This window comes from Tamandua tetradactyla, chromosome 1 (genome assembly GCF_023851605.1).
Source record: "Tamandua tetradactyla isolate mTamTet1 chromosome 1, mTamTet1.pri, whole genome shotgun sequence".
Classification (NCBI taxonomy): domain Eukaryota; kingdom Metazoa; phylum Chordata; class Mammalia; order Pilosa; family Myrmecophagidae; genus Tamandua; species Tamandua tetradactyla.
This window is the reverse complement of record NC_135327.1, coordinates 137,915,621-138,059,799: the sequence shown is the minus strand read 5'-3', so window position 1 is coordinate 138,059,799 and position 144,179 is coordinate 137,915,621. Positions and strand designations below refer to the sequence as shown.

Below are 144,179 nucleotides of genomic sequence, written 5' to 3'. Positions count from 1 at the left end.
CAAAATATTCTATTTCTGCAACTTTGTACATTCTAATTCCTGTGTGTAACACACCTTACTTAGCTTGCCATTTACACAAATAATTATCAATTTTTTCCACTTTTCAACAAACAAATCCCTTCTGGTGTCAATTATATAATAGATTCTAGATTTTTTTTATTTTTTTATTTTTGGCTGAGTACAGTCTACATTCCTTAATGTACATGACAAGATAAGGCTCACTAAGGCCCTCCTCTTCTTCAGGGGATCTGGGGTGGAAATTTTCAAGAATAAGAGATTGAATTGAGGTTAGGACTCCCCAGCAACTTATCTCCCTCTTCCTCTTGTGCTATTGCTGGAGCTAGTGGTCCGGTGCCTCTTTGGAGGCTATATGAAACATGAATTCTACCTCCCTGTTCATTATCATTCCAGGAAATGGGATGCCAGTCCCAGCATCAAAAGTGGAAGAGTGGGTGTCACTATTAATTTCATAGGAGACAACCTAGTCCTCAGTGTAGTCCAGGATGCCCTATTGGGGTCCTTCTGATGCCTGATTCAACCCTTTTTTGAGGTCACTAACATCCTATTTGGCTGCTTATCCTCATGCAGGTCAGATCTATGATAGACACATTTGGGGTTGGAATGCAGAAGGCCATGCCAGTAATCTTCCCATTCAATTCCGGGTGACCTTCCCCACTGCCTAGACAGTACCAGTAGATGCACAGATGATGTTCTGGGCTGCTCCACAGTCATCACACCACCGTTTTCCAAAAGGGACATCCACAGACTTCTAGGTGGTAGTGATGGCATGGATTGTGATCAAGAGTCTCTCCATGGTGTCAAAGTTGTGATGGATGCTATGAATGGATTGACCACAAGGGTCAGGCAGTTGTGGTGCAAGAAGCTTTTTTAACAATCTTGAGGAAGTCATCAGACTTCTCACAGTTCATGTCTATCACAAACATGGGAGCATCAGAAGATAGTTATTCTTCTGGGTTCCACCATTCTCCAAGGTAGGGAAGTTGCCAGTGGATTTAACAACATATTCAGCACCATCATCACCCCACTTGATGTTAACGAAATATTGCCCCTGAAAGATAGAGATGGGTTGCCTATTGGTTATTGACTTCTTATTCTTAGCCTCAACACTGCCTTTGAACTTGCCATGGGTTGAATCACACTGGAACAAACAGATTATGAAGTTGAAGGGGTCGTTGATTATGAAAGTCTCCATTTTGATGGAGTTAAACTGACCCTGTTGACCTGGCGCCCTGTACAGTCAAATCTGTTTACTTTACTACCAATCTGTGTCAGGAATGCAACTGGCACTGCATGAGTAGATGTGGCTGTCTGTCAAACAGGAAAGATCAAAATCCTCAATTAAATTTCAATGTATGAAATAAGTAAATGTATTTTATATAAAATATCTTACTTCCTAGTGTTCACTAGAAGTCAATACTAAGAGAATTATTTCTAAAAGAGACTTGAGAATCCTCTGCCTCAATATGAATTCATCAGAGAGCTCTGATAAATTATTTGTCAAAAGAAATATATATATATATTTAAGAAATATATTTTTAAAGAAAGATATTTTAATACAATTTTCCGATGAAGATTTTTTATGATGATGAATAGAAATTAGAAATTATTTATTTTCTTGAGAAAACACCAGGGTGGATATAGATTGAAGCAAATGAATGAGTGTATACGTCTATATAAGCCTTGACCACTTGAAAAAAACCTGTAAGCACAACTGTGTCTCATATTTTGAGAACAAAACTGTTAATGATACCATAAAATAATAAGATTAGGAGAAACTTAGTTAATGGAAGAAAAGAAAGACGGAAAGTGAAGAGGAGTGAATCCAGTTTCTTTCAATTTCTGATTTGTTAAAGTCACTTGAGAGAGGAGATAAAACACAACCAGTGACTTCAGCAACTCCAGCCACTAACAAGCATTCTTGTTAATTGTTTCTTCTGTGTTGAATTGGACTAAATATTCTTTATATCCAGCTATGTTCTGGAGAGTTTAATGACTTCATTGGAAGGATGTGAGCAAGATAAATACTGTATAATTACAGTAGGAAATTACCAATTCTTGAGGAAAATTGATGGGGATAATCTGAAGAGGATAAAAATTGTGATAATTACTCTTTATATAGCCTTTGGAAGCCATTTTTGAGATACTTTGATGTTTCTACCTTTTAAAATAAGACACGAATATTAAAACTGATAGAGAAATCTGCCTGAATTTGTAGTTTTTGTGATGAAGGAATAATTTTAAAGTTTCCATTTTTTGGAGGTTGGACAAAAAAGGGCAAACAAAAGAAAGTATTATAAGTACTATTACAACAGCTAGTAAATGCCTTATAGAAAATAATTCAGGAAACTAAAGTCATTGCTTAAATTTATTAAAGAATAAAGATAAATGTAAACATTAACTCAATGACAGTTCCAGCAGAGGAACACAGCAGCAAGAAAACACAGGTAGCTTTAAATAAAATAAATCTCTGCTTTAAATCTTGTCGAGAGTGCTGAAAGGAAATTACCTGCTATGGTCATGTTTGTAAGTACTGTTAGTAGGAAAATTAAATTAATGTATAAATTATATATATATAATATGATTATGCCCTTTCCTGATTACATGACAACATTATTTACATGAAAATTATTTTAATAGTTATAGAAATATCAGAAAAATATGAAGAAGTACCTTCCTAAACTTTTGTCTCAGGTTGAATCTATTGTAAAGGAAAGCTACCACACAAGACTATAATGCCATTATGATGTGGAATGTGTTACCTCATCATCTCTCTAATATTCATATCATCCCTAATCTACTTTATAAGCATTAATATCCATATGAATGGTAAATGTAATTAAATGGAAACAACTTGAACTTCAGCAATTATGTGATGATTGAAAATATTCTAAATTCACAATGTTGTTGCCACCAATTTTCTGGCTATTCTTTAAACAGACCATTCATTAAGAAGGGAAGATACAAAGGGAGAACTACATGATTTCTCCAAGATGTTTTTGTAATCTTTGTTTACATCAGAACTGGTAGGTAATTAAATTGGGAACCCTTGGTATATTAGTCTGAGTTCTCCAGAGAAACAGAACTGACAGTATATATATGTGTATATATATATATCTCCACTTGAACAAAGTATATACATATATATAGAGAGAGAGGGGTGGGGGATGAAAAGGCATATGTGGCCATTGGGATTAACAAGTCCAAATTCTGTAAGGCCACAAGTTGGGAACTCTGATAAAGTTTTTGATGACTGTCCTAGGAGAAGCTGACTGACTGAAGTAAAGATAGAAAGTTTTTCTCACTGCTGACATCATGACTTCTCCCTTTAAGACCTTCAGCTAATCAGATGAGATGTCTCTCATTGCTGAAGGCAATCTCCTTTGTGGATTAGAGCATAATCAGTCACAAATGCAATCGATGGAGTAGCCTCACAGTAACAATTAGGCCAGTGCTTGCTTAACCAAATAACTGGATACCATAACCTAGCCAAGATGATACATGAACTTAATCATCTCACTAGGTTGTTATTCAATGGAACCACATTAAATATTCCCTGATAAGGAGTGTGCTGATTTGGAGCTTTTATGTACCCCACAAAAGGCTGTGTTCTTTGAATCCATCCCTGTGGGGGCAGACTAACTGTGGGGGGGGACATTTTGGTTCAATTGACCTGTGATACAGTCCATTCAAAGTGTGTCTTAATCCCTTTACTGGGGCCCTTTATGGGGATAAGAGAGAGAAAACCCCAGAGATATTTGGAGAGAGCCATTGAAAGAACCAAGCAGAGAAGAACCATCAGATGTCACCATGTGTCTTCCCATGTGACAGAGGAAACCTGGATGCCAGTAGCCTTTCCTCAGAGAAAGGCTTCCTCTTCCTCTTGATGCCTTAATTGGACATTTTCATGGCCTTAGAACTGTAAATTTGTAACCTAATAGCTACCCAATGAAAAGGCCAACCTACTTCTGGTATATTGCATTCTGGCAGCTTTAGCAACCAAAATAGGGAGAATGATTGCAATTACTTTTATACATTCTTTCAAATTCACTTTAGTATCACATAAGTATACTTTTCCATATTAACTTTCCTATGAAAAACACAATTTTCACTTGAAGGAAAATAAGTGGTTCAATGAACACATTCAGAAACTCTTCATTTCTGGGTTGTATTATGGGGAAAATAAACTTAGAAGTGCTGTCTGTTGATTAAATAAGAGTTACACAAGATTACAACAGGATTCATAGAAGCTAAAAAAACTATAGTTCAATAATAATTTAGAAAACACTATTGCTAAAGAGATGGTGAACCATATCTGTGATTAAAGGTAGAAGGAATTTGAAATTCACATTTAATTTCTCCAGTTGACACCTGAACCTAACTACCACATGTCAACCCCTTGTCAACTTGGCAACTATCATTAGCCCACATACAATGCAGCAAATACTTCCATATAAAATATATTCATTTCAACATAAAATCACAAAAGCCTTAAACCATCTCACAAAAGCAACAATACAAATACAATACAAAGTTAAAACCAATACAATATATCAACAAAGTCAGCTACAGGCATGGTCTGTTCTAAGACAAAAGTTCTCTTCTGGCTCTGGACCTGTGAAACTCAGAACAAGTTATCTGCTGTCAATATACAAAAGAAGGACAGCTATAGGATACACACTGTCATTACCATGGGAAGAAATTGAAAGGAAGACAGGCGTCACTGGACCCCAAAATTTCTGAAAACCTGCAGGGCAAACTCCATTGTATTTCATAGCTTGAGAGTCATTTATTCTCAGGGCCTTAGAAAGTACCAGTCTCATACTTTCCAAAGGCCTATTCAGTGGCTTTGCTCTCTCCAATCTCCAATCAATGAGGTCTTGGGGGACATTGGGAGACCACCTTTTTCTTGGTGCCATGCTCTCCGAGCTTCAGGGAAGCGCCTGGGATCTCTACCATCTCTGGAGCACACGTTCAACACCTCCAGAACAATGGGGTGGCAGCCAGGCTCCTCCCAACCCCTGGTTTATGTGCTCTATTCTCTCCAATGCCTGGGATGGCACAGCTCTTCCTGAGCAACAAAGCAGAAGGCCTGCCCTTTGCTCCTGGGGCAAACTCACCCTCTCCACATATATGAGTGGGTCCGCCCCCCTGGCCCAAGTTTCCTTGGCTTCAGACCATAGCTTCCATGGTTTTCACTCTGTAAACTCTAATCTGTCCCTTTCCTGTGCCCCTTTGTCCAGACTGGCAATGGTTCTGTTTATATCAACAGTCTCTTCAAAGCATGGTAGGCCATCAAGCTCCTCGCAGTTCTTCCAAAGTCTTCCCCTTATCCATCCCACAAAAACCATTCCAACATGTTTGGTATTTGCAAACTGCAACAGTACCCTAGTCCTGGCACAAAATCTGTTTAGTATGTCAAACATACTGGAGATGGATCAGCTTTTAAAGAAGGGATTTATTTAGTTAAAAATTTATAGTTCTTCAGAGGAAAGCCAGCTAACTTTCACCTGCAGTTCTCTGTACATGGGAAGGCAGGCAGTGACATCTGCTGGCCTTTTCTTCTGGCCTCTGGGTTCTAACGGCTGTCCCTGGGGCAATTCCTTTCTGTATCTCCAAACTTGTCTGGGCTGAACTGTGAGCGCTGAAATGAGGTATGCTAAGCTGCTGAACTCTCTACTGACCTCTCTCTTTTAAGCCTTCAGTTAATTAAACTAAATCTCACTCACTGTGGAAGGCATGCCCCCTAGCAGACCACAGGTGCAATCAGCCATAGATGAATTTCCCATGCTGGTGATTTAAGTCAACAGAAACAGAATAATGGGGCATCATCCCCTGGCCAAGTTGACACCTGAACCTATCTACCACAGGGGAGCATGCACATTCTTGCAAACGCTTTCTCCAGGAACTCCAACAGAAACTTTAGAAAAGATAGGAAATATTCCTATAGACATTTTCTTAGTGCAGACTGGGGAGCAGGGAATAGCAATGGTGTAGAAGGGCCACGAGACTTCATCAGGACATTTCTCCCTTAACTACCCTACGGAACAATATTTATTGGGGAAAGATAAAACACTGCCGCCCTTAAAGAAGTGATATAAACTCATTGCCACCGGAGGAAGGAAATAGAGAAAAGAAGAAACAAGCTTCTCCTTGGGGAGGGACAGGGATATGTACTGCGCCCACAGCTAGAACCCAAGAAGGGGCATGAGAACTAGGAAGGCTAGACTCTGAGACCCAGGCACACACTGTGTCTGCCTATGAGTGAGGCCAACCCACCACAATAGACAGGGCTCACCACCACTGAGCTAACAAGCTTCATTGACAATTAAAAACAGAATATTGCTGGGTAAAGGACAGGAGAGGAATAAGAGTAGTAGAGAGACCTTCTTCACATAGGGAACTTTTAGTGGAAATCTAAAAGAAATAATGGAAAGTTCTTAGTACAAAGGGAAATTTCAAAACTCAGGATTGAACTGACACTCCTCTGAAAATCAATTCGTACCCTAAAGACAGGGTGTTGCTATAGGAATTTGAGCCGGTGGCACAAGAAAAGTAGCAACAAATTTAAACCCAGCCCAACTTCTGATAAATTTCCCTCAAATCCTTGTACTAAAAGCCTAGCAAAGAAAAGGTGTGTCCTCAGTCTTTACTGCCATTCAAAAGATGTCTGGCTTTCAACAAAAAGCTATGAGGTATAAAAAAAAAGGCAAGTAAAAGCACACTCCCAAGAGATAAAGGAAGCATCAGATTATACTCAGACATGATAAAAATGCTAGAACTATCTGAGAAGGAATTTTAAATATTTACTATTTAAATATTTGCTATGTTAAAGCACAAAATGGAAAAATGGATGATATATAAGATCAAATGGGTAATTACAACAGAGTTAGAAATGTTAAAAAATAATAAAATTACAATGCAAGAAATAAAGTAACAGAGATGAAGAATGACGTGGCAGGCTTATTAGTAGAGTTTACATGCCAAGGAAAGGACTGATAAGCTTAAAGATAGTTTGGTAGAAGTAACATGAACTGAAACAGCAAAAGGAAAAAGTGAAAATATTAGGAACAGAGCATCCAATAGTTGTGGAGACAATATCAAATGATTTAATATAAACATGATTGGCTTCCCAAAGAGAATGTAGGTGACATATCTGAAAACCTACCAGCCATGAATTTTTCATAATTAATGGAAAACTTCAATCCATTCAGAGAATGCCAAGAGTATAAATAAGAAACACACACATGCCCAGGTGTATCATATTCAAACCACTGAAAACAAAAAAAACAAAGAAAAACTTGAGGGTTGCCCAGGATGAAATAAACATTACGTAGGAAGGAGCAAATGAAAGAATTGCAGCACACAATCCTTTTTTTTTTTCCTGAGTCACCTGGGAGTAATTTAGAGTCATTATATCTCTATAACTCTAAATGCTTCAGTATTTCTCCTAATTTTTTTTATTTTTAGGGATGTGTATTACTCAGGGGTCTCCAGAGAAACAGAACCAATAGGATATATGCATATGTAAACATCAAGAGATTTATTATAGGAATTGGCTCACATGGCTATAGGATAGGTCACTAGTAGGAAACTCAGTGAAGTGAGGTTGAACTCCCCTGAAGAAGTGAGCTGGCTGAAGAAGAGGTAGAAAAATCTTCGTTTTGACTGCTGAAATCCTCAGTTCTTGCTTTAAGTCTTCTGATTGGCTGAGGAGACTCTTCTCATTGCTTGAAGACAATCTCCTTTGTCAATTATAGATGTAATCAGTCACATATGCAATCAACTGAGTAATGATATAAATTCATCTGCAAAATACCTTCAGAGTAAGAATCAGGCCAGTGCTTGCTTGGCCAACAACTGGACACCATAAGCTAGCCAAGTTGACACATGAAATTAACCAACACAGAATGTACTGTTCTCTTACATAACAATGCGAAGATTACTAAATTAAGAAAATTTAATGAATATTATGCTATTATCCACTCCACTGTCCCAAGTCAAAACTTTCAAATTGTCCTAGAAGAACTATTTTTAGTTTTTGAGATTCAAAATTTAGTCCACGATTATACATTGCATTCTGTATTCATGGCTTTTGTTCTTTTAATATGGGAAAGTCCACCAGGTTTTCTTAACAGTTTTAAGACATTATCATATAAAATATCCCTCACTTTGAGTTCTCTTAGATTTCCTTAGGATTACATTCTGCTTATACATTTTTGGCAGAAATGCTACAAGTGGTGTCTTATTATTTGCATTGTTTAATAGGAGGAGCACGGTGTCAATTATCTCTGTAACAGGGGCCTCCCTGAGCACTCTCACATTCAGAGATTCCCTAGAAGGACACAGAGTTGTATTCACAGCTAAAATTTACTGCAGAGATAGGAAGAACACATCACCAAATCATAAGGGAAAAAATGCAGAGGTAAAATGCAGAGAAATCCATGTGTAGGCTTCCTTATCCTCTCACACACATAATACTTTTCAAGCAGCCAAAGGGGGAAAAAAAAAAAGAGGAGCACTATATAGCCAATGTTTGTGCCCACAGAAACCCACTAGAAACTTAATGCCTAAGTCTTTTTTATTGGAAGCTGGTCACAAAAATTCCAGACCAAAATGTACCAAAACTCCAGACTCCCAGAAGGAAAGCAGGGGTTCAGTAGAAACCATGTTGTTTGCACAGTTTATACACAGTGAACCACTCTTATCAGGTGAGTGGAGTCTAGGAACATTGAAAACCAAGGTCCCAGGTGCCAAGGGACAGCTTTGCTAACAGGCCTTTCTTTGGTCTGCTTTGTTAAGTCTTTCTGCCCAGTCCCAATATTAGTTATTTTAACTTTGATCATTCAATACGGTATGTCCTCCAAGTTTCTGCACTGTAGAATTATTATCTTTCATTTGAAATAATAAGCAATCTTTGGAGAATCCTTTAAACAATGAAAATACCCTGTTTCTCAGAAATTTTTACCTTTTGGCTATAGCATCTCTTGGTGATTTTATTATTCGCTCTTTGCTTCTGTATTTATTAACTGACAATCTATTGTAAGGAAGAGCTTTTCTTTCATCCCTGTTCATAAATTTAATGCATTGATTTATTTATAGCAGTAAGGCCAGTGGATTTTCATATATTACTAGATTTGATTTATTGATGTTGTGTTAGTGATTTTTACAACTGACTTTATGAGAAATATTGTCTTTAGTTTCTTTCTTGGTAATGTCACCTTCTGCTTTTGACCTCATAAAATTAGTTGGGAATTTTTCCTTCCTCTTTTATTATCTGGATGAGTTTCTATAACATTGTTATTATTTCTTACTTAAATGTTTGGTAGAATAAACCAGCGAGGCCATTTATGAAAGTTTGTAATTACAAATACATGCTCTTTAATAGATGTAGCACAAGTCAGGTCATCTATTTCTTCTTGAGTGAGTGTTACTAGTTTGCATCTTCCAAGGAATTTGTCCATATGATCTAAGTCATCAAGTTTATTGAAATAATTTCATAATATTTCATTGCCGTATCTTTCATTTCTTTAATGTAGAATTAATTAATGTAGAATTTTGTAGAATTCTATGCATTTTGTTTCTTTGTTTTCTTGCCTTACTGCATTGTTTAGGAACTCAGTTATAGATTTGAATGCAAGTGGTAAGAACAGACCAGATTGCCTTATTCCAGACTTTTGAAGGGTCTAAACACAGAAATTAGGACTTCGTTTTGATGGTTTCCTCCTTTCTAGGATTTCCTTATTCATTTTTCCAATTGCTCCTACAGTTTATAACGCAATGCTCTGATGCCTGAAACCAGTAAAATTATGGATTATTGCTTGAATTTCAACCATCTTTCCCTCATGGATTAGTGATGATCCTCAGGGAAAACATCCACCACAAATGGACTTTATCTATTTCAAGGACTGTCCCCTAAATCTCTGATTGTTTTGGGTTACTTAGCAGTGCTTCAAATAGCTGTTTTTATATATTTTTTCTAGAATTTATCATTGTTATCTGTGGAAGAGTATGCAGTCATTACTGCATATGGGTCAATATGTATTACTTTTTGTTGTTTTTTTTGCATGGCCAGGTACCAGGAATCGAGCTTGGGCCTCCAGCATGGCAGGCAAGAACTCTGCCACTGAGCCACCATCGCACCACCCTGTATTATTTTGTAAATTGGGGCAATATCAAATGTAGTAAGAAAAATATAAAATAAGCTGCATTTTCTTATATATTTATGGTACTTGATGTTTGTAGCATCTTTAAGTTTAGTTATTAAGTAAATACTCAGAAATTTTGCAGTTTATCTGTGAGATGATTAGCAGATATACTTTTTATTATTGTAAAAAAGAAGATGATTTTTCAAGTGTGTTTATGTCTTTCTTAATTAAATAACTATGGTTGACTCTGAAAGGAAGACAAAGCCATAAAATAAACCCATATAAAATGTAACTTAAAAATCACTATGCCCAGGCATGAATATTGACTATTTCGTATCATAATACAGAATGTTATTCTTCATGAAGAAAATAAATGCTAATCTTAATAAAAAGTTGTACTCTCCTTTGTTAGCTGAAACTTTAATTTGAAAATATATATCTCCTTCGAGTTTTTCTGTATTTTATCACAACCTAAATTAAAGTTAGAGACAGAAGTTTTCTAAGCAGCTATAATTTCTAAGTGCTGAATTTTTGTATTCAATTATTTCAGAGCTTAATGAGTGACTTCTTTGAGCATTTTCAGTTCCATGACGCAGATAGTAAACCAATGGCACACTGATAACAATTTTCTCCACTGGGTAAATAAAAGAGGAATCACAATACCAAATAAAATACAAATTCCATGGTATTCTTATTAGAGTCCATTTGCAAATTGCATATAACCACTCTGAGTTCTTTTTCAGCAGCCTATAATTTAGATTCTTTGCATTTTGTAGATGAATATAATCTTAGTGAAACTGAGGGTCTAATAGTAAGAGCAGAACTTTTGAGATACTGTGAGAGTCTGTAGAGATTTAAAGAATGGCTTTTTCTTCCCAGAACTTCCTATAAAATAACTTGCTTACCTTAACATCTATGGAGATCTGAATTGCTCATAAAGCCTAATCAGAACAAATATTTCAGCTGCAACATTTCAATAAAATCAATTGTTTTTATGGCTTTATATATCTATATTTAGAATTCATTATAAGTTTGTACCCAAAGTGAAACTAAGCCATTATTTTAAAGTAGAACACTGTAATATGTAATGTAAGTTTATTTATTCTATGTATAATATCCTTAAAAGCCTATTTCACAAATGATTACTCAGAACAGAGAACATTTCATGTAACCCAACTCAACTATAAAGCAGTTAATAATACTTTCTTAAAACCAACATCAAAATGACTTTTTTACAATTTTTCACATAGATGAGTAAGAAAAAAGAATTCAGGTCCATGTCAGAAGAGTAGTAATAAGTTATTTCTATCTCTGTGTGGAGGGCCAGGAGCAATCAATCAGGACCAAGCAGGGAGAGTCCCAACACTAGTGGGATGGAATGTCCCCGAGAGTTAAACAATAGCCAATGCTAAGAAACTGTGGGAATGGGACAGGTTTTGGCAACGGCTAATGACATTCTTCTGCTTCTATGAACCGCTTGCTTGCTAGCAACTGCAAAAAGACCACAGCAGATTTTAGCCTTTATAAGCACACCTTGAAAATCTCTAGGGGCTGCTCTCTGAATCCTCTTTCTTGGAGGTTTCTGAGGCAGTCGCTGGCTGACTAATAAAGACTCCAAATTGGCTTGCAGTTTTAAATTGTGTGGTCTCTCTTTCGGTGTGCCCCACAACATTTGGAGGCCCCAGTGAGATCATCCCTAACGGGACATCTGGTGACCACAGGTCCTGGGGATCACCCCCGGAACGGAGGTCTGGCCTAGGGGAAGGCCTCGGAGAGACATTCCTCTGCCCCAGGCAAGGACTAGGAACTGAACCGGTTCTACAGGACCCTCCGAAATTATACAAAATCTGGTGGAGTCATCTGTTTCTGGGAACCTCACCGGTGAGTACAGGTCTGTTACCGGATCCAGTGGGGACCTCTGGAAGGCTGGACACAGCGTTACTTCCAAGGTCCTGTCCCAGAGCAAGATGTTGCCTGGGATTCTGGTTAGGAATCTATTAGGGATAAGGCATTTGTTTGTCTTAATTCGTTTTGTCCCTCCTCTTAATTATTGGTCTCGTCACATTTTGTGTTGTTTTTGTTGTAATTGTCATGGGTCAGTCAAGTTCATCTGTCTGTACTCCGTTTCAATGTTTTTTGAAACATTTCCAGTAATTTCGGCAGAAGGCTGGAGACTACGGAGCCCCCATCAGCACCTCCGACTTGAAAAAATTCTGCTCACGGGTGTGGCCGACTTTTGGTTCTGGGTGGCCTCCTGAGGGAACCACAGACCTATCTATAGCTCATAAAGTCCAAAGGGTGATTTTTGGTGATCCAGGCCACCCTGACCAAATCCCCTATATACTAATTTGGATTGAAATTTTAACAGAAAAACCCAAGTGGTTACGGTCTTGCCTGGAGTTCCGAAAAGAAAGGCCCCCCAGAGCTAAAACGGCCCTCTTAATAAAAACCTCTCAAAAAGAAAAAAACTAATGGGATCCCAGTATTAACAGGACCACCGGAGGATCCGCTCTTAATAGACCCTCCCCCATACCTAACAGCCCCTCCACCTCCGGAGGGGAGAAATGGCCAAGAGGCAGCAACCAGCTCCTCTAATGCCCGGGAGGTGCCCTTCAGCCCCTCCCATACCAGAAGTGGCTCTGCTCATCACCCTTGTTCTCGTTCACAATCACCAGATTCTTCGGGAGTCCCAATTTTACCCTTAAGGCAGGTTGGTCCTGCCCTGGGGGATGACCGCCCACCCTTCATGGTCTATGTCCCCTTTTCCTCTAGTGATCTGTATAATTGGAAAAGCCAGAATCCCTCTTTCTCTGAAAAGCCCCAAGGGCTCATCTCCCTCTTGGAGACTGTCTTTTTTACCCACCAGCCCACCTGGGATGACTCCCAACAGCTCCTCCAGGCCCTCTTCACCTCCAAGGAATGAGATCAAGTCAGGAGAGAGGCGAGGAAGTTAATTCTTGGACCTGACGGACAGCCTACTACTGAATCTACCCGATTAGAGGCTGTGTTCCCCTCCACCCGCCCCGAATGGGACCCCAACACTGATAGAGGTAAGGAGGCTCTCGATGGGTATCACCAGACTCTGCTCCGTGGGATATGAGAGGCGGCCAAGAAGCCGACCAACTTATCTTGGGTGAGTGAAACCACACAAAAGCCGGATGAATCTCCGGCCGCTTTCCTTGAGCGCCTCCTTGAGGCATACTGCTTGCACACCCCTATAGATCCGGAGGCACCCGAAAATAGCTGAGCTGTAAATATAGCATTTGTCACCCAGTCAGCCCCAGACATAAGAAAAAAATTACAGAAGTTAGAAGGATTTGAGGGTAAAGTGCTGTCTGAACTAATAGAGATTGCCCAAAAGACTTTTTTTTTAATTTCTCTTTTTTTGTTTTAATTTATTTATTAATTAAAAAAAATGAAGAAACAAAGTAAAACAACATACACAATCAGTAATTCACAATATCATCACTTAGTTGCATATTCGTCATTTCTTAGAACATTTGCATTAATTCAGAAAAAGAAATAAAAGACAATAGAAAAAGAAATAAAATGAACACAGGAAAGAAAAAAAAAAGATTATGCCTACCATCCCCCTTACCCCTTACTTTCATTGATCATTAGCATTTAAACTAAATTTATTTTAGCATTTGTTCCCCCTACTATTTATTTTTATTCCATATGTTCTACTCCTTTGTTGACAAGGTAGATAAAAGGAGCATCAGACACAAGGTTTTCACAATCACACAGTCACGTTGTGACAGGTGTGTCATTATTCAATCATCCACAAGAAACATGGTTACTGGAACCCAGCTCTACATTTTCAGGCATTTCCCTCCAGCCTCTCCATTACATCTTGAATAACAAGACAATATCTACTTGATACATAAGAATAACCTCCAGGGTAACCTCTCGACTCTGGAATCTCTCAGCCATTGACACTTTGTCTCATTTCCCTCTTCCCCCTTTTGGTCGAGAAGGTTTTCTCAATCCCTTGATGCTAGGTCTCAGCTCATTCTAGGGTTTTTCTCAATCTCTTGATGCTGAGTCTCCATTCATTCCAAGATCTCTGTCCCACATTGCCAGGAAGGTCCACACCCCTGGGAGTCATGTCCCACATAGAGATGGGGAGAGTGGTGAGACTGCTCGTTGTGTTGGCTGGAGAGAGGGGCCACACCTGAGCAACAAAAGAGGCTCTCTTCGGGGTGACTCTTAGGCCTAAATTTTAAGTAGACTTGACCTATCCTTTGTGGGGTTACATTTCATATGAACAAACCCCAAGACTGGGGGCTCTGCCTATAGCTTTGGTTGTCCACACTGCTTGTGAGAATATTAAGAATTGAACTTGGGGAAGTTGAATTTCTCACCATTCTCACTGCTCCCTGAAGGGGGCTTTGCAGATACTTTTCCACTCACTGATCGAGTCACTCTGGGATTCATTGGGGCATCACTCTGGACAAACCAGCAAAATTTCATGTCCTACCTGAGATTCCAAGTACTTATGGTGTTCAAACTATCTACATAAGTTATATTAGGAAATGCACTAGTCAAAATATAAATTCTGTAACAAATAAACATTTTTTGCTTTAGTCTCACACAGAAGGTGACATTTTAAAATATTAATTACCATCTATTTTCAGTACCCTGCAATAATGACATTCCTTTGTTCTTCCTCATGCAAAAACATTTTTTAAAATTGTACCTTGTACATTTCACTATTATTATACACTCTAGGCATTCCTAGATTATACCATCTCAATCTTTAACATCTATCTTTCTTTCTGATTTCACTTATGTCCCCAGCCCTCCTCCCTCTATCATTCTCACATACAGCTTCATTCAGTGTCTTAATATAATTATATTACAGTTAGGTAGTATTGTGCTGTCCATTTCTGAGTTTTTGTATCCAGTCCTGTTGCACAGTCTGTATCCCTTCAGCTCGAATTACCCAATATCTTACCCTATTTCTATTTCCTGATGGTCTCTGTTATGAACAAAATATTCCAAGTTTATTCACTAATGTCAGTTCATATCAGTGAGACCATACAGTATTTGTCCTTTAGTTTTTGGCTAGTCTCACTCAGCATAATGTTCTCTAGATCCATCCATGTTGTTACATACTTATGACTTTATTCTGTCTTAAAGCTGCATAATATTCTATCGTATGTATATACCACAGTTTGTTTAGCCACTCCTCTGTTGATGGACATTTTGGCTGTTTCCATATCCTTGCAATTGTAAATAATGCTGCTATAAACGTTGGTGTTCAAATGTCCGTTTGTGTCTTTGCCCTTATGTCCTCTGAGTAGATACCTAGCAATGGTATTGCTGGGTCATATGGCAATTCTATATTCAGCTTTTTGAGGAACCGCCAAACTGCCTTCCACAGTGGTTGCTCCATTTGACATTCCCACCAACAGTGAATAAGTGTGCTTCTTTCTCCACATCCTCTCCAGCACTTGTCATTTTCTGTTTTGTTGATAATGGCCATTCTGGTGGGTGTGAGATGATATCTCATTGTGGTTTTGATTTGCATTTCTCTAATGGCCAGGGACATTGAGCATCTCTTCATGTGCATTTTGGCCATTTGTATTTCCTCTTCTGATAGGTGTCTGTTCAAGTCTTTTTCCCATTTTGTAATTGGGTTGGCTGTCTTTTTGTTGTTGAGATGAACAATCTCTTTATAAATTCTGGATACTAGACCTTTATCTGATATATCATTTCCAAATATTGTCTCCCATTGTGAAGGCTGTCTTTCTACTTTCTTGATGAAGTTCTTTGATGGACAAAAGTGTTTAATTTTGAGGAGTTCCCATTTATTTATTTCTTTCTTCAGTGCTCTTGCTTTAGATGTAAGGTCTATAAAACCGCCTCCAATTATAAGATTTATAAGATATTTCCCTACATTTTCCTCTAACTGTTTTGTGGTCTTTGACCTGATGTTTAGATCTTTGATCCATTTTGAGTTAACTTTTGTATAGGGTATGAGATACGGGTCCTCTTTCATTCTTTTGCATATGGATATCCAGTTCTCTAGACACCATTTATTGAAGAGACTGTTCTGTCCCAGGTGACTTGGCTTGACTGCCTTATCAAAGATCAAATGTCCATAGATGATGGGGTCTATATCTGAACACTCTATTCAATTCCATTGGTCAATATATCTATCTTTATGCCAGTATCATACTGTTTTGACCACTGTGGCTTCATAATATGCCTTAAAGTCAGGCAGTGTGAGACCTCCAGCTTCACTTTTTTTTCCTCAAGACACTTTTAGCAATTCGGGGCACCCTACCTTCCAGATAAATTTGCTTATTGGTTTTGTTATTTCTAAAAAGTAAGTTGTTGGGACTTTGATTGGTATTGCATTGAATCTGTAAATCAATTTAGGTAGAATTGACATCTTAACTATATTTAGTCCTCCAATCCAGTAACACGGTATGCCCTTCCATCTATTTAGGTCTTCTGTGATTTCTTTTAACAGTTTTTTGTAGTTTTCTTTGTAGAGGTCCTTTGTCTCTTTAGTTAAATTTATTCCTAAGTATTTTATTCTTTTAGTTGCAATTGTAAATGGAATTTGTTTCTTGATTCCCCCTCAGATTGTTCATTAATAGCATATAGAAATGCTACAGATTTTTGAATGTTGATCTTGTAACCTGCCACTTTTCTGTACTCGTTTATTAGCTCTAGTAGTTTTGCTGTGGATTTTTCAGGGTTTTCAACATATAGTATCATATCATCTGCAAACAGTGATAGTTTTACTTCTTCCTTTCCAATTTTGATGCCTTGTATTTCTTTTCCTTGTCTAATTGCTCTGGCTAGAACTTCCAACATGATGTTGAATAACAGTGGTGATAGTGGACATCCTTGTCTTGTTCCTGATCTTAGGGGGAAAGTTTTCAGTTTTTCCCCATTGAGGACGATATTAGCTGTGGGTTTTTCATATATTCCCTTTATAATTTTTAGGAAATTCCCATGTATTCCTTTCCTTTGAAGTGTTTTCAACAGGAAAGGAAGTTGAATTTTGTCAAATGCCTTCTCTGCATCAATTGAGATGATCATGTGATTTTTCTGCTTGGTTTGTTGATATGGTGCATTACATTAAATGATTTTCTTATGTTGAACCATCCTTGCATACCTGGGATGAATCCTACTTGGTCATGATGTATAATTCTTTTAATGTGTTGCTGGATTCGATTTGCTAAAAATTTGTTGAGGAGTTTTGCATCTATATTCATTAGAGAGATTGGTCTGTTTTTTTCTTTTTTTGTAATATCTTTGCCTGGTTTTGGTATGAGGGTGATGTTGGCTTCATAGAATGAATTAGGTAGCTTTCCCTACACTTCAATTTTTTTTGAAGAGTTTAAGCAGGATTGGTACTAATTATTTCTGGAATGTTTGGTAGAACTCACATGTGAAGCCATCTGGTCCTGGACTTTTCTTTTTGGGAAGCTTTTTAATGACTGATTCAATTTCTTTACTTGTGATTGGTTTGTTGAGGTCATCTATTTCATCTTGAGTCAAAGTTGGTTGTTCATGCCTTTCTAGGAAGTTGTCCATTTCATCTACGTTTTGTATTTATTGGCATAAAGTTGTTCATAGTATCCTGTTATTACTTCTTTTATTTCTGTGGGGTCAGTGGTTGTGTCTCCTCTTGCATTTCTGATCTTATTTATTTGCATCTTCTCTCTTCTTCCTTTTGTCAATCTTGCTAAGGGCCCATCAATCTTATTGATTTTCTCATAGAACCAACTTCTGGTTTTATTGATTTTCTCAATTGTTTTCATTTATTTCTGCTCTAATCTTTGTAATTTCTTTCCTTTTGCTTGCTTTGGGGTTAGTTTGCTGTTCTTTCTCCAGTTCTTCCAAGTGGACAGTTAATTCCTGCATTTTTGCCCTTTCTTCTTTTTTGATATAGGCATTTAGGGAAATAAATTTCCCTCTTAGCACTGTCTTTGCTGCATCCCATAAGTTTTGATATGTTGTGTTTTCATTTTCATTTGCCTCGAGATATTTACTGATTTCTCTTGTAATTTCTTCCTTGACCCACTGGTTGTTTAAGAGTGTGTTGTTGAGCCTCCACATATTTGTGAATTTTCTGGCACTTTGCCTGTTATTGATTTCCAACTTCATTCCCTTATGATCTGAGAAGGTGTTTTGTATGATTTCAATCTTTTTAAATATGTTGAGACTTGCTTTGTGACCCAGCATATGGTCTATCTTTGAGAATGATCCATGAGCACTTGAGAAAAAGGTGTATCCTGCTGTTGTGGGGTGTAATGTCCTATAAATGTCTGTTAAGTCTAGCTCATTTATTGTAATATTCAAATTCTCTGTTTCTTTATTGATCCTCTCTCTAGCTGTTCTGTCCATTGATGAGAGTGGCGAATTGAAGTCTCCAACTATTATGGTATATGTGTCTATTTCCCTTTTCAGTGTTTGCAGTGTTTGCCTCATGTATTTTGGGGCATTCTGGCTTGGTGCATAAATATTTATGATTGTTGTATCTTCATGTTGAATTGTTCTTTTTATTAGTACATAGTACCCTTCTTTGTCTCTTTTAACTGTTTTACATTTGAAGTCTCATTTGTTTGATATTAGTATAGCTACTCCTGCTCTTTTCTGGTTGTTATTTGCATGAAATATCTTTCCCCAACCTTTCACTTTCAACCTATGTTTATCTTTGGGTCTAAGATGTGTTTCCTGTAGACAGCGTATAGAAGGATCCTGTTTTTTAACCCATTCTGCCAGTCTATGTCTTTTGACTGGGGAGTTCAATCCATTAACATTTGTTGTTATTATTGAATGGTTAGTACTTTCCTCTACCATTTTGCCTTTTGTATTTTATATGTCATTTTCAATTTTCTTTCTTTCTACACTCTTTTCCACACCTCTTTCTTCTGTCTTTTCGTATCTGTCTCTAGTGCTCCCTTTAGTATTTCTTGCAGAGCTGGTCTCTTGGTCACAAATTCCCTCAGTGACTTTTTGTCTGAAAATGTTTTAATTTCTCCCTCATTTTTGAAGGACAATTTTGCTGAGTATAGAATTCTTGATTGACAGTTTTTCTCTTTTAGTAATTTAAATATATCATCCCACTGTCTTCTTGCCTCCATGGTTTCTGCTGAGAAATCTGCACATAATCTTATTGGGTTTCCCTTGTATGTGATGGATTGGTTTTCTCTTGCTGCTTTCAATATCCTCTCTTTCTCTTTGACCTCTGACATTCTGACTAGTAAGTGTCTTGGAGAACGTCTATTTGGATCTATTCTCTTTGGGGTATGCTGCACTTCTTGGATCTGTAATTTTAAGTCTTTCATAAGAGTTGGGAAAGTTTCAGTGATAATTTCTTCCATTAGTTTTTCTCCTCCTTTTCCCTTCTCTTCTCTTTCCAGGACACCCACAACATGTATATTTCACATTATCATTCAGTTCCCTGAGTCCCTGCTCATATTTTTCCATTTTTTTCCCTATAGTTTCTGTATCTTGTCAGATTTCAGATGTTCTGTCCTCCAGTTCACTAATCCTAACCTCTGTCTCTTGAAATCTACCATTGTAGGTTTCCATTGTTTTTTCATCTCTTCTACTGTACCTTTCATCCCCATAAGTTCTGTGATTTGTTTTTCCAGACTTTTCGTTTCTTCTTTTTGTTCATTCCTTGCCTTCTTCATATCCTCCCTCAATTCATTGATTTGATTTTTGATGAGGTTTTCCATGTCTGTTCGTACATTCTGAATTAGTTGTTTCAGTTCTTGTATCTCATTTGAACTATTGGTTTGTTCCTTTGACTGGGCCATATCTTCAATTTTCCTGGTGTGATTTGTTATTTTTTTTGCTGGCATCTAGACATTTAATTACCTTAATTAGTTTATTCTGGAGATTGCTTTCACTTCTCTTACCTAGGGTTTTCTTGCTAGATGAATTTGTTGTCTATCTGTTCTTTGACCTTCAGTTCAGCTTTTTCTGAAACTCTAGCTTAGGTTTTGTTTAATAGAGGATAATTTTTCAGTTCTTGTTTTCTTGTTTCTTGCCATGCTTTTATGGTGCCTTTTCCCTCCCCACCCTTAGGAGGGTCTACGTAGGTATTATAGACTCCAGCTGGGTTTTCCCAGACTAAACTGACCTCCTATCAGGGGGAAGGAGTCACTTGTGTCAGTTGTCCCTGAGGGTGAGACCCAGCAGGTTAAAAGACTTTCCTGTGAAGTCTCTGGACTCTGTTTTTCTTATCCTGCCCAGTATGTGGCACGTCTGCCTACGGGTCACACTAGCAAAAGATGTTACAGCACTTTTAACATGGAAGACTCTCCCTGCTGGGGGCATGGTGGAGACAGAGGAGAGGTTGTAGGCTGGTTTTAATGACTTCAAATTGCCAAGCCTTGGGGTCTGAATTCCTTGAGAGAGAGAGATTCCACCTGAGTTGGGCTCCACCCCTCCCCTGGGGAAGTCACAGGTGGGAGACAGCCCTGAAAGCAGCCCATTTCTGCCTCTGCCTGGGGCAGTTGCAGCCTGAGAAATCCTGCCCCTGAATCCAGAGGCTGCCAAGTCTGCATAGAAACACAGCCACTAAAACCTCTGTTTCCTTCCCTTTCCTCTTTTTCCATGAGCCCAGTGAGTGACCTCTGCTTGACCAGGTTTTGAGTCTCTTTCCTTTCCCTCAGGGAAGCCACCTGTGGGGGAGGGTTGCTGGCCACTGGCCGCCACTGCTTGGGGAACTCACGGTTTTGGGGTTGCAGCCGGTCCAGCTGGTCCAAACTGGGGTATGCTGTGTGTCCGGTCACTGATGTGGCTCTGGAAGCTGTTCTGTACTGTTTCTGATTATTTAGTAGTTATTCTGGAGGATGAACTAAAATGCGCACATTGCTAAGCTGCCATCTTGGTCCCTCCTCTGCCCAAAAAACTTTTAATAACAGAGATGATCCGTGACCATGCAGTCCAAAAACATAGCCAAAATTTTAGTAACCTCAATGGCTGAATAGGAAAAACAAAAAGAAAGATGGGAAACTATTGAAAAAAAAAAGGGAAACCAAGGAAAAAGGTTGGGCCTAGGTGCAAACCAATGTGCCTACTGCAAAGAGAATGGACATTGGAAAAATGAATGCTCTAAAAAAGGACTTAAAAAGATGAAACTGGCCCCTGTTCTGGTTGAAGAGGGGAATTGGAAAAACTCCCCATACAGGGAGCAACAGGAAAGACAAAGTCTTACCCTTACTAGGATCACTAACCTTGGGGAAGGAACTATCACCCACTCGTTTCTTGTGGTGCCTGCGTGGCCATATCCCCTTTTGGGGAGAGATCTTCTCCAGAAATTATAAGCCACCATCTCTTTCAAAAATGATTCAGCTGAGCTCTTCTTCGATACAACCCCTTCGGCAATCCTCCTCACTTGCCCCTTATCGGAAGAGTATTTACTCACTGCAGAGGTGGCATTGCCAGCCCCAAGTCCATATTTGCAGGAATTAAAAAAAAAAATACCAGGCATATGGGCAGAAACTAACCTACCAGGATTAGCTGCCCACCGGCCCCCCATCATTGTCCAGCTGACTAGCACCACCACCCCAATCAGAGTCCGACAATACCCAATAAGCTTAAAAGCTAAAAGAGGTATTGCAGTCCATATCAAAAGACTCCTGGAGGCAGGTATTCTGGTCCCCTGCCATTCGGCCTGGAACACCCCCCTTTTCCCAGTCCAAAAACCCGGGACTGTTGATTACCAGCCAGTGCAAGATCTCCGAGAGGTAAACAAAAGAATTGAAACTATTCACCCCACTGTGCCTAATCCATATATGCTTTTGAGTCTGTTACCTCCCAGCCAGCAGGTCTACACTGTTCTGGACTTAAAGGATGCCTTCTTTTCGCTTCCCCTGGCTGCGGTAAGTCAACCCATCTTTGATTTTGAATGGACTGACCCCGAGGGGGTGTTCTCTGGACAACTAACCTGGACTTGGTTGCCACAAGGTTTTAAAAATTCTCCCACCCTGTTCGATGAGGCCTTAAGCCAGGATCTGGCTCATTTTAGACAAGAGCATCCAGAAATATCCCTCCTACAATATGTGGATGACCTCTTACTGGCAGCTAATGATCTGTCAAACTGCAAAAAGGCAACCAAAAACTTGTTACAGGAACTAGCCCAGTTGGGCTATGGGTCTCAGCCAAAAAGGCCCAACTCTGTACCAGCTCAGCAACATACTTAGGGTATGAATTAGAAGGGGGAAAAAGAGCTCTGTCTTCTAGTAGGATTGAAGCTATCCTAAAAATACCCCAACCAAAAACACAAAGGCAGGTACGGGAGTTTTTAGGAGCAGTTGGATACTGTGGGCTCTGGATTCCTGGATTTGCAAAAATAGCAAAACCCCTGTACACTAGCACAGGGGGAAAGGATAAAGCTCTAACCTGGACCAAGGCTGAGCAAAGAGCTTTTAAAATGTTAAAACAGGCGCTTGTGAGCGCCCCTGCCTTGACTTTGCCTGACCTGTCCAAACCTTTTCAACTACATGTTGCTGAAACCCAAGGAATAGCAAAAGGAGTCCTCACCCAAATGTTAGGACCATGGAAAAGGCCAGTTGCCTACCTGTCAAAAGACTAGACTATGTAGCTGCCGGGTGGACAAGCTGTCTTGGAGCCATTGCAGCCACTGCCATTTTGGTAAAAGAAGCATCTAAATTGACTCTGGGACAGGACTTACACATAGTGGCCCCACATTCAGTAGAAACATTACTAAGGAGCCTGCCCAAAAGATGGCTCTCAAATGCCCGGATAACTCAGTATCAGGAATTGCTACTGGATCCCCCAAGAATCCGTTTCCTAAAAACGGTGGCTCTTAACCCTGCCACCTTGTTTCCAGATGATGACCCGTCCGAACCCATCCATGACTGTCACGAGATCTTGGAATCTTTCACAAACCTGAGGGCTGATCTCACCGACAACCCCTGGCCAAATCCTGATGAAGAATTATATACAGACGGGAGTAGTTACATCTCAGAGGGAATCAGGTATGCGGGGGCAGCGGTGGTAACTGTGGACCGGGTCATTTGGGCTCAGGCCCTAGAACATGGGACTTTGGCCCAGAAGGCTGAACTAATAGCTCTGACCCAGGCTCTAAGGTGGGGAAAAGGGAAGGTTGTCAAAATCTACACGGACAGCATATACGCCTTCGCAACTGCGCATGTCCATGGGGCACTGTATCAGCAGCGGGGACTTTTGACATCGGGGGGAAAGGAAATAAAAAATATACCAGAGATACTCGCCTTGCTAGAGTCTATCTGGTTACCAAAAAGGGCAGCCATTATACATTGCAAAGGACATCAGACTGCCGAAACTCAAATTGCCAGAGGAAATGCCTTGGCTGATAAAACAGCAAAACAGGTTGCCCAAAAACCAGTGGGGACGCTGCAGATACTTCCTGTTTTACCGGGGTGAGTGCTGCCCAGCTCTCCAGAATATACCAGGGAAGAAATTAAACTAGGTGAAACACTGTGCTCCAAAACATATCTGGACAGTAGGAAAATTCTCCCGGATGGGAGAATCCTAGTGCCAGAGCACCTGGGGCACAATTTGGTTGCCCAGGTTCACCAAAATGCACATCTGGGCAGTACAAAACTAACTGAACTCTTACAAAGGGATTACTACATTCCCCAATTACAGCAACAAGCCCAGCAGATATCTTCCAGATGCCACATCTGCACCCAGGTAAATTCCGGCCAAGGGAGAAAAATGCCCCAAGGAACCAGGCTGAGGGGACAAGCCCCAGGGGGACAGTGGGAAATAGACTTCATAGAAATATTACCTGGTCCATATGGATAAAAATACCTGTTAGTCTTCATCGACACCTTCTCTGGATGGACTGAGGCATTTCCTACCAGAACTGAGACAGCACAAATAGTAGTAAAAAAACTAGTTTCTGAAATTGTCTTCTGATTCGGCCTCCCGACTGCAATGGGCTGACAATGGGCCAGTGTTCATCGCCCAAGTTACCCAATTGTTAGCAAAAATATCAAATATCAAATGGAAATTACATTGTATTTGTAGGCCACAGAGTTCAGAGCAAGTTGAAAGAATGAACAGAACAAAAAAGGAAACTTAAAATAAGTAAAGCTAGAGACTGGTGAAAACTGGGTGAGTCTCCTTCCATTTGCCCTTCTAAAAACTAGATGTACTCCCTATGTTAAGGGGATTACCCCATATGAAATCATGTTTGGATGACCAGCTCCACTAATCCCTAATTTGGGGGAAGAAAAAATAGCTGACTTAAATAACCATTCTCTTCTAAAATCATTACAGGCCCTGAAGTCTACCACCCAGCAAACTCGGGAACTGGTGAAAGCAGCCCATCCGGGACCAACAAATCCTGCCCCTAAAAAAGATTTATTTCAGGTGCAGCCTGGAGACCTAATCTGGATAAAGAAACTTCAGCCAGCCATCTTGGAAGCCCTGCTAGTGATCCTCTCAACCCCAACGGCAGTGAAAGTTGCAGGAAAATGGCACTGGATTCATCACACCCAGATAAAAAAGGCCATCCCAGACCAGATCCCTGAAAAATGGACCATCCAACGAACCGAGGATCCACTAAAGATGAAACTTTCCAGAAATCCCTCTGGGTCCTCTTAATATCCCTGGTGGGAGTCACAGGTAAAAACCCTCACCAGGTTATAAACTATATCTGGGAACTCACAAAAACAGTGGATGGAGTACTGGTGGCTACAACCGCCACTCCCTCCCAACCGACCCTCCACTTTGATCTCTGCCAACTGTTTGGAAACCTGGGAAAGGGGAGTTATGGTAACATGCTCGGATATGCGTGTGCTACCCCCCAACAAGAAAAAGGCTTATGGCATTCCGAATACTATGCCTGCCCTGTGGAGGGAAGTTCTAACTGCCAAGGGGGAGGCCAATATAACTGTGCCAACTGGAGTTGTGAAACAATCGCAGAATGGACTAACTGAGACCCATTCATAACTTTAACAAGGGCACCAGCCCATAACCCTAACAGTTGCACCCGAGGCGCCTGTAACCCAATGATTATTACTATCCCTTCCTGTCATAGCCAAACCTGGGTGGGTGGAAAAACTTGGGGATTGAAATTATATGTCTCAGGTCACAACCCAGGCACCATTTTTACTATTCAAAGCTTCCATCCCCATAAAGCAGACAATCCTATAGGACCTAATCAAGCTCTCAACCCTGGCATAAAACTGGCACAGCCCCCCAGACTCATAAATTCCTCTCCCTCCCCTAAGAAACCCCTGCTTGACATGTTAAATTCAGTCTTCCAGTTTATGAATCAAATCAATCCACTTATTACTAAAGGCTGTTGGCTTTGCTTAAACCCTGAACCCCCTTATTACATCGGAATAGGAGCTAATACCTCCCTAGGCCCCACAGATACCCATATCAGAAACCTCTCAGTCCAAGAGGCACAAGGCCAACACCTATGCAAGTGGGGACAGGAACCAAAACTCAACCTAAGAGATCTCCAAGGGCAGGGAACCTGTATTTATTCTGAGAATTTTAATCTAGCTAAATCCCCCTATAGTGACTACTGTGGTCTCTTCATGTCACTAAAGGGCATTTTAACTTCAACCCCAGGTGGATGGGACTGCCTCCTTGTAGGCTCTGATGGTGCTTGGTTTGCCTGCACATCCAGCATTACCCCCTGTATAACTCACCCACTAAAGACAGTCGAGGAGGAGTTTTGAATTTTAGTTCATATTATCCCCCAAGTATATTATTATTCTGGGGAAGGAGGTAGGGAACATTTAGGAGCCACTTACCGGGTCAAGCAAGCCCCAATCTTAGTGCCCCTCCTTGTCGGACTGGGTATTGCAGGATCAACTGCAGTCGGAACTTCAGCCCTTATTACTGGGGACCAAAATTTTAAAACACTTAGTAAACAAGTTGATCTGGATCTTAGTGAATTAGAAAGCTCCATCAACCGTTTGGAAAACTCCCTAAATTCATTGGCTGAGGTCGTCCTCCAAAACCGCAGAGGCTTAGACCTCTTATTTCTGAAACAAGGGGGGTTATGTATAGCCTCGGAGAAACCTGCTGCTTCTATGCCAATCATTCTGGAATAATTACAAATAGTTTATCCCTAGTCTGTAGCAGGTTACGAGAGCGGGAAGAATGCCGACAAACTGAAACCAACTGGTATGAAAACTTATTTTCCTGGTCTCCATGGCTAACCACGCTCTCATCCACTGCAGCAGGGCCCCTAATTCTCATATTATTAGGCTTAATGTTTGGATCCTGTGCAATCAACTGTCTAAATTCATACGTGCAAAGAAAAGTACAAACTGTTAAACTGTTAGTTCTTGGAACCCAATATAAAGATTTATAATCAAAATGAAGAAACAATGATTTGATTCTCTCATAAAACCAGTGGGGAATGTGGAGGGCCAGGAGCAATCAATCAGGCCCAAGCAGGGAGAGTCCCAACATTAGTGGGATGTAATGTCCCCGAGAGTTAAACAATAACCAATGCTAAGAAACTGTGGGAATGGGACAGGTTTTGGCAACGGCTAATGACATTCTTCTACTTCTATGAACTGCTTGCTTGCTAGCAACTGCAAAAAGACCACAGCATGATTTTAGCCTTTATAAGTACACCTTGAAAATCTCTAGGGGATGCTCTCTGAATCCTCTTTCTTGGAGGTTTCTGAGGCAGTCGCCAGCTGGCTAATAAAGACTCCAAATTGGCTTGCAGTTTTAAATTGTGTGGTCTCTCTTTCGGTGTGCCCCACAACATCTGAGGGTCATGGAGCTTTTAAATTAATCAAATTACTAATGATAATTAGTCCTTTTTTAAGAAGTTAAGAGAAATAGGAAGAAGACTTAAGCATAAAGGCAGGTTTGATATTATAAGAAGTGCTCCAGTGTTTTGCTTAGTAAATAGTAGAAACTTAAAAAGTATTGGTTGAATGAACAAATTAACATATTATTTTCAGAATGAAATCTTTGGATTCAAACAGGCTTGGATTTCAATGCCAATTATATGTCCTTAATAGTAGCTTAATATTGAAAATATTGCTTATTTCTTCCAAACCAAGATTTCCTAATTTGTATAATGGGGTACAAACTCACCTACTATCCTTATTGTATGGTATAAATGAAACTAATAAATTATAAAATATAATCTGATACAGTGCCTTGAACTTAGAAAATATTGGTCCCTTTCCTTTGTCTTGATAAATGCTCTCTGTTATTTTTTCTTAGTTAATGATACCAGTGGTAAAACCTATGTACTTGTGACTCTCATGAAAGAGGCATGTGTATGTTCTAAATGAGCTGTTTGCAGAGAACATGTTGCAATTCAGTGAATCCATATCAACTCATATTAGTTTAGATGGAAAAGTCATTTTCATACATACTAGAAGTATATCTGGAATGAATTATGTATAATGTAGTAACATATTTTGGTATGTAATCATTTTATCAGTCAGACTCATGGAAATGAATTCTTTGGCTTTTAAAATTTTAAGCAGAATGGTCTTTTATTCATCATGTTATACAATAGCATAGATATGTTTCATATGTACATGTATACATACGTAAGGGAAATTGCAGGGAACTGCATATATATATATATATTTCTTAAAGGAGTCATGTTTAGAAATATAAAATAAATTGTAGTTTTTTGTATGGGCTAGATACTCTTCTGAAATTATTCTTTTCATTCTTAGTATCTAAATACTATTACTCTAAAAAATAGTATCCCAGGAATCAGAAGCCACCATTCACTTAAAAGATCTCTAAATTGCCCAAAATTTACCTGGTGGCAATTCTGTAATTAAAGAGTGTGGAAGTTGCCTCAAAACAGAGGAAATACTCTGGATTAATCTTATTGTCCTTTAAGCCTAGGATTTTATCTGTAACAAAGAGAATTTTGCTGAAAACCAACATGCAGATTTGCAAGATAATCAATTTTAATTTCACTTAATATGTGCCAGGATTTAAATGACCCATGGCTTTTTTGTTACTTTCTGTTGTGAAGAAAACTGTATGACTTTACATATCAAGAAATATATTCATTAATGCTATAGTTACTTAAAAGGGAGAGTAAAAACAGATATCGGCTAAGTATTTGTGGTAGGATTTTTTACACGTTTACAGAGTAAGAGTGAAATAAGACTTTTTAAACTTCAATTTAACACTAAAAATTGATATAATCACTTATGGCCTGAAAAGACACTTTAGTCAGTGTACACTTCAGAACCCTAGGACATAAAAACATCAAATTGTCTTTGAGAAAATCTCTGTAGGGCAGGCACAAGGACTTGAAATCAAGCCTATGCCTCTGACTTTTCTACATTTTCAGTGTATGTCATAAGGTGTGTTAGTTAGATTCAGTTGTCAACTTGGCCAGGTGAGCATACCTAGTTCTATTGCTGCGGACATAAGCCAATGGTACATGAACCTCATCTGTTGCTAATTACATCTGCAGTCGGCTAGGAGGCGTGTCTGCTGCAATGAGTGATGTTTGACTTAATTGGCTGGTGCTTAAATGAGAGAACGCAATGTAGCACAGCCATGCAGCTCAGCATTCCTCATCTCAGCTCCAGCAGCTCAGCCCAGGCCTTTGGAGATGCAGAAAGAAGTCACCCTGGGGAAAGTTGTTGGAACCCAGGGGCCTGGAGAGAAGACCAGCAGAGACCATCCTGTGCCTTCCACGTAAGAAAGAACCTCAGTGGAAATTTAGCTGCTTTTCCTCTGAAGAACCAACAAAATAAATCCCCTTTTATTAAAAGCCAATCCATCTCTGGTGTGTTGCATTCTGTCAGCTAGCAAACTAGAACATAAGGTAAAAGTGTACATCCTTTTTTATCTTATGACTCAAGCTCACTCTTCCATTTTTCTAGAATCTGCTGAATGTATTGAACAATTTCCATGATTTAGTTTTCCTTGGTCATATCTACCACTCTGTCTTTACCTTTTCCGAAGATATTTGTCCCTATGGGTACACTAGTGAGGCCAATTATTCTTGAATTGTTTTATTCACTTTAAATGCAATTTATAAAAGTATGTTGCTCTCCATACAATAGTCATTAAATGAATTAAGGGTTGATAATATAATGAAAGCATAGGATTTGTCTGAAATTATTTTAAATGCATACTTAATTCCATTACCCCTTATAAACTATCTAATTAAAATAATATATTCTGCATACCATCAGGTTTATTTTTCATAACCATTTATATAACATGCACTCTGAAGAATCTTGATTTCCAATATATTTATTTTATAAATTCAGTGAATTTTTTTCAATCAGCTGTAAGGCAGGGAGAATATCCATATAAGGGAATTTTCAAACAATGGAACCTTACCGCTATTAAGCATAGACTTTCAGTGCTCTTTCTATCATATGCTTTGGCTTCTTAAAAGTTGCTTCTTTTGGTGGAGAAGGGTTGATCTCTTCTGATTTATTGACAGGATTATACATTTTTGAAGTTTACAAATACTAAGTTTAATTAAGTGAGATGTTGCTAAAAATTGTCTGAATGAAAAAAAATCATCAATCTTATAGTCTTGGACCTAATCAATTTATTTGTCCCCTCCAATGAATTATTTAAAATAAATCTCCTTAGAAACAGTACTTCATTCACCAAAGTATTACATTATGAAATAAAATATTAAATTCCAATAAATAAGTTCAGCATCCTCCACCTAAACAAAATTCTAATAAATTCTGTGTTGTGATACAAAATAAGAAATGTAAAGAATTTAAAAGACAGGACATAGTTTAGTTCTGTTGCTTGAGTTTTAAATTTTCTTCCTATTTCCTTCTGTTAGTTTCTCTCCCCTCTTTCTCTCTTTCATCCTTTCTCTATTTTTAACTAGGGTTCGAACACATGATTCAGAGCTTGATTTCTAGGCAGCTGTTATCACAAATTAACATAGATCTCTACAAAATCAGGTCATCATACTAATTAATGCCAAGCCTAAGGGATTCAAAAACAGCTGTGACACAAAGGTTGGTAAAAACTAGATTGCTATTTTAACCATTTGTATTGGTTTGTCAGGTGTGGAAAAATTCATTTTAAAACAATCAACTTGGTGATAAAATTCATACTGTAAATAACCATAAAAAATAAAAATAAAATAAAATGTGACCTAAATCATTTTCAATAAAATCATAGTTTCAATTTATGTTTGACAGATAGTGTGAAATTGTTCTGACTCAGGAAGAAAACCATTTATCAGATATAGAGAACTTAGTAGAGGGATTCTAAATTTAACAAAGCCTTTGTCAGACTCTCCAGGGATTTATATTTCTCATGATGATTCCACTAGCTTGTGACTGCCTTTAAGGCAGAAACTGTGTCTTATCCATCGTCTTATTCTTTGCATAAATTCTTATATTAGTAATAATGAAAACTAGTGAAAATTACCATTGTTAATTATTGTAGGTACTCAATAAACATGTAACTAACATATCTGGAAATACCACCATGGTCAACTAGTTAAATTTGAAAGGTATATCTTATCCACATAATTGTCCATAGCTTAAATTAAAAGTGCCTGAACATGGTAGCTAAGATGACATTTCCTCTTGAATAATTTTTTGTCATGAAAAAAATCAAATTTTAATAGACAAATGACAAAAAAGTCACTAATCTAGATACACATGAAAGTGGAGCTTAATGATTCATTGAACACATACTGGAAAATTGCCTTGGGAAAAGGAAAATGTGAATTTTAAGAGAACTAGAAGCAGAATGAGGAACCATCCCTGAAAATCTAGAAGAGGTGGATACAGGAAATGAAGGATGTATATTTAAAAAGTGAGTGGTGACATCATTGATGTGATTTTGTAGGTTAAATGATATTAACAGATACAAGAAGGCATCACATGTATTACCATGTAAATTTCCAAATGAAAGATATCTTTTAGGATTATTATATAAAAACAGACACTATATATTTAAGAAAACCCATGATGCCAATTTCAGAAATAGATTGTTGTACTGAATCAATTTTTATCTCCCACCTAGCATTTTTTTTCATTTTTCTATGCAATAAAATACTTGCATTTCTCAAAGTTATTACATACATGTGATTGATAATGAGATCTTACAATTGGAAGTTATCATACTCTTTAAAAAACTATTTCATTTAATTAATCAGTAAAAACATCTTACAGTTTGCTAGACACTTGGTGCTGTATAAGTTACGGAGGTGTAAGGTATGATTGCTGCTCTATAGTACCTGAACATTTTTATCAGTCCTCAAACAGTCACTGTAACTTCAACATCACTGGTCACTAAGAGCTAATGCATGGTATCAAGTCCAAATCCCAGTAAGATGGTTCAAACAGAATTAGCTCCTTATTTGAAGGAACTAATTACCAAAGTGAAATTGAAGCAGAACCAACATAGCTGGAGCATAACATAGCTATGCTGCTAGGCCAGAGAGGATGAGGAAGGAGACTGTTAGCAGAACTTAGAGGGAGAGAATTCTTTCCTTTTCCGGCATGTACTTCCCTAATAAAGCAAGTGCACAAAGTCTCACCAGCCTCCATACAATTGTGGGGATTGGAACGTCTGGTCATATTTCCACCTGAAACCTTAACATTGATGTCAACTGGTATTCTTCATAAAACGTAGAAAGGAAGGTAGGGAAAGAATGACTTAGGGAACATTAAGCAAATCTATCACAGTCCCATGTTTGATCCTGGCCATAAGGTCCAATCACAGGATTAAAGAAAAGTTCACAGAGTAAGGATGGAATAAGAAATTTCAGTTCAATGCTATGTCTTTCATGTTCCCTTCTTTTCTTCCAGCAGCTTTCTTCCTAGGGTGATAGGCAATATTTTTCCTTGTAGGGTAATCCAAACCTTCATTTCTAAAGAATCTATCTTGTGAGTGCAGTCTGTGTTGTTTTTTCAGAGTTTTCCACATACCAGGACTATTGCAAAAGTGAGAACTGAGAGATATCCTGGTAACCACAATCAGTCACACCCTCCTAGTTGAACAACACCCTTTTCTACCTGTTGCTTCATAGACATGAAGGGACAAAACTGGATGGAAGCTTCCAATTTGTTAGAGAACGATCCATGTACATTAGAGAAGAATGTGTTTTCTGCTGCTTTTCGGTGAAGTGTTCTATATACGTGTTGGGTCTAGCTGGTTTAGAGTATTGTTCAAGTCTTCTATTTTCTTATTGACATCTTTCTAGATGTTCTATCTATTTTTGAACATTTTGTATTGAAATCTCTATTAATGTAGAACCATCTATTTCTTCCTTTAAATCTGTAAATATTTGTTTCATATATGTTGGGGCTTTGCTATTAGGTCCATATATATTTATAATTGTTATAAGTGTCAGTAGTTAACAAAAGCAAACAACCCAATGCAAGAAGCACATTTCACCATCTTTGCAAATTCTTTCTGTTTTGGCTGGTATTCTCTTTCAGAATTTAGCCCTCCCATTTAGAAGGTCAGCCTGAGGCCAAACTGCTTCTTCTGTCTTTTCAGAATTGATGCAAGATCTAAATGCAAAGATAGAAGATGCTAATAAAAGCAACAAAAAATCATGTTTAGACATGCTATATGACATTTGTAGAACATAAAAAAAGAAAGAAAGAAACAGATAAAGAAAAATCAGCCAGATACAAAAAATATGCAAGTGGCCGAAAGCATACGAAAAGGTGCTCAACATCCTAAGCCATGAGTGAAATGCAAACCTAAACCACATTGTGTTATTATTTCACATCCAACTAGAATGGCTACTATAAATAAAATGGAAAATAGATTTTAGAGAGGATATGGAGATATAGGAACACTTGTCCAGTGTTTCAGGGAATGTAAAATGAAGCAGCCACTGTGGAGAGCATTTTGGCAGTTTCTCAGAAAATTAAATACAGAATTGCTATCTGACCCAGCAAGCTCATCTCTGGGTATATGCCTACAAGAATTGAAAGCAAGGTCTCAAAAAGAAATTGCACACTGATGTTCATAGGAGCATTAGTCAAAATAACTAAAGATAAAAACAACCCAATCGTCTATCAACAGATGAATGGATAAACAAAATTTGGTATATGATGCAATGAAATACTGTTTAGCCAGAAAAAGTAATGAAGTTCTGATACATGTGACAACATGGATGAACCTTAAAGAAATGTTGAGTGAAATAAACCAGTCACAAAAAGATAAATAATGCACGTTTCACTTATATGAAATAATTAGAATATTCAGATTCTTATAGTACGAAACTAGAATACCAGTCACAGGGGCCAAATTACAGGGAAGGAATGGGGAGTAAATGTTTAATTAGTACAGGGCTTCTGGATGATGTGATGGGAAAGGTTTGGTAATAGATGGTGGTGACGGGAGCATAGCATTATGAATGTAATTAACACCACTGAATTGTGTACTTGAGAGTGTTAAAATGGGAGATTCTAGGCTGCTATATTATCAGAATAAAAGTCTAAAAACTTCAGAAATACATAACATAGTATACCCTAATATAAAGTAGGTTCTGTGGTTAATAGTATAATTATAATAACATCATTTAATAAAGTGTAGTAAGAGTACTACACACTAACACCAAGTGTTATTAAGAGGGAAAACTGTGTGTGAGATAGGGTTTATGGGAATTCTGTACTTTCTACTTGATTTTCCTTCCTGTAAACATAAAAATTCTTTAACAAAAAATATGCAGAATTAATAGTTTTTATTGTATTCACTGGTTGTTCAACTGTCACCATAATCATTTTAGAACATTTTTATCACTCTATACCCATTGGCAGTCACTTCCCATTTTACCCTAATTTCACCAATGCTAGGTAACTGCTAAGCTACTCTCTGTCTGTATAGATTCGCCTATCCTGGACGTATAATGCAACCATATTATATGTGTTCTTGTTTGATTGTTTCTTGCATTCAGCATGATATTTTCAAGGTTCATCCATGTTGTAGCATGTATCAACACTTCATTAGTTTTTATTGTCATTTTATATTCCATTCTATGGATATGCCACATTTTATACTTCATTCATCAGTTTATGGACATTTTGTTGTTTCAAGTCAGTGGCTATAATAATACCACTATGAACATTTGTGCACAAGTTTTTGTACAGACACAGGTTTTTACTTCTCTTAAGTGTATATCTGAGTTGAATTACTGTCATATAATAACTCTATGCTTAATTTTTGTGGAATTGCTAAACTGTTATCCAAAGGGCCTGCATTATTTTACATTCCCACCAACAACAGATGAAGTTTCCAGTTTCTCTACATCCCTTCTAACACATTATAAGCTATCTTTAACATTTTAACCATCCTAGTAGTTTTGAAGTGGTATTAGGTTTTAATTTGTATTTTCTTAATGACCAATGAGGTTATGTTTCTTTTAATGTGATTTGTATAACTTCTTTAGAGAAATTTCTATGGAAATCCTTTGCTCATTTTCAGATTAAGCTAGTTATCTTTTATATTGAACTGTTAAACTCTTTAGACATTCTAGAAACATGTCACTTATGATATATATGATTTACAATACTTTCCCCCATTCTATGTGTCATTGTTTTACTTTTCTGATATGTCCTTGAAGTACAAATATTTTTAATTTTGATGAAGGTAATTTTATAATTTATCACTTGTGCTTTTGGTGTATATCTAAGAAGGCTTTGGTTAATCTTAGGGCATCAATATTCACTCCATTATTATCTTCTCATAATCTTATAGTTATAGTCCTTACATTTAAGTCTATGATCCATTTTGAGGTAACTTTTGTTTCTGATATGAGGAAGGTGTCCACCTTTACTTTTGCATATTGAACCAGCACCATTTGTTGAAAAAAGCATTCATTCCCCTATTGAATTGTCAAAAATCAACTTAATGTGAATGCAAGAGTTTATTTTTGGATTCTCAATTCAATTTCATTGATTTACATGTCCATTCTTATGTCAATACTGCATCCTCTTGGTTACTGTGCTGGTCTGAAAGGATGTATGGACCCGAGAAAAGCCATGTTTTAATCAAAATCCCATTTCGTAAAGGCAGAATAATCCCTATTCAATACTGCATGTTTGAATCTGTAATTAGATCACCTCCCTGGAGCTGTAACCCAATCAAGAGTGGTTGTTAAACTGGATTAGGTGACAACATGTCTCCACCCATTTGGATGGGTCTTGATAAGTTTCTGGAGTCCTATAGAAGAGGAAACATTTTGGAGAATGAAGGCAATTCAGAGACAGCAGAGCAGAACGACAGAGCCACAAGAAGCAGAATCCACCAGCCGGTGACCTTTGGAGATGAAGAAGGAAAATGCCTCCAGGGGAGCTTCATGAAACAGGAAGCCAGGAGAAGAAGCCAGCAGATGATGCTGTGTTCACCATGTGCCCTTCCAGATGAGAGAGGGACTGTGACCGTGTTCACTGTGTGCCTTTGCAGATGAGAGAGAAACTATGACTGTGTTTGCCATGTGCCCTTCCACTTGAGAAAGAAACCCTGGACTTCATCGGTCTTCTTGAACCAAAGTATCTTTCCCTGAATGCCTTAGATTGGACATTTCTATAGGCTTGTTTTAATTGGGACATTTTCTCGGCCTTAGAACTATAAATTAACAACTTATTGAATTCCCGTTTGTTCTAGTTTGCTAGCTGCCGGAATAAACGGAATGGCTTTTAACAAGGGGAATTAATAAATTGCTAGTTTATAGTTCTAAGGTCAAGAAAATGTCCCAATCAAAACAAGTCTATAGAAATGTTCAGTTTAAAGCATCTGGGGAAAGATACCTTGGTTCAAGAAGGCCAACGACATTCAGCATTTCTCTCAGCTGGAAGGACACATGGCGAACATGGCAGCATCTGCTGGCTTTCACATGGCTCTACCAAAAAGGACTCTCTCCAAAATGTTTCCTCTTTAAAGGATTCCAGCAAGCAACTCCACCTTCAGTGGGTGGAGACACACCTCCATGGAAACCATCTAATCAAAAGTTACCACCCACAATTGGGTGGGTCACATCTTCAAGGAAACAATCAAAATGCTCTCACCCAGCAATACTGAATGAAGATCAAAGGGCATGGCTTTCCTGGGGTCCACCACAGATTCAGACCAGCACACCGTTTTTAAAAGCCATTCTGTTTCTGGTATATTGCATTCCCACAGCTAGCAAACTAAAACAGTTACTCTGTAGTAAGTTTTTATATTGGGAGTGTGAGTCTTCCATCTTCACTATTATTTTTCCAGATTATTTTAGCTTTTCTGGTTCCCTCACATTTCAATATGAATTTTAGGATCAGCTGTCAATTTCTGTAAAAAAGTTAGCTGAGATTTTTGATAAAGATTGCAATTTGGAGAATATTGAGATCTTAACAATATCAAGTCTTTCAACCGATGAACATGGAATGTTTTCCCATTTATTCAGGTCATCTTTAATTTCTTTAAAATATATTATAATTTTCAGACTCTAAGTTTTGTAATACTTCTGTTAACTTTTTTCCTAAGTATTTTATTCTTTTTGATGCTATTGTAAATGAAATGTTTTTTTAATTTTATTTTGAATTGCTAGTATTAAAAAGCACAATTGATTTTTATATATTGATTCTGTACCCTGCAACCTTCCTGCACTCTTTTGTTAGTTCTAATAGTTTTTTGGGTTTCTTTGTATTTTTATACAAAATATCATATTTGCACATAGAGGTATTGGCAAATAGAGTTTGCCCATTCAAAAAAGAATTTCTTCTTTTCTAATCTCAATGACTTTCAAGGAAAATTTAGAGGTAGAGAAACTTGGGCCAGGTATGGCCTGCCAGTCAAAATCACACACCTAAAGAAAATCGATGGTTGAAATTTTCATTGAATGAATGTTAGAAAGGCACCCTGCAAAGTTCATTTCAATCTGTTGCTGACTTATTTGCCTGGAACTCCTTAAATTTCTTCTTGTTAGAAATAAGATTAATTCAAGAGTCTGAGATGAAGCTGAGCATTCTGAGAAGGGTTAAAGAGATCAAGTTCAAAGGTAAGGGATTCACAGGGTGTTGAATTAAGAAGACTATTACCTGCACTGTGCAGGTCTTCTAGCTAGGCAGTTATACTAGATGATTTCATAGTATCATGGCATGAGGAGGAGCTGTGAAATAATGTGTGCATAGATAAGAAATTAGTTTTATAAAATATCAAAATTAGGATGACAAAATTATACAATTTTTTTCTCTGGATATATCTCCTGAGAAATAGTTTCAGCAATGTTCATGTCATAGTTTAAATACAACCCATGGCAACAGAGGTACCAAGACTACAGCCAAGAAACCATAAAAACACCTTCAATTTCAGTGGTTGAAGATATTTGACATTTTTCCGCAAAACTTTCAGGTATCGTCTATAACCACAACACATTTTAGATTTTTTTTCCTGCCAATAATTTCTGTCACTTCTCTTCACTTTTATCTTTAAGGCAATGTGAGGCAAATTTGAAGTTACACTACTGCAACAAATCTTGCAAATTATTTCTTTCTATAGGTACTTATTGGCAGCTGTCTGCACGAGTTGTGATTCACTCTTATCCAAGGTTTTAGTAAGTCCATTTCATGGTTATAAGATCTGCCTTTCATGAAACTCTGTATGTAGAAATGAATACAACTCATCCAGAAAATAAATTTAGCAGTTTTGGGGGAAATGTTCAATTTCCACTTGCTGATAATTTTAATTTTCCTGTTGACTTTATCTTAAATCAATAATTTTTAAATCTCATGCAAATCATTGAACAGTACTTGATTCTCAACTTTAAAAAAATTGAGCTTTGGATAACATTAGTCTTTATCTCCCATCTAAAGAAATGTAGAAGTGCTTTCAATACTAACAAAGAATAAAATGCCTGATATTGGCATGAAGATGATCAAAGTGCTTTGCATATCTATTCTTGATTTTTACAATAACCAATTGGGCATCAGTGACCAGTTATAATTTTTTTCAAATTCTGTTGGACTGTAGACTGAGAAATGTTTTATTTTCTTTTTATTTTGTATCTTTTGCACAAAATGAACCCTATTGTAGACAAAGGCTATAGCTAATAGTGCAAGTGTAAGAATATTCTTTCATGAATTATAACAAATATATGAAACTAATATACGGTGCTAATAATAGAGAGGTATATAGGAGAAAAATATATCTAATGTAAATATAGAAAATAGTTAATAATATTTTAATAATATTCCATTAATTGTAACAACATTAAGGTAACGACTGTTAAAAAAAGTACAATTATAAAACGGCGCTAGCAACAATTGTTAACAATTATTCCACACCAGTGCAAGGGATTGGTGGTGAGGTGGGGTATGGTACTTCTGTATTTTATGCAAAAATGTAAACCCATGACTGCTCTGAGAATTTTTTTTTAATATTATAGTTCAATGGTTCCCAAATTGCCCTGTAAAGAACAGATACTAATTTTTAAATTAGCAAAATTATATACTTCTAGTATATAGACATAACTGTACAAATTCATCCTTCTTATTTTTTGAAGTATACCTATATCTAAGTCTTTGAAAGTGGACTTAGCTGGAAAAAAGATGGGAAAAATAATTTAAAAATTATTTGGTTCCATTCTATTTAAAGCAGATTTTTAAAATAAGATGGTGAATATGTCCATGGAAGTTTTCTGGGAGGAAAACCATAATTTCTATCTTGTTGCAAAGACTGAGGCAGTCAAAGGAATCTGAAAAAATACCTGGTTCAATTAAGATCAAGTTTTCCTGTTCTCAATGTAATCCAAAATTCCTGGTTCCACACTATATATAAATGTAGAAACACAACAAATATTGGTGATAATTCTGGAGGGAGGGAAGTCTCCGTTTTGTATAATATAGATGGGGGTCAAATGCCTTTGGAGAAGTTCTGATAAAAAAAAATGGCCTGCTGTGCTAAATTCAAGAGGAAATCATTCAGCTACTTCTGCTGCTCTCATGGAAATAGGCTGTATGTGGTAAGGCCCTTCACTCAGGTAAGTCCTGAGCCTCAAATAATTCAGGTTCCCCAAGATTTCTGCAGTGGTCTTAGAATTGGCAAGTACTTTTACTAGTTCATACATGGCATCTTTGTGAAGCCTTGTTAGGCTTTTACAGATTGGTCCCTCATATATTCTACAATACCTGGGCTGTTAAATATGAATTTCTGAGCCCGGAGTTGATTTGCACTAGCCGTCAGTGACCACTTCTAAGACAGCACAGTACAGTTCAGGGAAGGGTTGATTACTGATGCCACAAGAGTTCCAGTGGGTCCTGAGATAAAGAAGTCATCGGTTTGCTGTTCAAGGTAAATGCAGAAGAGATGAAATTGCACTCAAATACCTAATTTATAGCTCTGTTGACACTTTCTTTGTTTGATGCCTGATTCTCATGAGCAAGCATTCTGTAAAACCTGATTTCCCTCAACACTGGGTCCCAGGATTCCAATACTGTTCATTGCCGCACCAATTCCTGTGGGGTCTTAGCTTTCTGGCATTTCAAAGACCTTTTCCACAAAGACAGGATATTGTTCACAGATCTTTTGAGGGCTGCCTATAATAGCCAGGTTTCCCAAAACTTCACAAACCCTTGCAAATAGAAACTAGAGAGGAGGTCTGAATATGTCCCAACAATCAGTTTAGAAATCTTGTCAATTATTCCTTCTTGTGCAAGATACTGTCATCCACGATGAGTATCTGCCAGTGATGTCACCACGTCCGTACTGGTGGCTTTGACCAGCATATCCCCACCAGGTGGCTCTCCGAGGAGCTTGGTTACCAATCCGCTGTGGTACAGCAGTTGAAAGATGCTGGTGACAGAAGAAATCTCTACAGTTAGCTCACGTACTCTGCATCAAACAACACCATTTGTTTTCATTAGACTTTTCAAATCATCCAGCAGATTGCTCTCAAATAAAACCTCTTGTCCAGTTTGGACTAGTGAAATTCTTTTATTCTTTTTTTTTTTTTTTTTTTTGCATGGGCAGGTATCAGGAATCCAACACAAGTTTCCGTCATGAGAGGCGAGACCTCTGCCACTGAGCCACCGTGGCCCACCCTAAATGAAATTCTTGATAGAGATTTGGCGGCTTTAGCTGCAGATAGAACCTCTCCACCAATACAGTAAATGATTTGTTTTGTGACTCTGAATCATACAGAATCTCAGTAACAGCATCAGAATTTTCAATAATACTTCCAACCTGACACAGAGTGAAGATTTTCACAGACTCATCAGGGTGAGTCAGTCTTCTCTGCAGGTCACCACTGAGGCTCCGGGCCAGGTGAACTGGACCCGCAGCTTGGAGCGATCTCTCCAGAATGGCCCCTCTGTGTGTGTAACGCGATGGCTGGCCTTGGGCGGGGAGAACAGCACGCCTAGCGCAGCTCCCCACCTGCTCGCGATCTCCGAGCACCCCGGGGTCGGGGTGGGGGTGGGGGCGGCTCCTCCAGCGACGCTGCTCACCCCGACACCTCTCTCAGCAGAGCCAGCGCCAGCCCCGCCATCCTGTCCCTTCCGCAGGGGCTGGCTAATCCCCTTGAATAATTTCTTGAATAATTATATCATTTTACTAAAAATAGAGTTATTAATATTTTGGATGATTTTAAACCTCTTCTCAAACTTATAAAGACTCAGATTTATCCATTCTATATTGAGTAAGTACTAATTGAGGTACTGTGACTTAGCTTAATTAGCTAGTGTTTGTGGTAAGAATACAGTTGCTGAGAAACAAAAGAAAATGCCAGTAACTGGCAGCCAGTGTGACAGCTAACAGCTAAGCTGTCGTGTGTACTGCTGAGTGTTAACGATTTCTCAAAGTATTAACATCAGACTTGATCACTCTATAACTATGATGACACCATATAAAAACACCACAAATGCAAACATCACAATGACCAAACATCCCCCTTCCTGGCTAATATGAATGACTAGGGTGTCTTTACCAATGGTAGTTTCAGTCCCGCTTGATTGCTGCCACCTCCTAGATTAAAATGAATATACCCACTTACAGATTGTCCTCCTTCCTGACAGTATTCAATTTCAAACAAACCCACACCTCCTTAAACTTTCCCCCCAATTATCCAAATCTTTAATAATCTCTCCCTACTTTCCCCTTACTTAGACTTCCCATAGTGCATATTGTCCCTTACTGCAGCCTGCGTCATGTTAATACACCTAAATATGTTTGACTACAATGAATGACTAAACACCTGGAAAAAATTAATAAACAGCAGTAATTTTCTGCCAAACACACTGTAACCTAACTAGGACGGGATTATTCCCTAAGATTTGAATGAGACAGAAAAGGAAATGAACCCTAAATAAGCTTTGAGTTTTAAGAAAATTCCAAGAAAACATCAGTTTACATGTTATAAAACCTTGGTGTAGCACAAGTAATTGTCAATCCCTGCAGCCATTGTGTTTTAGAAAGAGCTGCTACCAAAACGCTCAGCTCTGGCTAGATCCTGAGCAGCCACACTGCACTGGAAAATTATTCTCCACTTATCAATCAGTTCTGTTAAACACTTGCTTTCTAAGCCTAATGCTCCTGTATTAACTTTAGTCTTTGGGGCACACAATGAGGATATTAGGTTGCAGACTTGATTTACCACCCAGTGTTACAGCCATTGTACTTTCTTTCAGGCAGGCTCCTCCTTCTCCATTTTTGTGAACTACCCCAGGACATCAGTCCAGATTGTCAAGGGCCAGAGTTCCATTTCCAATTCTCCCCCCTTCCTTCTGCTTCCAGTGGCATCCACATCAGATTGGGCATCATTCTGACATGGGAAATTTTCTACTCCCCAAAAGGTCTATCTCCACTTCTGCCTCATCAGGCTGCTCCCTGCTCTAGATCAGAGAAGGGTTTTGCGGCTAAAATATTTGGCGATTTGAATTGCTGGACCCCATTCCTTGTTCTGTAGCGCCTCACCAATCTTAGCTGGCTTCCTTCAACCTTCTATAGCCTTTAAATGATCAAAGCTGGGGTCACAAATAAAGTACAGATTTATATGTCAATGGTATATGAAAATTTTAATTTCTTGATTAATTTTACTGGTTCACCTGTTGTAAGTAGGTTTTATGAATAGATGCAACCTGTTTTAGAGGGTAATTTAATATTTATGTTAAAAAACGTAAATTATTGTGCTGTCCATTTTTGAGTTTTTGTATCTAGTCCTGTTGCACAGTCTGTATCTCTTCAGCTCCAATTACCCATTATCTTACCCTGTTTCTACCTCCTGCTGGACTCTGTTACCAATGACATATTCCAAGCTGCATCTGAGCTATAGGTTTTGTTTGTTTGTTTGTTTTTGTTTTTTGTTTGTTTTTTTTTACTATTATTATTACTTTTATTTCTTTTCTCTATATTAACATTCTATATCTTTGTCTGGTGTGTCGCTAGTTCTTCTAAACCGATGCAAATGTACTAAGAAACGATGATCATGCATCTATGTGATGATGTTAAGAATTACTGATTGCATATGTAGAATGGTATGATTTCTAAATGTTGGGTTAATTTCTTTTTTTTTCCGTTAATTAATTAAAAAAACACGTAAATTATTATAGGAGTGAGTTGTCTAATAGTGGAAACTAGTGAAATAAACTTACAGCACAAATAGCATATTTGTGAGGGCATTTATGCTCGTAGCAAGGACTTCAAAAATATAATCTGATTTTTTTCTGAACAACTTGAGCTGATGCACAATGCTGGCTAAAATTGAGGTGTTACTTACTCAATGAATGTCTCCAAATTCTTCTAGAAGTGACCCCAAATGTTCTAGTTTGGCAGCTGACAGAAGCAATATACCAGAAATGGAATGGATTTTAAAAAGGGGAATTTATTAAGTTGCAAGTTTACAGTTCTAAAGTTGTGAAAATTTCCTAACTAAGACATCCAAGGAAAGATACCTTAATTCAAGAAAAGCTGAGGGTCCAGAATACCTCTGTCAGCTGGAAAGGCACATGCTACATCTGCTAGCTTTCTCTCTGGGCTTCTTGTTTCACGAAGCTACCCTGGTGCAATTTCCTTCTTCATCTCCAAAGGTCTCTGTCTGTGTGGGCTCTCATGGTTCTGTTGGCTCTGTTGATTCTGGCTCTCTTTAAAATGTTTCCTCTTTTAAAGGACTCCAGTAAACTGATCAGGACCCACCTTGAATGGGCAGAGTTCCATCTACATCTAATCAAGAGGTCATACCCAAAATTGGGTGTATCACATCTGTGTGAAGATCATTTAATTAGAAGTTTCCAACTTGCAGTATTGAATCAGGGATTGAAAGCAACTGTTCTCCCACAAGATTGGATCAGGATTAAAACATGGCTTTTCTGGGGTACATAATATTTTCCAATCGGCACACCAAGCAAATGTTGGAATTAAATAAGCAAGCTTATAGTTTTGTTTGGGAGGACTATTTAAAGTTTGGATAACTTTATAGTGACATCACCTGAGAATCCCATACTTTGCCTAAGGTTGCTCAACTTGCCTCAATTCACAAATGACTGATGTGATGAAAATACAAACTAGTTCTAATTTGAGTCAAATTTGAGCTCACATTTGAAAAAAAAATTCTAGTATAGCTAATGGAAGAGTCTGTCCAAATTAAAACATTTCTGTAAATACTTTAAAAATTTAATTTGAAAGCATAAGTGAGTGTTGCAAAAGAAGCCATTTAGAGACTTGTTTAACCATTTCAGAATAAGGACGTGAAAAAATCTGAAAACCCAGAGAAAAGGAAATTAAAAGTGTGCATTAATTTCTTGCTGGGTTTGCAGCCTTCCTGAAAGTAATCACTACGCAGCAGCGTAGTGAGCCCTATTGAATCCTGTCTGCCTATTGTATTCCTGGAAGACCCTCCCACCCAAGGTTTCTTAGCTAACTAAAGGCACAAAATATCTATTTATGATTTTGTTTTTATTTTTGTTTTTCTCTCCACTATATTCGCCTGGCTAAATCCCAGTCCTGGTTAATTCAAGCCATCCACCTATTGTATTTGCACAAAGCAGAAGAATACACTTGGGCCAGAATCAAACCATAAATCTAGGCATTGTTTTGCATTTTTTGGCCAATAACTTCATGGGAGCCCATAAATATTGCATTAACTTTATACTTTCCTAGGAACACATTTTTACAAATTTTACTCTCTAATCAAACCTCCATCAATTCCTAATCCCTCTCACTAATCTCATGACTTATACTTCCTATTTTTCTGAGAAATAAAATCATTCAGAAGATAATTTCCACAGTTTCCAAACCACATTCACTATACTTTCTGCAGCTGCAGACAAAAATTCAGCTTTCTCTTATGTTATTCTTTTTTAAAAAAATGGTAAATATTTTTTTTTTTATTAAGGAAGTTATGGGTTTACTAGAAAAGCATACACAATATACAGAGTTCTTATATAACACCTTATAGTTAATACCTTTCATTAATGTGGTACATTTATTATAATTTATGAAAGGATATTTTTATAATTACAATATTAACTATAGTCCATCATTTTTAATAGGATTCAGTATGTTGCATAGTCCTATGCTTGTATGTTTTTAAGATTTTTATTCTAGTAACATATATTCAACCTAAAATTTGTCTTTTATATCACATTCACATATAAACTTAAGTGGCATTAATTACATTCACAATATTTTTCTACCATCACCAGATGAGAGTCATTTTTGATCTGTACCATTATCTCCCATCTTATTAAATCTATGTCCTATTAACCAGTGTGGTGAGTTTCTTTGTAATTCTTAAATATTAGTGTATATGAAAATTGCTTGGGACAGCATGTTGAAAAGGCATATCCTTAGGTATCACATCTAGAGATCTTTCTACAGTAGGTCTAGAGTGAACCCAAGGAATCTGCATGTTAATATGCACCCCAGGCCACTCTGAGGTTGGTCCCCAGACAAAAACTAAAGGAACATTGTATATACTCATACATGTGAAGAGGAGTTAGGCAACAGAAGTAAAGTGTGTCATTTCATGGTCAGGTGCTCCCCAATTTTTGCAGTAAACAGTTGCTCTATATAACAACTGAAACTCCACAGTTCATGGAAATCTGAAGGTTGAGAGTGGCTATAATTTGTGAGAGAACAACAGGGACCCTCATCCCTTTTCCTGTTGATTCATTGGTAATTTGACCAGGAAGTATTACAGACGTGTCAGAGGGGCAATAAAGGCTTGTGAGGCGTTTTTCTTCTTCATCTCCAAAGGTTGGCGGCTGGTGGACTCGGCTTCACGTGACTGTCGTTCTGCTCTGCTCTCTCTCAGATCTCTTTTTTTCTCCAAAATGTTTCCTCTTTTATAGGACTCCAGAAACTAAGCAAGACCCACCCAAATGGGTGGAGACACGCTTCCACTTACTCCAGTTTAACAACCATTCTTGATTAAATCACATCTCCAGGGAGATGATCTAATTACAGTTTCAAACACACAATACTAAATAGGGATTAGAAGAAACGGTTGCCTTTACAAAATGGGATTAGGATTAAAACATGGCTTTTCTAGGGGACATACTTCATTTCAAACCAGCACACTGCCCTTTCTCCAAAATATCCCCTTCTTAAAGGACTCCAGTAAGCAGATTAAGATCTGCCTTGAATGGGTGGGGTCACATCTCCACGGGAACAACCTAATCAAAAGTTCCCACCCAGCAATAGATCTGCTCCACAAGATTGGATTAAAAGAATGTTTTTTGTTCTTGAGTACATAACAGTTTCATATCAGCACAGACTGTTTTCAGGATTAAAAAAGGTTGACAACTGAAAAATGCTAAACTTTGTGCTTGGGAAAAAAATGCATGCATACGGATATTGGTTTTTGCTTCCTTGCCTTATGACCATATTTCAAATCCCTTCTCTCAATATCAGCTTGTGTGTCTAAATCTGTCTTTTTCTTCCATTAAAAAATTGAAATATTTAACAGTTTTCATGAAGTACTGGAGAATGATCAGGGTCAAAAAAGAAAGTTGAATTGTAACATGTTATGGAAAAGAGGATTTCTGATAATTTTTTCCTTCTTTAAGCAGTAATTGTTTTCTTGTTGAATATATTTGGAGCAAATAAAAACATCTAGTAATATTTTATGACTACTGAATATTTTAAATTTTACTTTGATTCTCTTAAAAATGATAATGTACACTTAAAAATAATTTTACTTATTTTGCCAAAGAGCACATATTTAAATTTTGTTATGAAAATGGGCCATATAAGAAAATAGATGATTTTGTAGACACTTATTTTCTACAAGATGAAGCCTCATTATTTCGCTTCAATTTTATTTATAGATTTCTTTTCTTAGAGCTTGTCTCAGTTTGGAATGTCTTAAGTTTCATTTTTTTTCAGACAAATGTGTGCTTTACCTAGATGATATTATTCTGTTATGTGTTGTGCAGAACTATTTAATGTGCATTACTAAGAATGACGTGAAAAACAACCAAGAAACACCACACATGAGGGAGTCTAGATTAAGAAACAAATCATTGCTAAAATAATCTTACAATAGGAAAGTTTAAGTATAATGCAACCTGTATCCTAAGGAACAATATCTGAGGTGCAGTGCATTTTTCTCAAACTCTTTTCAAATAGATTTAGCTACTGACTAGAAAAAGGTTTTGTCCAAAGGCAGTTTCACTTTATGAAGTTGTTCTATAAAACTGACCTCTTTACATGCATGTTGTAATGATTGTCTGGTATATCCTTCCTACAATAGAGAATTTAAAAAATAATCATCTAATATGTTTAAATGTAAATTATTTCAGGTTTTAATGTGTAAATTGATTTATAAGCTGGTTTGGGGGCCTGGAACTACATTTTAACTCTTTAACATCGTTTAGGATATTCTAAAATTGAAATCTGTAATGAAAAGAGCCAAATTACAGGCCTGGAATGGTAATTTTTTCATCTATCTTCAGGGCATATGTAACATAATAACATAAAAGCTGCAAGTGAAATTATAATGCAGTTTTAAAGAACTAAGAAAGGAAAGAAATAAAAATTTACATAGCAATTTAAAATATAAAATTGGAGCATGCCATTAGCACAAAATCCAAAAATAAACTGTGATATTATAAAAATAACTTTGGTTTTCCTTAATCCCAAAGCAATTTTGTATTGCCATGTATCATTGCATCATTTGTAGCAGTGAGTTCTCAGATTTTTTGGGATTCCACATTTAATCTTCTGGGATTGGTCAGTGTTAATGGAAAAGACACAGAAAGCACAAAGAAATCAACACTGATTGACCACTGGCCACTTGCTTTATATTTCTTACCACCCATCTATGCACCCAGCCTGTGACAGGCCACGGGCTGTGACTCTGCGTCTGAAATCTCTTCCTGCTGCGATGATTACTCACACTGCTTGATGACTCCTACGTGATTCCTGGCTCTGACACCAGCTCTGATTTGGCTGCTGAACTGACAGGGAAGTGTGACAGCACCTGAGCCCTGCTTATGCCAATATATCTGACACATTTGGGGCCAGCTTCCGGCTGGTGAATCTGCCATTCAAATAGCAGGATTTTGTACACATTAAGAAATTAAATGTAAAATTTGCCAGCAGTATTGCTGCATTAAAATTAAAATATGAAAAAAACTACATATGAAATTATAGACTCAAAGAGGGTAGAAAAACTTGCCTGTAGTCAGTGCTTTTAAGCAAATGGTAGTGCATTTATTTTATTTGTATTCTCTATAATGAATTCCCTGATCTTTAAGTTTAAAAATTCATTATGAAGGACAAATAATAATACTACTAAGAATGGTGATTTATTTTTTCTTCAGTTCATGTTGGCAGCTTCTAAAGTGTCTGCATAATTTGTCAAGTCATTGTTAAATGTGAATTTAACCACGTTATGAATTACACTGGAGGATAGATAGCCAGTATACCAAAAAATGGTAGAAAGTTAAAGTAATAGGTGTATTTGTGAAATATTTCGTCATAAGCTCTTAGAGTGCCACAATGTTTTTTTTTCACACTTTTTAATCTGGGAAATTGATAATTTCTTTTAAAGCAAGTGTGGTTATCTGTGATTGGTTAATATTTCAACCATTTATAGATATTTTTATTGTGTTAATTTTCAATATTTGCACAAGTAGGATTGTAAATATATATACTCAGCTAATTCTGCTATTTTCTATATAGTATTTATGGAAGACTCACAGACAAATTTAAACTATAAATACTATTCATCTAATGTACAAAAATGTAATACAAAGCTAAAACTTACTTTAAAAAGAAAAATTAGTATACTTTCCATTCTTTACTGAACTTAGAGGTGGTATTAAAAAACTACTGGAGAAACTGTGGGAAGATAATGGAGTAGGAAGCTCCAGGATTCAGTCCCTCCATCCAGGCAGGAACTGTCTGAATCAACCATTTCAAAACTCTGGAGTCTAGTAGAACACTGTGTGACATGCAGGGATGTGGGAACAAGAGGCTGAGAGGTTGCGGTAAATATCAGTGGATTGCTTTCTCCATCACCATGGCCCATCCCTCACCCTCACAACAGAGAGCAATGAGGTCCCGCCTCTGGTGTAACTGCCAGAGAGGAACATAAAAACTTATTTCCCCAAGTTCAGGGGAGAGGGAACTGGTCTGATTGCTGATTACTACTTTTGATTAGTTATTCTGAGAGTCTGATTCTGGAGGTGGCCATTGTTCTGACCTGCCCTGGACAAGGCAACAGAGGAGACTGAAAGAGAGTTCACTTCTCTCTACAGTTCATACCTGTAGAGGACAGTTGAAAAGCTGAATTTGCTAGGCAGGTACTGAGTCAAGAAAGCACAGCTTTGGGTAGCCCTGAAGAAGCTTCTGGCCCTCTACCTGTCCCTTTTCTTTTCCCCTTTCCAGAGCCATATATCGCTGACCAGTGTACCCTTTGTAGCTCTCTGGTCTTATTCCCAGTGAGAGTGACCAACTTGGGAAACCTCTCTACAGTGTACCCCATCCCATAATTTGTTCTCCAGAAAAAAGGAGCTTGAGACAAGGAAACCAATGTAAGAAACAATTAAGGCAGGTGGCCTGTGGCAAAGGCTTATCTGCTTTAAGTCTCAGTGGAAGACCAGGGAGAAGTAGGTCTATTTCCTCAGAAGTAGAGGGAGGTATTAAGACTCCCATAAACAGGGGAACTCCTAAGCCGTAGCAAGCACAAGCCCAGGAAAGACACAGGTACAGGAAAGACGGGGACCCTGTGCTTTACATTCAGCTTGAGCAGACCTTCCTGATAGGCAAGCTGACATTCAAGAAAATCTCTGTCATATCTCCAGGTGGTTACAAATTCAAGAAACAAAGATATCATGGAAAAGGCACCATAATTATTTTATATATTAAAATGCACTGTGTGCAACAAAAGATTACAAGACAAACAAACAGGACATGACAGCTCATCCAAAAGATAAAAACCCAGGAAATACCAATGAAGCAGAACTGAACATAGGCATACCAGACAATGATGTATAAGAAATGAGCTTCAGTATGCTCAAGGAAGCAAAAGAAAGTACAGAGAAAAAACTAAAGGATATTAGGAAAACAATGAATGAATAATATTAGAAGTCAATAAAGACAAATTTTAAAAAGGAGCTGTTTTAGTTTTGTAAATCTGATGAAATGCAGTATACCAGAAATGGATTGGTTTTTCTTTTTTTTTGCATGGGCAGGCACCAGAAATTGAACCCAGGTCCCTGGCATGGCAGGCTAGAACTCTGCCACTACGCCATGATTGCCCACCCAGATTGGCTTTTACAATAGCATTTATTAACTTATAAGTTTACAGTTCTGAGGCCATGAAAAATATCCAAATTAAGTCATCAAAAGATTCTGAAGACCAGCTACTGGAAATCCTCAACTTTTTGTCACATGGCCTGGCACAAGGTAATATCTGCCAGTCTCTCCCAGGTTTCATTGCTTTCAGCTTCTGGCCTCAGCTACTTCCTCACTCAGCTTCTCTGGGGCTTTTTTCTGTGTTCTTCTCTCTCTGTCCCTCTCTTATCCTCTTATAAAGGACTCCAGTGAGAGGATTAAGCCCTACCTTGGAGCACTACTCCACTGAAACAACCTAATCAAAAGGTTCCACTTATATTAGGTCTATACCCACAGGAATGGATTAGCTTTAAAAACACAGTTTTCTAAGGGTCCATGCAGCCTACAAAGATCACAAAAACCAAACAGAAATACTGGAGTTGAAGACCACAGTAATTGAAGTAGAAAATTCCCAGGAAGATTCAACAGCAGGTTGGAGTTGGCAGAAGAAGGAATTAGTGAACTCGAAGATATGATATTTGAAATGAGTCAGGAGCAGAAGGAAAAAAGAATTATAAAAAGCAAAAATGGCCTAAGAGACTTCTGGGACACTGTAAAGGATATTAAGGTGTGCATTATGGGAGTCACAGAACGATAATAAAGAAAGGGGCAAAAGGGATAGTCAAAGAAATAATGACAGAAAACTTCCCAAACTTAGCAAAAGATGTGAATATACACATCCAAGAATCCAAAACAAAACACCAGGCAGAATATACTGGAAGAAAAATATGCCACATCACTTACTGATCAACTGTTGAAATCAAAGGACAAAGAGAGAATTCCAAAAGCTGAAAGAGTAAAGCAACATGTTATGTACCAGGGAATCGTAATTGGATTAACTGCACCTGAAGTGCTGACAGAAAAATACTGTCAACCGAATTTTTTTATATCCAATGAGACTGTCTTTCAAAAATGAGGGCGAGATTAAGACATTTCCAGATGAACAAAAACTGAGGGGACACATCACCACTACATCTGCCTTACAAACAATGCTAAAAGGAGCTCTTCAGACTGAAAGGAAATGACACTAGATGGTGGTTCAAATTTGCATAATGAAATACAGACCTCTGGTGAAGTTACCCATCTGTGAAATTTTAAATGTTAGTATTATTTTATTGTATTTTTTGGTATGTAACTCCACTTCTTATTTCCTATGAGGGCTAAAATGCAAATTCATAAAGATTAATGATGAATCTATGGTTTTGTTCATACAGTATATAGAGATAGAATTTGTAACAAGTAACACAAAAATGAGGGGATGGAGGGATATAGGAAAAGTGTATGAATACATTATGGAATTCAAGTTGGTATTAAATCAAATATAATTGTTACATATGTAAGACGTTAAATTTTAACTACCACCATGAAAAGTTATGAGAAATAGATCTAGATGAAATGAGGAGGCACTCAATATGGTACAATACAAAAAATCAAGTAAATATGAAAGTAGATATTAATGGAAGAATTGAAGGACCAAAAAGGTATTAGACCGACAAAGGCTAAAGAGCAAACTGGCAGAAGAAAGCCCTGCGTTATCAGTAATGACTTTAAATGTAAATGAATTAAACTCTCCAGTCACATTGTCATTCCGATCTCTGACTATTTAAATTCAAAGTCAGAGATTGGCAGAATGGATAAAAATAAAGCATGACCCAACTATATGCTGTTTACATAAGTTCAAAGACATAAACCAATTTAAAGTATGGAAAAAATATATCATGCATGTAGTAACTAAAAGAGATCTTGGGTAGTTGTACTAATATCAGATAAAATATATGTGTGATAGTTTGAATCTTTATTGTCCCCCTCAAAAAAAAAAAAAAGTGTTCTTAAATACAGTCTATTCCGGTGAGTATGAACCCATTGTAAGTATGGCCTTTTGATGAGGCTACTTCATGTAAAGTATGACCCATGTCAATCAGGATTGATCTTAATCCTATTACTGGAGTGCTTTACAGGAAAATGAAATTTAGACAGAGAAAGCCAGAGGAAGCAAGAGTGTGGCTACTGATGGAAACTGGAACAGAAGGGAGAAACCACCATGTGCCTTGCCAAGTGGCAGAAGAGCCAAGGATTGCTGGCAACTAGCCACAGAATGCCACCAGGGAGAAGACATTGCCTTGATGATGCATTCATTTGGACTTTCTTTTAGCCTCAAAAACATAAACTAATAATTTTCCATTGTTTGGTTAACTCGTTTCATGGTATTTGCCTGAGTAGCCTATGAAACAATACTTGAATAAAACACTGCAATGAGGGACAAAAATGGCCATTATATATTGATTTTACACCCATTAGAATAGCTACTACTAAAATTGGAATATTAAAAGTGTTGGGGAGGATATGAAGAAATAGGAACACTCATTCAATGCTCATGGGAATGTTAAATGGTGCAACCGCTCTGGAAGACAGTCTCATGGTTCCTCATAAATCTAAGTATAGAATTACCATATGATGGGAAAATTCCATTTCTAGGTATTTGTGCAAAAAAAATTGAAAGCAGGGATTTGAACAGACATTTGCACACCAATACTCATAGTGGCATTATTCACAATTGCCACAAGATGGAAGCCACCCAGTTGCCCATTAACTGATGAATGATTAAAGAAAATGTGGTATATACACACAATGGAGTGTTATTCAACCATATAAAGGAATGATGTTCCGATACATGCACCAACATGGACGAACTTTGAGGACGTCATAGTGAGTGAAATAAGCCAGACACCAGAGTTCAAATGCTGTATGATATCACTGTGAAGAAATAATTAGAATAAACAAATTTATGGAGTCAGAATCTAGAATATAGGTTATCAGGGCCTGGGAGGAGGTAGGGATTAAGGCTTAGAAGGTATAGAGTTTCTATTTGGGACTATGGAATTATTTTGTTAATGGATGGTGGGGACAGTAACACAGCATTGTGAACATAATTAATGGCACTGATTTATATCTTTTACTATGGTTAAAAGGGTGACATTTTAGGTTGTATATATGTTACTGGAATAGGTATAAAAAGAATCCGAACAGTACAACAAAAGCAGTGAGCCTTAATTAGCCCATGGATTATAGTTAATAGCACAATTATAAAAGTTTGCTTTCATCACCAGTGTAAGAAACGTGCCGCACCAAAGCAAGGTGTTAATAATAGGGTGGTATAAGGGAATCCTGTATTTTATACCCCAACTTCTCTAATTAAAAAAAATGCTTATTAGGAAACTATAGAATAAAGTTAAAACTATTTATCAAAAATAGTTAAATGGTTTCAAATACGCTTCTGAGAAACTTTTAGGTGTCTACGTTTTCTTCATTTAAGAACCAGAATCTTATTTAACTTGGTTAGATGAACATATGGCCTCGGGGATATCATTTTAGTGTCACTTCAAGTCAAACCAATACATTAAAAGCGATGCTGCAAATATTCCAACCTATTCAAGTGAAAAACATTCACCAAAGTAAACCGCAATGTGGTTGTACTGCAAAGTAATTTCAAAATAACAACTATCCCATGCTTAGTCATGTGAAAATTCGTAATAAATGAAAAAGTAACAAAATGGAAACATAGAGAAACAGAGTTTTGAAAATGCTTAAATGTGTACAAATAATAGCCAATTTGTAAATAACACGAATTCAAAGTGAGTCAACATCTAGAACTTGTAGTTGACAGAAAAAGAAAAATGAATACAAAATTAGATTCTTCGGTTTTGTTTTTTTGCTTCCCTAGATCTGTTTTTGTGGAAAGGAGATGAGTGTCTCTACTGAACATCTGTAATACCCAGCTGCACACTGGCATTTTGGAAAGATTTGATTGATGGAGTACTTGAGTGTAGATTTACAAATGTGGCCCAAGGCCAGTTTCCCTTTATTTCGACAGTGATGCACTGTAATTCTTGTATTAAGTGTTTACTGGAATGGGGAACACAAAGGCAGTTTCTTGCAACATGCAGAGAATGACATTTGGTGAATTAATCAGTTTTACTACCTGCCCATAGGTCCCAAAGCTTAGAATAGATATTGTGCCCATGAGATAGTAGACACTCATCAGTGCAGAAAAATTGCCTTCATACAGCCCCTAATGCTACTATACTGGTGCTGCCAGTTGAATGCTCTCAAAAGCTCTCTTTTTTCTGTTAAACCCAAGTTTTTGTTTTTGCTTTGGAAGTTTAGGTTCTCCTATTGTTAAATTTAAAAAACAAAAGCTAAGGTGTGAGACTATAGCATGCTTTGATTAGTGGCTTCTAATGAAGCCCACCAAAAACCGTACAGTCTGGAAAATAGCCATGAGCCTGAAGATGGCTATATGGAGGAATACACAATTTTTTAAAATATTGCTTAAAATCTATACATTTATCTACATAAAAAGAGATAGAAAACCTTGTGAATTCTATTTTCAAGCCTATTTGAAATGTAGACATTGCAACTAACTTCTTGTGTACTTTTTCCAAAAATTTGCAAAGATTAATAAATTTTATAATGAGGGTTTATATAATAATTGCTGTAATTGAAAGACATGGAAAGGTAATGTTTGTCATTAACCTCCTGGAATTACTGGAATTTTCAGAAATTTACCTTCTGTTCTTTGGTCATGAAAAAACTTTCTTGTCTATGAAACAAAAAAATTCTCCATAACATAATGTTTTTCTTAAAGTAAACGCACTAGAACGATTACTTCCTTAACAGAAGAAAAATGTATTCTTAAATTGAAACTATATTTAAGTTACAAATGTCTTCTCTTTTATCTTTATTTTGATTTGGATCTTATAGTGTCAAGAATAGCTCCTATAAACAAGTGACTACTTTTGTTTTTTTTTTGTTTTTGAGTATTCCCTATGGAAATGCACTTTATTGGGCATATTTTGCTCTCTTATTTATAGCTTACTTTAATTTTTGTAATGCTGTTCAACAATATAAGCCCCTTATAGCTAGATAGTTAATTTGATTGAAAAAAGCTCTCAGAAATTATTTAAAATCATCACAAAAACCATCTAAAACATAAAGGATAAAAATGCTTATTTAAATAAGCCCCACAAATGGACTTAGTGTACCAGCTAGATGAGAAATAATAGTAGAGCCAGAGTTAGAATCCTGAAAGGCAACTCCAAACCTGGAGATCCTTCCATGGCATCTCTCATTATTACTGACTTCCAAAACATTCTTCATATTACTTTTCCACCCCTTACAGTATGCCATATAATTTTTCTAAATATATACTAGGAATTATATCATCAAATCTAAGCAGAGGGTTTAAATGATCAAAATGATGAAATGATCAAAATATTTATGAAATGATCAAATAAATATCTTGGTAAGAAGCATAAATACAAACTTGTAAAACATGAACAATTATTCTTGCTGTTATCAAAATATGGGAAGAAAAGAATAAAAAAAGAATTAAAAAGAAAAACTTATTTCAAACTCTGACAGCATGAATGGCATTCACGACAACATGATAATAGCAGTTGTCCAGAATAAGATAAATTTCTGGACTTTGAATAACAATAAAGAAATCTATTTTATATTAAAAACAAGTTTATGTGCTAAGGTAATAAGAAAGATTAGATGCTGAGATAGAAAACTTTCTACTTCTGTGTTTGAGAAATGCTAAGATTATTTTATTGCAATTATTTTTTGTAGAATCATTGCTTTCACATTTTAGTTGTCATGATAATGTTAATTGCAGAGCATCCAACATGAATTTGAAAGGGCAAAAACCATAACTTAGGAGAAAAAAACAAAAACTGAAAGTCTGATCCAGGCATATGCAAAATCCTTAATTCTTATCCACAAACCATCTCATTCATTCTCTCAAACTGTTGCAGTGAAAACACAGAACTTAAGGTAGTTTCCTTCAGGCTTTCAAAATTTGAATGCCATGGAACATCATTTACAAAATGTTGACATGTAACTGTAAATGATGAAGACGCTCTACATTTACCATATTAACCTGATAGATTTTTAAAACAATCTATAGATGAATCATTCATATACTAGTAAAATTTTACAACCTGATTAAAAAATACTAAAAAAATTGAAATTTGTACAGTAGCCTACATCAATCAAGGCAAACAAGAAAATTGATGAATTAATGATATTCCTTTTTCTTCTCTTCTTATTTCAATCCTACTGAAAGTATCAATATCTACTATCAGTTAGAATAATAATGAGACTGATAAATGTTTGCAGTGAGATCATTTATATGTGCAAAGCCCGCAGAATCTAAAACAAAGACAGAAAAGGAGTAATTACAGAAGGAAGAAGAAAAGGAGAATCACAGCTAAAAGTCAAATCAGGACAAAAAATACAGCCAAATTTAGGAAATGAATACAACTGACTTGAATGGAAATGAGTTCTTACGGTATTGATACATTCATTTGTAAAAATAATTATGAAGAATGCTTAAATATTGACAGGTATGCAACTGTAATACCAACATATTATCTTGCCACCATGAATCATTAAATTAGAAACCCCAACCACCACTGTTTACATTTGTTTTACATGTTATTAATATATGTTATATTAATAGCAAAGAAAATTTTTATTTTATTAGAAACACAGAAATTCAGGGACATAGCTAAATGTATTTGAAAACAGCCTAAACCAAGAGAGGGTTTTTTTTTTTCTTAGTATTGGTCCACTGATCTGTGCTCTTTTTCACTGCTTGCTTTTTACTGTTTATTGTTAACCTTGGTGAAATAGAGCATCTATCTTAAATGACAAAATAATTGACTCTTTCAGTTGGGGGTTGGCTACTTTCCATGATGCAAATGAAAAAACTATGGAAAATGATGCTATGAAGCAAAACTCAGCCGCAGTCACAGTAAAATGATTGGTCAAAAAAGCCTCTGCAAATATCTCAAAGATTTGGTTATTCTTTTAAACTTCGCTCAGAGATGCAACATTCTCTTGTAGGGGTGCTAGTTTTGCATCTCCATGTGGGATATTTCCTGGCACCTCCCATTCAGAATTCCCAAATCAGTTAAGTTATAATTTGCCTTTTTTTTTTTTTTTTTTTTGGCTGCAGGCATCTATCCCAAGTCTAACACAAGAAGCATAACTAGCCAACCTTTGTAGTGTTTAGCTTGTATTATTCTCAAAAGGAGAAAATCGGCCTTGTTTTAGAGAGCTGTGCTCAGACAGATAACAAGTTTTCTTCCTTTTTCTCCATGGGGTGTGCACTCCATGGTATTTGAACTTGGTACTACATGGTAATCAATCAAATGCAACTGAGCTAGGTAGTTACAGTTTTCTTTCTGAATGTCTTATCGATAACTTCCCTTCTTTTGCCATTTTCTTTCCTCATACTCAAAGAGAATCAAGTGCAAATGCATTTCTAAATGTAAAATAATACATTTAAATAGGAAGTATGCTAAGTACCAAGCAATGTACAAATTCTGTATAACATTTGCTTCAATTCTAATTGCATTGAAAATAAGTCACATGTGTACAGGGTGTTAAAAGCACCTTTACAATATGATGTTACCTTTTGCCAACATCATCATCTATTGACTAACCTGAAACTTTTTGAAACAAAACTTTCCCTTCCTTCCTTCCCTTTCTCTTTCCTTGTTTTCTTTTCTTACACTAAGTATTTTCCCATCATCTCCCCCTTGTCTACTTTAAGTAGATGGTTGAAAAGTCCTGTTCTCATCTTCTTATTAGCTTTTATCATTCAGGACTCATCTAAATTCATATATGTCAAACATCTAAAATTTATTCACTTTAATGTACAATCTCTTGGGTGGTGTATGAAGGAATGGAGAAAGACAGAAGAGATCTTTTCTGGCTTTTTCACTGCTCCTTGTCTCTCAGTTCACCATCAACAGCTTTGACCAAGCTATTCTTACCTGGCACCAAATTTAATAACTTTCTGAAATCTAAACGTGATTTTCAGAAAAATATGTGAATTACTTTCTAAGTAGTGTTTATTTATTATGACTAACCATTATTTTTTAATTTTGTAACTCATAAAAAGAATTTTGGTTATGCCATATGTGTTAGGCAAAGAAAGGAGCTAGTACTGTTTGGCTCCAACCGAATTTCCTGTCTTTGCTTTCATAGTCTATATCTAGAAAGTAAACAAAACTTTGAGCAAGAAACCTGTTATGTGGGTGTCAGCACCTTGAAAGCTAAACGGGTTACAAGCTGTTCAGAAGCTTTAAGCCTATTTTTTCAGTGCATTCCCCAAAGCTCTGGTCAGCCACAATCTGCAGAATTATGCTAAACAAATTTAGTACAGGGATTGCTCATTCACAGGCCAAAGAAAGTTGTTTTCTCTTCCTGTTCTGTCTCAAATGAATAAAGAACAAGAAATAATTTAATGTGCTACCAGAAGTAGGACTTGTGGGTATTAGTCCCACCCATGTGAGAAGCTAGCTACACAAGAGGGCACAGGCCCCTTAATCTCTCTGGTCCTTACTCGTCTCATTTGCAAAATGAGGGATTTTCTTCTTGAGCAAAAATCTGCTAGAGATAAAACCACAAAACTATAAGATACAGAAAAAATTAAAAAGTAAACTGTAAAACAACCAATTAGTAGTAATAAAGAGTAGAGAAAAAATTCTGCTGAGAATGTACAGTAATAAATATCCGTGTGCCCCTAGTGGGGTGTTCCTTAGAGTTCCTCGTCCTGTTCCCGCTGAAGCCTGGGTGCTCTGAGCTTCTCTCTGAAGATATCCTTATAGTAAATCCTGTATTACTGGAGGTTTCTTTAAAAAGTTCAATTCTTCCAACCCAAAGGTGCTATTTTAAAAGAATCATTATATGATGCGTAAATGACAAACAGATTCCGTATTGGTAATTGTATTTAAAAAATTATTTTCTTAATTTCGAAAGTCTTAGAATTGGAGAAGCATTTAGAAGATACTTTCTTTCTCTTTTTTCTTTCTTTCTTTCTTTTTTTTTTTGCTGGGCAAGCACATTTAGACACTTTTAAAGACAGATAATTTTCCATGAGTATCACCTATTTCAAATCTGCACATCTCAGGTCATGAGTAACAGCAACAAGCGTCACAAGACACCCTCTTTACAACGCAACTCACTGAGCTGTGCCCAGGAATAGCTCTGGGCTGCGGTGGGAAGGAGCTGAGCTGATTTTTAGAGCTTCATCTCCCTTTTGTCCTTATCTCCCAAGCCTTCCAACACTGCTGCCCTCAGATTTCTTTCCAATATACCATCTTAATCCTTTCTTTCTTGTTCACTTTCACAATCTTTCCTTCTTCAATCCTTTTTCCTACCATTTAGACATCAATACCTCTTAATGAAGTTATCTCTTCAGTAGAGAATAAGTTTCTAAAGTGTCAATTAATTAGCCAGATAAATTAATATGGACTAATTCCCTCCCAGGTTGCTTGTTTTCTGAAAGAAAAATCATCTTTTTGGTGACTCACAATGAATTTTGGTTCGCCTCAAATCAAACAAAGTATTCATGTTGTATATTCTAACTGACATACTCTTAAAAAAAAAAAAAAAAACCCACAGTTGTACTAAAGTGAAAGATCTGTGCTCTGAATTTTAAAGTTTAAAATACAAATGGCATCATGTCCTTAGAGTGAGACCTGTTCCTGTTGCCATCAGAATTCTGTGCTCTGCAGTGTAACACAGGACAGCTAATCCCTATAGGCTGCTTTTCCCAGGTTCCAGTGTCAGCAAGTTTCCATCTTGGGTTTGGCCCATGGCAGGCACTGGCCAGAGACTAGAGAATAAAAGAAAGGGTGGAGCCAGGATATGTCTCTCTCTTCCTATCTTTCTAAAGTGATGTCTTTCGTAATAGCTGTGCTTTTTCCAAGGTTCCATCTCCTACCAGAAAAACCCACCACCTGCCCCAGGTGATTCTGGCCCCTGGACTCTGGTGATACTTCTTCCCTTTGTCTTTAAGAGCTAAGGATGGTAGTGATTTTCTGCTTCAAATATCTCAGGGCTGCCTCATGCGTTACCATTCTGGGTCTCAGCTATTTCATTACAATTGTAACTAGTTCCCTGCGTTAAGTCCCTTCTGTTTACAACCTCAGAGTGGTTTGCCTGTTTAGAATCTTCACAAGATGTGAAGCCTTAGAGATGACACTATTAAGTATTGCACACGCTTGCCTAAAAGCTATTTATTCCATAAATTGGCCCTGAAGTTTCAGTTTTTGAAATCGATGTGAGAGGGAAAAGATAGTGAGACTCCAGTTGCCACAGTTACCCTTCTAAACTGTTTGTCTGAAAACCACCTGATGGGAAGAGCTACCAAATACACATTTGTTATAATGTCAATCTGAGAAAACAAAGCAATTACATCCTTTAAAAGGAATAGCAGTGTTCTGCTTTGTTTTTTGACACCTGCTGTGTCCTTATTATGAATAATGATCAAATAAGTAACAGGGAGCAAGTAGCCAATGGAACAACTTCATGACAATACATTAGTTTTCCTCAAGCATAGCTTGAATTGATGTTAATTTAATTTATCAAACATTTATTAAACGAGTAGTCTATGCCAATTATTGTGTTAAGCCAAGGTAAAGAATAATGAAAAAGGCACAAAATATGCCCTATAAAACTTCAGCCTAGTTGGGGAGACATGCATTCAAACAAACATATTTTAAATACTGAACAAGAGGCCAAAAATGCAAAAATACACAAGTTACATATATAAAGCAGAAAAGAGGGACCAATTCTTAGTGGGACATATATTGAAGGGTTGACCACGAAAGAGATTACATCTGAGCAATATTTTAAAGGACCAATATCATTTGAAGCAAGAGACCAATTAAAAGTGTTCAGTGAGGGCAGGCCACGTTGGCTCAGTGGCAGAGTTCTCACCTGCCATGCCAGAGACCCAGGTTTGATTCCTGGTGCCTGCTCATGCAATAAAAAAAAAAAAAAAATAGACAAAAATGGTTCTCAGTGAGAACAAAGTAATTAAGGGGCTTGTGTGCCTTAATGTAGTGATTCATTTACTACATGCTGAAAAGTCAGTTATGTCTTGTAAGATTGAGAGAAATATGATCAGATATGTGCTTTTAAGGAATGTTATAAGAGTGTAGAGGAAGGGATCCAGATTAAGAAATTGATGTAATGTGCAAATACTTCTCTGACCTGTGGATAATGAAAACATTAACTAACTCAATAGAGTTAGAAATTGCAAGGAAGCAATCTGTTAAAAAATCTTTAGAAGATAGAGTTGACATGAAACCTGGACTGTTGGATGTGTGTGTTAGAGAATCAGGAAAACAACTTAGATGATATTAACATTTTCAGGTATTTCAAAATCCAACACTACCTATAAAATGCCCTTGGATTAGAATTTGAATGGGAATTAAATGTCTATAATAAACCTATCTTGGATGAAATTTTTTCCACCTTTGCAAAATTGCTAATTGTGATAGCAAAACAAATTTTTTGTGAGGAGGTATTATAGAGACAGATCTCTGGTTTTGAATTCAGGCTCAGCCATAATATATCAAGAGCTGTTTGTTGAATGAATGAATGACTATGTGAATGAATAAAACACAAATAAAAGTAGATAACAAGATTGAAAGAAAGATATGTCCTTAGAAACATTTTGGTACTAGATACCTTAGTTAAACTTTATGTGACTCCATTTCTCTATCTATAAAATGGAAATAGGAATGGAACCAACTTGTTAAGAGGATTAATTCATAATGTACCTAAAGAAGTTGGAACAGAGTCAGACAAGATATTATCATCATGGGTATACCTGGAATGTTTCCAATAGAATGGATTTACAGGATGTTGTTTTCAAGAAAACAAGAACTTTTGACCATTTTGTTTACTACAGAAGCAAAAGTGCCCATAGCAGTGTCTGGCTAATCACAGGTGCTTGATAAGTATTTATTAACAAATTAGAGTGTACTTATAGTAGTGCACATAATGTTTAACAAATGTTTAGAAATACATAATGTGCAACAAATGTTTAACAAATTTATGTGGTATGCACTGGTCTAAGCACTTTACCTGACTCAACACATTTATTCTTCTAACAACCCTTTAATATAGCCATATTTTCCCATTTTTATAGGTGAGGATACCAAGGCACAAAAAGGTACAAATGCTTGTCAAAGTTTGTCCAGGAAGTAAGAAAACTGACTTTTGAATGCAGACTATGGCTCTAGAGTTTTATGCTATTATCCATGAAGCCCAAAACAATTGGCTTCTGAGGCCACAGAGATGGATTAGAATGGCAATTCCCAAAGAGAGAATACCTTTTTTGATGTAGGCACAGTATCTCAATTATGTTTACTAAAGGACCAAATAAATTCAAAATGGCAGTCAACAAGCCTTGATGTTCTCTTCAGCAGGAATATCTGCTTCATAACTTGAAAGAATAGCTATCTTGGTGGTGATGAGATTCAGGGGATGGTAAATATGTAATATCCAGCTATTGTGAATCTCACATAGTTTTGAGGGGCCTAAATACAAATCTGCATGAGACTCCTTCTTTCCTTTATTTTGCAACTATGTTACATTTTACACTTTGTTTTCTTTTGTATACTAAATTCTTCCTGTTCTTTGTATACTCAGTACCCTTTACTAGGTTGCTCTATCTCTATTTCCTCTTCCTATGCCTTTGTGCATCCATTCTTTTCTTCCACATTCAGAATTTACTATTAAGATTCATGTTCTTTATGTCTTCTTGAGGTTGTTTCTACTTTTTTTTCTTGCTCGTTTGATTGCTTCTCTGTTTTTCAGCTCTGCATGACAGAAAAGGATTATTTATCAACCTCTCCTGTTCTTGGCATTGACAACAAGCTGACAATTTCCTCAGTTCTCTCCCTAGGGTGCTTCTGAATCATCTTTAAAGCATTCCTTTACATCAGAAAAATAGAAAGTATCAAAAATCCTGAGTCACACTTTAGGCAAAAGTTAACACTTTGATATAATGATCTCTTTGGGGATAAAAATGTACCCGTCCTCTGCTATTATAGTGTCTGCTTTCTATGTTTGAAATGTGTACCAGTAAATTTGTACCTCTAAACTATACTATAAGAGTAGACATAACAAAGCAAAACCATTAAAAAGTTCATATGCTTTCACTTTGGCTATTTAGAAATCAATTTTTCATAACATTCCCTATTGGTGAATCAGAGGGCTTTTTTCTCAAGAGAATATATCCCTTTAAGAGGTTAAGATTTGAAGTTATAGTCTCATGGTAGCTAAATATAAACCTACACATATATATAAATTTAGCAGATAAAATAATAAGCAATATATTATGTAAATATAGTATAGTCTCATTACCTTCATTCTGTGTTGAGAAAATACCAAGCTTGTCAAAGAACCACCTGCATGGAGGACTTTTTTCCTGAGATAGAAAACATAAGGGAAAGGGAAAGAAACTCATATCTTATCCATTATGATCAACAGCCTGCTAATGGCATTCATTAAGCTAAATGGGGAGGAGAATGAGGACTCGAGTTTTCTAATTGAGGCAGATTTATTTTTAGGATGAAATTCTCTGAAAATACATTTTCTTTTTTAAAACACCAAACTCCATCTCCATTTCCAGACATATAATTTAAACAACTGATTAAGGAAGGGATATGCGGTAGCCTTTCTGGAAATGTGAAATTATACAACCATCAAAATCATCATTATCAGTTTTATAGTTTTATTACCACTATTTATTATATGAGTAGATAAAATACAAAAAGCAAAGAAAAAAATACCCTCCATTAGAGTTAATGACTCATCTTAGCAATTTCAGTGTTGTGTTAACTATTTAAGATCTCTTCTGTCCTGGATTATCTATTGAATGAAAGCATCAGTCATTTATGATTTCTAATAAATGCATTTCTAATTGTTTCTAATAAATGCATGACAATGAAACATAATAGCACCTTGAGATAGGATGCTTGGAAATAGAAATACGCATACATATACACACACATATGAAGATTAACACGTCTGCCACTAATTACATAGATGTTAACACACTTTATACAAATTTAAAGCAATTTACATAGCTTTTTATAACCATTGAGGAATAACTGAACTGACACTTGACATTAGACGATCCAAACCTAAATTACAGTTTTTGCTCTTTACTATAGGCAAGTATTGCTACCTACTCATCTTTAAAATATAGATAACAAATGTGGTCTCAAACAATAAATTTTCCAAACTTTTAGTTCTAACTATGACAGAATAACCTGTTACAGAAAATCTACCCATGAGGAAAAAAAAAAAACCTATAAAAGCTAGGCAAGATATATAAAACAACTATTTGAAAGTATTACAGAGGAACCAACTCAGGCTTTGAGGATCTATGATCTTTGAAAGAATGGAAGCACAGAAGGTGAGTTCCACATTCACCAGGCCTTTTCTTTGAAGACATTTTATAATTCACTGCACAGTGAATTGAACTCAGACAAAGAGTAACAATCTCACTGAGCAGAAAGACAATGGCAGGGTTTTCAAGCTGCCAAATTGGATGGGACTTGAGAGGTAAAAAAAAATCCTTAAAAAGGATTTTAATAAGTGAGTAAAAAATCTGCAGACAAATACCTAACTGTTGGTCAATGCCTAATCTGTGTGTGAAGAACCAGATGCAAAAATAAAACTCAGCAATAGATAAGAAGTGGCAGTAAAAGAACTGAGCAACAGTTTCACCAATCACATGGTATTGGGGGGATAAGAGTTAAAGACCAAGCCCTGAAATGTTGGCTAGGTCCTTTCAAACACTTCAGTCTTTCTGTTGAAACCTCAAAAAAGGCCATGCTGCGAGAGGAAGGTCACAATTTAAGTACAACAAATTCGCTTTAGGAGTAAGTAACAACAAAATTAATGCGAGTCCTACAGAGCTTAAAACCAACACTCCACATATTCAAGGGGAGCACCGATGACCATGTCCGCTGCAAAAGAAAATCTAACCCTCTTTGGAGAAAGTTTTATATTTTTTCAACCCAAAATGCTCAGCATCAAATTAAGAATTGTGATTCATGCCAAAACATTGGACCAAATAACCAAAAACAAGTCAAAGAAACAAGCAGACAAACCAAAAATAGGTCATAGAAACAGCTCTAACATTGGCATTAGAATGATCAAGCAGGGACTTAAAATAACTATGATTAACATATTCAAGACAGTAGAAAACAAAAAAGGGAGAAATTACCAGAAACCTGAAATACATATAGGCATATAGAGATAGAGTTAGGGGCACATTTATACTGATTGGATTATGTTCCCCCAAAAGACACGTTGACGTTCTACCCCCCACTACCTCAACATGTGAACTTATTTGGAAATAGGGTCTTCGCAGGTGGAATTAATTAAATTATGATAGGGTCATACTGGAATAAGGAGGGCATTTAATCCAATATGACTGATGTGCTTATTAGATGGTGAAAAGAAACACAGGCAAACAAGGAGAGACCACAAGACAAGGGGTTCAGAGATTAAAGTTCTGCAGCCGCAAACCAAAGGAACATTAAGGAAGGTCAGCAACCACCAGAATGTAGGAAGAGACAAAAGAGGCAAAGCGGGACACTTCACCACAAGGCTCAGTGAATTTCTTTATGTATTGTGGATATTAAGTCCTTGTTGGAGATGAGGTTTCCAACTATATTCTCCAATTCTGTAGGTTGTCTTCTTTCATGATAAAGTCCTATTACATGCAAAAAATTTTTATTTTGATGAAGTCCCATTTATTTAATTTCTCTTATATTGCTTGTGCTTTTGGTATGAAGTCCAAGAAACTAGTACCTAATCCAATGTCCCAAAGATATTTCCCTATATTTTCTTCATATATATGCATTTTATATTAGTGAAACTGTATCTTCTGGATAAATCCATGGATTTAGGACAAATATGTAGATAGTCTGCCAAATATTGCCAAATTCCTTTTCACAGGGTTTGTGAAATTATTATATGTAATGGTGAAAAGTCATTCTTAAACTTTGAATTGAAATATAGTTGTTTGTCAAATCATTAAACATTGTTCCAAAACTGCTTTCCACATGGAGATTTCAATATTTTTTATTTTGTAATAAATATACTTTGTAGGTTATGTTCTGGCAAATGCAACTTTAAAAATTTTTTATGGTAACTTAAGGCAAATTTGTAGAACTAATACTATGTGTACTTTTTTTTTTTTCAGTGTGCAGACACTGGGAGTTGAACTGAGGTCTCCAGCACGGCAAGTGAGAACTCTGCCACTGAGCGATCATTGCTTGCCCTGTGTGTATGTTTTTTAACCATTAATTTGTAATTCATTGTCAGTTCTCTTTATCCTGTTTATCTTTAACTATAATACATTATAAAATTAAATACCGCATGACAAATCCTACCAACAAGCTTCAGTATATAATGGTCAAAATTACTAGTATAGTTTCCAGTGCTCAGCTAAGTGACAAATCATTGGGAGAAATGTGCCTGAAATCTGAACTGAACTAGGGCCATGCATGCCTCCTGGGTATACACTTTAAAGGTTTCAAGCTTTCTATTTTACAGAGAAATGTATTTTATATTTCTTTGCATGTATATCTATGTGTATATATATATATATATATGGCTATTGAAAATATGTTTTCAATATTTATATTATTGTTTGATTAAAATATTCAAAGATTTACTATTAAAACCTTTAATTATATAAATTCCCAACAACTACTCTAATTATAGGTTTAGCAAAACCCTGGTTTTGATATTTTGTACTAGATTGCTCTCTTTGCTCAGTTCAACCTTGTAAATTCTATGTTACTTAATGGATATGCAAAAATATGTGAAGCATATGATGCAGTCTCCAAACAAAATCTTTCCTTATCGCTTTATGAATAATTTACTGCTTCTATTACCTAAGCACATTAAAGGGGATGAGACTCATTGTCTTTAAAAACACTCTAAAAACAAAATAATGTAAATTTTCTGATAGTGCCTCTTGGCCTAACTTTTGCTCATGTAAGGTCAAATGTAGAAAATTCAAATTTACATTATACTGTGAGGAAATATCAGAGTAGAATATATATATGGATATAATGATAAAAACCTATCATAATATAGGTATATGTGCACATTGTATGTTTACAAGTACACACATACATATAATTAGTATATATAAAATGTAAAATGCCAGTTCCCTAGGACACACCTGTGGGATCTGCTTTAATCCTATGCCTTAAAATTAACATCATTCTATTTGTAGTGTCTATTGGATTTCCATTCACTTCAATTATCTTACATCCTTTCATTTGGACCAAGCATTGCTCTTTGCTATCTGTTATTTTCCTACATTTACCTGGCTTCAGCTTCTGAGGCTTTTTTGGCCCACCAGACCGAGTTCAGTTTTTTAAGAAACTCAAATGAACTTGAACGTCTATATTTGTGGCATTGACAGTTCCTAGGAGACTTGTGCTTCTATCTTACCTTTTGGCATTTTCCATTTCTTAGCTGCTGCTGAAAGGACACTGCTGAGTAAAGTATCACATCTGGGTCAGCCATGGATATAGTTCACCTTGCAAACATTGGCACCAGTCAGCCACAACTCCTCATAAGGTAGGTTGAAGGATAAAAAAAAAAAAAGATTATAATCATAATGGTATTATAAAATTAAATCTTGATTCTGATACCCCACAGAAGTTGTGGGTTCTCTGCAAGATGTACTCAAAACATCAATTCCTGAGACACTGGGGTTTCAAAGAGAGAAAGAGCTTATTACTTGGTGTGGAGCAGGAGATCAAATGGCCTATCAACCAAAATTCTGTTTCCTGGAGTCTAGGAAGCTTAGGTTTTTATGGATTCTAACAAGGGGAGATGAAGCCATTATAATTTCAATACTGAGTATAAGCAGAAAGGGAGAGAGACAGAGTTATCTCAATAGTAAGCGTAAACAGAAAGGAAGAGAAACCAAGTTATCATCATTTTGATAGCAATATAAGCAGAAACAATTTACAAATATAAAGGAGTGAAACTATGCTGGAAACAGTTAATGGTTGGTTCAGAGCTGATTCAAATTCCTCCATTAACATTAGGAGATTTTCCCTTATAAGTTACTTCGAGAAAAAAAAATAGATAAAGGGAGTACCAGCTTTTACAATCACAAAGGCAAAAAACAAAGGGTTTTGCAATCATTATCAGAGATCAGAGCAGTTGGATCATGGTTCAGAGATTTCAGGTATCTCCCTCTATCCGCTCCAATCTACCAGAATGAAAAAAGAAATATTGATATAATGAATCAATAGTCATAATCATTTGTCAAATCCTGACTTCTCAGGTACAACTCCACCCTGTTGTTTGATCATTGCCCAGTCTTGAAGGATATCTGGATGATGACTGCTCTGACATTTTCCTACCAAAAAGGAGCATTGACATTACAGAGCAGAGGAATTAAACTGGCCGTTAGAAAGACCTGTACTTCTGGGATTTAGGGTTTCTCTAGCATACAAAGAATCTGGAAACTTTAAGTCTCTGAGAAATAAACTAAATAAGTAAAACTTTTATAGAGCCCAGGGTATTTGGGGTGATTGGGGTTTATTGTACCGTAGCAGTTTGCAATATCTGGCTGAAACGTGCATATGAGTAACTTCCAGAATGACCCGTCAACTTGATTTGAAATCTCCTAGCCACTAAACTTTTATTTATTTTTCCCCCTTTTGGTTAACAAATCTCACAGGGCTAGGGCCAGGCTCATCTCTGGAAGTCATGTCCCGCATTGCCAGGGAGACTTATACCCCTGGAAGTCATGTCCTATGTAGGAGGAAAGGCAGTGAGTTTATTTACAGAGTTTGCCATAGAGATAGACACCACATCTAACAAACAAAATAGGTTCTCTGGAGGTGACTTTTGGGCGTTACTTATATGTTGACTTAGCTTTACCATTACAGCAATGTTTCATAAGGGCAAGCCTCAAGATCAAGGGCTTGGCTTATTAAATTGGTAGCTTCTATTGCTTAAAATCAGGAATTCTGCAGGCGGAAAAGTTTAATAGTTCTATTTTTTTCTCCAGTCCCTCAAGGGACTTTGCAAATACTTTTTTCATTTTCTGTCCAAAATACTCTGAAATGCATTAAGGTATAACAACTTGTACAGAATTTTAAGATTTTATTCTTTATTCTAGGTTCCATGTCAAATAAAGTTGAATAAGGTTGTTTAACTAAACTGACCAGACAGGTTAGTTTAGATAGTGTGCTACAGAAAATTTAAAGTTTGGACTAAACAAACTTCTCTTTTTTTGGTCTCACACAGAGGTTAAAGTCTTAAAATATAGGCAATATTATCTTTTCCCATGTATTCTGATTTATCTTTGCTTTAACCAGATCAGCTTCATTAATATCTCTAATCAAAGTCTGATCTTTTCTTCAGTCTTTAACAATTGCTGTATAGAGTAATCCTGGGTTTCAGAGCTGCAGAACTCTGTCTCAGGTGTCAACCTATACCTAAAGTTCCAGGGAACTGCCAGGTTATATAAAGAACCAGATATCTCAGAATTTAGAAATAGCAGTTAAAGCTCAGGAATAAATGTGACTGTTATGAGAGCTTACAATCTAAGCCTCAGTTTCCTTATAAGCATTTTAATGAATGTTTTTTAATAAATAAAAACATTTGACAGTTCTCTTATTTTGAGGTCATCAACCACAAATCATAGCAGAGGTTTTCTCCTGATTCACTTTTACACATTCATCAGTTATGTTAATTAACAAGTAAAACCTAAATTCAATATTTGTTTTGCCTTCTTTTTAAAGTATCTTTTGTTGAAGATGAAGTTCTTACTCATTGCTGACCACATATACTCTTCAGAGCAAAGTAAATTTGGTTGTTTCCATGTTCTGTTAGCTTTTCCTAAGAATAACTAAAACCATGACTAACTCCATAATACTGTGATATTACAGCATCCAGATGAGTATCAGGATATAACATGAACAGTGAGAGCATTGTTAAGTTTTAGGAATTTTTCCAATTTCTAAATATATGGATAACATTTCACCCATACAAATTTAGCTAACAGAAGGTAGAAAATCCATTTTAATTGCTGTAATACTTCCCAAACACTTCCTATGTAATATGTTAAACTACTTTAGCACCTCACCTTTACACGGTAAAGAACAAATTCTTTATAACAGTTTTCCTTTAAAAATGAGAAGACGTCTTCTGAAATAAAGGATGATAAAGTCAACATTAATATTAACAAGGATATTGTTCTGATCAAATTGTTTGTCTTCTAAACAGTACTCTAATGGTTAAGAAAATGTCTTATAACTTCATTAAAAGCAGTCTAACAATTCACATTATTATAACAAGAGGAAACTAAACTTTAGTTTCGTATGAATACACAGTTTGACACAAAAGTTTTCTTTCAAAAAATATTATAAACAAGCTTATCAAATTTTTGGTCAGTTTTGACAATGACAGAATTCACTTTTAAAAACTTGCTACAACTTTCCATATTCATTTAGGTCTTACCTTAGTCATTTGCAACTGGCCATTTGTTTTAGGACAAACCATATTCCCTTAGACAAGCTTAACAAATTTTAGTCAGTATTGACTATAATAAACAAAATTTACTTTCACAGATATTCTATAATTTTCCATATCCATTCAGAGCTTATAGTCAGCAATGATGACTATAAACAACATTCACTTTAATCAGAAAACATGATCATCTTAGTATGGAAAATAATAAAAATTCTACCCATCCCACCTATAGTCTTTATTTATCCATCTGCATACAACCAGAAATAAATTCAATAAATTTCTAAGGCTCTTTGAATATGTATGCTACCTTCCAATAACAGTATTCATTAAGGGGAGGAAAGAAAGAGATACTAAAAAAATAACTGAAGGGGAAAAAGATTTATGCTTGGGTTTGGAATACAGCTAGGCATTTATATACTTTATACTTACAACACTCAAATGATTGCTTTACAATATACCTAAAATCTCTCGGTCTAATCCAGCACTACTTCAAAGGTCAGAAAAGCCCAAATTTGAAATATAATCATATTTTCAATAATTAAGCAATTTATAACCAGAAAAAAAAAGCACCTCACATTTTTCAGCATTAATCCCAAGTACTAAATAATACGAGGAATATGTCAGTTCCCAAAATTAAGTTAGGGTTTCTACAAAACCAGTTCAGAGCTCTACTTATTCAAATGATGCTTTCTTATTTAAAAGTCATACAAGTGTCATTTCCTCTATGAGGTCTTCTCCTAGGTCATTATTTATCAACCTTTATAAAACTTTTTCCCAGCATTTATTCAGATAATCACCAAGTATGTTAAATACTACTGTCTTAAACCATGCCCTAGTGCAAGTATATTTCAACTAGAATATAAACTTCTTGAAGCCAAGAAGAATGTCTTATTCATTCATGACAGCACTTACTAATTATGTATTATAATCAGTAATATAAACTGATTATGCATTATACTCATAAGAAATATGCTGACATTAACAAAACCACTACAATTTCAAGTTCCTCTGCACACTGGGGTAACAAATGGCAGAATGATTAAGAAGCCAGATTCTTTCAAATACAGGTAAATAAAGTTACAAAAATCTCATTTGCATTTTTTCTTCAACTCAGTTGACTCCTTAAATAGGATATACTTGAAGCATCAGCATATCATCATTTTATTATATTTTACATACTTATAATTCTCAAAATAAAACATTTTATTCACCAACTTCTAAATTTATGGAATGCAAACCTAAGTAGAATAAAACTGTGTTTGATGCAAAAAAAAATCATCATAAAAACAGGAATCAGACTAGACATTGCCACTGCAACTTTTGCAGATGTATTTGCTTTTTTATTTCTTCTATTAAGGTTAAAAAATCTCATTGTCTTCATAATAACCTATAACTATGAGCAATCTTAAGAGTACATTGACTGTCAAGTTTTGAAAAATATATTGCAGTTGTTTAATTTGTCCCAAGCCCAATTCCAGGAAAACTTTTCTATAGCTCTCAAGGACCTTTCATTTTACTTAACTGAAATTCAGCAATTATATTCATTCAATTACTCCTATCCAAAGATATTTATATTTTAATAATTATTTGATTACTATGGTTACTAATTCATAGATTTATACAAAGATGCTTATTTATTTTTAAGCAATTCAAATAAGTTCTTTAAGAATTTTTGCTAATTTTCTATTTCAATCCTGAGATATGAGAATATAAATTAAACAGGAAGACAGGTACAAATAGAAAGTTAGTCATGCAAGAAATAGAAACACAGAAATACTTTGAGAGGGACAAATAAAGGATTGAATATCATCTCACCCCATTTCTGTTCTTTTTGCATAACCCTTTAATTATAACATGGTATCTTTTCATAAGCTATTCTCAGTCCATTTCTTTCCTGATTCTAAATCATATTGAAGTCAGATTGTATTGCAGAAATAAACCTTTTTCTCATAGACTCATGATTATAATCTTTCCAATTTTTCAATGCAGTTCAAAGGTTCCCATTTTAAAGAATTTCCATAATCAATAACTTAATTAGGAACATATGACCAATACAAATGCACCAAGACAGCAACTAACAAATTTAAAGACATTTAACACCATATGTTTAAGTAACAGACCAATTAATAACTAGACTGACACACCAATTAGCAATTAAATAGACATTAAAAGCTTACTATACCTAAGCAACACACCAGTTAACAGTTAAACAGGCATATTTAATTTCATTAAATATCAATTAATTGTTGGGTGACATTTTCAAGGAGTATACTCAACAGATAAACTAAGGCCTCAAATCTCACATATAATGATACTCAGAAAACAGAAAGGTGTAAGTCAGAGTAAGGGGGATCATTCTAGACACAGGACCCAGGCCTTTAAGTATAGGTCTAGGAGACTCAAACCACTGAACTAGCTTTTGGATCCCCTTTTAACTTGATGACCCATTCGCCAGTCAGACGTCTGGACTTGGAACTGGGAAGAGTTTCTCTCTTTGAAGCTTTTTAAGTCTTGAGTGCCAGTAGAACAGAGGAAAAACAAAAAACAGAAAAACAATTGTTAAGCTTCTAGACTAAAGTATGTCTGGTGGCTGCAAAAGTTTTGGTGACCATATACACCTCACCTAATGGAGCTCCAGAATCTTGGGTAGTTAGTCTATTTGGGTCACCAAATTGATACCAGACAAAGGCAGTGAAGTTTCTGTCTGATGTGCTCAATTGACCAATTCCTGGTACACTGGAGTTCCAAAGAGAAAAGGAGCTTATTGTTCGGCATGAAGTAAGAGATCAGACGACTTATCAGCCTAAAATTGTGCCTAAAAGCAGAGGGGAAAAAAATGACTCAGGAATGGAGACATAACATTGATGTATTATTTGTATTTTTCTCTATTAACATTATGCATATTTTGCATAAGAATTCTTCATATACAAGAAAAATGAATGTTAGGAATAGTCTCCTAATAAACCAATCTTTCCAGAGATACACATGTAAATGTTAGAAATAACACAGAATACAATTATTTGAAGGTTCTGGAGAGTGAACTGGAGCAATCATATTTTGGAGGGAAGTATAAACTTGGATGAAGCAACAGATACAATTAGATTTCCAGTGACTTTAAAGCTTTGCCCTGAAGACAGCTGCAATGTTGGCTTTGTGTAGGTAAAGTAAACTCAGAGAACAATACTGTCATCTTTTTGACTGGAGGAACTAGGGAAAGTAGCTTGTGTAATAAACTCAGCTGAAGAGTGAAGAGGAAATAAACAAAAAGAGACAGTCAAAGAAATCGAACCCCAAATGCAGTGCATTAACACTGCCCCAAGTCTCTGGTTGACCCCTGAAATATGCACATTCAGGGAAGACTGAAAGTGGTCTGAACTACAATATGAGCTGTTGCACACTGAATATAATGCAGAAAGAATCTAAGCAAGTTCGTGTTCTGTTAAAATAAAAGCACCATTGCTGTTTAAAGGACTATAAAGAATGTCAGTGTCTCAACATTACATTGACAATGTTCAAGATATAATTCAAATTATTCAATACATGAAGAAACTGGAAAATGTGAACCATTTTTAGGTGAAAGATAATCACAGTGGCCAATCCCAAGATGAACCAGATGTTGGAATTGTTCAGATTCCAAATATCTATTAAAAATATACTCAAACCAAGATAAAAACAAAACAAAACAAAAAATATATATACTCAAACCTTATAGAAGTCTACAACCTCCAGATAGGTCCCTGAACCAGATAAATCCTGAAACCTAGAGGGCCCAGCCTCTCCAGAACATCAGCTAGTTCAATCTCCCTACCCCATACTATTGACAGCCCCTTCCAACATGAAAAAGTTAGAATGACCATAGCCAAAACACCCCTAAACAGAGGATAGAAAGATCAAAATTGATGGTGAAGTTATATAGAGAAGAAAGGATTTAACAAATGAATATGATAGTTGAATCATTACATTGATATCTCTTTTACTCTCCAGTATCTTAGAGCAGCTAGAAGTAAAAACTTAAAATTGTGGAATTGTAACCCATGCCAAACTCTGAAATCTGTTCTACAGCTAATTGTGGTGCTGTGCTTTGAAATTTATTACTTTTTTGTATGTGTGTTATTTTTCACAATAAAAGAAGGAAAAAAGAATCAATTTGTTGATTTAAAAAAATATGTATTCCTTCTAGCCTCTTATATTCTGGAGTAGCTAGAAGAAAAAATCTGAGAGGATGGAATGGTAGCCCATGACAGACTCTGGGATTTGTCCTGTAACTACTTGTTGAAGAGTGATTTGAAAACTATTGCTTTTTTCTTTCTTTGCTTTGTATATATGCTATATTATACAATTTAAAAAGTTAAAAAAATGTATACTCAATGAGACAATGGAAAATAAATATTAGTGAATAAAAAGATAGGATATAGATAAATAATAAATTTTGAAAAGAACCAAATTAAAAGTTAAGTATTGGAAAACACAATATCTGAAATAAAAATCCACTAGATACGCTTGTATCATATGGAGACATAGTATAAAATAGTGAACTGAATATAGATCAACAGAAAATATTTGTAATGAAGTGGAAAAGAAGAAAATTAAGGGAAATTCATGGATCTGTGGTTCAGTTTGAAAGGGCATAAAATATATATTACTGGAATCCCAGAAAAAAGGAGAGAGAATGGGGCATAAATGACATTTAAAGAAAAAAAAATACTAAAAAAAAAATCTGAATTTGTTCAAAAAGATTTTAAGTTTGTAGATTTAAAAAGTGCAGAGAACATCAAACAGAACAAATAGAAAACCATGCCAAGAAAAATCATAGTCAAACAGCTGATACCCAAAGTTAGGCAGAAAATCTTGAAAATAGCTACAGAAAAACAACAGATTACATACAGGAAAACTGTGAATAGAATGATTACATGCTTATTATCAGAAACCATGCAAGCCAGATGTCAGTGAAACATCTTCAATGTGTTGAAAGAAAGGAAAATTAAATCTCATATTAGAATTCTATATCTAGCACAAACTACTTTTAAGAATGAAGTCAAAAATAAAGAAATTTTCAGGAAAGTGAGAACTAACACAATATATTGCCAGCAGGTCTGTCTTACTAGAACTGTTTAGAACTGAGGCGGAAGATATGAGAAGGAAATTCAATCTTTAGGAAAGAATGAAGAGAAACAGAAATGGTAAATCTCTGAATGAATATACAAGAACTTTGTAATTAGATTAAAGTGTCAACGACTAGGTGATGGTACCCATTTGTTTGGTCAAGACACTTAATCTAATTAGTTGAAGGCTTTAAAGGAGAATTCAGAAGAGAGAATCTCTCTCTCCACTTCTGCCAGCCAGCCTCTCCTGAAGAATTCATAAAAGACCTTCATCAGAGTTGCCAGCTTGCAGCGTGTCCTATAGAATTTGGACTTGTGCATCCCCACAATTGTGTGAGACTCTTTCATAAACTCTCAATTTACAGATGTCTCCTGTTGGCTCTGTTTCCCTAGAGAACCCTGACAACTAAAGCTTTGTACTGAGAGGGGGGTACTTCTTGGAAAATGGAATCTTAAAAATGGGTTTTTGGAATTGGTATTTTACTCTGATTAGACTCAAATGCACTAATGCTCTATTTCCAACAATCAAGATGGCATGGACAGACTGTGGCATGACTTAGCAGTACAGGTACACAAAAATCACCATTTGATCCTGCTGAATTTTTGCTTTAATGAGGCAAAACTCTGGATGACAGTATTTTTGACACCTTCACAGAGCTTTTGGGAGTTAAAAGGTATTATGATGATGGCTGGTTGTTCCTAAATATGCTAGATACAATTATAAAAGAAGGGAATGAGATGAAGACTTCAAATTTGCAGCTTAAGCACTGTATGAAAGATGCAAGAGTTTCCATATGTTCCCTAAAGGAAATCTTATTTCCTGTGGCTGCAAACTAGAGATATCTGAAAACCAGAGTTTCATTGTGTGACTAGTAGATTTTCGATGCAAATTAAATTCTCAACCTTGAAATGTGTCTGCTGTTAAAGTGAGGGCACTGATTGGAAAAGAATAGGATCCTGAAAATTTGGATGGGGACATATACGTTTAAAATGATGGCAGCAGGGACATTGAAACCTTAGATTCTGCTGAGTCTTTGTTAAATAAAACTTTAATGGTCTACCCTGACCTCCCAACCTCCAAACTTCCCTGAGGAGTTTTCCATCCAAACTCTACTTGAAAAGATTAACCCTTTAATGTCTTCTAGAAGTATAACAACCTCCTCTAAGGAAATAGCTCACACTCCTCTGTCTTCAGAGATTAATCCTGTTTTACCAGATGAAACTGCAAAGGAATGCCCTGAGATAATTGGCTTGAAAGACCCTTATAATTATTTTCATGGCCCACTCCACTACTCATCTTTTCTTCCAGGCCTATAACTAGATTAAGTCCCAAGAGACCCCAAAAGATCAGGTACAAATTGTCACCCATGAGGAGGTGCATTACACAATTTGTATAGACAGAAATCAGAGGAATATGAGTGGGAATGTTTATTAAGGTTGTGGAATAATGGTGGAAGGAGTATAAAACTGGATCAGATGGAATTTATTGATACGGGTCCACTAAACAGAGATTGTGCATTCAATGTTGTAGCTCAATGGGTTAGAAAGGGCATTAATGGTTTGTTTGGGTGGTTGGTTGAAACATGGATTAAAAGGTGGTCAACATTAACTGATGCTGAAATCTCAGAAATTTCCTGGTATAATGTAGATAAGGGGATCCAAAGGCTTAGAGAGATTGGAATGTTGGAGTGGATTTCTCATGGAAGACCTGCTCAAACACCCAAGAAATGTCCAGTGGACACAACTTTTACTAGGACTTTGAGGAATAAATTTGTGAGACTAACTCTATTATCCCTGACCAGGTCTGTAGTTGTCCTTCTCTGTAGGTTAGATTGGAGTAAATACAGGTGGTTACAAAGAACATGAAGTTATGTTCAATTTCATTAGCAATAAGGGAAATGCAGATCAACGCTTCAATGAAATAACACCTCATACATATAAGAATGGCTGCTATTCAACAGCTGTTGGAGAATAGCCATTGGAGAGGCTGTGGAGAAATTGGAACACTTATGCACTGCTGGTAGAAAAGTACAATGGTACAGCCTATGGAAGATAGGCTGGCAGTTCCTTACAAAACTAAATATTGAGTTGCCCTACAACCTGGCAATAGCACTGCTTGGTATATAATTAGAAGAGCTAAAGCAGTGATACAAACTGACATTTACACACTGGTGTTCATAGCAGCATTATTCACAATTGCCCAAAGATGGAAACAATCCAAGTGCCCATCAATAGATGAGTGGATAAACAAAATGTAGTAAACAAAAGATGGAAACAATCCAAGTGTCCATCAACAGATAAGTGGATAAACAAAATGTACATATATTTATATGTGATGGAATATTTTGCAGCAGTAAGATGAAATGATGTCTTTGAAGAGATAATGCTGAGTGAAATAAGCCAGACACCAAAAGATAGATACTTATGACTTCATTATTATGACCATGGTAAAGGTAAACTCAGAGCCTAAAATATAAGAATATAGGGGACCTAGAGTTACAAAAAATCTAGAGATGGGTGAATGGATAGATAATGAGGTTGAGCTTTAATGTAAGGAAATGGAAAGAAGTGAAGGCAGTTCATTAGTGGGTTTATAAGTAACACTGTCATATTGAAGGTGAACATAATTGAAAAAGATTGTATAGAGTCATGTATCCCACTGATTAACACCACAAATTTAAGTAAGTTCTTGCATGAACTACTTCAAAGGTATGAATCTTGTACATAGAGTCAATAATAGAGGGCTAATATAGGGGAAAATTATTATTGCATGCTATGGTCTATATTTAACAGGAGGCCATCACAGTAGCATAGTGATATCAGTGGTATATAATTGGGGGGTGGGGAGTGGAGGGAGGACTGGAGAACAAGATTTAAGGGGGGAATTGGAATTTCTATTTGGTGAAGGTGTGTTTATTGGTTATTCTTCTGTTTGGAGTAATGAAAATTGTCTAAAAATGAGAGTGCTGGTGATCGTATAACTAAGTGAGGTTAATGTGAGACTTGGTTTGTTGACTTTGGACACATGATGCCCAATGGATGTAGGTGGCTGAAGGATGCATTGACACAGAAGTAGAATGGTGAACTGTGGTATACACATAGGATGCAATATTGTGTGGCTACAGAAAGGAATGAAGTTGTGAGGCATGCAATGAAGTGATTGAAACTTGGGGTCATCATGTAGTGCAAAATAAACCAGAAACAAAAGAACAAATATTGTATGGTCTTTTTTAGAAAATACGTATATGAAAACTGGAGCCTAGATTGTAAGCTCTTATAGCAGCCACTTTTGTCTAGAGCTGTTAATGTTATTTCTAGATTTTGAGATGCTGGGCTCCATATGTATAACCTGGGCTCTCCTTAGAACTATGGCTACCTGTGTAAAACCTAAGACTCAGAGTTGGAGTTCCGCAGCTCTGAAAGTCAGCATTGTTATATACAACAACCGTCAAAGAAATAAAAAAAAGAAAAAAGAGATCAAGCTTCAATTAAAGATAAGAATGAAGCTATTTGGGTCAGGACTAAGGTAAAACAGAATACAAGGATAAGGAAGAAACTGTCTATGTTTTAGAACTTCACCTACTTTATGAGCCCAAAGGAAGAAAGGTTTATATTGTCCAAAACCTAACTTTTCCATAGCACATTATCTAACTCAGTATGTCTGGTTAACTCATTTCAATGACCCAAACACACGGAACCCAGAATGGGAATGAGGGTTTGTTATTATGTATAGCTTAATATAATGCCTGAATACATCTGAGGGTATATTGAGCAGATAGTTAAACAGTATTAGCAAAGTCCCTTGAGAGACAGGAGAAAAATATGGAACTATTAAGCTTTACAACCAGGGAAACCTCTGATACTGTTTCAAATTTTAGGGACTCCCAAATGAATAGGCTAAGTTCTTGATCTTGAGCTTTGCTTTTATGAAGCTTATTTCTATAGCAGAGAACCTAAGCCTACCTATAGTGTTACTATAGTCTTACCTACCTAATAATTACTTCTAGAAAATCTCTTTGGCTGCTCAGATGCAACCTCTCTCTCTCTTAGCCCAACTATGCAAGTAATATCATTACCCTCTCCACTATGTGGAATATGACATTCAGGGATGAATGTCTCCCAGGCAAAGTGGGACTCCCAGGGATGAGCATGGACCAGATACTATGGAACGAACAGTACCTTTCTGACCAAAAGGGGGAAAAGAAATTTAACAAAATAAGGTAACAGTAGCTAAGAGAGTACAAATAGAGTCAGGAGTCTATTCCAGAGGCTACAGTTATACAAGCTTTAGCTAGATATTGCTATTCACCATGGTTTGCCAAACCCCAACCAAAATCATTCCTGTTAACCCTAAAGAACACCGAGGGCTCTATCTGAGACAGTTTCACATAACTAAGATTACTTTCCAGAAACCTGCAACCTCTAGATGGGTTCCTATGCTAGATAAGTCCTGAAACCCGGAGAAGCCAGCCCTTCCAAGAGCATCAACTAATTCCATCCCCATATATCCAACATTATAGATACCCCTTTCCAACATGTGAAAGTTAGAAAGGACTGAGCCCAAATAACCATAAAGATTGGGAGAAGGAGAAGAAGGAGAAGAAGGAGTTATAACAGAGAAGATAGAATTTAACAAATGAGTATGACTACTGAATCATTATATTATTCATATTTCTTTTAGTTTCCTGTGTCTTGGAGCAGCTGGAAAGGAAAACATAAAATTGTGGAACCACAACCTATAAGAAACTCTGAAATGTGCATTATAACTACTCATTGCAGTGTTCTTTGAAATTTGTTGCTTTTTTAATATATGTTATTTTTTATAACAAAAATGATTTTTTTAAAAACAGATTACTTCCCCTTAATCAATTTACAGACGAGACAATTTACAGACCCCGAGTCTCCTGAATGAGGGGAAGGCCAGGTCCCCTTGGGGAAGGACTCTGTTACACTGTCAAAAAATTATACTGTTAATCTTCCTCTAACCCTTCCCCAAGAACTCCTATGGCAATTGAGGTGCTGGCTGAGGGTAAAGGGAACATGGAATGAGCTGTGGAAGAAGGTAGTGATAAATAAGGACTATGACCATGTGACTAGTTACAGAAATGAAGATTGTAATATGAATAGTTCTTCCTTGTTTTGTTATGAGTTTGTTGGTATTTGTATATAAAGAAAATATCTTTGTTTTGTTCTCTATCTTATCCCCTTATCATATGACATAAGTTTGTAATGATCATGTCATAGAATTTAAGTTACAGGATATCAAATTAGAGTGAATATTGCACAAGAACTTGCACCCTATTCTAGAGAGATTTAGTGCATTTCGTGTTGTACAGGACAGTTGAGTACTGTTAGGTGAAAAATATGTCTGTTATTATTTTTATTTAGAGATTAAGTATGGATTAAGGTGATGTGAGCAGTTGCCAGGTTGACAAGGGATGGACTGTGATGATTAGATTCATGTGTCAACTTGGCCTGCTTGTGGTGCTCAATTGTCTGGTCAAATAAGTAGTGGCCTATCATTGCTATGAGGACATTTTGTGAACTTAAATCATCAGCACATTGATTGCATCTATGGCTGATTACATCTGCCATCAGCTAAGGGGAGTGTCTTATGCAAAGAGATGCAGTTTATCTAATCAGTTGAAGGCTTTAAAGGAGAAGTCAGAAAAGAGAATATCTCTCTCCACTTCTGCCAGCCAGCCTTTCATGAGCAATTCATCAAGACAAGCTTTGGAGTTGCCAGTTGGCAGCCTGCCCTATGGAATTTGGACTTGTGCATCCCCACAGTTGTATAAGACACTTTTATAAAATCTCATATTTACAGATATCTCCTATTGGTTCTGTTTCCCTAGAGAACCTGATTACTTCAATGCTTTTCTTCCCAATTGCTTAAAATACATATGACTATTTAAAGCTGAAATTATAAGATGGTCTTCTGGGGTTTATATGTATTTGGATGTAATGCATATGACATCTGAAGCTTTAAGGGAAGTTGTCTACATATCAGAATAATTTTCATACATATATTCTATTCATGAGTATTAATAAAACTCAGTTCCCTAGTCTCCCACTCTTTTAGTAGAGATCTGAGGCAAAGATGAGTTAAACATTCTTTAACATTATTTTTTTTTGTCTTATATTTAATACTTGAAAAAAAATAACTCTTTTATAAGGAGAAATGCCTTTAGTTGTGTTCCTAGTTCTCAGAAATTCTGACATTTTTACATCTCAGAAATTTTGACATTATTTTTAATAGTAATAAATTAAAAGTAAAGTGGTAAAAATGATCAATAAATTTGGCACATTGATCAGTCAGCACATTGAATGCCCTTCAGTGAATTGTCCTTTTGAAGAGTTGTTTTGTTATCTGACTTCCTTCCAATTCTAGGTATTTCAATTCACTCTTCTCTTAAAATGAATTCTTCTGTAGAGACAGAAGAATAAGTTATTATATGTCTTACTTCCTTTTTCAAAATCCTTTATTTTTGTCTCTCTAGGGTATTTATCTTAGAAAAATGAAACTTATATTCACACAAAACCTGTACACAAATGTTCACAGCAGCTTAATTTTCAAAACTGGAGGTAACAAAAATGTCCTTCACTTGGGTTCACAGATTTTAAAAATGTGGTATAACCAGAAATGGAATACTAGTCAGCAATAAAAAATGGGTATTGATAAATGTAACAACTTAAATGAGCCTCAAGGGTATTGTGCTGAGTGAAGAAAATAAAACATATGAAACAGTCAAAAGGATTACATACTATGACTTCATTTATATAGCATTTTTAAGAGATGAAATTATGGGATGGAGAACAAATAAGTGGTTATTAGGAATTAGGTGCGACTATTAAGGGGTAATGGGGGGGGTTCTTTGTAATTTGGGAAAACTCTTGTATCCTAGTTACCATAATGTTTACTCAAATCTATAGATATAATAAAATTTGACAAATACATATCATATTAAACTTGATGACGTCTAAGAAATTTCTCTCTTTCAGCAAATAGTAGTTTGTATTTATTACAATGTACTGTGGTTATATAAGATATTATAAAAAGGATATTATCACTGCGGTTAAGCTGGGTAAAAGAACACAGAAACTCTACTAGTTTGCAACTTCTGACATTTAATCCATTTCAAAAGTAAAAAGTACATGCCTGAAGTAAGTGAATGAATGAACAGAGAGCAACTGCTCTCTGGCATTGTCTTCACCAGGAGACACTTATGCAAATGAGTTTTGGGTAGGTAGGCTGGAAATACATAGTTTTATGTCCCTATATACTTTTGTTCATTTGAAGTACAATTTTTTTTTCTAATTATAACCATTTAAATGTCTATTAGAAAGCTAGTCCCAACTAAAGAGGTTCTTGTCCTTTTATGCTGCTACGCAATCACATTTTAATATCCAGCCTATGACTATTTTCTTCAACTCAGTTCTAATTTCTGGAATAGTGATACACTTTCAAGCCTGATTAAGATGTACTCCCAAGCCTTTAGTTTGAATCTGTTCCCCTTATAGGCAGCCACTAAAGCCAAAATTCAGCTCTCATTAATGGAAATTTCATTAACATACTTGATACGCACAGCACTATGCTCAACTCAGAGTTGTCTTCAGTTTCTATCATCCCACACTGTGAGTTTAAAGGAGCCTCATTTTTCAATCATTCCTCCTATCTGAAAGCACAAAACCTACAAAATTTCACTGCATCATGTAGAAGCATCCTAAACCCACTATTTCTATATTAAATTATAATTTTGAGGGATGAAAAGCAAAATTTCACTGCATCATGTAGAAGCATCCTAAACCCACTATTTCTATATTAAATTATAATTTTGAGGGATGAAAAGCAACACTCCAGAAGAAATGAAAAATCAAGACAAAGATTCAGCTATCCAAGGAGGAGAGAGTTGTTTTTCTTTGATTAATTTTGTTTTGTATAGCTTTAGGTAAATTTTGGAATTCTACCAAAGAAAAGTCTCTAAAGTTATCTCCTAAAATCTAACATAAACACATTTTGCAGACATGTGCCTAATATCAAATAATTTAACCCACTGAATTAGGGCCAATAAATTAATAACATTTCAATTTTGATGAAATTTTTCTTATTTATTTTTAGAAAGCCACCTATAATATCACATTTTGCTATAATATTAACCACTATAAAGTGACAAACACACAGTGTTTTTATTACTGAGCTCTGCTTTATTTCTTTAAGTAAGCAATTCACTGAAGAAAATCAAAGATTATTTTCTGTAACCTTTGTTCATTTGTTTATTTATTCACTGCAACAGTCACTGAGTGCGTATTATGTGCCTTGTTCTTTCATAGGCACCAAGAAGACAACAGGGAATAAAACAAATGAAGTTCTCTGTTTCATGATATTTGAATTTCAGTGTTTGCTTTACTTGTTTGGTTTCTAGTTGGTCTGGAGATTTGCTTTTTAATCTTATCTTCTTTATATATTATCAAACATATCTCATATTCAAAGGTATACACTTCATGCATGAAATTTAAAGATTTATGGTAAAAAAAATCTTGCCTTACATATAAATGCTTTATTCATTAATAAGGATTTGGCACTATGTATTATATTTGAGATTACCCTGGATTATCAGGGTGAGCCCTAAATGCCTTATAAGTAGGAAGTAGAAGGAGATTTCCCTATACAGACAGAAAAGGAGAAGACAATGTGACCATGGATGCAGACATTGGAGTGATATGGCCACAAGCCAAGGAAAGCCAGCAGTCACCAGACTGGAAGACACAAAGAACAAATTCTCCCCTAGAGCTACTGGAGAGAACATGGCCCTGTTGACTCACTGATTTCAGTCTGGTAAATCTGATTTTGGTCTTCCAGCCTCTAGAGTTGTGAGAGAATAAACTTCTGTTGTTTTAAGTCATCAAGTTTGAGCTATAGTTTGTTTAAAATGTTACAGCAGCCACAGGGAACTAATAAAAAAAATGATTAAGTTCTTATTTATTGTTCAACACTGTGTGCTTGCTGTTGGTATTATAAAAGAAATCTATAAACATGTGTACTGCTTTGAGGTGCTTACAATCTTGTGGCATGTGCAGGGGTATTATGGGGAGATGAGATTCTCCAAGGACCCTATATATCTGTTCATTTTTCTTGGATGTGTTAAGAATTAAGGCCCTGTTTCTCTTTGTCAATACTGTTCTTCAGAGTTGTGTTTTCAGTGAACAACGTTGAAAAATGAGATAATGTCTCCCACTAAGTCAAAGAGCAGCAGGCAATGGAAGAGTTGAATCCTCCAATCTCGGTGTTCCCCAGGTGCAGGCCAACCCACTATATATTCAGTATCCACCTGAGATTCTCTGTGGGATTTGGGGGTGGCAAGGAAAACTAACAAAAACATCATTATTATAATGTCTCTTGTGCTATGAGTAATAAAATACTCTGTCTCTGACTGAAGAATTTCATGTCTTCTGCCAGCATCAATGGAATTGCAACAGTGTAACTTAAGGGCTGGTAAGGAAGTGCCCCAGTGTTCCCAAAACCACTCTTATGTTTGGTGACTTTCTAGAAGAACTCATAGCATTCAACGTATAGTTGTATCATGGATAAGTTTTATTACAGCAACGGAACTCATAATAGAATTAGCAAGGAAAGAAGACAGGTAGAATCTGGAGAAACCATGCACTAATTTCCTTTTGCTCTCCTCTTCCTGTGAAGGGATACACTTGACCATGCTTCTTTCTCCGGCAATGAAAATGAAGCAACATATGTGCATGTTTTTTGCCCAAGGAAATCCATTTAGACACTTAGAGGCCAAGGCTCTTAATGGAGATTTGTCATATGGAAACCTCTTAACATATAACAAAATTCTAGATCCCAAGAAATGATGTAGACATTCACCATAAATCATACTTTTGTACAAAAAGCCTATGCAGAATGATCCATTATTGTAAATGAGAGAATGGGTCAATTGTCAAGTTCCCAGGTGACAGCCAAGGGCCCATCTGCAATTAGGCCCTTCTGAAGACAGTTACCTAGAGCCTGCTCTGATAATTGTTTTCTGCACAGGACGATAAAATGAAATCTCATATCCCAAGAGGTTTATCCATGAAACAATAATAACACATAAAAGCATATGCTAAACATCCAAACAATATACAAATAAACAAACCAAAAGTATGCAAATAGATTTAAATATGATCAAGAAGAGAATTTTCATGGAGGAGCTAGAAATTGAGTTTAACTTTGAAAACTAAAAAATGAAGTAGGAATTGCAAAAGTGTATTTCTTTTTATTTCATGCAATAACAAAAATCCATTTTGAATTAAAATTTTGTTTCCTCTATAATCAAATTAGTGGATAAAATTATTTCCATTGAGAGAAAGGACTTGCTGTCCCACATAGTTCACAAAGAAGATGAAACATAAACCAGAATGTTTCAGAGCGTGGTGGAATTTTCCAGAGTGGAGGAAGATGATCAATGTTTTGGAAAATGTAATCCATCTGAAAATATTTGTAGTAATTAAGAAACAAAGTCATAAAAATTGTAATGGTTTATTCCATTTTTCAAATAAAATGCTCAATGTAAAATATAAATAGAAGGAAAATACCAAGTGTTGGCAATAAGAAAATTTCTATATAAACTCGAGATAGGATGGATAGTAACACACTAAAATTAGAAAGTAGATATTGTTATGCTTAAGAGTATTTTAACTTTCATAGAAATGTCTATGCAACAGAGATACATGAATGGAAACATTATTAGTGTTATTATTTTAATATATGGGTTATTGGTAGATTAAATCATGTCCCCCATAAAGATATGTTCAATCCTAACCCCTGGTCCATGGAGGTTTATGAATAGAATCTCTGAAGATCCTAGTAAGTTGAGGCCAAATTGAATCAGAGTGTGCCTTAGTCCAAATAACTGGAATCCTTGTAAGCAGAATAAATTCAGACATAGCTGCTCGTCACTCTCTAGAAACCAGAAGAAGTGACAGATCACCATGTGGTAAAGGCAGAGATTGAGTCTCCACCAGAACGCCAAAGGCTTCAGAGAAAACATGGCCTGCCAATACCTACATGTTGAACTTCTGGCCTCCAAAACTGTAAGACAATAAATTTCTGTTGTTTAAGCCATCTCATTGTGTGGTACTTGTTACAGCAGCCTTGCAAATAAGACAATTTATTACATATATTGGTTCAAATATTTTTCAATATACGTTTTTGAATGATTATGATGTGCCAAGCACTATGCTAGGAAAAGTGGTCCAAGATAAAACGCAACCCCTGCCTTCAAGGTCCTCATACTATGTAGTCTAATGTAGCATGATAAATTAAAAGCAGGTTTCAGGCTACTCTGGAGGATTTAAGAGAACATATTTACACATCTGGAAACATACACTTCTATGTTGGTTTGAATCAGTTATGTATCCTAGAAAGGACCATGTTCTTTTAATCCAATCTTGTGGGGCCAGACCTCTTGTGGGTGGAACGTTTTGATTAGGTTATTTCCATGGAGATGTGACCCACCTAATTTAGATGAGTCTTAATCTTTTACTGGAGTCCTTTAAGAGAGTTCATGGAAGGAGAGAATCTAAGAGAGAAAATGCCCCAAGAGAAGCGAGAAGGACCCACAGAAGCTGACAGAGATATTTTAGAGAGAGCCACTGAAACCAGAACCCAGGAAAGAAGGATCAGCGAACCTCACCATGTGCCTTCCCATGTGACAGAGGAAACTCCGATGCCAACAGCTTTTGCTCAGAGAAAGAATCTTCCTCTTGGTGCCTTAATTCGGACATTTTCATGGCCTTAGACCTGTAAATTTATAACCTAATAAATCTCCATTGAAAAAGCCAACCCATTTCTAGTATATTGGATTCTAGCAGCTTTAGTAAACCAAAATAACCTTCAACTGCACATGTGCAAAATGGTACGGGTACATTCACTATTAAGGTTTAATGTCCATTTGTTTTGTGCTTTCTGTTCCTATTTTCCTGGTGGGACAGTGCTTGATATAGCATTAATAGCTTTTTAAAATTCATCACAATTGTTCCAATAATTCATCATCTAGTAATGTTTCTGCAAGATGAAGAATAAGAGATACATTGTGAAGACATATGCAATAGAATGTTTATAAAGCATTGCTTACTATTATAAAAGCAATACATTTGCAAGTATTTGTTGCCATTATGATCCATAAAAACATTTATTGACATGAGACTAGTTCTTGATATACTAATAAATAAAAAAGCTGATTACAAAACAATACCTACAACATAATTTCCACTGTTTAAAAATACAGCATATTTATTTATAAGTATTAAATAAAATTTATATTTTGTGCAGGAAAATATTTATCTCAGAATACTTATGGGGATTACCTGTGGGTAAAGGTGTTTTGACTTTTATTTCCTTACTTTTGATTTAATATCTTTTCAATTTTTCCATAATACATTTTGTGTAACCAGAAAATTAAAGAAAAAAAAGAACAACTCTAAAATCAAGGACAAATTGTCTAACAAGTCAAATATATTGTGTCATCTATATATAACTAATAGGGCAAATACAGGTAAATAAATCATAAAATAAATTATTATAATAGACACTGGAGAAAACAAGAATAAATTAAATGTATTAAATATGCTGTGCATCATGGAAAAGACTAAAAATATATATAGAAACAAAACATAAATTTTAATGCATTTTCCTACTTAGGAACAAGTAAGTAATCATGTTTTTTTGCAACTTTATCAATATTTTGGTAGACAATAGCTTAAAATATTAAATACATTTTTCAAGATTCTGTAACAAAATCTATAATATTAAATGGCATAATGTATGTACAAATGCTTTCATTAATACAAATTACTCATTACATTAGTAGTTGCTATGATTACGCTACAGTTCTCACTTAAATCATGCAAATGTATTTCTTATTCTCTAATGGAAACATACAAAGATTTTTATGTTAAACAGATCTTTCAAAGAGCATCAAAACTAATAGAAATAGTTGAACAAATATCTACATAAAACAAAAATTTTCGAACTGCTCATCTGAGTCTTGGACTGTGATACAAGGACTCTTCTGGGGGTAAGAGGGATTGTAAACTTACTTCCTCCTAAACTGAGCCAACACCATTAGATTTGTATCTATTTTAAATATAATATTTTGACATTAAAAAGTCTCTTTAAAATATTCCATTTTAAAACAAAATATATTCTATTCATGTAAGATAAATTATTAACTGTTTTGAGTAATGGCAACGGTGTCATATCAGCAGAATTTTTTTTACATGGGCAGGCACTGGGAATCGAACCCCGGTCAAGCATTCTTACCTGCTGAGCCACCGAGGCCCACCCACAGCAGAATTTTTAACAACAGATTAGCACAGTGTCAGGTATGAGGTTGATTCTTGTTCATTGATAAATGAATGAGAGGTGCAGAAGAGGAGACAACAAATGTAGATCCCTGAAGTTTGCATGAGAATGGGAGGAATGAGACAGGGTGGTAACTGGGGAAGGCAAAAGGCAAAAGTTGAGTTTTGTTAGTCCTATAGGAGATGTTTCAGTTCTCCTCTGGAGGAGGAGAAATGGTCAACTCAGAATGAAGGATAGGAGTGGGTGTGTGATTGATAATAGGAAGTGAGGTAAGGGAATTGATAAATAGATTGGCTGGGAAAAGGGCCATAGAGTTAAAGTAGATGGGTTTATAGGTGTGTGGAGTGGGGAGGGGCTAGGAAAAAAAAATAGTGCTTGCCTGGGAGGCATTCATGGGAACTACAAATGCCTCTCAATATGGAATGCAGAGAGCCTGCCACTGGCCGGGCTGGTTCAGCAAAAATGATAGGCTAAGAGAGGACTGATAACAAGGAGGGAAATTGCAGTGATTAAGGCACTTGATGTTTCTTAAAGCTCTTAATAATTTCTACATTATTTCTGAAGGAACATACCATATACTCGAGTTTTATATTTCTTCTCTTTGTGAAGTTATGGTATACAGGTATTCCATGATAAACACTATGTTCTTTGCATAAACTCACATTTCACCTATTTAAAAAAAAAATTCAGTTTTTTTCTCTTGTCCAGTCAGTTGGAAATGCTATGTTCAACTTCTTTATGTAAAATAAGTTCCCCGCTTTGGGTCTAACCTATTTTTAGTACTAAAATTTAACCCGATTTTCTTTTACCCTCTGAGCTATGAAACCTACATTTCTAACCTTTTTTTTTCTTATTTTAGTCACATTAAATGTTCTTTTGTAGTAAGTACAATAATGTGGTCTCTTCTTTGTACGATTATAAAAGTCTTGTACTTATCCCTGAGCTTTTATAATCTGTAATCTACAAAGCAACCAAAGCCAGTCTTATTTAAAAGTCAGGTCAAGTCACTCCATGGATCAATATCTTCCAACAGCGTCTTATTTGCTCAGAATCACAGCACATGTCCTATGAGGTCTTATATGATCTGTGTCTTGTAACTTCTCTTAGTTCATTTCCTCCCACCTTCTAACCCTTGCTAACTCTCCATCCTGTAGTACCTCTGACACTCCCTCTCACCACACATTCCCCTTCACCAATCTGAACCAGGAGTCTACTCAAATAATCCCCATCAGAGAGGTCCTCCTGACCAACTCCTCTTAAAAAGTGTTACCTGTCTTGTTGTCTTTTATCCTATTATAGGTGTCCTCTTAGAACCAGCATAGCATGTGCCACCTTTGTTTATTGTGTCTTCCCCTACAGAATATAAGCACAATAAGAACAAGGATTGTGTGTTAGTTCACTACATTGTTCTTACTGCCTGGAAGAATGCCTTGCACATGGTGGGCCTCGATATACAGAAGTAAATGAACATGTGTAAAAAATTAGTCTTGCAAGATATCCTTTAGACTTCCTTCTTTGATAAACTTCTTTAGACATCTTTTTTTTAATTTCCATTTTTGCCATCATTACCTACATTTATTCCCTTCGCTTTCCTATTTCTTCTGGGGCTTGCATTTACCAATATTTGGTTCTCATTTATTTTGGCCTCCCCTGCCTTAATTTCTCTAAAGAAATCTACTATTTCTTTGATCTTTTCCACCAAGATCTCAAGGTGCTTTGAACACAGTTGTCCTTTTGTATTTTTCAACATTTTAAAAAATATGTTAAATACCTTCATTAGTCAGGGTTCTCTAGAGAAATGGAACCAACAGGAGAGGTCTGTAAATATAGGATATATAAAGGTGTATCACACAACTGTGGGAATGGAAGAGTCCACAGTTTGTATGACAGGCTGCAAAGCTGGCAGCTCTGCTGAAGGGTCTAGAAGAACTTCACAGGAGAGGCTCTCTGGCTGAAGAAGAATCAGCAAAAAATTCTCTCTTTTTACTTAAAAGTCTTCAACTGATTGGATTATCTCGTTGTTGGAATGCATGTCTTAGTTGATCACAGATGTAATCAACCACAGATCAATCAACTGACTGATGATTTAATACACCAGTCTTCTGATAAATCAATTAGGTTCCGATTTACCAAACTAGGCATAAATATTCTTGCAGCAATGGTCATGCTAGTGCTTGCCTGACCAGACAACTGGACCTCATCCATGGACAAGTTGACACCAGAACCTAACCATCACAATACCTACTTAGGTACACTCACTTTACAGGCATGTTGAAGAATTCAGAGGTAAACAATTACCAGTCTTGTAGGGAACTGTTAAAACCTGAAAAACATCTTGAAGTGTTTCTCCAGTTAAAATGATAGATATTCTGTCCTGAATGTCAGAACATGATGAATAGGCTACTGATTAACTTGTGAGTATGAAATGAGATGTCATTGGCTATAAATTGTTGCCAGTACTGCATTCATTTTCATGTGTCTGTTTTACCTAGTTTATTCTCAGCTCACATGGCAACATTTTCTGTAAATTATTAAAATGTAATTTAAATAATTTATCTCAGCCTGCAAAGCAATTATTTTGAGTTAATGGTACTTTTGTCTTGAAATACTTTTATTACAAATTGTTTTAACTTAGTAAATCTGTTATTGAAATCTATGGATTTTACATGGTATATGTTACAGAACTTTAAAATGAAATAATGTGCATGAAAAGACATACTGGAAAGAAGAAAAAAGAGCAGGTAAGGCTTATGATATCATTACTTACCTCAGGTCTTTAAAATCCCAGGGTTTTGAGGAACAAATACTTAAAACATTTAAAATCATACTGGAGAACATACATGAGAACGTCAATCAAATGAAATTTTATATAAAGTGTTTTCAATCATATGTTAACTACCTGTTAAAAGTTGAACCCTATGAGATAACACCTGTATTGTCGTACCCTTTGTTTAAATAATCACAATTCTTGTGTTTCATAAAGTATTTCCATAGGTCAGACAATGTACCATATGCATTTCTAATGTTTGGGCTGTTTTGTGAAAATGAATTGTCTCCTCTGTTTCTTTCTGGTCTTGAGATTTTAGAATTGAAAATGAGGCCAAATGAATAGCTATTTGGAAATGAAGAAAGAATTCTCTGCTGTTATTACTTGTTATTGTTCTGACTAGAATGAGTTTTCTTGCTTTAATTTGATACTTAATTGCTAAAGAAGCATAAATATGACTTCTATTACTGAAACCATATTTCTCTTTTAAAGTGAAATTATACTGGACACCATTTTGTATTTTGTACTATTTTCTTCCAGAAGGCTATGCTGTCTAAAGTGAAAATCTTGTAGAATAGATTTACTTTTTACATGAATTTATTGCAATTTTAAGTTACTATAGAAATGACATCCAGAATACTCAGGTTTTTAGGTCTGGCCTTCATAGTAAATTAGTATATTCAGGCTTAATTACATGTTGGCTAAATTATTTCTCAAAAATAAAGACACTGTCAAGAAAAATGTATAAATTATTTAAATTGAATGCTGGCTCTTCCAAACCCTCACCCTATGTCCCCTCATCCCCAACTCAACTGGTAATAGGACTTGTGCAAATGACTGTGAAGGTAAATTTTAATTTTCTTTTATTCTTTTCCTTCTGTGTGTTAAGCTGATCTTTTACTTGGATGAAAGATGATGATATCTCTGGATAAAGTTCATTGTGTAATTAAACACCATTATGTTCCTTGTTATAGTATGTAATTTTAGAGTTCATGGAATTTCAAAGTGATAGGTATATTATGGTATATAAATTGGTTAACTTTGGTAAATTTAGGAATCCAAACTATTTTTAAAAGTTTAATCAAATATTAAACAGCATGCATGCATCAGTACATTATCAGAATATATGGAAAGAACAATAAAATATATGCACTAAAGAGAACAGGGTGGAATATAATTAGAAATTTCAACTAGAGGAAATATCGACTAGAAGTAATAATCTGATGCATGGCAAATATAAATTTATAAATATCTATTTAACCTGTTATTAAAATAACACATCCTCATAATCTAAAATGATTTAATACAGGACAATAGTGTTTGAGTAGTTTGGTCTTTAATCTGACTACCATTTTGTATGCTTACCAAACATATTCCAATGCCAGTCATTCATCATATCATTTAATTTTTGCTTTGTCCTGAGAATATTATTACATTTTAAAAATTAGCAAATTGCAGAGCCAAAGTTTTACTTTAGGTATATAAATCCATTGGTCTCTATTGTTTGGGTAATTAACACCCCCACAATTTGCAACTTCACTATTTATTCTTATTTTTAAAAAATATCATGACAATAATCACCATTTATTTTCTCAATTGAACTTGAAATAATTTGGTCAAATTATACCACACAAAAATTTTTCATTAAGACTGCGTAAGATTTTACATTAAACCATTACTTTTTTTTTTGCAGGGGCAGGCACCTGGAATTGAACCCAGGTCTCCGGCATGGCAGGCAAGAACTCTGCCTGCTAAGCCACCGTGGCCTGCCCTTTTTCTTTTTTTAAAAAAAGCATTACTTTTATATGACAAAATATGGTATCAAATTTGAACCATCCTAGTGCCCTCAAAATTTCAAATACTCTATTAATAACCAAAGATATAATTGGCTTGAACGAAATGCACGAGAAAATAAGTACCGACATGTTAGGCATCTATTTGCATGCAGTGCTTTCTACCCGTCCTCAGGATCCTCTTGCTCAGTGTTTTTACCATGGCTGAAGTTCCATGGACCCCTACCTGATTTTTATCTCTGTTCAATTCCTTTTTCCTGACATTTTATTTGGACCAACTCTGCTTTTTGATCCTTCATTTCTGAATGCCACCTCTAGGCTGTAATTTGATTCCATGCACCAGAAGCACGGATCAGCTCTTCCTTATTCTTGCATCTCAGAGCCAAAATCCCACTAACCCAGGTCAAACCCATTAGCATCACCTACAGGACTCAGAAGTAAAGGATACTTAAGGATCACCAGAAAGCTTTTAACTTGTCTCATCAGCATCTAACTAGGTAGGATAGAAGTGGTTATTTTTAAGGCAATATAATAACGAGCATTGTTATACAGGTTTGTGAATAATTCTCAAGTGACATGCATGTCCTTAAGCATAAGTGTCTCCATAGTTTGAGAATTTAAACACTAAAAGGTAGATTTGTTATCAGGGAATAAAAAAAAGATATTTTTTTTAAGTAGAAATGTTAGTCAATGCAAAATTAGAAATTTTTTAAAAGTAGAAACGGAAAACATACAGGAATTGTGACTTAACTTTCCTACTACTTTCAGAATAAGGCATGATTTTATTTACTGGACACTGCAAAACATTAGGTGTATGCCTCAATAGCCTTAAAAATTAAAATGTAGGTTTTCAAAATAATCAAAGAAACGTTAATTCAAATTAAAAAGATGGTGAAATGTGGTCAGAAAATGAAACTTTAGAGAAGCAACACAAAGGAACAAAAGGTTATTTTTTTTCTAAAATTTAAAATGGATTTGTAGTATGTATTAAATTTTTGAAGCAATGTTACTACAGAAATAATTGAATGTATCTGCTGAGTTCTCACTCATCATTGATAAGAAGAAACGTATTTAAGCTAAACATGGTATATGTTTATATACATATTTGTGAAAGTTGTAAAAATATCAAAGAATTTCCATTGTGTTAAGCTCAAGAAAGAGGGTGGGGTTGTCAACAAATTGTGCAATGGAATCACAACTCCTCTGTGACAATGTAGATGAAGATATTTAAACTATAATTTAATATGAATAACTATTATGTACTAAATAGTCTTTTGCTCATTATCGATTAGAAAAGATTTTAGACTTGGGCAATATGAGCTAAGGTGCTGCATGGAAGCAGAATGACATAACTGGACCTTGGAGATTACATATAATTTTTACGTCAGAGGCAATAAAGGACAGCATGAAGAGTAAGTAATTATTATACATCAAGTATATCCCAGACACAGAAATGGGACTTCTCATATGATGAGAAAACCATGGTCCAGCCACGGTGGTTCTTTGGAAGAAAACATTAAAATTATGATTATTAGGTATTCAGTGATACTGATTTCTCTTTAAATTCCAGAGTAGAAGAAAAAGAGAAAACTTGAGAGAAATAATTCCATTAACAAAAACATAGTAAGTGATTTTTCTTTTTTTTTTTGTGGATTCCATATTTTTGAAATCACTCATTTAATTTATCTGTTCTGTAACTCCGAAATCAATGCTCAACATTTTTTGCGGACATGCACAGAGTAGCAAAAAGCTTTCATTTCCCTATGTGCGCATTCCCACCTGAGGTTGAGCAGGTAAGGCTTCGCCTTTTTTGTTTCAGCTCTTGTAATAAGTATGCTTAATGTCATTTTTCTTGTATTTATTTGTTTTTCATTGATGATTTTGCTGTTTAAACTGATGCCCAAATATAGAGCTGAAGTGCTGTCTAGTGTTTCTAAATGCAAGAAGACTGTAAAGTGCCATAGGGAAAAAATATGCATATTAGTGAGCTTTGTTCAGGTATGATTTGTATGCTATTGCTATAGATATATGCTACCAGTTGTGAATTCAAAGAAAAAATATATATTTAATAAGATGTTTTTATACAGTTATACACATTAAACAGATATATGTATTGATGATTGATGAAAATGTTGAGACTTGCAGAAACCCAATCTTACATGTCTTCTACAAGCAATGGCTCAGTAGTTGCTAATTCAGTGTACAAAGCAACTTTAAGACCTTAACTATTGTGAATAGTGAGAATTAATTGTACATGTTCACAAAGTTCAGTAAACTTTTTGAACCTATGTCCACAAGTTTTTAAATATATTTTGCATTTAATATCTATGCATATATACACAATTAAAATACTTCTTAATGTTTGCACATATTTTCAGATGATTCTTTCTCTCTCTCTCTCTCTCTCTCTCTCTCTCTCTCTCTCTCTCTCTCTCTCTATATATATATATATATATATATATATATATATATATATATATATATATATAATCCAATCTTGTGGGAGAAGCCATTTCTCTTAACCCTTATTCAGTATTGTAGTGTGGAACTTTTAATCAGATTATCTCCATGGAGGTGTGGGACAACCAATTGTGAGTATGACCTTTTGATTCGGTGGAGATGTGACTCCACCCATTCTAGGTGGGTCTTGATTAGTTTACTGGAGTTTTTAAAAGGGGAAACATTTTGGAGAGATTCAGGGCTGACAGAAGAAACAGAGCTGAAAGAAACTTCAGAGCAGAGCTGACACAGATGCTGATATTTGGAGAACAGAGACTTGAATGTTTTGAGAGGCTTGGTACCCAGAAGACATTGCCATGAGATGTTAAGCAAACCAGAACCAGGAGAGAGCCATGAAAGGAAAGCCAAGAAATGAAAGCCAGTTCTGGAGAGGTAAAGTGAGTAACCCCCAAAGGAAGAGAGACTGAAAATAATGGAGCCCAGGAGCAAGGGACCAACAAGAGACCAGTGCACCTTCCAAGCTGACAGAGATGTTCCAGATGCATCAGCTTTTCTTGGATGAAGGTGTCTTTTTCTGGATGCCTTAGTTTGGACATTTTTATAGGCTTAGGATTGTAAACTTGTAACTTATTAAATTTCCCTTTTTAAAAGCCCTTCCAGTTCTAGTGCGTTGCACTCTGGCAGTCTGCAAATGAACACACTATAAAATTTCAATAGTCTAATCTACGCAAATTACTTAACAGTGTGCATGACATGGATAAATATTAACACGTACTGTTTTTTAATTTCATATCATTTGAGACTAGCATTCGGAAGACAATAAATTGATTTCCAAATCCCTTCATAATCAGAGGGCAGAAATATACTAGAAGTATATTTTTCATTCATTCAAATTTGTTATACCATATTAATGAGATTTAACTCATATGAAAAAGCTATGCAAAATAATACATTGCACAGATTAGCGATTGGTTAGACATTACATATGTTTTGTTTAGCTGGTTATTTGTATTTCTAAGCAATGATACAGTGCTCCTTAAATGGATAACCATTTCAACATTGTTCAGTCTTGAAAATAGGTTTTACTCATTTCAACCTCCCCAGTAAGACAATCTGCTGAGTAGATTGTATGCTTTATTATTTGGCTATACTAGAAATATTCACTTGCATATCTCCAACCTTTTTTTTTTTTTTCCAATTTCAACTGGGGACCAGGAAGTACAGCAAAATATGAGAGTGGATCTAGCCCATATATCACTACAGAAGAATAAAATATTTGAAAAGCTGACAGACCTTCAGAAAAACAAACTGATAGGTAAATTTTCTAAAAGATGAAGGTTCTGTCTCTGTCATTTACAATGTTAAATTATTGCATCTCATCAGGGAGAGATTAAAGGGGTAAGATTAAACAAAGATGGCAAGGTTAATTCTAAGGTTTAGCAAAAGAATAGGCACAGGTCACAGCCCTATAGGAAGACAATGGTGCAGTTAGCATAGTGTTTAAGAGCAGGGACTTTGGAACCTAACATATTTGGTCCCAATACTGTTTTTATTTCTTATTAAACATGTGACCTTGAGCAAGCTAATGAACCTTTCTGAGCATCAATTTCCTCATATTTAAAATGGAAGTAGTTAATAGTATTTAACTTTGGGGGTGTTATAAGAATGAAATGAGATAGTGTAAATAAAGCCCTTAGCACATGCATTTAAAAAAAATTAAAGTTAGTGTTTATCACTAGAGCAAGGGATTTGCTCTCCAGATCTCCACTCACTGATGACATTCTCATTCCTAAATTCATAGACTTTCTAAATTCTAGGGCTTCCATGTGTTCTTATCTACATCTAAGATTGCTTCTTTTCCTTTGAGTCTATGCCCCTCAATTTGTTGATTTCTCTTCTGTACCTCTGATTGCTCCTTTCCTACCTCTAACTGTTCCTTTTCCTTTCTCTACCTTTTAAAGATAAGCATTGTGCTTAAATTCTTTTTCTATTTTTTTTTTTTTTTTTTTTTTTTTTAAGAGAGAGGGAGGAAAGGAAGGAAAGACAGAGAAGGAAGGAAGGGAGGAAGAAAGGGAAACATTTTTAAACATTTTCTTGTTTTATTATATTTTGTTTGTTTGTTTTGTTTTTTTTTACATGGGCTGGGGCCGGGAATCGAACCGGGGTCCTCCGGCACGGCAGGCAAGCACTTTGCCCGCTGAGCCACCGCGGCCCGCCCCTTTTTCTATTTTTGTGACCTACTTTTTCTGGATGATTTCGACAGCCTCCAAAGCTTAAACTTCCATCTTGAAACAGAAATGTGCAGGTTTCTTCAAAGTTTCTTGTCCCCGTCTTGAATGACTAGCTTCACATTTCCATCTGGATGTTTTACCATGAATGCAAATACAACTTCTAAAAGGATGCAAGTTGTTCCTTAGAAACCAAATCATATTCCTGAATTTCATGTTTATTTTCATATTAACATTATACATTCAACCTCACAACAGAAAACACATGAAATCTTCTACTTTTCAGTCATCTTTCCAATTCCATTCAAACTCCCTAACTTATTCATTCTTTCTTTGTAATATTTCTCACAAATATTCTTTACCTCCTTCTTCACTCTGACTTTTCTTGTTTTGAATCAGGATTGCTGCATTAGACTTCCAATTAGTTTCTCGATGTCCTGGTTCTGAAACAAAATCTGTCTAATACAGCGTTGCTATTCATGATATAGCCTGGGAATTGGCAGTATCGGCATCATCTGGGAACTTGTTAGAGGGTTGAAATTTTAGCCTGTACTCTAGAACATCTGAATCAGATTTTGCATTTTGGTAGGATCCCCAAGTGATTGGTGTGCACACTAAATTCTGATAAGCTTGAAAAGCTATGCTGTGCTTGGCTGTGTTACTTCTCTATTGACAAGGTCTTCAAAAGAACCATTCTCTTCATTATCACTGAACATTAACATTAATTGCATTTAAAAGTATTACACCATCCCTCAAAATTTAGTTCTGCTAGTCACCTTACAAATCCAATTCTTTTATCAATTGCTTTTATCAGTATAGTCTTAAACCTCTGTGTATATTACAGTCCCTGTGTTTTACTTATAAAGTTTATTTCCTAAAAATGCCTTCTGTTTATTGTTGATTTACGCAAATCTAATCCACTCTTTTTAAAATTTTTATTTATATTTATTTCATTGTTATCAAATTGAGAGTTATTTGATGTTCAATTATTTCTGAATATCTTTATCTCTTCCTTTTCACAGCTAGCTGATATTGATTGTGTTGTAGTTGCATAGGAAGTAAAGATTTTTCTTAGTAGTACTAAGAGTTGTTGTAAGAACTCTGACAAAAAAAAAAGCCAGGTCCATTGATAGTCAATTCAGATTGACTATCACTGATTGTGTTTTCTTTATGAAACTTCTTCCCTAATTAATTGATTTGAATACCCTGATCTAGGAATTTGAGTCCAAGATGATGGTCTACCTGCTTGAGAACTTAGAAAAATCATACCCATTAATGACTTCATGTTTATCATCTATCATAATGGGACAACAGTCTGTTCTTTCTTTTTGGCTTATCTTTGGTTCAGTCTTCATTTCCTTCCCATTTCCAGTGAATGTTCCATGAATCATGACATGGTTTATGATTTTTTCATACATAATTAACTGAGATATTTTAAAGAGAAACTCTATCTAATTCTATTTTCATTCTTAACATCCTAGTACTAATATATTCAGTAAGCATTTAGGAAATATTTTGGAACTGCCTGGATTTCAGTTAAACACCCAAGCTCTCTAATCCAGAAATCATATTTTCTTATTATGTTTAAACTGTGGTCCTGGTGTTGCAGGATTCAGGGGGCAGGGATAAGGCACTAAAAATCTCATTGAAATCTGGATGGAGTTTCTGGATAATTCCTTTTTTATGTTGGAGACGTTGTAGGCTTACAGAACATACATCCATAAAATACAGTATTTCCATATACCACCCCACCACCAACACCCTGGATTTTGTGGGACATTGTTACAATTGATGATAGTACATTTTATAATTGTACTATTAAACTCCACGGTTTAATTTAGGTTTTCCTGTTGTGTAGTGCAGTTCCATGGATTTTTTTTTAATTTTATTCTGTTACCATATATACAACCTAACATTTCCCCTTTAATCATATTCAGATATATGTTTCAGCATTGTAACTTACATTCACAATGTTGTGCCACCATCAGCTCCATCTAGTACCAAAATATGTCCATCATTAAAAATAGGAACCCTGTACATGTTCGTAATGTATAACAGCTATTTCTATAACAAATGTGTACAGAATTTTACAAGATGTTCGTCAAAAATTGTTTAAACAACCCTCACTGCTATTTTTCCATATACGGGCCTAAGAAAAATATTTAACATTGTTTTAATATCAAAACATTTAAATGGGGCCTAATTTTATGATTATATATAACATTAACTTTCATTACTGTATTTAAAATATTACTATATAATAAAAAGGTGTTTGGATATGTTACAGCATTTAAAAGAGAAATAATATCCTTAGTAAATCTATAGAGAAATACATCTACACAAGCAGCTGAGATGTTTAGTAGAAATTGCTTTGTAAATAATTCTTCCTGTTAATTAGCAGAGATTATTAACCATAATGATTCAAAAATTTGGATTAGTCACAAGCTAATTATGTAATTAGTATCCAAAAGAGAAGACTTATGAAGCAAAACCAATATTCACTCTCATATTTAATATCAAGAGGAAAGAGAAAAATTAATATATTTATTTTCCACAAAAAAGATTCTGCATTGTAGTAGCTCTTTTCTTTTTTTTTAGGTTTCAAGGTTTTAGTCAAATATTATAAAATGGTTTTCAATTTTTCTATTTATTTCTAAAGTAATTTTAAATGCAAAATATATTTATGATATTTTGCAAGTTTATTTCTCTCCTGCTTTTAGTGTTAATTTCAAGTTCTAAGGAACAATAATAAGAGGGAACAGCTATGCCAATTAATACATAATTATATATCTCTTATAGTTGGTAAATACTTTACTATGGGGTAATCAATTCCTAGAACTTTCTTTTGTTTTTAATGGAGTTCAAATTTTCCTCAGTACAAATTATATGTTAATCTTGCTATTGCTCTTCTTTACTATGCTGTTTTTAAATTGGTTAAGTGTGTGCTGTGGTAATTTGCCTGTTATTCAGAAGAGATGAAGTTATCAAGACACTGAAAGGAACAGGGGCACATCTTTGGAGAGAGAATATGGCTAGTGATGGGTCTTCCAATGGTGTACTACCTGGAAGTATTTGAAGAATTGATCACACCACTCACTGAAAGACTAATTTAGACCTATCTGTCCTAAAATTGGTCCTGGAAGTTAGGTCATGAGAGAGCACTGGGTAAAAAATGTATCAACCTTCCTTTCCGCCCTAACAATCGCCACCAGTCAGATCCTCTAAGAGTGTCCCTTAGTTCCTACGTAGTAGGGACTGACGTAGCTGAAATCAGATGGACGTAACATCCTCAAGACACAAAGCAATCCCTATAGGAACTTTCTTTCTCTTAAAGAAGGCAAGGCATAAGCACAAAGAACAAAAATACAGGACAATGTTGTAGGTTATATTTTAGAAAAAGATTTAAAATAGTTATCAAGCACTGAGAAAGAAACGTTGTTTCTTACTGGGTCACAGAGGACAGTTTCATGATGGAGCTGATATTTGACCTAAACTTTAAAGAAGCGATTTCAACACACCAGTGAGTATGAGATGAAAGCCTTTAAAAGTAAGGGCAAGAAAACAATAGAGTACAGGGAAGGGAAGAATCACAGTATAGGATGTGTCCACATCCACAGAATGGAGAGTAGCCATTGACCAACTAGACTACACGAGGCTTGGAGGGGCATGAATGGGTTGGAATCCCACCACGGAGGGGCTTCAAGTGAGTTTGATTTTAGCAGCACAATCACAAATAACCAAAAAACAGTTACTAAATATATTTTAACAATAATGTTAATGGCTTGGTGTATCATTTTTTAAACTTCAAATAAAAGCTATTTTGATTCAGAGTATCAGAAATTTTTAAAATATTAGAAAGAACTTGAAAGGATTTTAGAAATCACTTTGCCAAATTATTCATTTTATAGTTGAGGAAACTGGGTTTCTAAAGACTATGAATGACTTATTCAAGGTCAAAGGGCTAGCTCTATTTTTTGTAAGTATAAATCACATATCATTGTGTCAGTGATTCCAAAACTAGATTATAATCAGCATCTCTGAGAGGAGAGTAGAGTCTTTGATCTGGATGATCATTTGTATCAAAAGATTGTTTTGAACTATTATGACTTTTCCTGTATACATAATTATAACTCATTTAGTTTCCTTCTTTCCTTTAGTGGTTCTCTCATATACAATTATCATGCAATGTAACATTTAGCCTTTATACTCTCCTTTCATTCAACAAATTTCTGAAAACAAGCAAAGCAAAACTATGAAACCTCTTTTCTTTCTTGAGCATGACCACATATACTCTTAACGATAATGGAAGGCCTCAAACCTGTTGGCTTTTCCTATGAGATAGATTTGGATTTATATGACTAATTGATGAAGCATTTAGATAAGCTGCTTTTTGATTTTGTGGGTAGAGTTGGAGAAACTTAAGGAAAGATGAGAGTAGTTAAGCCACTTTGATTTTTATCAACCTCAGAGATCTGCTCTCAGCTACTTTGACTTGTGTGCCACAGACCTCTCCCTAATTTTCCAGCAACCTGGATATGCAAAAGCATGTGATGCTTCTTTGAATATAAATAGTCACAGTTAAGCCTTTATTTATTCTATTCATTCTTCAGCGGAATTAAGTAAAACTGGGTGTAGGGAGCATTGCATGTCTCTAGCAAGCAGTGGGCTATTTCATCTAACTTAGAGTAATCAGGGGAATATTAACTTTCGATGTTACCCAGATACATCATTCTCACTATCCCTGATCCAGGCATCATGTCCCATACCACTGCCACCAGGATCACAACTCTAAGACAGGAGAATCATGGCTGAGCATCCAGTCCACCTTGCAGTTCTAGGCTTATGTTTTTCAACTCAGTCTCCACTCTAGCTGCCAGAGATACAGGCTTTCTGGCTTTCACAATCTGATCTGAAGTAAGCTTTCCTGAGCCCAGAATTCATTTTATTCAAGGCTTCCAGAGCAGCTTACAAAATCCACCTCTCTCCATGGTTGATATTTCCCTTTACACCTATACTTTTCAAGTGCTTGAATTACTGCATTTACCAGAGCCTCCCTTCTACATGTACCACCTCCTAATTAACCAGAGTTTTAAAGATTCTCAGTTATTAATTCTTCTCACATCGTCTCTTCTCCATTTTCTCTTTTCTCCCCTTCTGAGACTCCAGAAAATGTATTGTAGGCTTTTTCAGTGTTACTCTCCATGTCCTTTATCAACCATTTATTTTCCATTTTTTCTTCCCCTGTTCCAAATTCCAAATAATTTCTTTTGACATTTTTCCTCTTTATCAATTCTCTTATCTTCATGGCTTAGCTGCAGTAAATTTGTCTATTAAGAATTTAAATTTCAGAATTGTAGTTTTAACTATAAGAACCATGTTCTTTTTGATAGTTATGTTTCATTCTTTTATAATTCCTTTTTCATACCCAATTTTTCAAAATTTTCCTTTGTTCTTTTAAATATGGTAGACATTGTTATTTTAAAATGCCTATGATAATTTCATTATCTGATGTTTGCATGATTTATTATTCCTGTCCCTTGATTCTTCTGTTTCTTTCTTTCTCATCCATCTTTTTTTCTCTATTGCCTGTGTATCTTTTATTGATTATGGGTCAGTGGCTGAGAAAAAAGTTGATATTTGTAGGTGTTCACTCCAACTCTTGAAAATCTACCATAATGAAAATAACTGTGAATATTCTTAGGTGGTCCAAATGAAATCAAAGTCTTATTTTTCTATTAGCATTGTGTTTACTTTTCCTCTCATTATTCTAGTTTCCATCTCTGTATTGGAATTGTTCTGCATATTCCTTAAAATACCCAGTCAAAATGTAGAATCTTTTAGAGAAAAGAAATATGTGAGTTAATAGAGATAGGCAAAGCTATTCAAAATATACATATTTGTGATGGAAGTTTTTTTTTTTTTTTGCGTGCATAAAATTTCATTAACAATACAGTATGACTGTAACTGGTTGGAAGTTTTGCCAATAATACAATTAAAAAATGTTTAAAATAAACTGGGCGGGCCGCGGTGGCTCAGCGGGCAAAGTGCTTGCCTGCCATGCCGGAGGACCTCGGTTCGATTCCCGGCCCCAGCCCATGTAAAAAAAAAAAAACAAGCAAACAAACAAAATACAATAAAACAAGAAAATGTTTAAAGATGTTTCCCTTTCTTCCTTCCTTCCATCCTTCCTTCCTTCTCTCTGTCTTTCCTTCCCTTCCTCCCTCTCTCTTTAAAAAAAAAAAAAAAAAAAAAAAAAATGTTTAAAATAAACAACTCCTTATTCTAGAGCTAACACATTGAACTAGTGTTTTAATTAGATATCAAATTGCCCAATATATTTAAAATTTCTTTAAGAGAGAATTTATCTCCCTTTTGTAGTTTACTGAGGAAGTAGCTTGAGGGAAGACAAGAGAAAAAGATCAAAAGTGGGCACTGTAAGACAAAGAGGTAAGGAGGGCATTGAAAGGTATGGAAAAGTGCTCAGAGGAAAGAAGTGGGCAAGAGGGAGATATAAAGAGAGAAAGAGACATATAGACACAGTTATAGAACTTAGAAGAATTTATAAGATGAGATTCAGTCACGGTGAACTCATATACTAATCATCCTTAAATCTTGACCCTTTGACATTCTAATTAACTGAATAAGAAAATGGTATTTAATTCGCACTAAGGGGAATTTTGAGAAATAAAGATGATGAGATGGACTAGAATAATGGAATGAGATCACTAAAATCATGAAAGGATTGTGATTCTTTGTCAGCATTCAAGAATAAGGAATGGGAGTAACTCCCTTATCATTGCATCCAAAATACTGGAAAGACCTTTGTCTGTACAGCGTCATTCTATCTAACCAACTTCTAGCCAGAGGAACAGATACTATATTACCTATGCAATTCTTACTTCCCCTGGACAGTAACATTTTCCTATCCTTGCTTCTTCAGCTCTCTTCAACTTCCAATAAACACACTCTCAGGGATGCTTTCCCCTGATATTCTCCAGCTTTCATTTTGATAAGAAAATAGAGAAAATGCTGAAGAGACAATTTATAAATAGTTAATGGCTGAGAATTTCCCAGACATGATGAAAAGATATAAATCCACAACATAGAAGGCAAAGTGTATCCCCACAAAACCATCTTTACAAAGAGAATTGTTTTAATAGCAATAAAAATTCTGATAATTTAGCATCACAGATACTCATTAAGGGACCTTCAAAATATATACCTCCAATGGAAGGAAAATAATCACTGAAGGAAAGTCTGAGATGCAAGATGCAATGGTGGTCAAAGAAAATACTGGAAATGCAAATGTTTGTGATTTTCACTAATAATTATTGTGTCTATAAGATTAAAAGTAGAAGTCAGAGATAAATACTGGATAATGATGGCATGGATAAGCAAAACTTCTTAATAGAAAATGTTCAAGATACGCTGGTTAAGTTACATATATAAATGTTAAAATACAAAATAAATACAAGATTCTGGAGACAAAAAGTTATTACTCCAACTGTATAGGAAGTTGGTAATCAGATTTCTCATTAACAAGACTGTTTGTTAGAAAATTATGGAACAAAGATCCCAAACTTACTAAACAATGCTTCTGAATTTAGTAGTTCTTATTATTCCATTGTTTGGAATCAAAACAATGACTCCAAACTTGTTATAATGCCATTATACTCGGTATACTGTGCCTAAATAAATCATAAATTCAATGTAATAATAGAAAAAGGATGCTTTCTAGATTCATGGACTCGGAAACTTGACTCATCACTCAATGTTCTTATGCATTACTTGTAGATGAGCACCAGTAAAGCAAAGAAGCAAATTTTAAAAATCAACAATAACAGAAAACACATGGGATACATAAAATTAGACATTCAACTCAGGAGGGCAGAAACAGAAATTCCCAGAGAGGCATAGATGCAATAGTAAGGGAAAGCTACTATCCCAGAGAAGAGGGAGAAAGTGCTCCAGGAATGCTATTGCTGGGGAAAATTAGTCCATGTGTCATAGATCAGTGTTTCCCAGTCTTCTTCATACCATATTACATGTGAGAAATGTCATCAGTTAACAACCTGGTAAGGTATCGCAGGCACTCTCATCAGAGACCTGCTCTGAGGGATGCGATGACCTCGGTAAACTACTTGTTTTTTTTAATTGTGAAGAAGAACATACACACAAAAAAAGCAATAACTTTCAAAGTACACCACAGTAATTTGTTATAGAACAGATTTCAGAATTTGGTATGGGTTATAGAGTCACAATTTTAAGTTTTTCCTTCTGGTAGCTCCAAAATACTGGAGACTGAAAGAAATCAATATAATGAGTCAGGAGTCACACTCACTTGTTACATGTGATTTTCTCTTTTATAAATCCATCTTCTCCTTTTATCTTTTTTAAAATTATTTTTATTGCTATATATTATATAGTCACATACCATGTAATCATCCAAAGTGTACAACCCATGGTTCACCACATTATCATATAACTATTTCTTTATCATCACAATCAACTTGTTCTTTTTTGTGAAAAATAATGTATATACAAAAAAGTAATAGGTGGGCAATGGTGGCTCAGTGGCAGAGTTCTTGCCTGCCATGCTGGAGACCCGGGTTCATTTCCTAGTGCCTGGCAATGTAAAAAAAAAAAAAAAAAAAAAAAAAGCAATAAATCCCAAAGCACAACACAATTAGTTGTAGAACAGATTTCAGAGTTTGGTATGGGTTACCATGTCACAATTTTAGGTTTTTGCTTCCAGCTGCTCTAATATACTGGATACTAAAAAAAATATCAATATGATCAGCAATCATACTTATTTGTTAAGCCTTACATTCTCTGTATAACTCCGCCATCAACTTTGATCTTTCTCCCACTCATTAGGGGCATTTGGGCTATGCCCATTCTAACGTCTCCATGTTGGGAGGGACTGTTCATAGTATGGGATAAGGGGATGGAACTAGTTGATATTCAGGAGAGGCTGGGCCCCTGCAATTCAGGACTTACCAGGTTCAGGTACCCATCTGGAGGCTGTAAGTTTCTGGAAAGTTATCCTAGTGCATGGAACTGTTGTCAAAGCTCATATAATGCCCTAGGTGTAGTTTAGGATTGGCAGGGATGGTTTGGTTGGGGTTTGGCAAGTTATGATATGTAGCAACATCTAACTGAAGCTTGCATAAGAGTGACCCCAGTGTAGCCTCTCGACTATTTGAACTCTCTCAGCCACAGTATTTGTTACACTTCTTTTCCCCCTGTTGGTCAGGATTGCATTGTTGATCCCATGGTGCCAGGGATTGCTGGGGAAAAATTAGTCCATGCTCATCCCTGGGAGTCATCTCCCATGCCACAACGGAGACTTTCATTCCCTGGATATCATGACCCACACAAGGAGGAGAAAGTCAATGCTTTCACTTGCAGAGCTGGGCTTAGAGGGAGAGAGGCCACATCTGAGAAAAAAAAGAGGTCCTCCAGAAGTAACTCTTTGGCATACTAATAGGTAGGCTAAGCTTCTCCACTACATACATAAGTTTCACAAGAACAAGCCTCAAGATCAAGGGCTTGGTCTATTCATTTACCCTAATGTTTGACACAGTACAAGAGGTTTCCCTGATGGTAAAGGTTACTAACTCCATAATTTTTCTCCCATCTCTCAAGGGACTTAGCCAATATGCTTTGATTACCTGCTTAATATTCTCTGGGATATATCCAGACATTACATTAAGATACACAGGATTAGTGACCCTCATTATTATTCTGGGATTTTTTGTGTTTGGATTGTTTAAATGATCTATTCATACAGGTTGAGTTAGATTATGTGCTACAGAAAATTTAGGTTTTGCACAAACTAAACATTTCTTCCTTTGGTCTCGAAGAGTAGATGAGGTTCTAAAATATAGACAATGTTTTCCTACCCTTAATAGGTAGGTAATACCTACCTATTAAGGTATTTGAATTACCTTAATCCTGATCTAATCAGCTTCATTCTTATCTCTAAATACCATGTTATACATATATAAAACAGCCCCTCAAAATCCAGGAACAACAATTACCACACTGGACAAAATGTGACTGCTGTAAGAGCTTACAGTTTAGGCCCCTAGTTTCTAAATGAGACCATACAATATTCACCCTTTTGTTTCTGCCTTATTTTGCCTCACCAGATGTTCCACTGGTTCATTCACAATGTTGCATGCCTCACAACCCTGTTCCTTCCTGCAGCAGCACACTATTTGATCTTATGAATACACAATCGTTTGCCAATCTACTTCTCAGTCAGTGCAACCCTCAGGCACCTCCATGCACTGGACATCATCTATAAAGTCCAAAGTCAACAGTCCATCAACTCTCTCAATATTAGATAATTTCATTGTTTCCAAGAGAAAGATAACCAATAAACACACCCTCACCAAAGAGAAAATCTAAATCCCACCTTAACTCTTGTTAACTCACATTGTTTAACCCTGATGTTGCCGTGGTGCTGCTGATGTTTTCCTATTAAACATAGCCCATAGCATGCAATAGCAGTTCCCGCACCCTGGACTTAAACACTCTTTGTACAAGATTCATACCTTTGCAGTAGTTCATGCAAGAACTTATTTATATTTGCAGTGTTAATCAGTGGGACACATGGGTCTATTCAAGTGCTTTCAATCATGTTCACCTTCATATATTAATATTATTTATAGGCCCACTAGTGAATTTTTTTCATTTCTATCTATTCCATTATGTTTAAGTTCAACCTCATTAGTTAACCATTCATCCATTTCTAGTTTTTATGTATCTCTAGGCCCCTCATATTCTGTATTATAAGCCTCTGATTTTACCTTTATCATGGTCATGAAAGTTGAATTACACAGTATCTATTATTTTGTGTCTGGCTAATTTCACTCAGCATTATATCCTCAAGGCTCATCCATATTGTCATGTGCTTCAGAATGTCATTTCATCTTACTGCTACATAATATTCCATCATATGTATATACCACATTTTGTTAATTCACTCATCTGTTGATGGGCACTTGAATTATTTCCAACTTTCAGTGTTTGTGAATAATGTTGCTATGAACATTAGTGTGCAATGTCTGGTTGTGTCACTGCTTTCAGCTCTTCTGGGTATATACCAAGTAGTGGTATGGTGGGGTCATCAGGCAACTTGATATTTAATTTTCTAAGGAACAGCCAAACTGTCTTCCATGGTGACTGTACCATTATCCATTCCCACCAGCAGTGCAAAGTGTCCCCATTTCACCATATCTTCTCTGACATTTGTAGTTTCCTGTTTGTACAATAGCAGCCATTCCTATAGGTGTGAGATGGTATCTCATTGTAGTCTTTTTTTATTTTTAACATCTTTTATACCGTGAAAAATATATATATACAAAAAAAGTAATAAATTTCGAAGTACATTTTGTAACAAGTAGTTATACAACAGATTTTAAAGTTTAGTATGGGTTACAGTTCCACGATTTTCCATTTTTTCTTTGAGCTGCTCCAAGACACTGGAGACCAAGAGAAATATCAATATATTGATTCAGGAGTCATATTCGTTTGTTAAATCCTACCTTCTCTATTATACTCTTCCTTGTGAAAAATAATATATATATACAAAAAAGCAATATATTTCAAAGTACATTGCAACAATTAGTTGTAGAATGGATTTCAGAGTTTGGTATGGGTTGCAATTCCACAATTTTAGACTTTTATTTCTAGCTACCCTAAGGCACCACAGACTAAAAGAAGCATCAATATACTGAGTCAACCCTCATACTCATTTGTTAAACTAGACCTTCTCTGTATAACTACACCATCACCTTTGATCTTTCTCCCATTCTTTGGTGGTATTTGGGCTATGGCCATTCTACCTTTTTCGTGTTGGAAAGGGTTGTCAATAATATGGGATAGGTGGATGGAACCAGTTGATGTTCTGGAAAGGCTGACCCCTCTACATTTCAGGACTTATCTGGTCCAGGAACTCATCTGGAGGTTGTAGATTTCTGGAAAATTACCCTCATGCTGGAACCTTTGTAAATGCAGTGTAAACAATTATATAATCTTATATAATGCCCTAGGTATTTTTTAGGATCAGCAGGAATGGTTTTGGTTGGGAGTATCTCATTGCAGTTTTGATGTGCATTTCCCTTATGCCTAATGATAATGAGCATCTCTTCATGTGCTTTTTAGATATTTGAGTTTGCTCTTCAGAAAAATGTCTATTCATATCTTTAGTCCTTTTTATAATTGGGTTGCTTGATGTTTTGTTGTTGAGTTGTATGATTTGTTTATGTATACAGGATAGCAAACATTTATCTGATGTATGACTTTGAAATATTTTCTCCATTGGCTGTTTTCTTCATCTTTTTTCAAAAAGGTTCAAAAACATTTGATGTTGAGTAGTTCCCATTTATCTATTTTTGTTGTTGTTGTTGCTTGTGCTTTGGGTGTAAAGTTCAGGAAGCTACCTCCTATTATGAGGTCTTGCAGTTGTTTCTCTATATTTGCTTCTAGGGTCTTTATGGGACTGGTTCTTATATTTAGGTGTTTGATCCATTTTGAGTTAATTTTTGTATAGATTATATGGTAAAAGTAGTCTTTCATTGTTTTTTACTATTGATAACCAGTTTTCCCATGTCCATTTATTGAAGAGACTATTTTGTCCCAGTTCAGTGGATTTTGAGGCCTTGTCAAAATCAGTTGACTGTAGACTTGGTGGACTATTTCTGTGCTCTCGATTTGATTCCATTAGTCAATACCATTGGTCAATCTTTTTGCCAAAAATACCATGCTGTTGTGACCACTGTAGCTTTATAATAAGTTTTAGAATCATAAAGTGTTAATGCTCCCACTTTGTTCTTCTTTTTTAGGATGCTTTTACCTATTCAGGATCTCTTGCCCTTTCAGGTGAATTTGGTAACTAGCTCTTCCAAGTCTTCAGAGTAGCTTGTTGGAATTTTGATTGATACTGCATTGAATCTCTAGATTGGTTTGGGTAGAATTAACATCTTAATACATTTAACCTTCCTGTCCATGAACAGAGAATGTCTTTCCACCTATTTATATTTTCTTTGATTTCTTTTAGCGATGTTATGTAGTTTTCTGTGCACAATTCCTCTATGTCCCTAGTTAAGTTCATTCTTAGATACTTGATCCTTTTAGTTGATTTTTTTTTTCATGGGTAGGCATTGGGAATTGAACCCAGGTCTCTGGCATGGCAGGTGAGAACTCTGCTACTGAGTCACCGTTGCCTGCCTTTACTGCTATTTTGAATGGATTTTTTTCCTAAATTGACTCCTCAGTTAGGTCATTGCTTGTGTATAAAAACATTAGTGATTTTTTCACATTAATTTTATATTCCACCACTTTTCTGAGTTTATTTATTAGATCAAGTAACTTTGTTGTAGATTTCTCAGGATTTTCCTAGAGTCATGCAATAATGAAAGTTTACTTCTTCCTTTCCAATTTGGATGCCTTTTATTTATTTTTCCTCCCTGATTGCTCTATCTATACCTTCAGTATAATGTTGAACAATAGTGGTGACAGAGGGCATCTTTGTCTCATTTCCGATCTTAGGGAGCAAGTTTCCAGTCTCTCCATTGAGTACAATTCTGACTATGGGTTTATCATATGCCCTTTCTCATATTGAGGAAGTTACCATTGATTCCAATCTTTTGAAGTGTTTTTATAAGAAAAGGATGTTGAATTTTAGCAAAAGCTTTTTCAGCATCAATTGAGATGGTCATGTGATTTTTCACTTTTGATTTGTTAATGTGCTATAATATATTAATTGATTTTCTTGTGTTGGAACTTCCTTGCATTTCTGGTATAAACCCCACTTTATTCTGGCGTATAATTCTTTTAATGTATTCTTGGATTCTATTTGCTAGTATTTTGTTGAGAATATTTGCATCTATGTTCATTAGGGAGATTGGCCTATAGTTTTCCTTTATTGTAAGAATCTTTACCCGGTTTTGGTATTAAAGTGATGTTAACTTCATAAAGTGAGTTAGGTAATGTTCTTTTTTCCTCAAGTTTTTGGAAAAGTGTGAGCAGGATTGGTGTTAGTCCTTTTTGGAATGTTTGATAAAATTCCCTTGTGAAACCATCTGGCCCTGAGCTTTTCTTTGTAGGAAGAATTTTGATGACTGATTGAATCTCTTTACTTGTGATTCATTTGTTGAGCCTATTTGTTTTGAATGCTATAAATAAGACATTGCTTGGGAAGACTTTTCAGTTCATTTAGAGAATGGGTAAATCTGAGGTTACATAGAAGGCACATTATTCTATCAATAAAAAAGGGTGGGAGAGGAATGAGAAACTCCAGGAAAAATTAAATGCTATATAAGAATCTCCTGGTTCAAATATGAAGCAAACTAATGTGTAACACAATTTTAAATAATGGATAGAACTGAAAGGAAAGAAGGTAATAAACAAGTTCTTAATGTTGGCTATGTTATCCTTTGAATAATCCAAATGACATGATATCAAACTCTAGAAAAGACAATATTATTTAAAATACAATACAACCGTCTTTGAATTAACTGCTTTGCAAAGTCATAGTAATGTAAGTGAGGTTTATTTGTTTTCCTCTTAAACCTCAACCTAAAAAGCACAAACTACTTACTTATGATCACAGAGAAGAATATCATTTTTTTTAAAATCTTGACCTTCTTAAAGTAAAGATCTGGGGACAGAAAGTGGCAGCTACAAAGAAGAAAGAAAAAATTAAACTATTAAGAGCAAGTTACCCTCATCTCATTTGGATGGGGACTTAAATAATGATAATAATGTATGGATAAGAAATAAAGATGCAAGTACATTTTACTGTTACACAGCTCAGATATAAAATAGTATCTTCCGTCTCCCATCATCACTTTCTCCCAAGGTTTGATAATTTATGATTATGTAGTTATTTTATTTAGCTGTATACCGTCTCAGCTTTTGTGGTAGAGTGTTAAAAGGTATCACTTACATTCTATAAATCAAGAAATTGGAGCATATAAATGAAGATAATCTAAAGAGATTCAATGAAAAGATTGTCTCCTTAAATTGGAGTAAGGGTGAAGGGACAGGAGTCCAGGGAATAGTATTTTTCTTTATGTCTTCTATGAATGTATAATATATTTATTATTTTGGTTAAACTAATGAAAGTTAATCTGAAAAACAATACTAATATAATTATTTTTAAATTAAGATTTATCTGCCTTGTGATGTACTCGAAAATTCAAACACAAATAAACATGATAACTGTGGGAAATTTGTCACATAAAAAAATTAAAAATAAATGGTTCATATCCTTACTCAAGGGAAATGTCAACCAATAATACAAATAATCAATGTGGAGTGCAAAGCTTTTAAATTGCCTAAAAATGTATTATCATGTGTTGGTTTTCAATCTCATTTAAATACATGTCCTACGGTAGGGAATGAGTGAGAGAGTATCCTCCATCTAATTTTAATATATTTTTGGCAGCTTTAATGTTCTTAATGCAACATTTCCCCTATTTACTTGAAATTATTATTCAGAATTCATGTTTTTATCTCTAGAAAGAACTTATAAACTTTCTTCATTATGAATTGTGTATACAGAAACCCACAGATTATAATTAGTTTCTGCCATTAAACATTTATCTGTGTCCTCACTCCTGACCTTCAACATGTTTTTTCCATATGTGTATAAATATGAAATATTAAAAACTAGCACATGCACACACATTTCTATGATCCACTCATTTTTAATTCTGCAATTTTATAACTTTGAAAATAAATTCTTTAATGGCTATCTTTTTTTCTATTTAACTTCAAATGCTGTGTTAAAAATTGTGAGACATGAAGAACTGAATCCCTTCCATTTTCGGTTAAACTTCAGTTATTTCCTGTCTCTGAGATATTCATAAACCTCAGAGGCCCATTAGTTTGTGGTGATTTGGTATAGTTTTCTTTTTTGTTTGTTTTTTGTAATGGTCATTATATTTTAGAATTATCCTTAGGAAATCCTTACTATTTCAGATAGTGATTTAATGACCATCATTAAATCCCTGGGAAGCAGAATATATTCAGAAAACTAAATTAGCATACTCAATTTTAATGGGCCTTCAAATATTTGTTTGTTACAGCATATGAAGCTTATGAAGAAAAGTGGTCTAACTGACAGTTTATTATTCAAAATAATGTAAGGGAACGCCTTATCGCAAAACCATAACCTTAAGATGTTAGAACAAAATAGCAATGTGTGAGTTTAAATGTTGAAAAATGTGCTGGGTGGCTGGTAAAGGAGTATGTTAAGCAAAGTATTTCCCCGTTAAAATATTATTTTCCCAAGGAAAGCAGCCAACGAGTAAAGCAGTAATCTCCTTTTTCTTTTTTTTTTTTTACCAAATTATAGAATTCAATTTTTTCCTAAGGGGAAAGGTAAAAACCCAGTAATCATAGCCCCAAATCTTCTTATTCAAGAAACGCCCATCAAGCACCCTAATGATGTCGTGTTTATCATGATGGTTTTTTGTTTCCTTCCATTGTGTCTGAAACATTTTACAATTCAGCTGGTTCTGACAATTTCCAAGCATATTCCCAGTCTCACAGAGGCTGCTTGCCTTTGCCTTCTGCTGACAAAGGCAATTTTGTGGACTCTAGCCAGAAGCTTCTAGCTGGCATGGTTCCTGAATTTCTGATTTTTCAACTGAGTATCAGGAGCAAAAAGCAAATTAGTCCGCAAAAGCATCATTTTAGTGGATGCTGTTCTAGAATAAGCAAATACATACTCTTTCTGCTTTTCTCAAAAGTAAGAGTTTGAAGGAAAATATTTAGTACTTGGCATGTGCCACATCAAAACACACACAACTTAGACAGCAATGTAAAATATATATATATGAATATAAACTCTCAAATTGAAGTTATTTAAAAATAAATGATTAATAAAAATTATAGTGAAATGGTTTTGATTAATAAAGATATTACACTAAATATATATGTTTATGTATATGCATGCATACATTTCTGCAGAGGCATCCCCTATAATTTCTCACTTAGCAAGCTTGCAATTACAGTCAATTAATTAAGATTAATTAAGATAATTGTTCTGCTTAGTTCACTATAACCGAGTCCCTGCTCTTTTTTTTGGCTCTTTTTTGGTATTTTGGTGAGCTTTGGCAAAAATTAAAATCTTCTGTAAAAATGAAGAACACTTTTAGATATTTCTAGGTATTTTAAAATTTGTATTAAATGTTTTTTGTCTAAAACATGAGAAATTCATTAAATCTAGAACTTTAACATGGAAAGGTGAAATAAAATAATTAGTAATGTCGGCAGTAATTAGTTCAAAGGATGATAACAAAAAAGTTGCATTGTTTTCTCCCTTAAAACATACTTTCAAACTTAAGTCATAAATTAAATGGACTGTAAGTCTAGTATACAAGAATATTTCTCCCATTACTATACATATAAATACAAAATGTAAAACTTAATTATATGCTTTGGTATATCATACTCATGATACCCATATTTCAACAACAAATATTAAGCAGTAAATTTAATGACTAACAAATTTACTATGCATAAAAAGTAAAGGTTCAATGCTGCTTGAATACTCCAAAGAAATGGTAAAATATGATCGATAACTTCTATAATTTTGAAGGTCAGTATTTGAGAAATTTAAGGTATATTTTATTACCAGAATGTCAGAAATTGATTTTCTCTTTTAAATAAAGATTTACTAGAAATTTGTATTTTGTATCTAAATGAGTTGCAGCTACTTGGAGGTAGAATCTTCATCCAAGCACTAAATCTGAAAAAAATGTAATCTTGAGATGACTGAAATCAGATCTCTTGGTAAATGAAATAAATTATAGAACAGAAAAACAAGGTAACTTTTCTGAGTAATAAAGTTTCAAATGGAAAGGAAACTGATTGTAGTCCATGTCTCATCTATGGAATTCTCCAACAGCTACTATGTTATGGGACTCAAAATAACATCTATTTGGCATTTTTGCCCAACTTAACCAAAATTAATAATCTGAAACACTCAACTACTAATATTATAAAACAAATAAGCATCCAATGCTAAACATAAAAATGCATCAAAGGAATTAAGTTCTTCCTTAGAATTAAAAGTGATTGCGCTGGTTTGAAAGCATTATGTACCCTAGAAAAGCCACGTTCTAATTCTGAGTCAGTCTTGTGGAGGCAGCCATTTGCTTTAATCCTGATCCAAAACTGCAGGTTGGAAACTTTCAATTTGATTATCTCCATGGAGATGTGACACCCAATTGTGAGTGTGACACTTGAATAAGTGGAGATGTGACTCCACCCATTCCAGATTGGTCTTGATTAGATTACTAGAATCCTTTAAAAAAGGAAACAATTTGTAGAGTCAGAAATGACAGAAGCCTCAGAGCTCACAGAAACTTCATAGTAGAGCTGACACAGATGCCGACACATGGAGAACAGAGACACAGATGTTTGAAGATGCCTGGAGCCAGCAGCATCCCCATGAGATATTAAGGAAGTCATAACCTAGAGCCTGCCAAGGGAAGCCAATGAAGAAACCTGGAGAAAGCGAGCAGATGCAGTCATGTGCCTTTCCAGCTGAGAGAGAAATTCCTAACATCATCAGCCTTGTTGAACCAAAGTATCTTTCTCTGGATATCTTAATTTGGATTTTTTGTAGCCTTGCCTTAATTAGGACATTTTCATGACCATAGAACTGTAAACTTGCAACTTAATAAATTCTCCTTTGTAAAAAGCCATCCCACTTCTGGTATATTGCATTCCAGCAACTAGCAAACTAACACAGTAATAGAATAAAAAATTTTGTAAATAGAGACCATTAAGGAGTTTGACTTGTAAAAGCCATATTTGATTCACAAAATGAATGAAAAGTTTGATTCATTTTCTGTATCAAAATTCTGAATATATATATATTATATATATATATAAGTTATATATATATAATATATATATATATATATATATATATAACTTATGAGGATTTTTATTTTCAGGAATAAAATAATTTATTCACCAGCACATAATATAATTGTTAATTAAAAGGAAACAGTGATGAGAAATTAGACACTTAGAAGCCATGTGTTCAGACAGACTGCCTTTCTTTTTGCCTGTCCCTAAAACAGACAATTTTATATTGCACCATCTGGAGGGACAGGTAACAACCAAATCAAAATCCATTCCATAAAATTGCAAGCTATATATACAGCTGAAAAAAAAAATCAATGCTGCTCAGGCTTTCTCGATTTCACCTATTTCTCCTCATTTGAATCAATGATGTATTTTTTGTATTTTAGCTTTTTGCGGGCCATCTTGGTTTTGGTATGTGTTCGATATCTCAGGGAATATTTTTACACAGTAACGTATGTTTTGGAAGCTGTCCTAGAGAGATACTTCTACCTTCTGAGAAAAGGATTAAATTATCCTACCTCAAGGACTTCTTCTTCAAGCGTGGAAGAGTAAGCTAATAACAAACCAACCATTTCAAAGATAACAACCCTAAAATATGGATGAAAGAATATTTTTTTAAAAACTGAAAGTTAAAAATCATATTTTTGAAAAGAATTTGAAACTTGGAAGACATACAGAATGGGGTGCTTCTAATTTATGTCTTTAGTTTGAGAGCAGGCCACAGTATCAGAGTGGCCCAGGGCAGCTAAATCTTTGGTAGAACCCAAAATTCTTTCTAGCATCAAGAACCAGAAGATGGAGCCTGAGGCAACCACATACTTAGAATGTGAGGAGGAAATACTGAAAAGGAGAGAGCCATGGAAAAGAGCCCCAAATTTTGTATTTAAACTTTGCCTTAATCCTTGACTGACCACCAAACCAGTCATTGATTGGAAAAACCTCAAGGCAGCTCGAAGGTAAAGGTAAAAGGAGGGGGCTGAGATTTGAACTACATCCCTGAACAGGTGAGATAAAGTTTATAGTTTGAGTATGAGCAAGGTAATTTTATGATTAATGAAAAATCTACACCCTTTGGAGGAATAAAACAAAATATATAGCCTCAACAACATACTGTGTCCAGGATACAACCCAAATTACTCAAACAAGAAGACCAAAGAAAAAAAGTAACTAATTCCCAAAGGGAAAAGAAAATAAATAGAGGTCAGTCTCAAGATATCCAGATATTAGATTGTTGGACAAGGACTTCTTTTTAAAAGCTTGTAATCAATTTATGTAAAGGAAAATTCTCTTGGAATAAAAGAAAAATAATAGAATATCCCCCAGAAAAATAAAAAATACTAAAATAATTAAATGAAAACTAAAATATTTGAAACAAAAAGTTTACTAGATGAGATTAATAGTAGAATGGAGAAGATGGATAAGCAAATGAATGTGAAAATTATTCAATAGAAATTATTCAAGCAAAAAAATGCATATATATAAAAACAGAAATATATAAACTTAAAAACAGAAAGTCAGATAATGTTAGATAATATAATATAACATACATGTAATTGGAGTCCTAGATAGAAATATGAGATAGAATGTCAGTAAAGTATTTTAAGGTATAATAGCCTAATTACTTTAAATTAAGTAGATAATTTGAATATGCAAGAAGAGTAGCAAAACAACAAAAAGCCCTACCCAGACACAACATAGCCGAACTGAAGAAACACAAATTTAAAAGAAAATCATGAAAGAAGCTAGGGAAAAGTGGCATGTCACATACAGAGGGACAGTGATACGCATGATTATAGACTTCTCACCAGAAATTATGAATGCCGGAAGGCAGTGTATAAACATCATTAAGGGGTGAAGAAAAAACAAAAAACTTGCATGCCAGTTTGAAAGTATTATGTACCCCAGAAAAGCCATGTTTTAATACTGATTCAATCTTGTGGAAGCAGCTTTTTCTTTTAACCCTTTATTCAATATTGTAGGTTGGAAACTATTGATCAAATTATCTCTGTGAAAGTCTATTGATTAAATTATCTCTGTGAAAGTGTGGGGCAGCCAATTGTGGGCGTGGCCTTTTGATTAATGGATATATGACCCCACTCATTCCAGGTGGGTATTGATGAGATTACTAGAGTCTTTAAAGGGGGAAACATTTTGGAGAAACCTCAGAAATGACAGAAATCTCAGAGCCAACAGAAAAAGAACCTACAGAAACAACAGAGCCAGTAGAGAGAGAGAGAGAGAGAGAGAGAGAGAGAGAGAGATAACAGATGCTTGGAGCCCAGCAGACTTCCCCATGAGATGTTAAGCCAGAATCTGAAGAAGGTCAAGGGAAGCCAAGAAATGAAAGCCAGATCTGGAGAAGCAAAGTAAGGAATCCCCACAGGAACAGAGTCTGAATGCATCAGAGCCTAAGAACAAAGGACCAGCAGATGCCAGACACGTGACTACCCAATTACATATTGGCCTTTCTTGAATTAAGGTATCTTTCCCAGGATTCCATAGTTTGGACATTTCATAGGCTTAGAACTGTAAACTTGTAACTTATTAAATTCCCCTTTTTAAAACCCATTCCAGTTCTGCTATATCACATTCAGGTAGCTTGCAAACTAGAACGGGGGAAGCAAAAACAAAAGCTGGTAACCCAGAATTCCATATGCAATGACAATATTCTTCAAGAAATACGGCAAAATAGAGATATTTTCAGGTACAAAAATAAGCAAAGATTTTAGTACAAGCAGGCATACATTGCAAGAAATATTAAAGGGAATTCTCAAGCTTGAAGGTAACTGATAGCAGAAGTAAAATGAGACTTCAGAGAAGAATGAACACCATCAAAAGTAATAAATGTGAAGGTTAAGGAAAATATAAATACCACTACCATTGTGTTTTTTGGTTTGTAGATGTACTTTTTCTTCCTACAGATTCTAAATTGCAAATGCATAAAAAATAATGATAAATAAATGGTTTGGAATGGTATTAGCTAGGGTTCTCTAGAGAAACAGAATCAGCAGGAGATATCTGTAAATATAAAATGTATAAAAGTGTCTCACATAACCATGGAATGTAGGGTCTAAGGTCTGTAGGGCAGTCTGTGAGCTGGCAGCTCCAATGATGGTCCTCAACAAACTCTCAGGAGAGTCTGGCTGGCTGAAGCAGGAAGAGTGATTGTCTCTTCTGAGTCTTCCTTAAAAGCTTTCCAGTGATTAATCATCACTCATTGCAGAAGACACTCCCCTTAGCTGAATGCAGCCAACATGGTCATGATTTAAGTCTATGAAACGTCCTCATAGCAACAGACAGGCCAGCGCTTTCCCAGCTAGACAACAAGGTGCCCCCCACCTGACCAAGTTGGCGTGTGAAACAGACCATGAAAACCCACCCCTTGTCAACTTGGCAGCTATACACATCACCCAAAATCATACTTAATCTCTAAAGAGACGACAATAACAGACATTTTTTTCCCCTTGGCTGATAATACTCAACTGTCCTACATACAACCGGAAATGCGTTAAATCTCTCCAGAATAGGATACAAGTCCTTGGGTAATAGTCACTTTTAACCTTAATACCTTACAACTTAAATACCATAACATGAACACAATAGCTTATGTCATATGATAAAGGGGAAAAAATAAAGAGAAAAACAAAGATATTTTATTTATGTATAAATACATAGATACTATTTCAAGGCAAGGAAGAAATATTCATATTATTATGGTGCTTGTTTCTGTAATTGATCAGGTGGTCATACTTAATATTTATCAATATCTTCTTCCACTACCCATTTCATGTTCCCTTTACCCTCAGCAAGCACTTCAGCTGGTCGTGGTTCTTTTCCTGGTGGGGTGACCCAAACTTTCATTGCTAAAGTTTCAGAGCCATTGGTAGTCCTGCCTGGATTGGTTTGTTGCATTTTCCATTGATTTTAATCACAGGGCATGGTAGTATTAAGAGACACCTTAGGGAATCTCCTATGTTCCAGGAAAACTCTTCTTTACCTCCACTGTGTAGTTACAGTCCTATTTCCTCTTGATAATAAGGGTCAATCACTCCAGTCAGCAAAGTAATCCCCTTCTTGACTTGTTGATACAGGGGCATGAGTAGCCCAAAGTGACCAGGTGGCAGTCTTAGATTCCAGTTCAACGGAATCATTGTGGTTTATCCTGGCGGAAGCACTCCCACTTCTGGAACTAAAACCTGCAGACCAGCAGAGCTCAAGGTCACAGGGACAGGAAACAAAAATTTTCCTAGTGGATTACCAGGGGTAATAGTGAGTGGGTGCCACTCTCATTTCCACCCTTTGATTCCTGGACCCATGGATCCTGGCTATGGGAGAAACAGTACCATACAGTGGACACTGATTCAGAGCATACAAAGCCTCCTGGAGAACATCAACCCAGCCCTGCAAGTTATTGCCACAGTTGTCACCATAATTGAGTTTTCAAATGGCCATTAAACCATTCTATCAATCCAGTTGCATCTGGATGATGGGAAACATGGTAAGACCAGGGAATTCCATGAGCATATGCCCATTCCCACACTTCATTTGCCGTGAGGTGGGTTCCTTGATTAGAAGAAATGCTATGTGAAACACCATGATGATGGATAAGTCACTCTCTAAGTCCGTGGATGGTAGTTTTGGCAGAAGCACTGCATGCAGGGAAAGCAAACCCATATCCAGAGTATGTGTCTATTCCAGTCAGAAGAAATCGTTGCCCCTTCCATAATGGAAGTAGTTCAATGCAATCAACTTGCCACCATGTAGCTAGTTGATCACCTCTGGGAATGGTGCCATATTGGGGTCTGAGTGTGGGTCTCTGCTGCTGGCAGATTGGGCACTCAGCAGTGGCTCTAACCAGGCTCTAACCAGCCTTGATGAGTGGAAGTTCATGTTACTGAGCCCATGTATAACTTCCATCCCTACCACCATGACCACTTGTTCATGAGCCCATTGAGCAATGGCAGGAGTGGCAGAGGAAAGAGCATTACTTGTATCCACAGGACAGGTCATCTTATCCACTTGATTATTGAAATCTTTCTCTGCTGAAGTCACTCTCTGTTAAGCATTCACATGGTAGATATATTCATGTTTTTAGCCCACTCAGAAATGTCTATCCATACACTTCTTCCCCAGACCTCTTTGTCACCAATTTTCTAATCATACTCTTTCCAAGTCCCTGACCATCCAGCCAAACCATTACCAACAGCCCAAGAGTCAGTATACAAATACACCTCTGGCCAGCTCTCCTTCCAAGCAAAATGAACAACCAGGTGCACTGCTAGAAGTTCTGCCCACTAGGAGGATTTTCCCTCACTACTGTACTTCTGGGACAGCCTGGAAAGGGGTAGTAGTGCTGTAGCTGTACACTTTTGGGTGGTACCTGCATATTATGCAGAACCATCTATAAACCAGGCCCGAATTTTCTCTTCCTCAGTCAATTCATTGTAAGGAATTCCCCAAGAGGCCATAGCTCTGGTCTGGGAAAGAGAAGGTAATGTAGCAGGAGTGCAGACCATAGGCATTTGGGCCACTTCCTTATATAACTTACCTTCAGGACCTACTCTGGCCCTATCTCTTATATACCATTTCCATTTTATGATGGAGTGCTGCTGTACATGCCCTACTTTATGGCTTGGTAGATCAGACAATACCCACCTCATGATCAGAAACTCAGGTCTCATGGTAACTTGGTGCCCCATGCTCAATCGTTCAGTCTCTGCTAAGGCCTAGTAGCAGGCCAAAAGCTGTTTCTTAAAAGGAGAATAGTTATCTGCAGCAGATGATAAGGTTTTGCTCAAAAATCCTAAGAGTCTGCATTGTGATTCTCCTATGGGGGTCTGCCAAAGGCTCCAGACAGCATCTGTATTTGCCACTGACACTTCCAGCACTTTTGGATCTGCTAGATCATATGGTCCAAGTGGCAAAGCAATTGTACAGCAGCATGGACCTGTCACAGAGCCTCCTCTTGTTCAGGTCCCCACTCAAAATTAGCAGCTTTTCTGGTCACTCAATAAATGGGCTGGAGTAGCACACCCAAATAAGGAATATGCTGCTGCCAAAATCCAAAGAGACCAACTAGGTGTTGTGCCCCTTGTGTGGTTGTAGGAGGGGCCAGATGCAGCAACTTATCCTTTACCTTAGAAGGGATATCTCTACATGCCCCACACCACTGGACACCTAGAAATTTCACTGAGGTGGAAGCCTCCTGTATTTTTGTTGGATTTTTCTCCCATCCTCTGACATGCAAATCCCTTACCAATAAGTCTAGAGTAGTTGCCACTTCTTGCTTACTAAGTCCAATCAACATGATAGCATCAATATAACAGACCAGTGTGATGTCTTGTGGGAGAGAGAAATGATCAAGTTCCCTGCAGACAAGATTATGACATGGGACTGGAGAGTTGATAAGACACTGAAAGTATATTGCTGACCTTGTCAGCTGAAATCAAACTGTTTCTGGTAAGTCCTTACTAATAGCTATTGAGAACAAAAGCAATTACCACATCAATAGCTTCATACTAGTATATCAGGGGATGTATTGATTTGCTCAAGCAATGATACCACATCCAGAACAGCAACTGTAATTGGAGTTGCCACCTGGTTGAGTTTATGATAATCCACTGTTATCCTTCAAGACCCATGTTTTCTGCACAGGCCAAATAGGGGAGTTTTAAGGGGATGTGGTGGGAATCACCACCCCTGCGTCCTTCAAGTCCATAAGAGTAGCACTAATATCTGCATTCCCTCCAGGAATTTGATATTGCTTCTGAATAACTATTTTGGTAGGTAGGGGCAGTTCTAGGGCTTCTACTTAGTCTTTCCTACCTTACAGCCTTCACTCCATGAGTCAGAGAGACAATGTGGGAGATTCTGCCAGTTGCTAAGTATGTCTATTCCAATTACGCATTCTGGAGCTGGGGAAATAACTACAGAATGGGTCTGGTGACCCACTGGACCCTCTGTGAGATGGACCTGAGCAAAAACTCCATCAATCATCTGACTTCCATAAACCCCCACTATGACTGGTGTACCAGAGTTTAATAATCCCCCAAATATCTGATCATTTCCTTTTCCTCAATGGACAGTTACCCTGGTAAAAGTCTGCAGGTCTCCTTGGGGAAGGCTTGGAGGAAGATTAATGTATAAATTTGTGGCAGTATAGCAGAATCCCCCTCCAAAGGGACCTGGCCTCCCCTCATTCAAGGGGCTCTGGGTTTGTAAATTGTCTCAAGCCTAGAAATTAAGAGGCCTTGACTCCATTTTTGTAATTCAAGTTAGACTTCTATTCACTTGACCTAGAACTGTTATGATTATACAGTCAAACAAGAATTTAGTGGTCTGCCCATTTATTGTACTTCTAGGTATGCCATAATCTACCAGTCAATGCCACAAGTCTCTGCGAGTCCAATTATTTTGACTCCTGCTTTGAGTCTGTCCATTAAGATAGCCATTCCTGGAGTTTATGAGGCAGGCTTTCCAGGATAAATCCACTCCAACATTCCAATCTCTCTAGGCCTCTGGATCCCTCATCTATGTTATTCCAGGGTAGTTCTGGCATTTCAACCTCAGTTAAGGTCGGCCACCTTTTGAACTATGTTTCAGTCAACCATCCAAGCAAACTCTTAATGTCTTTTCTAGCCCCTTGAATATTGAATATTGAATGCAGAATCTCTGCGTAGTAGGCCCATATCAATAAATTCAGCCTGATCCAGCTTTATATTCTTCCCACCATTATCCCACACCCTTAAAATCCATTGCCACACATATTCCTCTGATTTCTGTCTATATAAACTGGAAAACTCATGCAGTTCTTTTGGAGTATAGTGTACCTCCTCGTGGGTGACACTTTGTACCTCACCTTTTGTGGCCTGTTGGGACTTTAGTCTAGTTCTAGCCTTGGAAGAAAAGAGGGGTGATAGGGGTGAGTCATGAAAAGAATTAGAAGTATCTTCCAAGCCAATTGCTTCAGAATATTCATTTGCCTTTCACGTGATGGAACAGGATTAATCACTCTAAGGTTAATCCCTTCAGGTAGAGGGGCAAGCTAGAGATGTGGTGGCTATGTGCTCAGGGCAGGTTATAATAGCGTTAGTAGAAAAAACTCAGCAGGATCTAGGGTTCCAGTGTCTCCGCAGCCTTCATTATCAGTCCATATGTCACCAACCCATTTATCGGGGTCCTGCTCCTTTCCAATCAGTGCCCTCACTTTAAGGGGAGACACCATGCAAAGTTGAGATTTCAGTTTACATTGCAAAGTTGCTACCCTAAGAACAAGACTCTGAGTATGATTTTCAAGAGAACTCAAGTCTGCAGTTACAGGAAATAAGATTTTTCGGGGGCACTCATAGAAACTTTTACATCTGTCATATGGTAAGTAAGCTTCTCATTCGGCTCATCCCTTTCCCTCATCAATGTTTACACCATATCTAACAATACCAGCCAACATTTCTATACCTCCTAATTCCGTGAAACTCTGTAAAAGTGTCAAAAACATTATCATGCAGAGCCTGGCTTCATATAAGTGAACGAATCGAATGGTGATATTTTGACTATCTTTTGTCTGCTCACCCCATGGATTGGCAATGTCGTTCTGACTATGGCAAACCATGTAATTAGTGCCTTTGAGTCTAGTCAGAGCAGAAAACCAATCATAAAAACCCGTTTTTAAGATTCTGTTTCTTAAGAACCACTCCCAATACCAAGCTGTATTAGCTAGGGTTCTCTAGAGAAACAGAATCAGCAGGAGATATCTGTAAATATAAAATTTGTAAAAGTGACTCATGTAACCATGTGGATGTAAGAGTACAAGATCTGTAGGGCAGACCATGAGATGGCAGCTTCAATAAAAGTCCTCAACAAACTCTCAGGAGATGCTGGCTGGCTGAAGCAGGAAGAGTGATTGTCCTTTCTGAATTCTCCTTAAAAGCCTTCTGGTGATTAGATTAAGCATCACTTATTGCAGAAGACACTCCCCTTAGCTCTGAATGCAGCCAACATGGTCATGATTTAAGTCCATGAAATGTCCTCATAGCAACAGACAGGCCAGCGCTTGCTTGACCGGACAACCGGGCACCACCACTTGGCCAAGTTGACACATGAACCTGACCATGACAGGACTTAAAACACATAAATATGTAATTTGTGACATATAGGAGGCAGCAGAGGGGTAAGGAATGAAGTTCTGATTGATAGCACTATACATGGATGAACCTTGAAGACATCAGGCTGAGTTGTCAGATACAAAGGGACAGATATTGTATGATTCCATTTATATGTAATAGCTAGAATATGCAAGATCATGGATACAGAAAGTAAAGTATAGGTTGCCAGGTGTGGAGTGAAGGAGAAATGGGAACTTAATGCATAATGCATGTAGGGTTTCTGTTTAGGGTGATGAGAAAGTATTGGCAATGGATGGTGGTGAAGGTAGCACTACATTATGAATGTGATCAATCTCACTGAATGGTATGCTTGGGAGTGGTTGAGATTGGAAAATTTATGTTTTATACATGTCCCCTGTGCCAGTTTGAAAGTATTATGTACCCCAGAAAAGCCATGTTTTAATTTTGACCCAATTTGTGGGGGCAGCCATTTCATTTAATCCTAATTCAATAATGTAAGGCAGAAATTTTTGGTAGATTATCTCCATGGAGATGTGACACACCCGATTGTGGGTGTGGCCTTTTGATTGTGGGTGTGATGAAGATTAGATGACGATGTGATTCCACGCATTCCAACTGGGTCTTGAGTAGCTTACTGGAGTCCTTTAGAAAGGGAAGCATTTTGAAGAAATGACAGAGCTGACAGAAACTTCAGAGCAGAGATGACACAGATGCCAACACTTGGAGAAGAGAGACATGGATATTTGGAGATGGTTGGAGTCCAGCAGACATTACCATGAGACGTTAAGCAAGCCAGAACCTAGAGGGAGCCAAGGGAAGCCAAGAGATGAAAGCCAGACCCAGAGAAGCAAATTGAGGAACCCCCATGGGAACAGAGGCTGATGGCAATGGACCCTAGGAACAAGGGATCAGAAGATGACAGCCATGTGACTACCCAGCTGACAGAGATGTTCCTGACCAATCAGCCTTTCTTGAATTAAGGTATCTTTTCCTGAAGCCTTAGTTTAGACACTTTATAGGCTTAGAACTGTAAACTTGTAACTTAATACTTCCCTTTATAAAAGCTATTCCAATTTGGGTTATTCCAGCAGCTTGCAAACTAATACATCCCCACAAATAAAAAAGAAAAGAGCTCTAAAGAGACAATGTCAACTAAATTCAATTCATGAATTTGGACCAGATCTAATAATGTAGGAGAAAAGACTCAAAATGACGTTATTTGGATTTATGAAAAAAAATGGAATATAGAGTGCAAGCTTTATATCAGTATTAAAGTTCTTGAACTTGACAATGTATTTAAGTGAATATCCTTGTTCTTAGGAAATATGCACGTAAATATTATGTGATCAAGAAGCATTATGCATGTGGCTTATTCTCAGATGCTTAGAAAACAGATGATATACAAAGGTAGAGGATACTTAGATATATGAAAAAAGGAGAAAAAAGAAAGAAAGGAAGGAAAGAAGCAAGCAAGGGAGAGAGAGAGAGAAAGAAACTTGGAGTAATAAAGCAAATGTGGCAAAATATTAAAATTGGTGAAGAGGTAGCTGGGGTGGGGAGGACAGTGTTGGAGTTTTCTGTAAGAATTTGTATTGCTTTTTTTTGCAGTTCTTCGGTAAATAAAAAAGTTTAAAACAAAAAAATGAAAAAACTACTGATAAACACACAACACGTATGAACCTCTCAGACATAACGCTGCACGAGAAAAGCCAGTGGGAGGAATTCATCCTATTTGACTGCATTTATGTAAAAATCTAGGAAACGAAAACTAATGTACAGTGATAAGTAACATAACAGGGGTTGCTTGGGTTAGGGCAGAGGGAGATACTTTGGGAAGTGATGGAAATACTGTGTATCTTGATTTCAGTAGTGGTTTTACAGTGTATAAATCTATCACAATTCATCATAAATAGATACATTTTCCTGCATATAAGTATACCTCAATACAGTTGTTACAATTGTTAAATCCTTAACACCAAAGTTAAGTGAAGTATTTTTTAATTCTGTTCATATAATTTAAGCTATACATTACCTTCTCTTTTTAGAAAAAAAATCAGTCTACCAATAAATACTAAAATAAAGTAATATTTTATAGAAAGATTATTAGTTTTTATCGTATGCATAACTCAATTGTTCATTGCTTTTTAATATTCAAAATCAGTAACATTTTGGCTTTTTTTTTGCTCCTTTTGATAGACAATGTTTAATTACATTCCCTTATCCTTTAGTGTCGACACCCCTTCTCAACATAGAAAAATCAAAATGGGCATTGCCTAAAGATTGCTATAGATTGGGAGAAGGATCAAAAGAGAAGGAAGAGTTATAATGAACTCTGAAATCTGTTCTGTAACTACTTGTTGAAATGTACTTTGAAGATTATTGCTTTTTCCTTCCTTACTTTGCATATATGCTTTATTTCATAATAAAAATTGCTAAAAGTTCAAGTAAGTAAATGCAAGATGAATACTCTATAAAAGTATGGGAAAAGAAAGCATAAACCAATTAAATCAATAGTGATATGGAGTATACTTTAAAACATCTCTTTCTCATTGCATTAAAAGATGTTTTAAATTTCTATAAAAATGTCTATCTATGGATACATAGTGCTAACTGATGATGTAATCTAACATCTAATGATTTTCAGGTATTTATTTTCCTGTATTTATATTTGATCTTGACCCAAATAATCTAAATACATATTAACTTTGAAGAAATGAACATCAAGCCACTAACTGCAACTTAGAGATACTAATGTTCTCAGTCATATAAACAAATGGTGGAAATCCAGCCCAAATTCTGTGTCTTTTTGTCTAATTCTTAGACTGCATCTTAAATACCAAAAAAATTTTAGTGCCCTTTCCCATCTTCAGACCATGAGGTTTCATTTTCTATTAAAAGTCAGTAGCTTGTTTCCTTTTCTTTGATATAGCAGGTCTTTGAACTTTTTAGTAGAAAGAGGTTTTATAAAGTTGAATTTAAAAAGAAAAATTATGTGCATATATATTATTGGGTTGATGGAAAGAATAATGTATCTAACTGGGCTAAACCACAGGTCTCCATTATTTCATCTCTGTAAAATGAAAATACTACCTATTTTGCAGCATTGGTCTCAGAAACACATAACCTAATGAAATTAGAGGGTGCATGCTGAAATGCAAAAGCTAGGTTTTGAACATGATGTACTAGTGTTGAAACTTGTTTTCTCAGCTTAGTACCTGTGCAACATAGAGCTAGTTCCTTAGGGTCTCTTTTGACTTAATTCATCAGTAAAATAGTACTATTCATAACAAATTCACAAGCATTGTGTGTAAATTATAGATAATAGAATTCTAAAATTAAACACAGTTGTGAGACCATGATAGGCATCACGTATATACCTTTTATAAACTATGAGTTAACATAGTGGCAATTTGGCAGTACCTGATTTACTTTTCCCAAGTCAAATTTAAATGACCATGCAGATATACAGAAAAGACAATTGCAAGCAGTGCAATAAATTAATAAACAGCAACTTCAACCGGTGCATGTGTAGCTCCAAACAGAAAACTGTCCTTGTCTCCCACTTCCAACAATGTCCATGAATGCTGCCTGTAACTTCCAGTCATGGTTCCTCTTTTTCTCCTATCAATTAGTACTTCTATAATCAAGCACATTTGTATTCTCCACTGTATCTCTAACTTCACAACCAATGTGCAGAAGAGCAGAGACACTCTCCGCAAAGAAAAGTCCAGGCCCAGAAGACTAGACTGGTGAATTACCAAACATTTAAAGAAGTTCAAAGAAGAATTAATACTAACCCTGTTCAAACTCTTCCTAAAATTGAACAGGGGTGAACACCCCCTACTTCATTCTCTGATGCCAACATTACCCTAATAGCAAAGCCTTATAAAGATACCACAAGAAAAGAAAATTATAGAACAATATCTTTTATGACTATAGATACAAAAATTCTCAACAAAATACTAGTAAACTGAATTTAACTGCATGATAAGAGGATTATACACCAGAACCAAGGGGGATATATTCTAGGAATGCAATAAGAGAATGCACTTGGTTCAGAATAAGAAATGAATCAATATAATACACCATATTAAAAACTAAGGGGGAAAAGACATTTTAATACAGAAAAGGCATTCAACGAAATCCAGCACCCCTTTTTCATAAAAACACCCAGAAGACTAGTATAGAAGAGAACTTCTAAACATGATAAAGGGAATATATATATAAAGCTCACAGCTAATATCATACTCAACAGTGAAAGACTGAAAGTTTCCCCCTAAGATCGGGAAAAAGACAAAGATGTTTGCTTTCATCATGGCTGTTCAACTTTGTATTAAAAGTTCTAGCCAGAGTAATTAGGCAACAAAAATAATTAAAAGGATCCAAATTGGAAAGAAAGAAATAAAATCATCTCTACTTGTAGAGGACAGAATCCTAAATATAGAAAATCCCAAATAATCTGTAAGAAAGCTACTAGACCTAACAAATTCAGTAATATTGTGAAATATAAGATCAATACTCAAAAATTTTAGTTGTGGGGTGGTGCAACAGTGGCTTAATGGCAGAATTCTCACCTGCCGTGCCAGAGACTGGGTTTGATTCCTAGAATCTGCCCATGCCAAAAAAAAAAAAATCAGTTTTGTTTCTATCCAACAGCAATCCACAATCTGAAAAGGAAATAAAGAAAACATTTACAGTAGCACCTAAAAAATTTACAGTAGCACCTAAAAGTACTAAATATTTAAGAATTGGTTTAATTAAGGATATAAAATACTTGTGCACTGAAAACTATAAAACATTGCTGAAAGAAATAAAACAAGACCTAAGTAAATGGAAAACATCCTATGTTTATAGATTGGAATGCTTAATATTGTTATGATGTCAACAAAATCCAAAGCAATTCACAGATTCAATGCAATCTCAACTAAATTCCAGCAGATATTTTTTGCAGAAATGGAAAATTCAGTCATTAAATTCATGTGGAAGGGCAAGGGGACTCAAGTAGCTAAAACCATCTTGAAAATGAAGAATGAAGTTGGAGAACTCATACTTCCTGATTTCAAAACTTACTGCAAATCTACAGTAATCATAACAATATGTTACTGGTATAGGTCAGACATATAGACCAATGGAACAAAACTGTGGGTCCAAAAATAACCCCACACATCTATAGCAAATTCATTTTCCACAAAGGTTCAAAGTCCACTCAATAAGGAAAGAACAGTTTCTTCAGTGGTGTTGGGATAACTGAATATCCATGTGCAAAACAATAAAGGTCGCTCCCACCTTACACCATACACAAAAATTGACTCACCATGGATCAATAAGACAAATATAATAGCTAAAACCAAAAAAACATTTGAAGAAAATGTGGTAGATTTTCAGGACCTTGTATTAGGCAATGGATTCTTAGATATGACACCAGAACCATGAGCAATCAAAGAAAAAATAGGTACATTGGATCTCATTAAAATTAAAAATTTTTACACATCAAAGGACATTATCAAGAAGATGAAAAGATGACTTACAGAATGGGAAAAAATAGTTGAAATTTATATGTCTGATAGGGGGGTTAACATCCAGACCACTTAAAGAACTTCTACAACTCAGCAACAGAAAGATTAACAACCCAATTTAAAAATGGACAAAGTATTTAAACAGACAGGTTTCCAAAGACTATATACAAATGACCAACAAGCACATGAAAAGACACTCAACATCATTATCCATTAAGAAAATGCAAATCAAAGCTACAATGAGATGCCACCTAATGTCCAAAGGTTGATTATTAATTTTTTTAAAGGAAATTAACAAGTGTTGATGAGAATGTGATAAAAAAAAAAAGAACCCCCTTGTATTGCTGGTAGAAATGTCAAACGGAACAGCTAATGTGGAAAACAGTTCATGGTTCCTCAAAAACTAAGTATAAAATCATCGTATGGCCTACCGATTCCACTCCTAGGTATGCCAAAAGGAACTGAAATCAGAGATTCAAACAGATATGTGTACACCAGTGTTCATAGCAGCATTACTCACAATAGCCAAAGAGTGGAATAGCCAAATACCCACCGACAGATGAATAGACGAAATATGATATATCAATACAATGGGATACTTTTCAGCCATAAAAAGGAACAAAACTCTTCTAAATGCTACTCAGGATGATCCTTGAGAACATTATGCTGAGCGAAAGAAGCCAGACACAAAGGGACAAATCTTGTGATTCCACTTATATGAAATTCCTAGAATAATTAAATGCATAGAGTCAGAAAGTAGATAAGAAGTTACCAGGGGCTGGGGGGATGGGAATGGGTAGTTATTGCTTAATTGCCAAAGGTTTATGTTTTGGGTGATAAAAAAAGTTTAAGTAATGGAAATTGGTGATGGTAGCATGGCATTGTAAAAAATAATTAATGCCACTGAATTTGTACACTTAAAAAGGGTTAAAATGGGGAATTTTGCTGTTTATAAATTACCACCTAAGAAAGATTTGGAAACAGAGAGGAACAAACTCTGGTACATGGAATATTTGCTGAAAGACAGATTCAATGGATTTGTCTTAAATTAGTCATGCTAACTTTTTGCTAGTGAATTTCTTAGATCCAAAGTCAGGGGAAGGAGAGGAATCTGCAGCACAGCTGTCAGTGTGGTTCATAAGCAAAACCTCTGCTCGGATTTGTACAACCTAGAAGACATTCGTCTAGTATATCTTGGCTGTATTTCCATAGAACTTTCTCTTGACCTCACTGTTTACTATTTTTTCAAAGAAAAATGAGATGACGCAGAGGGTATGAAGATATTTGTATTTTCCCTTCTTTCACCTGGTAAGTATAATATTCCATTTCTTTATCTGAATGCTGACTATACAGGTGGGTTCAATTTCCAAAAATTCATTTGCTTTGCATTTATGATATATTTACCCTTGTGTATGTATATTATACTGCAATTAAAATTTAAATATATTTATAATAGTAATAATAATAAAATCATATATCTCTACATTTCATGATGTAGAAATTATATAACCTTCTCTGGTTAAGAAAGAAGGAAATAAATTCTGAAAATTAAGGATTGTGCTTCCCAAACAGTAGTTCGCAGTCTATGTGATGCAGAAAAGTGGCTCTTAACATAAGTGTAGTTCCATTCACTATCCTTTTACTTGAGGATTCCTAATTCACAGTAACAAATTAAAATCTGTGAAAAGTTTTATCATAAATACACTTGTTGAAATTTATTTAAGACAGCCTTTATAAAACTTAGGTATCTTCTATAAAACACTAATTCTTCTTCACATCAATAAATGATCCAGTAAAGCAAAAAATCCTGTCATCAAATAAGCTTGCATAATAATGGGTTGAATAAAATTTGACAGTTTCCTTTATTACAGTAATTATTGAACTGAAATTTATTATTTTTTCCAGGATTTGTATTTCTTTATATGAACGTCTATTTTAGAGACCCATTATTTTCTCTGCATCATTAAAAATGAACTAGAAAAATCATATTATTAAATGAATGTTCAATCATTAAGTTAAGCTCTTCCATAGGGACAGATATTTCCTGTTGCTTCCAACAGTTCATTGCTGACATTTGTATACATAAAATAAAGGAGACAGGGTGGGCCTTCTTAATTATGTAGCACAACATTTTAGTATGACGGCTTCTTGGGAAACATTATTTTTACAGCATACGACCCTTCCCATGAAGCAGCATTAAAAATGTCATTTCCAGCATTTCTAGCATTCACACAGTCTCACAGGAAAATAATAGATCCAGTATTTTCCACCATATACAAATTTGCACAATAGTAATAGGGTCTGATGAAATTTAAAAAGCAAGAAAAATGCACTTGATGAACTCAGTTATTGCAACAAAAACTGTGATAGAATTCTCTAAATTTAAGAACTGGTTTCTAAAAAACTATAGAGATTTCTGTGCATTTAACATATTAAAACAAGCACCTGAAAGTGACTAGCTTATGTGAACTAAAAGCTGTTATGTAAGTAACAGACACAGGAAAAATTTGCTTATGATGAGAATGAGAGCAGAGACATTTTACCTTTATGTGTTGATGTAACAGTAAAAACAGTCAAACTGGGTTCAGTATAGCAGAATTAATTTGGTTGTATTGATATTACCTGTTATGGGTTGAACTGTGTCCCTCAAATAGATATATTGAAGTCCTGAGCCCATGTACCTGTTAATGTGAACTTATTTGGAAATAGTGTCATTTCAGATGCAATTGGTTAAGTCACAATGAGGTCATATTGGGGTAGGGTGCACTCTTGGTCCAATCTTCATGTTGGCCTTGCAAAAAATGAAGAGACCCAGTCATACACAAGGGATAATACCATGTGATGACTGAAGGAGAGATTGAAGTGCTGCAGATACAGGCTGAGGAATGCCAAGGAACCAAGGGTTGCCAGCAAATCCAGAAACTAGGAGAGGCAAGGAATTATTTTCCCCTACAAGTTTCAGAGGAAGCATGGCCCTGATGGCACTTTGATTTCAGACTTCCAGTCTCCAGAACTGTGAGATAATAAAGTTCTGTGGTTTAAGTCATCAAATTTGAGGTACTTAGTTACAGCAACCCTAAGAAATTATGACATTATCTTTTGGGAAAGTGGAACAGATTAAGTGGTAAAGAAGAAACTTCAACTCCGTTAAATTGCCTTGTTTTATAGTTTTCAATTTGGGACCTCTTAAATGTTGTAAATAAAGTATAAAATAAATTAAAAAGAAAAAAAATAAATGTCCCCAAATCACATATCAGTTTTGTGGCATAAACACTCAGACAAGAATTATTTAACAATTTTGAAACACAGTATTTTAATGGACAGTCTTTCTAGATATGTCTTAATAACAAAATATCTCCAAAGGAATTTAAACTTCCTTTCAATAGTCTTATTCTTAGCAACAATGCTGGCACTGAGTGAACTATATTAGAATTGGAATATGGATAATAAAAAGCAATGATGTGGCGCAGCACGTATAGCACAGTGGCAGAATTCTCACCTGCCTTGCGGGAGACCCAGGTTCATTTCCAGGACCCTGCACTTCCCCTCCTCTCGAAATCAAGCAATGATGCTTTTTCCCCCTTAATTCCCTCTATTATTAACTCCTTCTAACAGTGTCGTGCATTTGTTCTTGTTCATGAAAAAGCTTTTTTATATTTGTTCAGTTAATCACAGGCATTGTACACCACAAAATTCACTGTGTTATACATTCTTGTATTTTAACCTACAACTTTACTTCTGGTGGCTTACATGTACTATTACAAACTGTAGTTAACAGTAATACATTAATACTCTTTTATCAATAGTAGCAAAAGAACTACACCAAAGCTATAGGTCAATAATGGAGGGGGGGTTACTACTATGAGAGGATTTGGATTTTCTTCTTTATTTTTATTTCTTTTCTGGAGGAATGAAAATGATCTGAAACTGATCGTGGGGTTGTATGCACAACAGTGTGCTGATTCTGTGCATCAGTAATTGTATACTTTGGATGGTTTGTATGGTGTGCAAAAATACCTCACTAAAACTGCACTTCTAAAAAAAAGAAGTAACCAGTTATTTTTTTCAGAATAAGAGATATAATATTAAGAATAATAAGAAAAGAGATATATGTATAAAATAAAGAAAAACAAAAACCTAGTAATTTTCTTTTGATTTCAATGTATCAGCATATACTCATGATTAATCTTATTTTTAAAAATTTCATCTTTCATAGCTCTGTTCATTGAGAAAGCATGCAAGCAATGACAACGCAGAATCAAAGAAACTGTACAATGAATATTTTAATCTCTAAATACCATTCCTCACTATAACAAACCAAGCTCTTTGGATAAATAACAGTTGCTATATATGGAAAAAGAATATATAAAATGAGCATGAAGTATTTCATAGTATAAGAAAGCAAGGAAGCCACTCAAGACTACTGGGGTCATCAAAAAAAGACAAAGGAGCCAACTTGCAGAGGTTCTCAATGGTCAAAGATGAAATAATTGGGACATTAAAAAGAATAATGAGGGCAGGCAACGGTGGCTCAGTGGCAGAATTCTCATCTGCCATGCCGGAGACCCGGATCCAATGTCCGGAGCCTGCCCATGCCAAAAAAAAAAAAAAAGGATAATAATTGGAATGAAATGAAAAACCTAAAATACATATAAATCCATCAGTTCATGATGACTTTTTAAAAAATACTCATGTATCACCCTTGGATAAATTTGCCTTCTTTGCCTGAAACATTTCAAAATTGTGACTATTGTCTTAAGATAATTATTAATATCATCTCATTTCATGCTCATAAGTGTTAGAATTTGGATGCCAAATTATGGTGGTTGCCTACTATTGGATACTAGCTAGTGTAATGACTCATTATTCTTCAAGTTGGCAAATGAAAGAAAGAAGAAATGATACTACTTTATAAAATAAACTGTTTCAGGGTAGCCAAATATTTGATGAAGTTAATTTGCTCTACAGAAGCAGTCCAACTAATCAAGTATTTTATAAGCCCTAATTAAATAGCAGAATTTTTTTGGGGGGTGTTGTGATTTGTTTTTAATAAAAACCAAGCCTTAAGCAGTCTTAAATGGCACAGGAAAATATGGTTATCTGTAGGTGGATCCTCTCTCCTTAGATAGGAAATAAGTGTACAGGATGGCATTTTTAGTATTCTACTTTCTTATGGGTTCAAAGATTTCATGACTCAAGGCTTCATATTTCTCACAAAGAATTATGCTCCTCATGGCTAGAGATGTTTGGAACAAAGAAGGCATTCAATAAATGTTTGTTTAAAGTTTAATTGTCCAACTCCCCAGAGACATGATAAGAGTGAATGTATATAAAAGTTAAAGAAAGGTGTTCAGACTCTTTCATGAAAGCATTTGCTTTTGATTCTTTTTCTTCTATATCATCTCCTCCTCCTCTCTCTCTTTAAAAAAAATATTCCTGAGTTGGCTTTCCAGTATAAATCATAGAGAGATCAGTGACTGGAGGTGTTTATAGGTTCACAATAACCAGAGGCTATGTCTCTGGTTACTTTCTCACCAGTAAAGTGAAGTCCCAGTGGAGTTAGTTTCTAATATGACTCTTTAGATGACAAGTCATGATCTATCACAGAAGGCTTTCATCCAGTGATGACACTTAACGACTGCAGTATGAATTCTCAGATGGCAAATAAGATTTTTCATTTGGCTATAGACAGTCTTTAGTAGTTATATTCAGAAATTTCCTCAGTATGAATTCACTGATGTTGATGGAAATTGGCCCACTGGTAAAGGGCCTCTCCACATTTCTCTTCAGAAGAAACTTTCAGAGTTCCCTGGGGGCTGAGCTGAGGCTGAAGATTTTCTTACATTCACTGCAATGTGACTACTCACACAGTTAAGAAAGAGCTGTGACAAAAGGCTTTCCCACAGTCTCTGCACTCAAAAGGGTTGGCACCAGTGTGAACCCTAGAATGAAAGACAGAGTGGCAGATGAGGGCCTTGCCACATTACTGCACCCACAGGGCTTTTCTCAAGTGTGAACCTGATTGTGCTGTATAAGGTGTGACCTGCGTCTGAAAGCCTTCCCACATTCAATACACTTGTAAGGTGTCTCCCCAGTATGGATGACAGAGTGTTGAATGAGGTTTGCACTCTGGTGAAAAGCTTTCCCACACTGGATGCATTCATAGGGCTTCTCTCCAGTGTGAATCCGCTGGTGCTGTGTGAGTTCTGAGCTGCATCTGAAGACCTTCCCACACTCCCCGCAATCATAAGGCTTCTCTCCAGTGTGGATGATGTAGTGCTGAATTAGGTATTCCCTATTGCTAAAGGCTTTCTCACATTCTTTGTATTCAAAGGGTTTTTCTCCAGTGTGGGTCCTATTATGCTGAATAAAAGTAGAGCGATGGGCAAAGGCCATTTTGCATTCACTGCACTCATAGGGCTTCTCACCAGTGTGAATTGGAAGGTGCTGCATGAGGTCTGACCTGTGTTTGAAGGTCTTCCCACACTCAGTGCACTTGTATGGCTTTTCTCCAGTATGAATCACATAGTGCCGAATAAGGGTTGAGCTTTGGCTAAAGACCATCCCACACTCATTGCATTCATAGGGCTTCATTCCAGTGTGAATCCGCTGATGTCGAACAAGTTTCCACTTCCTGTTAAAACCTTTCCTGCATTCCTTGCATTCATAGGGAAGGAATTCCCTATGCATTCCTTGCATTCATTTTCCCTTCATCAATCATGGAGTCTTAACTCGGTCCATGTGAGTCACAGTCAGGAAGAGTATCTCTTGGAAGCACTCGCTTCTGTAATACCCTTGAGGGCAGAATATTATCTCTTTCCAAACCATCATCATCAAGGCTCATCTTCCCAGTTTGAGTATCCTTGTGGGAGTCTGTCTCTGGCTTTAAGTGCTTTTTCTGCATTTCCAAAAGCTCTTCCTGATCCCTGGCTTGCCCCAACCTGGAGTCCCTTGAAGATTCCTGAGTTAGGCTTCCCTGGAACATGGCTCCCTTTGACAAGACCAACTGAGAAGGGGTTGGTTCTCTGGTCTGATATTTTTCTCTATCACCTTGACAGGTGCTTTGGGAGAGGTGTCTCTTCACCATCCACAGTTCCTGGCCATGCTCCAAAAGATGGATCAAGTCTGGTTTGGGAACCAGATTTCCCAGCGAGGCCAGGAGCCTGCAGGTCTCCAGCATCACCTCCCGGTACAGGGCCCGCTGGGCCAGGTCCAGCTGACCCCACTCTTCCTGGGTGAAGGTCACAGCCACGTCCTTGAAGGTCACCAGCACCGGAGCCGGGCCCAGCAACGCAGCCGCGGCCATAGCCCGGGCGGGGAGGCAGAGGCAGCCGCGGGCTCAGCCGAGAGCTCCGCCGGGTCTATGGAGGTGCGGTCCAGGCTCCATGCCCCAGGCAGCCCTCCCCCGCCGAGCCCCGGGCAACCCTCTAAATAGCAGAATTTTTTAACTGTTTTCAGTAGATGCTATAAAAATTACATGAAATGTTCCTAATAAACTTAATAATGAAAGACTGGGCTGACACCAATTGACAGACTGTTTTATCTTAGGAAAACCAGACTATATGTGCCCATGACGTTATATAAAAGAAATTTACCATATCACCTCCAAATTGGTCTTGCCAAAATTGGAACCAAGGCTACAAGTTTAAGATTCAATGACATGCTGAATAGTATCAAGAGAAAGCAATCAACCAAGTAGAGACTGTGGATAACAGTATAATTAAAACAATTTCTTAAATGAATGACATTTTTAAAAGTGAGCATGTGTGTGAGAGAACTGGTATAGTAGTGTAGAATAAAAGATATATGAGCAAGACATACCTAGAAAATCCCTCAAATATTTTGAAACTAAATAAAACATTTCTAAATAACCTATGGGTCAAAAAGGAGCCAAAATTAAAAATTCTACAGATACTTTAGAAATATGAGACATGGAACAATTTTTGATACTACATTTAACAATTTAGGTAAAATAAACAGGTTTCCTAAAGGCCACTGACTACTAAAGCAAAATCAAGAAGAAATGTATAAATTGATTAATTCGTATAACTATTAAAGAAACTTCATGGGTACATAAAAGCTTTCTCACAAAGACACATTTTTCAGGCCCATATAGCTTCACTGATGAATTCTACCAAAAATTTAAGAAAGAAATAATATAAATTCTATACAAAGTCCTTCAAAAAAATAGAAGAGGAGGAAACACTTTTCAACTCATTGTATGAAAGCAGATTTATTCTGATATCCAAACTAAACAAAGACTGGTTCTTCTATGGGACATAAACCTTAATCTGTTGGGTGAAGGGCAAAAAAAATAGTCTTTCCTAATGGCACTATTGAAGGGAGAGAGGAAAATGGTACTGAAAGAAAACAGAATTAAATGATAACAGTGGAGAAGGGTCAGCACTAGATACTGGGGCCAGAACTCTAATCAGAAGAGGGACAGGAGAAGTGAGGAGGCCACATCCTTTAGTCCCACCAGTAGGGTTCCTGCCTGTGACTGAGACTTTACTAGGAAAGCAGAGGGTACCTATCCACCCGCTTCTCCCTCACTGACAGGCTAAAATGCATCCAATAAAATACAGTTATTATACAAAATATACCCCAACAAAAAATATCAACATTGCTAAAACAGGGGCATTACTTAATGATAAAATGCTCAATTTTCCAAAGAGACAATCATAAATATGTTTACATCTAACAATGGAGCTTCACCATCCATGAACACAAATGTCATAGAAAAGAAAGAAGTAATAGTGAAATCCACAAAAATTCTTGGTGATTTCAACCTTCCTCACTCACTAACTGATATCAGGACAAGTAGACAGAAAATCAGTGAGGAAAACTTTATTGACTAATTTGACCTAATTGATATTTTTATAATACTCCACTCAACAACAGCAGAACAGTTTTTTTCAAGTACACATAGAGCATTCACCATGACAGTCCATATGCTGGGCCGTAACATAAGCCTTAACACATTTAAAAGAGGAGAAGTCAGGTATATTATATTCTTGTCCATAAAAACTTAAATTAGAAATCAGTAACAGAAAAATATTTGGAATATCCTTAAATATTTGGAAAATCAATAGCATACTTTCAGATAATTGGCCAATTGCAAGGCCTCAAGATAAATTAAATAACAATTATAAGTGAATTAAAATCAATATGCCATAGTTTAGTTTCCCGGTTGATAAAACAAATACTGTAAAATGGATTGGCTTTAACACCGAGGATTTCTTGACTCACAGTTTTCAGGCTAGGAGAAGTCCAAAATCAAGGCATCAGCGAGGTGACACTTTCTCCCTAAAGACTGCGGCATTCTGGGGTTTGCGGCCTGCTGTCCTTGACAACCTTTTTTTGTCACATGGCATTGCACATTGTCACCTTTCTGCTCCTCTTCCAGGTCCTGTTGACTTCCAGATTCTACTTGCTCTTCACAGCTTCTCTCTCTGCAGTCTTCTCTACAAGGTCTCCAGGAACTAAGGATTAAGAATTAAGCCCCATCTTTATTCAGTTAGTCTACACCTCCACTAAAGTAACCTCATCAAAAGGTCGCATTTACAATGGATTCACACCTACAGGAATAGATGAAGATTAAGAACATGTTTTTTCCGGGGTATATAACTCCAAGCCACCACATACCACATATATATTTTGTGGGCTATAGCTACAACAGTGCTTAAGGGAAAATTATTAACCTTAATTTTTATATTAATAAGGAAGAATGGTATTGAATTAGCTATCTAAGTCAGAGGTTCAGAAAATTAGAAATAGAAGAATGAATTAAGTCCAAAGCAAGTTGAAGAAAATAGATTATAAAAATTACAGAAAACAATGAAATTGAAAACAAATTATAGAGAAAATCAATGACACAAATGCTAGTTCCTTATCAAATTCAATATAATTGATAGACATTTAAGCAGATTGACCAAGACATAAAGAAGACCCAAATTATCAGTAATAGAACTAAAAGAGGGAACTTTCACTGTGAGACACACAGACATTAAAGGAATAATAATAATAAGACACTATGAATAACCAAAGACATTTAAAAGAATGAAAATTAGAAAAAATATCCCTCATGAGCATACTAAAAAAAACTTCTCAAGAAAATATTAACAAAATGAATTCAGTAATATATATTAACTCAGTGCACTTTACGTCAGGATGCAAAGCTAATTAACATTTAAAAATACATAAATATAACCCACAATATTTTCAGATAATAAAAGCAGATAAAGTACACGATCATACCAACAGATGCAAAAAAGTGTTTGAAAATTTTTATTGTAATTTTTTTATTTAATAAAGAGAGAAATGCCCAAGAATCTAAGAATAGAAAAAAAGTCTCTTGACCTGAAACCAGGCATCAAAACTAAAGCTAACAGTATAATTACTGTTAAACCACAGAATGGCTTCCCCAAAGGTTAGAAATAAGACTTCGATATCATCTGAAAAGTCTTACATCATTCCCAATTCAATGAGAAGTAAAGGCATATAGATTGGATATAAGTAAATAAAACTGTCTTCATTTGCATTGGACATAATTGTCCACACAGAAGATCCCAGAAAATTTCAAAATAATATAAAAATAATAAATAAAATTCAACAAATTTTCTGGTGATAACATTAATATACTAAAGCTATTATATCTACATATACCAGCAATGAAAACTAGAAACTCAAAATTTTTGTCTGAAACAATCTTGCAGAATTGATAAAGATTATTTTTCAGAGGATTCTATGGCTTAATATTATTCTATACCAAGCTGAACCAAATTTTTCATGGCAATGAAGAAACTAAAGTCACTGATTGGATCCTTGTATGGGCCGATGTTTGCTTTCTCATGAACTGAACCTCCTTACTACCGGCCTTACAGATATTTGTTGGCAAAAAAGGAAGTTGCAAGCTAATACATGGATGGGTCAAAGCAGCTCCATAATTACTCAAAATACATTTTACTGGGGATGAGAGGGTAGTTCAGTGGTAGAATCCTCACCTACCGTGAGGGAGACACAGGTTCTATTCCCAGTCCATATGTTTCCCCAAAACAAATAAACAAACAGAAATTCTACAAATGGTGTTGCAATAAAGGAATACTCACATGGAAAAATAGTGAAATGTGGTCCTGCCATACAGCACACAAAAAAAGAAAAAAGAGAAAACAGTCATTACTATTACTTTCATTTTCAAAGGAGAGCGCATGATTTGATCAGAAATTATCTAAATTCCTTTCTGTATATCTGAAATTTTCAAAAAAATTGATCAGGAAATATTACTGTACTGTATACTTCATGAAATGACTATAAAAACAATTACTGGGTGAGCCATGGTGACTCAGCAGGCAGATTTCTCACCTGCCATGCCAGAGACCGGGGTTCAATTCCCAGCGCCTGCTCAAGTGAAAATAAACAAAACAAACAAAAAAAAAACAATTACTGATCTAGAAAATTAAATTATGTTCATGCTTTCAGCTTAAATGTGCACATTTGAGAGGCTTCCTGGTGCCCTGGACGCACTCTGCACTGGACTTGGTTGGTTCCTTCAAGGACCAAATCTTGGCCTGGTCCCTCTCAGCCTTGGTTTCCTTATCTGTAAAATGATAGATTAACTTACATAATTTTGAAGGGTTCCTGAAACCTGAAGATTTTGTTATGCTGTGTCTTGGCAATAAGGCTGTCCATTGGGTTGTAGCTTTGCCTTGGTAAACTTTTCATTTATGCTTCATATTTTTGTTGTTGTCTCAAGCTATAACTTGACAATAATTTATCAATAATAGCAGAATATTAGCATCAGTATAAAGCAAAGCAATATGAAAACTAAATGTATATAATGGAACTATCTAAAAACCTCTGAATCCAGAGTGTGTATTAAAAATAAACGTTACAAGCAGTGCACCAGTGGTTCAGTGGCAGAATTCTCGCCTACCGTGCCAGAGACCGGACTCGATTTCTGGAGCCTGCCCATGCCAGAAACTAAAAACTAAAAAAAATAAGTGTTGCTTGGAGAATTTTTGTATAATTTTTTCCTTCAACTTTTCTGAGATATGTTGTGAGATGGTTCTTTAGAAAGAATAGACCTAAAATATGTGTTATACTTTGTAAATTAGGTAAAATTACTTGAAATCTTATTTCTTAATTCGCATAAGTGTTTGTGGCTATGCTTTATTATCTGTAAAGCTTCCACATCATTTCTAGAAGTCACAGTAAAAATATATTTGTCACATATATATTGCACGTAATTTGTGAATATTTCGTATATGTATAATTATCTTACAGCTAATTTTCAAATATTAAGAAGTTGCTTAGCCAATCTCATCAGTTTGGTTTATACTTTATATCTCTTCAGCACCTCTATAAGAGAATGCATTACATACCAAAAACAGTATGTATCCAAAAAAAATAAGTCATGGATGTGAGAAATATGTTTGACAAGCTAAGTATGTGTTTCAAGTTTTATGTGAATTGGCATGTATACAAGCATTATGGAGGCTTGGGATTTTTTTCTTTATTGTAATAGAGGTTATTACATACTGACCACTTATCAAAAGTCAGTCGCAGTGTTGAATAGTTTACATAAATTTTAAACATAATCCTCATAATAATTTCTCAGGTTGGGATTAAAATTATTAC

General features: G+C 35.9%; 1 protein-coding gene, 2 long non-coding RNA genes and 1 pseudogene across 3 annotated transcripts; all 4 read right to left on the bottom strand.

Annotated features, from left to right (window-relative positions):
* Positions 1-39,033: 39,033 nt before the first annotated feature.
* On the bottom strand, positions 39,034-41,262 carry LOC143681415 (26S proteasome non-ATPase regulatory subunit 5 pseudogene; annotated as a pseudogene).
* Positions 41,263-62,368: 21,106 nt separating this feature from the next.
* Positions 62,369-67,351, bottom strand: LOC143686626 (uncharacterized). The gene is made up of 3 exons (XR_013177265.1): positions 67,251-67,351; positions 63,129-63,192; positions 62,369-62,581 (listed from the first exon to the last, which is right to left on the bottom strand). It is a non-coding gene; the product is annotated as an uncharacterized LOC143686626 (long non-coding RNA).
* A 2,552-nt stretch (positions 67,352-69,903) lies between these two features.
* On the bottom strand, positions 69,904-134,198 carry LOC143686619 (uncharacterized). Its single transcript, XR_013177264.1, has 3 exons — positions 134,087-134,198; positions 90,028-90,110; positions 69,904-69,971 (listed from the first exon to the last, which is right to left on the bottom strand). It is a non-coding gene; the product is annotated as an uncharacterized LOC143686619 (long non-coding RNA).
* Positions 134,199-137,508: 3,310 nt separating this feature from the next.
* Positions 137,509-138,894, bottom strand: LOC143686608 (zinc finger protein 550-like). The gene is given in 2 exon segments (XM_077163270.1): positions 137,509-138,216; positions 138,248-138,894. Coding segments are annotated over 2 exon segments (1,269 nt in total). The 5' UTR covers positions 138,850-138,894; the 3' UTR covers positions 137,509-137,549.
* Positions 138,895-144,179: the final 5,285 nt, after the last annotated feature.